General features: G+C 52.3%; 29 protein-coding genes across 30 annotated transcripts; 8 read left to right on the top strand and 21 right to left on the bottom strand.

Annotated features, from left to right (window-relative positions):
• Window positions 1-12,100: 12,100 nt before the first annotated feature.
• On the bottom strand, window positions 12,101-13,638 carry IUM83_15481 (putative ATP-dependent RNA helicase DDX59; the record flags this gene model as incomplete). The annotated part of the gene is made up of 5 exons (XM_067940298.1): window positions 12,101-12,236; window positions 12,320-12,333; window positions 12,395-13,018; window positions 13,116-13,478; window positions 13,567-13,638. 5 exons carry the CDS (start codon window positions 13,636-13,638, stop codon window positions 12,101-12,103), a joined length of 1,209 nt encoding a protein of 402 aa, XP_067780216.1.
• Window positions 13,639-13,887: 249 nt separating this feature from the next.
• Window positions 13,888-14,604, bottom strand: IUM83_15480 (ribosomal RNA processing protein 1; the record flags this gene model as incomplete). The annotated part of the gene is made up of 4 exons (XM_067940297.1): window positions 13,888-13,939; window positions 14,075-14,303; window positions 14,390-14,480; window positions 14,602-14,604. 4 exons carry the CDS (start codon window positions 14,602-14,604, stop codon window positions 13,888-13,890), a joined length of 375 nt encoding a protein of 124 aa, XP_067780215.1.
• Window positions 14,605-14,946: 342 nt separating this feature from the next.
• Window positions 14,947-16,860, bottom strand: IUM83_15479 (uncharacterized protein; the record flags this gene model as incomplete). Its single annotated transcript, XM_067940296.1, has 11 exons — window positions 14,947-15,054; window positions 15,127-15,213; window positions 15,272-15,381; window positions 15,439-15,600; window positions 15,675-15,773; window positions 15,839-15,887; window positions 15,950-16,056; window positions 16,269-16,392; window positions 16,463-16,608; window positions 16,681-16,755; window positions 16,836-16,860. The coding sequence occupies 11 exons, from the start codon at window positions 16,858-16,860 to the stop codon at window positions 14,947-14,949; spliced, it is 1,092 nt and encodes a 363-aa protein (XP_067780175.1).
• A 152-nt stretch (window positions 16,861-17,012) lies between these two features.
• IUM83_15478 (uncharacterized protein) lies at window positions 17,013-19,389 on the bottom strand (the record flags this gene model as incomplete). Its single annotated transcript, XM_067940295.1, has 5 exons — window positions 17,013-17,063; window positions 18,115-18,145; window positions 18,227-18,324; window positions 18,419-18,937; window positions 19,018-19,389. The coding sequence occupies 5 exons, from the start codon at window positions 19,387-19,389 to the stop codon at window positions 17,013-17,015; spliced, it is 1,071 nt and encodes a 356-aa protein (XP_067780199.1).
• Window positions 19,390-19,525: 136 nt separating this feature from the next.
• On the bottom strand, window positions 19,526-23,363 carry IUM83_15477 (uncharacterized protein; the record flags this gene model as incomplete). Its single annotated transcript, XM_067940294.1, has 6 exons — window positions 19,526-20,026; window positions 20,095-20,239; window positions 20,313-21,014; window positions 21,090-21,196; window positions 22,682-23,155; window positions 23,223-23,363. 6 exons carry the CDS (start codon window positions 23,361-23,363, stop codon window positions 19,526-19,528), a joined length of 2,070 nt encoding a protein of 689 aa, XP_067780198.1.
• A 4,274-nt stretch (window positions 23,364-27,637) lies between these two features.
• Window positions 27,638-29,297, top strand: IUM83_15476 (putative calcineurin-like phosphoesterase; the record flags this gene model as incomplete). Its single annotated transcript, XM_067940293.1, has 3 exons — window positions 27,638-28,013; window positions 28,087-28,274; window positions 28,350-29,297. 3 exons carry the CDS (start codon window positions 27,638-27,640, stop codon window positions 29,295-29,297), a joined length of 1,512 nt encoding a protein of 503 aa, XP_067780224.1.
• Window positions 29,298-29,437: 140 nt separating this feature from the next.
• IUM83_15475 (peptidyl-tRNA hydrolase) lies at window positions 29,438-30,186 on the bottom strand (the record flags this gene model as incomplete). Its single annotated transcript, XM_067940292.1, has 3 exons — window positions 29,438-29,548; window positions 29,631-29,821; window positions 29,910-30,186. 3 exons carry the CDS (start codon window positions 30,184-30,186, stop codon window positions 29,438-29,440), a joined length of 579 nt encoding a protein of 192 aa, XP_067780197.1.
• A 155-nt stretch (window positions 30,187-30,341) lies between these two features.
• Window positions 30,342-31,640, bottom strand: IUM83_15474 (Calcineurin-like phosphoesterase; the record flags this gene model as incomplete). Its single annotated transcript, XM_067940291.1, has 3 exons — window positions 30,342-31,061; window positions 31,131-31,318; window positions 31,391-31,640. The coding sequence occupies 3 exons, from the start codon at window positions 31,638-31,640 to the stop codon at window positions 30,342-30,344; spliced, it is 1,158 nt and encodes a 385-aa protein (XP_067780174.1).
• A 1,351-nt stretch (window positions 31,641-32,991) lies between these two features.
• On the bottom strand, window positions 32,992-33,385 carry IUM83_15473 (putative antibiotic biosynthesis monooxygenase protein; the record flags this gene model as incomplete). The annotated part of the gene is made up of 2 exons (XM_067940290.1): window positions 32,992-33,111; window positions 33,197-33,385. The coding sequence occupies 2 exons, from the start codon at window positions 33,383-33,385 to the stop codon at window positions 32,992-32,994; spliced, it is 309 nt and encodes a 102-aa protein (XP_067780172.1).
• A 357-nt stretch (window positions 33,386-33,742) lies between these two features.
• Window positions 33,743-34,149, bottom strand: IUM83_15472 (DNA repair protein; the record flags this gene model as incomplete). Its single annotated transcript, XM_067940289.1, has 2 exons — window positions 33,743-33,874; window positions 33,961-34,149. The coding sequence occupies 2 exons, from the start codon at window positions 34,147-34,149 to the stop codon at window positions 33,743-33,745; spliced, it is 321 nt and encodes a 106-aa protein (XP_067780173.1).
• Window positions 34,150-34,595: 446 nt separating this feature from the next.
• IUM83_15471 (antibiotic biosynthesis monooxygenase) lies at window positions 34,596-35,007 on the bottom strand (the record flags this gene model as incomplete). The annotated part of the gene is made up of 2 exons (XM_067940288.1): window positions 34,596-34,709; window positions 34,819-35,007. 2 exons carry the CDS (start codon window positions 35,005-35,007, stop codon window positions 34,596-34,598), a joined length of 303 nt encoding a protein of 100 aa, XP_067780171.1.
• Window positions 35,008-36,124: 1,117 nt separating this feature from the next.
• On the top strand, window positions 36,125-36,530 carry IUM83_15470 (antibiotic biosynthesis monooxygenase; the record flags this gene model as incomplete). The annotated part of the gene is made up of 2 exons (XM_067940287.1): window positions 36,125-36,349; window positions 36,522-36,530. 2 exons carry the CDS (start codon window positions 36,125-36,127, stop codon window positions 36,528-36,530), a joined length of 234 nt encoding a protein of 77 aa, XP_067780200.1.
• Window positions 36,531-36,897: 367 nt separating this feature from the next.
• Window positions 36,898-37,301, bottom strand: IUM83_15469 (putative antibiotic biosynthesis monooxygenase protein; the record flags this gene model as incomplete). Its single annotated transcript, XM_067940286.1, has 2 exons — window positions 36,898-37,026; window positions 37,113-37,301. The coding sequence occupies 2 exons, from the start codon at window positions 37,299-37,301 to the stop codon at window positions 36,898-36,900; spliced, it is 318 nt and encodes a 105-aa protein (XP_067780124.1).
• A 968-nt stretch (window positions 37,302-38,269) lies between these two features.
• On the bottom strand, window positions 38,270-38,590 carry IUM83_15468 (Antibiotic biosynthesis monooxygenase; the record flags this gene model as incomplete). Its single annotated transcript, XM_067940285.1, has 1 exon — window positions 38,270-38,590. The coding sequence occupies one exon, from the start codon at window positions 38,588-38,590 to the stop codon at window positions 38,270-38,272; it is 321 nt and encodes a 106-aa protein (XP_067780123.1).
• A 2,637-nt stretch (window positions 38,591-41,227) lies between these two features.
• On the top strand, window positions 41,228-41,548 carry IUM83_15467 (Antibiotic biosynthesis monooxygenase; the record flags this gene model as incomplete). Its single annotated transcript, XM_067940284.1, has 1 exon — window positions 41,228-41,548. The coding sequence occupies one exon, from the start codon at window positions 41,228-41,230 to the stop codon at window positions 41,546-41,548; it is 321 nt and encodes a 106-aa protein (XP_067780119.1).
• A 968-nt stretch (window positions 41,549-42,516) lies between these two features.
• IUM83_15466 (putative antibiotic biosynthesis monooxygenase protein) lies at window positions 42,517-42,920 on the top strand (the record flags this gene model as incomplete). The annotated part of the gene is made up of 2 exons (XM_067940283.1): window positions 42,517-42,705; window positions 42,792-42,920. 2 exons carry the CDS (start codon window positions 42,517-42,519, stop codon window positions 42,918-42,920), a joined length of 318 nt encoding a protein of 105 aa, XP_067780118.1.
• A 353-nt stretch (window positions 42,921-43,273) lies between these two features.
• Window positions 43,274-43,685, bottom strand: IUM83_15465 (antibiotic biosynthesis monooxygenase; the record flags this gene model as incomplete). The annotated part of the gene is made up of 2 exons (XM_067940282.1): window positions 43,274-43,387; window positions 43,497-43,685. The coding sequence occupies 2 exons, from the start codon at window positions 43,683-43,685 to the stop codon at window positions 43,274-43,276; spliced, it is 303 nt and encodes a 100-aa protein (XP_067780232.1).
• A 1,102-nt stretch (window positions 43,686-44,787) lies between these two features.
• Window positions 44,788-45,199, top strand: IUM83_15464 (antibiotic biosynthesis monooxygenase; the record flags this gene model as incomplete). Of its 2 annotated transcripts, none has more annotated exons than XM_067940281.1 (2): window positions 44,788-44,976; window positions 45,086-45,199. In XM_067940281.1, the coding sequence occupies 2 exons, from the start codon at window positions 44,788-44,790 to the stop codon at window positions 45,197-45,199; spliced, it is 303 nt and encodes a 100-aa protein (XP_067780120.1). The 2 variants fall into 2 exon arrangements, with proteins under 2 accessions (XP_067780120.1, XP_067780121.1); XM_067940280.1 differs by having other exon boundaries at window positions 44,788-44,995; window positions 45,093-45,199.
• A 353-nt stretch (window positions 45,200-45,552) lies between these two features.
• On the bottom strand, window positions 45,553-45,956 carry IUM83_15463 (putative antibiotic biosynthesis monooxygenase protein; the record flags this gene model as incomplete). Its single annotated transcript, XM_067940279.1, has 2 exons — window positions 45,553-45,681; window positions 45,768-45,956. The coding sequence occupies 2 exons, from the start codon at window positions 45,954-45,956 to the stop codon at window positions 45,553-45,555; spliced, it is 318 nt and encodes a 105-aa protein (XP_067780231.1).
• A 5,441-nt stretch (window positions 45,957-51,397) lies between these two features.
• On the bottom strand, window positions 51,398-53,108 carry IUM83_15462 (Uracil phosphoribosyltransferase; the record flags this gene model as incomplete). The annotated part of the gene is made up of 2 exons (XM_067940278.1): window positions 51,398-51,516; window positions 51,581-53,108. The coding sequence occupies 2 exons, from the start codon at window positions 53,106-53,108 to the stop codon at window positions 51,398-51,400; spliced, it is 1,647 nt and encodes a 548-aa protein (XP_067780233.1).
• A 1,869-nt stretch (window positions 53,109-54,977) lies between these two features.
• Window positions 54,978-56,770, bottom strand: IUM83_15461 (putative sphingomyelinase phosphodiesterase; the record flags this gene model as incomplete). Its single annotated transcript, XM_067940277.1, has 3 exons — window positions 54,978-55,925; window positions 56,008-56,195; window positions 56,275-56,770. The coding sequence occupies 3 exons, from the start codon at window positions 56,768-56,770 to the stop codon at window positions 54,978-54,980; spliced, it is 1,632 nt and encodes a 543-aa protein (XP_067780161.1).
• A 361-nt stretch (window positions 56,771-57,131) lies between these two features.
• Window positions 57,132-57,799, top strand: IUM83_15460 (60S ribosomal protein L23a; the record flags this gene model as incomplete). Its single annotated transcript, XM_067940276.1, has 2 exons — window positions 57,132-57,493; window positions 57,715-57,799. The coding sequence occupies 2 exons, from the start codon at window positions 57,132-57,134 to the stop codon at window positions 57,797-57,799; spliced, it is 447 nt and encodes a 148-aa protein (XP_067780122.1).
• Window positions 57,800-58,158: 359 nt separating this feature from the next.
• On the bottom strand, window positions 58,159-60,601 carry IUM83_15459 (striatin-3 family protein; the record flags this gene model as incomplete). Its single annotated transcript, XM_067940275.1, has 9 exons — window positions 58,159-58,266; window positions 58,341-58,402; window positions 58,479-58,565; window positions 58,641-58,719; window positions 58,809-58,993; window positions 59,085-59,141; window positions 59,215-59,674; window positions 59,766-59,869; window positions 59,953-60,601. The coding sequence occupies 9 exons, from the start codon at window positions 60,599-60,601 to the stop codon at window positions 58,159-58,161; spliced, it is 1,791 nt and encodes a 596-aa protein (XP_067780162.1).
• Window positions 60,602-60,859: 258 nt separating this feature from the next.
• IUM83_15458 (Vacuolar protein sorting-associated protein) lies at window positions 60,860-62,635 on the top strand (the record flags this gene model as incomplete). The annotated part of the gene is made up of 3 exons (XM_067940274.1): window positions 60,860-61,321; window positions 61,423-62,523; window positions 62,591-62,635. The coding sequence occupies 3 exons, from the start codon at window positions 60,860-60,862 to the stop codon at window positions 62,633-62,635; spliced, it is 1,608 nt and encodes a 535-aa protein (XP_067780157.1).
• Window positions 62,636-67,002: 4,367 nt separating this feature from the next.
• IUM83_15457 (Vacuolar protein sorting-associated protein) lies at window positions 67,003-74,466 on the top strand (the record flags this gene model as incomplete). Its single annotated transcript, XM_067940273.1, has 5 exons — window positions 67,003-67,104; window positions 67,165-67,363; window positions 70,367-70,565; window positions 70,641-70,840; window positions 72,881-74,466. The coding sequence occupies 5 exons, from the start codon at window positions 67,003-67,005 to the stop codon at window positions 74,464-74,466; spliced, it is 2,286 nt and encodes a 761-aa protein (XP_067780208.1).
• Window positions 74,467-74,649: 183 nt separating this feature from the next.
• On the bottom strand, window positions 74,650-77,212 carry IUM83_15456 (ATP-binding Cassette (ABC) Superfamily; the record flags this gene model as incomplete). Its single annotated transcript, XM_067940272.1, has 2 exons — window positions 74,650-74,814; window positions 74,879-77,212. 2 exons carry the CDS (start codon window positions 77,210-77,212, stop codon window positions 74,650-74,652), a joined length of 2,499 nt encoding a protein of 832 aa, XP_067780163.1.
• Window positions 77,213-77,854: 642 nt separating this feature from the next.
• Window positions 77,855-82,713, bottom strand: IUM83_15455 (Armadillo-type fold; the record flags this gene model as incomplete). Its single annotated transcript, XM_067940271.1, has 4 exons — window positions 77,855-78,517; window positions 78,596-79,170; window positions 81,544-82,489; window positions 82,585-82,713. The coding sequence occupies 4 exons, from the start codon at window positions 82,711-82,713 to the stop codon at window positions 77,855-77,857; spliced, it is 2,313 nt and encodes a 770-aa protein (XP_067780164.1).
• Window positions 82,714-83,012: 299 nt separating this feature from the next.
• On the bottom strand, window positions 83,013-84,404 carry IUM83_15454 (Serine protease; the record flags this gene model as incomplete). Its single annotated transcript, XM_067940270.1, has 1 exon — window positions 83,013-84,404. The coding sequence occupies one exon, from the start codon at window positions 84,402-84,404 to the stop codon at window positions 83,013-83,015; it is 1,392 nt and encodes a 463-aa protein (XP_067780158.1).
• A 7,108-nt stretch (window positions 84,405-91,512) lies between these two features.
• Window positions 91,513-97,076, bottom strand: IUM83_15453 (PDC2 protein; the record flags this gene model as incomplete). The annotated part of the gene is made up of 2 exons (XM_067940269.1): window positions 91,513-91,813; window positions 96,796-97,076. The coding sequence occupies 2 exons, from the start codon at window positions 97,074-97,076 to the stop codon at window positions 91,513-91,515; spliced, it is 582 nt and encodes a 193-aa protein (XP_067780209.1).
• Window positions 97,077-121,896: the final 24,820 nt, after the last annotated feature.

The following is a 121,896-nucleotide window of genomic DNA, read 5'->3' as shown; positions in this document are numbered from 1 at the left end:
AGAGTTCTTCTTTTGCACGAAGTCTTCGGCGCGGTTTTCCTGTTGGTTTTGTCGCGACAGCTTCTAAACTGGAGTCCATCGCCTCTGGTTTTGTCCCGCGCGAAAAGGTTCCTTTATTGGAGGTGTCTGTCGATGTGAACCCCCTGGTATTACTGCGATGGCTGCTAGTGGAGCTTCCGTAGCTGATAGCTGATCTCTCGAGGTGACCTGAAGACAAAGCGGACTTAGGGCGTCTGAAGAAAAACGAGCGAAGGTCAAACTCCGTGGGGTTGTTGAGGAAAATGATGCTATCGTTGGGGTCATCTTCCACGCAAGAAGGAACCGCGGGTGATTTCCCACCATCACTTTGTTCTTGTTGCCCCTCTGAAGCAAAGGCACGTATTGCCGTCGGGGTCACGGTACGCTTGCGTCTCCAAAAATTGTGAAGTCGCTTAGGCGATCTGGTCTGGTGTGATTCATGCGTATCGGACGATGCTGATCGTACCAACCTGTGCCCAGGCATTTGAGGCTTCTTCGAATTGCGTCGAGTTTGGGAGGGCATGTTCATCGACCTTTCGTTAAACCCACGTAGTCAGGCCAACCGAGGCGGGTGTTGTGGGTGGACCTTCGACGGCTACAACAATGGTCCGATCAACAAACAACTGGGGCTTCGACACTATCAATAGTCCCCGTATTTGTATGGTCAACAAAGACAAGAATATTCGTGAGGAGACTATCTTTATTTTTGTCGTCATCACTGTGGAGGAGAAAGCCGTAATCCTACGGAACAACCTACCTTAGTTGGATGCTGAAACTTATGGATAAATTCTAGTGCACACCATGGGGCTTACTGTGAACGCTTGGTTTGGTAATAATGCACCCTAGACTATCACCAACCAACCCTTCATCGTGGCTTCCTTGGGGAAGTTTGAACAAGTTATGGGGATGGCCAGACCAAAGATAGCTGGATGGTGTGCTACTTGCTTGATATTTTCAGCCATCGCTCGAGCTGAAGTTAGCAAATCAGGTGTTATTACGAAGACACGTCGAGTCCAAGCATCATCCCATTTTCGTCAATGTCCTCGGAAACTAAGACCAGCATCAAAGCGAACAGTTTAATCTATTCGTTAATATCAGCTCAAACTCTTCCAGTAGCTGCTCTGTCCAAATCGTTTCGAGGGCGACTTCTTCCGGGGATTGTACACACGTATATTCGCCAAAGATTCTACAGATACCACCACCAGATACTCCTATGCGCCGCAGTTTCGTACTGCTTTGGTCTCTAAGTGGCGATGATCTCAGCGTCAGTAGGACGATTCTGGCTGTTGTCCTATGGGTGTCGTCAAGATTCGGCGACATTACCACATTGCGATACGACATCGTGCTGTTGGTGTGTCAAGCATTTGATGTTTGGTTCTTCTCTACGATCACAAGTGTGATCGTCGTCACGATTTCCATGTACTTTTTTTAATTCACGCTTGATCCGAATGATCTCAGAATGGCTTGGCTTTCACCATGTCATTTTCTTCGACGCTCATGTACTTGACCTCAAGAATCTCAATTATATTCTAATCGTCGGTATGTTCTCACTTGTTATGATCTCGATAATGTTGGGACGAGTGGATGGTGGATCTACCTGAAGTGCGAGAGCAAACATGAGGCTTCGAGCGCTCAGGGTTCGATTTGATTGGGAATGGTCTAGTATCATTTGGTCTTTTCCTCATCAAAACCATCTTTCGAAGGCAAAAAGCGCTTCGGATGCGACGAAAGAGGTCATCGTCGCTCGTACAAGGATCTGAAGTTTCGGCGTCATGGGTCTCAATGTGCGACTCAAGAATTAACTCGAAGGAAACCTCATTATGAGGGGTCGACGCAGTTCAGCACGTATTGATTGTCAAATTTCCTCAGAAATTCGATGCAGTCAATACATTGCTGACTTGGAAAATGGGGGAAGTGGGATTTCATACCGCCTTGGGTTGTCATGGCGCTCTACAGTGTGGGAGCGCTTGGACTTATCTTTTCTCATGGCTCTCTGTTTTATGAATTCAGCGAGTCAGTGGAGGATACCTTACACAAGTGACTTACTGGAGCCGATGATATCGCAGACTTCGTTGCTGCGTACACTCACCTTCACTGCTACCATTGCCATGTTCTACCAACACCAACTGATGAATTACCTCTCTCTGCCTTCGACTTCATTTTCTACTCATTCCAAGTTGCATCTTTACACATCTGCGTCTGTAGTTTATACAGCTGGGACTGGCCACAGTGTTTGATGGTGGTATCATGGTCACTGGATTTTCACTCTCGACGCATTGACTCCGATCATCAGAGGGTTGCTCAAACTTCGTGTGCACTATGCAGTCCCAGTTTTGTGTCTGCTGCTAATCGACCACATCGCATTGATCTACCCGATTTTCTTGACTGGCGGCTTTCAACAGCAAGACTTTGTAATATATGAAGGGGCCGTCTGGGGGCAACATTTATCAACTGTACCGTTCTACGTCAGCCGATCTTTGACCCTGGTTTTATGGTGTTCATGCTTAGTTGTGCGATTGGGTTTGGTATCTGATGACGCTGTCGCTATTCTTCGTGGCTCAGTCTGTTATGACAACTTGTTTTTGCAAATGGAAGACGCGCAGCTCAATCAGATCGTAGAGGTGAAGGCGCTAGAACCTCTGTCTCGAGATGCTTGAGTGTCACCAACCGCGTTATTTCACTGAGGTCAATCAGTCTAGCCTTATGCTTTAATTTTTTAATAGTCAGCGGCTAGTAGTGTATCTGCCTGAACATGCCTTGGATCTTATTGTACGGAATACACTGTCATCACCAGAGAGTGGAATACAGTATTGGTGGGTGATTCCCAAATATAGTCGAATACATATTACTCCGCTATTTTCACAGCGCACGACGTAGGAGAAGACGTTAGTGCTCAGACCACATCTTGTCAAAACGAAACAAAATTACAATCGTAAATGACCACCCGACCAACGGATGATACCTCAGCCTGTGGCATCGTCTACTCGCTCGTACCAGCCCGGCCTCTTCCGGCAGTCGACTTGTCCAAGTCGTTCCGTGGCCGTCTCCTTCCCGCAGTAATGCACACATATATCCGCCGACGATACTACAAGCACTACCGAACCATCCTGTTCTGTGCAGCTGTCTCCTACTGTTTAAACCTTATCGTACCCGTCGCCAAAGCTTCCGTCGGTGAAGTCCTCGCAATACTTGCCGTTATCTTGTGGATGCCGATGGGACTCGGTAGCATTACGACGCTGAGATACGATATCGTGCGGCTCGTGTGCCGCACCTTCGACTTCTGGTTCTTTTCCACCATTACGAGCGTCATCGTTGTCTCCATGTCCATGTATTTCTCGGACTTGCGGTGGGTTCGGGTACTGATCGACTGGTTCGGATACCACCATGTCATTTTCATTGATGCACACGTGCTGGGTTTGCGGAGTCTCACGTACATTCTTATTACGTCTATCATCTCCGCTGGCGTGGTGTTGGTTTGGATGATGCTTGGAAAGATAGACGGCGGCGCCTCATTTTCCATCTTGAAATATGAAAGTGACCGAAGCAGGTTTGATCTTACAAGTGTGGACGTTATTGGTAATGGTCTGGTTTCGCTTGGTTTTCTTCTGGCCAAAATTGTTTTCAGAAGAGGCAAAGTTCTGCGTTCGAGGCGTACGAAGTCAGCATCATCGGTGGAGTGCATTATTTATCGGTGCAGACTTCAGCTAGAACCCGTGGGTGGGCCATCTGCCTCGCGTGACTCGTTCGGTGGGGGTTCCCTTTCTAACTCAAAAATGTCTTCATTGCGGGAAGCTGATACAGTTCAGCACTTAGTGTTTATTAAGTTCCCGCAGTATTTCAGTGCGTCTGACACGCTGCTTCCTTGGAGATGGGCAAAGCGATTTTGCTTCCCGACGTGGCTACTATTGATTTTTTATACTTTTGGAGCAGCAGGATTTCTACTCTCTCACGTTCCACTTGTAAATGAATTTAGAGGATCAGAACTGTTTTCGGCTGTCGATGATAGATATACGCTCGTGCTATCATCAGTTGCACTGATATGCACAGTTTTGTTCACTGGTTTATTTGCCATGTTCTATCAACGCCAGTTGCTCAAGCTGCTTTTCACTTCGTTCGACTTTGTGTTCTACTCATTCCAGATTACGTCTACCAGTATCGCTGTGTGCACTTTGTTTAGTTGGGATGCATCGCACTGCCTAGTGGTACTGTCATGGTGTCTATGGGCGCACTGGGTTTTTACGTTGGATGCGTTGACTCCGGATATGAGAGCAATGTTCAAGTTTCATATTTGCTTTGCTGCACCCGTTTTGTGTCTGCTGCTAGCAGACCACGTAGCGATCATTTTCCGGATTTTCTTTGTAGGTGACGAGGAGTTACGCGACTCGGTTATCTTTGAGGGAATCATCTGGGGTCAGCATTTAGTTGTCCGCGTCATACCTTTTTACGTTAGCCGATCATTGACCCTTGTGCTGTGGTGTTCTCGACTCGTCACTTGGATGGGGTCAGCATCCAACAGCGATGTCACAATTCTTCGTGGTTCAGTCTGTTACGACAACTTTTTCGCGAAGGGAAGACGAAAAAACTCGCATATTACTCAGATCGTCCACGTAAAGGCACTAGCAGCGTCGTTATCTCGACATGCTAAGGTTCCGCCCGTCGTGGCACTTCAACGAGACCAGTCGTTTTGAGTGTAGGCACCTCATTCAAAGTATTTGCGTCGTGTCATAGGTATTCACCCAATTTGGAGGGCATACTTGCTCAATCGGGCGAAGAAATCACCTGAATTCGAGACATACCACTGCTAAACCTGGTTAGAGACACCGACAAATTAACAGATTCTGAAGCATCCAGGAGGATGCAGTGTGCCACGCATTTTAAATTCACTGACCAGCACGATTACGAGCATCATGCTCTCTTCGATCATGACAAGCGCAATGCAAGCACCGCAATACTAAAGTACACCAAAAGAGGGATTGAATGGGCAAAATACTGTCGTCGCGGTGCCCACAGGGACTCGCGTCCATATATTGCAAAGATAATGAACTAAACCCATTTACTGCGCAAACGCATTTAACTCGAGAAATCACTAGAGAAATCGAGGACAATATGTCTACTACCGCTTCATACGTCACCAACAATGCCACGACATGAAGACACCTCCTCCTCTAGCGTCGCCTATTCGATCGTATCAGCCCGACCTCTTCCGGCAGTCGACTTGTCCAAGTCGTTCCGTGGCCGTCTCCTTCCCGCAGTAATGCACACATATATCCGCCGACGATACTACAAGCACTACCGAACCATCCTGTTCTGTGCAGCTGTCTCCTACTGTTTAAACCTTATCGTACCCGTCGCCAAAGCTTCCGTCGGTGAAGTCCTCGCAATACTTGCCGTTATCTTGTGGATGCCGATGGGACTCGGTAGCATTACGACGCTGAGATACGATATCGTGCGGCTCGTGTGCCGCACCTTCGACTTCTGGTTCTTTTCCACCATTACGAGCGTCATCGTTGTCTCCATGTCCATGTATTTCTCGGACTTGCGGTGGGTTCGGGTACTGATCGACTGGTTCGGATACCACCATGTCATTTTCATTGATGCACACGTGCTGGGTTTGCGGAGTCTCACGTACATTCTTATTACGTCTATCATCTCCGCTGGCGTGGTGTTGGTTTGGATGATGCTTGGAAAGATAGACGGCGGCGCCTCATTTTCCATCTTGAAATATGAAAGGAGGCACCACATATTTGTCTTGATGTGAGCTGCAATGGTGTAGTACGTGATAGTATGTGGTCGGCAATGGTTTGGTAACAGTTGGATTTCTCCTTGTCAAAAATTGTATTCAAAAGGAAGGATGTGTTCGACCTGCAGCCAAAGCGAGTCATCAACAATAATTGATTGTATCATTTACCGCTGTAAACTGAGGCTACATCCTGGATGATAGCGCAGATTTAGGTAAGTTCCCACAAGAATTTGATGTCTACGATACACTGCTTCGCTGGAAATTTGCAAAACAATTTCACGCAACAGTATGGATACTTCTGGTGGTGCACGGTATGGGGCTGTCGGATTTGCTCTCTCTCATCTCTCACTGCCGCACGAATTTACTCAATCGTGTGACTCTGCGTCACATGAGGACATCGTATTCGTTATGTCATTGATCGCACTGTCGTGTACGACTACGTTTACTGGGCTATTTGCCATGTTTTATCAACGCCAATTGCTCACATTATTGTGCACCTCATTTGATTTTTCATTCTATTCCTTTCAATTCACATGTGCGCGTGCGCCTTGTACAAATGGGACAGGTCTCTTAGTGGCTTTGGACACATTGGATCTTTACCTTCGACGGGCTGACACCGATCGTGAGACATATGTTCTGGTTTCGAATTCGATATGATGCTCCAATTTTGTGTCTACTGCTTGTTGTCCACATCGCGATCATTTTTCACATCTTCTCAAACGGAGACAGGGAGCTCCAAGGCTCAGTTATCTTTGAGGGATTCGTCTGGGGAAGGTGCTTGAGCATTCGAGTAATTCCCATCTACAACAGTCGATCAGTAACACTATCACTTTGGTGCTCACGTTTAGTAGCTCGACTGGGAACAGCTTCAAACGATGAAGTGTCTATTATTCGGAGTCGGATTGCTACGACAACATTTTTACAAAGATACGGCGGCGAAAGCTACAGATTGCTCAGATCGCCAAAGTCAAAATGCTAGCAGGAGTTGTGACCAGACGAAATCGAGTCTCCCTCGCCACATCGCTCCACCGAGACAACCTAATGTAAATATAACGGTGCTCCCACTCCATTAGCAGTTCCTATCAAATATAGCTTCCTCGAGATCACGTTGGTCTGAGATTAAGTTTTGACGTCGTACTTGCTGATCAAGTTATCTGCTGGTAGGAAGGGCGTCGAGTTTTGTAACGCAGCAATGCTTGAAGAATCGGCCGATCCCGTATACGCTCTGGTTCCAGCTAAACCCCTTCCTGTGATCGACCTCTCCAAGTCCGTTCGGGGGAAGCTTCTGTCGACAAGTGCTCATACATCTATTCATCGTTTCCTCGACAAGTACCACCGCCCCCTCCTGTTGGCGAACATGACCGCCATGATTTTGAACGTTGTGGTTACGGGTGTTGATGCCCAAACAGGCCAGATTTTAGCGGTGATCAGCCTGGCATTATGGCTCCCGATGGGTCTTGGTGCTCCAAGCACTTTGAGATATGACATTGTGCGTTTGGTAATGCGAACATTCGATTTCTGGTTCTTCTCTTGTGCCACAACAATAACAGCAATTATGCTATCGATCTACTTCTGGGACCTGCGCTTCTGCCGAATGATGATCGATTGGATTGGGTTTCACAACATAGTATTCATTGACGGTCAAGTGCGGGGTATTCGACCTTTTGTTTGCGTCACGGCGCTAGGCATCCCTCCGCTTCTGTATATGCTACTATGGGTGATGTTAGATCGACTAGATGGTTGCACAGGTTTTTCACTACTGAGCCACCGAAACGAGCATACGCACTTTAAACTCTCAGTAGTGGATATTATCGGCAACGGTATGGTTACACTTTCTCTACTGATCACAAAGCTCGTTGTCAGAAAACGGCAATCACTGAATTCTGAGCGCATGTCCTCCATAATCGAGTGCGTAATCTATCGTTGCGGATTGAAACTCGAGCAAGTTGACAGACTAGCAATCGTTCGAGCCCAGCAACCTCGATCTATCAATGCAGCCATACGAAAAAATGCTGTTGGTCCCACTGAATCGAGTACATTTTGCGAACCAAATTTAATCCAACAGATGCAATTCATCAAGTTTCCCCAGACGTTCAACTCGAATCATGTATTTCTCCCTCGGTCTGTTGCTGCCTCAGCTGTAGCGGTACTATACGCCATCGGTGCCTCAGGATTCTTACTTTCTTTCTCCATTTTCGTCAGCAATACCAGCGGCACTGATCTCGTCACCTTATCTACCCAAGCCTGGGGTGCGTTGTTGTGCACGCTAATTTTTATGATTCCGTTCGCGGCACTTTACCAACGCGACCTTTTTAAACTCCTTGTCACTTCATTCGACTTCCTATTCTACACCTTTCAAACCACTACAGCAACCTTATCTGGTTGTATACTGTACAACTGGGAGCGCTCAAGATGCCTGATGCTGTTCACATGGTGGGTATGGATCCATTGGGCGCTCACTTTGGATGCTCTCACTCCTGTCATGAGAGAGAAGCTCCGTTTTCGACTACGAATGGCGGCTCCCGTTGTAGCACTTGTGCTTGTCGGGCATATCGCAGTGATCAGCCGAATATTTTTCGTGGGTGACGAGAAGCTTTGTGATGCTGTGCTTTACCATGGCGTCATCTGGGGCCATGAACTCGTAGTTCGAGCCATACCTTTTTACTTTAGTCGGGTAGCGACAATAGCACTATGGTTCCCGCGACTGATATGGAGATTAAGTACTGCGTCAAACTCCGAGGTTACGATCATTCGTGGTGGTGTATGCTACGAAAACTACTTCGCAAAGCACGGGCGGCAGCGATCGCGAGGAATTAATACAACTAAAAGGATGCAAATCAAAAGGCAAAAGTGGTTATTTCGTCGCGCTGGCGTTAGGCCGACAGAAGAAGCCGAGTGGAAGGCTCAGACTACCCCAAAGCCAGCAGTTCTTGTCGCAATTCAGCCCCAGCCTGAGTAGCAAATGATTTTGGTGTGCCGTGCGTTTACCAAGGTAGCAAGGTCTCATGTCCACAGATATTTGGCAGTCATTCAACATGAGCCATAAACAGCAGGCCAAAAGTAGGCTTAACATTCTCAGTAACAGCAATAGCGAGGGCTCTCCTTGTTCTTTCACCCCGCAGTGTTTAGTCCTCAATGTCTTGGGTTGCTGCTATCGACCCTTGCGAGTACGGGGGGGGGGGGGGGGGGTAATCCAATACCCAATCGGTACTGTCAATCCCGCTCATCACCACAATTTGAAGAATCATGGTGTGACTCTATGGTGCGGGATTGTTAGTGTGGTTCAACCCGCGTTCACCATTGTCACCCCTGTCGACACAGGCACGGAGAAGGGATATGAACTCAATGATCACATGTCAGCTGCCCGAGTTGCAACTCTTCGAGGATAACGAGAGCTCTATACAAGCTGACGGAGGCGGCGGTTCTACAGGGCATAGAGGAAGTGTAACACGCGGAATGACGAGCCTAGCTGTTAGGCCAGCACCCATTAACCCGACTTGCTTATGGAGGATCAACGATCGGAGTCGTCTGAGCGATTATGACCGTGCGCAGGGAAGACTCCCCGTGGACGTGCTGATGGTGCTTCATTGCGGCTACTCCAACGCAGTTGATAGGGGTATCAGACGGAAAAAGGTGAAAGGCGGAGCCTCAGTAGATGATTTGGTTGCATTGGCCACAATGGGACAGACGCTTGATCGCGAGACGGGTTTGACGGTGATGAAACTCGTGAAATCCCAAAGCAAGTCTTTGGTAGAGCATTTCCGAGCGGTTTGTACGTCCAGAAGGAAAATTGGGACCTCCTCGAGATAATTTTGAAGGCGAACGTAGAAGAGTAGGCCACGAGAATTCTTGTGATTGGTAGTTGTGAAATTCGTCTTCGGAGTAGTATTGCTGCTTGTGTTTATGATTTAGAGGAAGGATATTACGGTACGTTCCTCTCATTTGGTGAGGCATTGCCTTATTTTTCAGCTGGGACAACACAAAGGGCCACTATCAAATACGCCGCTTTCTGGAAAAAAGGATGAAAGTCTCTTCGATGGCAAGGGATCTAGGTTCGCGCTGTCATATCGTCACTCGTCATGCATTTCTGTTCGCTAGCCCTCGGGCCGAGAACTTCAACCAGTTTGTGGAGATGTGTGCTTCAAGATATTTATGAACCCTTGGACCAAAGACGAGTGTCGAAGTTTTGCTCACGCAATTCACGTTGAGAACCGAGACGAATGTCAGAGATCTGGCGTAGTCCACTTTAGCGAGAACGAGTGGTTTCATCGCTTTAATCACGTTGGGGGAGAGGGGGGAAGGGGGGGGGCACGATTCTTGATTTCATCATTTGTGAACTACGATGCGCTAAGAACAAGTTTGCAGAATGCGATCCCGCACAATCTGGATGACTTTGAGACCCAGGTGGAGGAATTCAAGCAGCAACACTTCGACAAAATATGAGGCATATTTCGTTCCTTGTTTATCACGACGTGAACGACCCCAGCTCATTTTATTGGACACTTTCATCTTTGATAGCGGAGAGGATGGTCAGCGATCAATACAACGCCAAGGCAGCCGCTATCGATGTATTATCTACGTCAAGTCAATACTAGCAGAAAAGCATTCCATTTAATATCAAGCCTGGAAAGATTTCAGCCAGGAATTGAGGAAGCGCGACGAGTTTCGAAAACACACGCACAGCTTTCTGTTTCTCGTCACGGACGACCTTTACGACGGTTTTACTATTCAACCCTACAAGGACGAGACGGAAAAGAAGTGCACAATGGAAGCTGAAGTCAACGTGACGCAGTATTTTGGAAAGATCATTGGAGAAAGGCCAAGTGGTGAACGAATAAAGCCACTTGATAATGAGAGTGCATAGTGGCCAAGTGGGTTGATATGATTACTATGTGTCGAGGTTTCTAATAAAAATTGACGGCGATTCCAATCAAGGACACCAGTTGAAATTGTGGTCCCTGCATATTGATTTGAATAAGTTACACGGAATACCGTTGGCACCTGCAGAGAGGGAAAAAGAGACGGTGAATGCAACATCGATTATTACGTTAGTGGTTGTTGGGTTTCTTTTTTATACAGACATCGTCTGAAGGCTGCTACTCGTTGTTCGAAGGACCGATGTGTGCTGATCAATATGTAAAGGACACGATTACTTATCAACGAACGTGTATTCACTGACTAATTGAACTGCCGAATCCTGGGTCAACGCAACGGCACGCTAAATATCAGCATGGGACCGCTGGCAATGCGTGTGAACAGTGTCACGAGGCGAGGGTTTTCTTCACCCTCCAGAATATCGGGATCTCATCCGTATCCAATGCACGGTGACTCTCTTACATCCTGTATCGTGAAAGCAGCTTTCATAGGATGAACGATTGAACCCGCAGAGACACGCCAGTACTTAGGAAGGTAAGACCGGCATTGTCTGCAATAAATTCCCATTGACCAAGTTAACGACCTCATCACGCTTTCCAATTAGTGTGGGGCGTTTTGCTGTTAGTAAAATTTACTACACAGCAATTACTCCATTGCCTGCGATTGGCAGCTCGCCGTGAGTTACTCAGCACGCGGTTCAGGGGTGCGTAGAGTTTAGACGACCTGCATGCGACCGCACTGTAAGCGGTATGTTTGGTAACTGTGAGTGGAAGAGTTAATTGCAGAAAAATAATCATCAATTAAAACCTGACTACAATGTAAGTTTTACTAAAGCAATCTAAACACTCTAGTCAGTTTTCGAGATATATGTATTCACCCTCACATATCCGGGATTTTTGTCAGAGAGTTGGTGTTGTTCGTTCGGCAATCCATGGTAGCAAAACTTCTCTATACTGTTATAATCACGTATGGTGAAATATACTGCTAGCGTATAGAGAGTACACTCATTCCAATCGACAAGTTCAGATACCCATAATTACGTTCCAATTCTTCGTCGCTTACGTGTCTGGTTATTCCACGTTTTCCAATCAAATATTTGGGCATCAACTTCGTCGATGAGTTGTTTACGAACTCGGTACGCCCGCTTGGATTCGTCAACCACAAGCTCTCTAGAGTGGGAACGCTGTTTCGCATTGTCAGAATGTATGGTTTGATACACTTCCTGGGGTATTAGTGCCCGTACACTACGCAGCAAAGGGACAAGTTCTCGGAAATTAGCTCGATCTTCCAGATTTAACATAGTTAGTGCATTTCCACTAGCATCGTCACCACGTCCAGTGCGCCCGATGAGATGAATGTAATCCGATGCTTTCTTGGGAAAATCGTAGACCACCACGTTCTGAACGTGCAATAAGTCCATTCCACGGCTGAGTACATTTGTGGAAACGAGAACAGGGATCTCTAGGTTTACAAAATCTTCCAGAATAGTGAGCCTTTCCTGCTGCGATTTATCAGCGTGAATTGCTGCAGCACCAATTCCGCATCGTTTTTCAATTGCTTCAGCCAGCATTGAGGCGCCAATTTTCGACCCAACAAACACGAGCTACAGCCACAACAACATCAACATATCAATAAAATCAGACAATTTCAGTAATTCGCCCGCATGACCAGAAATATACAACGCACCGTTGCTTCTTCACCTTTTCCGTTAAGAAATGTAAAGAGCTCATTCTTTTTCCCCTTGTCTTCCATCCAACGAACCTGATGCTGAACTAGTGGGTTCAAAGAAAATGATATTGCCCCCGTTGCATTGCGGTCGTTGCAACCAATACTAACACGGATATATGCTTGGTTAGCAAAGTTCTTCAAAAGTCGCCGCACCAACTCTTCGACTTCAACCGGCACGGTAGCACTGAAGAACAACAATTGAACACCTTTGATGTACTTCTTCGCTGATGCCACCAACAAATCCACGATTTGGGAAATTTGCAGCCAAAATCCAACGTCTAACATAACATCCACTTCATCAACGATGCAAGTACGAATAGCCGCCAGGATTGCTTCGCCGCCGCCATAGTTCGTAAAGATGTCGAGGAAGCGTCCCGGAGTAGCTACAATCAGCTGGACACCATTCTGAAGCCGATAGCGCTGATTCGGCACAGGAAACCCTCCCACCAACAGCGCGGTCTTCATGTCCGCAATGCCTTGCATCAATACTTTCGCCTCCGACTCAATTTGAATCGCTAATTCTCGAATGGGAGCCAGCACTAACGCCACAATATCTTCTTTCTCCTGTTCTGCTTTGCGTACAAATAAAATCTGCGCAACCGCTGGAATCAGATACGACGCCGTCTTTCCCGTACCGGTCGGTGCACTCACAAGAACCTAATGTGTGTGTTTTGAAAAATAGTAAAGTTAGTCAAAAATCATGTTCACCGAAGGAATTCCTCCTTACCGCATCAAAAACAAAAATTTCACGTACATGGTGTCCCTGTAGAGCACACGGAATGGTCTGCATCTGCACTGGCGTCGGTCTCTCAAAGCCATTGGCCCCAAGATTAGCCAGTAATTCCGCCGGCAAGGGAACGCCATGGTGCTCTTGGGCAAAGTCCACGAGTGGAATCGGCCGCGCTGGAGGCTGGGCGCCATTCTCAGCTGCTGAAACTTTGATCCCCAACCTGCTCCGGAGTTGCTCCGCCCGCTCCAGCGTTTCCTTGTCTTGCAGTTGGGAGCTCAGAGGCAGGTGGCGTTTCCCTTGCCTCGCTGTGCAGACGTCGCGGCATTCGAGGCTGCAAACGTCCTCGTCCGTGGCGTCGCACACGTACTCGCCGTACCGACCGCAGATCTGGAAGAATACAATTACGAAATAACAAATAATGCGTCAGTTGCTTTTACATAATAGATGCAATGTAGTTGTTGTTGTGGGGGCTTACCACGCACACAGGCTCGCCCGCTTGGGGCTGGCGCTGGGCAGCGCTGCGCTCGACTATAGTCACATCGGTCATTTTTGTTTGATGGACACTTCAGCAGCAAGTGCTTTAGTGTGGTCCACTGTACTTGTTACTTCGTGGAGTTACTTCGCCTATGTTGGTGGTGCTGTCATGAACTGGACAAAGGACGACACCTACAGTACCGTCGACAGTGAGAACCTTGGACACATGTGTAGCAGCCTCTAACAACAAGTGCATGCATACAGTAGTTAATAAGGACGACGAAGACTCGGTCTCGTGTTTTTTATTTCTTTTTTTGTTCAATTATGGTCGTGTGAGTGTGTGCATGCGGTGCGATGGCTCGAGTCCTTGAGAGCTCAAAGAGAGCGAGACAACACGAAGACAGTCAGGCAATAGGTCAATCAGGAGGGCAGCAAAGGAGGACAGCCCACCCCCGCTGCTCCACCTGCTCTACTAGCCTGCTCTGCGTTGCTGCGTAGACGACGCTTACTCCAGAGCCTTCTTGGCAGCGCGGGCCTTGGCACGGCACTCGGAGTCAAGCAGGTCGCAGTCCGACTCGGGCCACGGGAAGGGCTTGGTGCGCATCTTGAGGTACGGGTAGGCGGGGGTGTCCTTCTCGTGGTGCTCGTGGCTCAGGTGGTCGCTGATGGCGTACACCGTGTACACCGTCGTCAGGCCGATCATGCCCTTGGAGATGGTGGTCCATCGGTGCATTTGCTCTGTCAAGGGGCGATAGCAGCACGGAGGCGGTAAGCAACGCTGTACAACTATAGAGAAGGAGGGAGTGGAGAGAAGGCGGACGCACCCTTCGCCTCCTGCTCGGTGGCGCTCGACATGTTGCGGACGCCAGCGCGGAGCGACTGGGTCATGAGGCGCGATCCCTTGTTAAGAAGCGACTGCAGGCGGCAAAGGGCGAGGGGTTAGCTGATTGGTTCGTCCATGGGCCTGCGCTGCTGTGTGTGTGTGTCTGTGTGTGTCTGTCTGTCTGTTGCGCGCTTCCGGCGGTGCGGAACTCACCATTGTGGAGCGACGTGCTGGCGGCAGGGCGATACAAGAACTGAGCGGCCGAGGGGGGCTTTGAAACGAGCGGCCACGAGGAAGGTCACTTTTCTATGGCACAATTCCTATGGTATAGAATGGAGTGCCTCTCGTACGGCATAACTGCTTTTCTATGCGGTGAGCGCTTTCATTGGTCGAAAAAAATTGTTACTTCACGCTTCAACGTCGGCAACTATTTGATTGACTTGCTCATCTTGTGCTGGCCCCACGTTTCCCCTCGCGAGGCAAACATCCTAAAGGTGAGCAGTAGGTTTTTCTTTGTTCTGACGCTGTCGGTGCACCAATTGCAGCAGCAGCAACAAGTTAGATGCCCATTCTCTTCAAGGACGGACGCCGCTGGTTCGATTCCGGTTCGGCTGGCATGTCGCCGAGAGGGTCAATGGGTCCCGTGAGCAAGCGGCCGTCGCGAGACTGCAAGGAAGACGCACGTCAGTGTATAGGAATTATATGCTGAGGCGGGGGTGAGGAGGCAGCAAGGTCTACCTTGACGGCGGGGCTCTGTCGGCGACCCAGCGGGGGGTACATTTGCGCTCGAGTGTAAGCGGACCCGGGGCGCGAGAAGGACAAGATCTGCAGTACTCAAGAATTAGCGTACTGTGTCTATAAGAGCCGCGCAGAGGTCACGTACGCTGTCGGCGTATTTGTCGTTCGGCTGAGTTTGCTCGGGCTGGTCGGCGATTTTGCGGATGATACCTTTGGCGATTAAATCTGCTTTCAAGCTCTTGTTGCAGCCTCGGGCTAGAGCAGCGAACGAGTTAGATGAATCCAGAGGCAGCTCATGTTTTACGAATCTACCTGAGAAGAACGGCCAGATGGCCTCGGAGATGCTGGCGTAGTCCACTGGTCTCCGTCCTTCTGCATCGACCATTTTGGGATCGGCTTGATTGGCCAGCAAGATATGCACGACCTTGCCGTGCTCTTGGAACGAAGCTGCATGCAGCGCTGTCCAGCCTGTACCTGCCAAAAACAATAATGCGAGTAGTTTTAGCAACACTTGTATGAAAATTGTCTAACACTCTAACACCGCGTACCTTCGTTCCTAGCTCCAACGTCAGCGCCTTTGTCGAGTAAATACGTGACCATCGTATCGTTTCCCCACAGAGCTGCGGCGCACAGTGGCGTCGTTCCATCTAAAGGCACAGAGAACAATATCAGCCTCGGCCACGATCAATCTTTACCTTCAATGGCAGCAAACCTTTTCCTGGTGTGTCGATGTGAACTCCGCTATCTAGCAAGAATTCCACCTAACGTAACTGAATATTAGCCATTGTGCCTGAGGCGACACCCTGCCAAAGCGAAATCGTACCATAGCTCGGGACCCATTAGCTGCGGCCTCTGCCAGATCGATGTGCGAGCGAATCACTCCTTCCTGAGCTTGCTGGTCATCCATGGTAGTCTTGTACCGCAGCTTCGCTTACAGCGCTCTCGTAAACAGCGAAATCGATAGCGATAGTTTTCCGAAACGGATAGCGACGCTTCGGGCGGAACGCACTCGAGTAAAAAAGGCAACATAGTGGCGTCAATATATAGTCATTAAATGCACCACCTGCGAATCCTGAAGGCTGGCTACGACGTCGTCAGATTCTCTAGACACTTGGCAATCGACACGCGGTAGACATTTGTACCATGCATTGTCGTCTTGCGCCTCGACGAATTGTGGAGGTGACGCTCTACGAAGCTTGGATCGACGATCAGGTTGCCCGCGACATCAAGCGAGATTTCAGTCCCCACGTGCTGATAGAGCCCCCACTGTTGCCAAAACGAATTATTCAAACAGTTAGATAAGTGCCCCATTCATGCAACAGCAACGCACACGTACAAATTTTGGCCATCCCGGCACGATGTCACCATCCATGACAACGCGATAGCTCGTAGGTACACAACTGTCGTAGTGCTGACGAAAGCTTGGGTTTCCAACGCGAGGCCCGCCAAAGTTGTACATGTTAACTTTGATGCTGAAATTCACTGCCAGATCATAGGCAGCTAAGATTGCCAATGCACCACCCATACTGTGGCCTGTAATATACACCGACACACCGGGGTTTTCGTCTAGGATCAGCCGTGTCACTTCCTTCAACTGATCTCGGATCGACTCGTAAGCAATCCAAAACCCTGACATTATTCAACCACAAGAACATTAGATGAGCAGCATCATCATCCAAGTATCGGCACGCAAGCACAAAAGAACCTACCTCGGTGCACCCGCGGCAGAGCCATGTTCAGCACGGGAATTTTTGCTGCAACGTCCCTCACTTTTTCGAGACATGACCTTCTCCAGCGAAGCCCTCGGGATTTTATCCACAGTACATGTTGGTCAGCACGGAGATTGCTCCTCCAATTTTCCTTACTGGTAGTCCCCCGGAAAGAAATCACCAGTCGCCGGTGATCTTCTTGACTCCACGCAACCACAGCATGGGTATCTGTGAGGTTACTTCGAAGGTGAGTGATAAGCTCGAATCCATATCGCTCGAGGGTAAGTTCCCCATACCCAGAGGGCGATGGACAACCTGGAGGATCAAAGTAAGCCTGGTATGCCAACTCCAGCAACCATCCAGACGTCTCAACGCAGAACAAATTCGATTCGGGTGTGAGGAAACCGTAAGAGTCTACCCGTGGCTTCTCGTCAACGTTGAAAGCTGTTGACGCCAGCAAACCGGTACTGCCGCCCGCTAGTGGCGGTAGGTGAACGAACATCACTAGATACACGTACACCGATAAGAAGAGAAACTTGCCCAGAGATGGATGTCCAGTGTGCATTTTCGCAAACGTATGTACGGCATCCTGGATAAAGGCATCGTAGCCGACGAAATACCATGTCTTGGTTAGGTAGAAAATCTGAACGGCCGACAGTACGAACACGTAGACGAAAATAAGAAGCGTCTCGAGCACTAGGAAGCGATAAGATAGCTGTTTGAAGCGAGTAGCCATATACGGAAGTGCCTTTAAATGCCGCCCTGATCGAGCGCCAACAGCCATGATCCACACGAGCCACGCCAAAATGAACCCAGTTCGAATAAATCCTAGCAGGACGTAAAGCTCTTCGTGGTGAAAGTCATGCGCGGATGATGCTACTTCAGAACCAAAAAACAGTTTGGGCATCCGCAGCATAGTCATTCCCGTGTCTACGGCAAAAAGCATCAAGCCGAACATCAACTTCGGCGCAAATGCGCATCTTCGAGACGAGAAATCGCCGCTGTGCTGGTCCATGAGACTCAACCAGAATACGTAGAAAAAAGCTTCCGCAAATGACTGGCACGTTATTGAAACAAACCGTGTGCGCATACTCACGGAAGTATACATCTCCGATACAGCATACACTGGGTTCTGCCAGAGTACAAGGACGACACCAACTCCCAGCAGCCACTTTTGCACGCCAAGGACTTGACTCCATATCCCTCCATGAAAATTCAGAACCGAGATGAACCAGCAAGGAAGCGCTAGAATGGACGCTAGGACCATCACTCCACGCACAATCACCTCACCCATGTGTATAGCTGGCTTTCTGTCGTCGCAAATGAAAAAAGTCAGCACTCAACGATATGGGCAACCATTCAATTCGCTCAAAATAATACAAACTCCGTACGTGTAAGCGAATTGATAGACAACGTCTTTGCCGAAGATATTTGGATACATGCCTCTGAACGTCAAAATTGCGAAATAGGCATCATACCCGCTTCCGCCCTGAAACAGAACGAGTTGAACACAAATTAGTTCGGGTCGTTTTTGTTGTAGCCAGCATACTTGCGCCAAATTAAAGCATTGTGAGCATTCTTACCAGTCGATCAACATTTTGGGTTATCTCAAGCAACCTCACGATCTCGCAAGGCCCACCCGTACGGCACTCCACCCAGACACTTTGGTTGCGCTCATCTATGACGAGATTCTTCGTAACCGGAGTGACATCGTGGTCAATGCCATACAGCCTGGCATCGTAGGTCAAGACATACCCCGCCTCCTGGTCCACTTCCCCGTCCTCAATCTCGGATACCTCCGAACCTTCTTCCTCTAAGTTGCTCTTCACTCTGGTTGCATCGCGGTCCATTTTCCACGCAGTACCCACGCGTTCCAGTTCCTGAAAGGTATTGCCCTCCACAAGAGACGACAGCAACGCACCGGACGTAGAAGTGTTCACTTGCTCTCGCACATCCAATTTGATCTCGACGGAACCAGTGTATCTCGACACGTTGGCCACATACGCCACCCACTGAGCAATGTTCTTGGTCGTGTCCACTTCCATACATGGTTCTCTTCTCGCTTGGTTCGGCTTGCACAGTCCTCCCGGCAACTCCACCGCCTGCACGTTGAAGTTACACAACATGTACACAAATTTTAGTCCCCGAATCAGCAATTTTCCTCAGATCTGAATCTACACACCGTTTCCAGGTAGCCTTTGCTCTGCAGATACGGCAGTGCCATCGCCAGAAGGAAGGCCAGGTACGTGACCCAGAGCACCGCCGTGGCAGCCCGAGACGACAAGGTCTCGAGTCGTATCTGTGGCTCGAACACATGCCTCGGTTTCTGATTCTGGGTCGAGTCGGTGGCAGCAGTCTCTACCCCTAATAGAGGCGCGGTCGACGACGATGACGCTGGCAGACGCGAGTGCATCTCGTACGAGTCGCGGAAGAGCTCCGAGGACGCGTAGCCCGTGGACTGGAACAGCAGCGGACGGTAAACGCGGTCCTCCTCAGCGTCTCCGTCGCCCAGCGCCGCCCCCGCGGCGCCGCGCTGCCGGTCGGAAGGCCGCATCTTCGATCTGATGCCAAAGTGTGATTTAACAGGATTTTGTCCAATGACAAGTGGGTTGCGATCTTTCGACCATCGAATTTAGTGTAAAGACACATCAAGTTGAAGTTGCCTTCAACTTCAGATGTATGTACATGCACTACAGGAAGCTGCCCCACTGCTGGTCGGGGGCAACAGTGGCCTCGGGCGCGCGGACCTGCTCAAGCTGTTGCGCGCGCGCGAACGAGGACAGGCGGTCGGTGGGGATGCTCACGTCCTTGTGGAAACTCGTCGTCGACCTCACGTCCGGCGCGAAGCTCGCAGGCGTGGGCTCTGTCACGGCAAATGTAGCTCCAACAACGGGGACTTGAGCTTGGAATGCATCGTTGAACGCAGGTGACGCATTCGGGAGAACTGCAGTGTTGGTCGTATTGGCTGGGTCTGGCGTTGTCGTCGCGGTCGAAGGCGTGCTGCAGAGCTGCACGTGGTCCCCGCCGAAGAGACGAACTGTGTCCTTCGACCACTTCTCGAACTCGCGGACATTGTCACGCGTTGAGCGAACCTCTAGAATGCCCGACCAGCCCACTGAAGTAGAATCCAGACTCATAGTCAATGACGCAACCACGTACGATCCCCAGCGTGTCTGAGTGAGCATAGCGATCTGTTGAACACAGGGGATGATACCGGTGAGTACTCAACGATGTGCGATTGTTGAACTGGATAACGTACGTGGAAGTGCATCGGCAGCTCAAGGAGCAACTCGGTGACAGCGGCGATCTTGGCGTTCATATAGTGAAGTGCGTGTTGACATACACTCAGCTTGCCACCGTGCCCCTCCTGCAATTTGACTCGCCACAATAGGCTTGAGTTGACACTGACCAGCAGCACGGGTGAACAAACGTCAAGATTGCAACATCATCCTAGATCCCTGCGGGTTAGAGGCGTACCTTTGCCAACAGTGCTGGAAGAACGCTGCAGTAGCGAATTGAGACTGTGGTAGTCGAAGAAGTGTATCAAAGTGAAGCACGTAGCGATTACTGAATGCCAGGCGGATCGGAGTGGCGGAGGCTTCCTCTGCAGGATTGGCACCACCGATATCGTCGCCATCTTGACTGGGTTCCTGGACGAGTACTGTTTGTACCAGAAAGGTGGCTTGAGTGAACTTGCACACACGGAACCGCTTTTCCGCCTTGATAACCCCAAACGGAGGTAAGCTGGTACTGCCTCCGCTAGTACCGACGCTAACGGTCTCTCCAGCACGCAGTAGACGGAGTTTTAGATCATTTGAAGCGTCGACGCACTGAACAACACCCACTCCTCCAAGAGGACGAAGCTGGATTTCCAGGTCGTTGAGGGGCCACGTCGTGAGATTGCAGCAGCTAACTTCGAGTGAAATCGTCTCTTCTTTTTCAATGAAGGGGTGGTGGTGGGAGATCCGAATGGAAACCGGGTCGGCACTTCCAGTGACGATTATGGCCTCTCGATATTCCTCGTCTTGCGAAGCTTTTGGGTGATTGTTTTCATCTAGATGCTTTCTTGGCAGAAAAATATCTTGCGGATCGAATATCTCTTTAGAGTGCGGAGTGTCTGGACCCAACAGCGAGTCCGCTGTTGATGCCGTTGATAGAACAACCATAACATCCTCGATTCTGGTGAAAATTAAACAAACAAAATCATTAGTCATGCGAATTAAGGGGGGAGAGAGAGAGATTGCGCCAACGCACACACGATACTGCTGCGACGTGGTTGCTGGAGGACTTCCTGATGCTGACAATGCTGCAATCATCTTCTCGCACATTTGAAGGAATTGGGGCTGCATTTGGGGCTGATACTGCGAGAGGATCGTAATACAGTCACCGAGAACCATCAACGCATCCACGTTGTTAGCATCTCCTGCGCGTTTACGACTCGCAGTTGTCTCCTCTCCAGCACCACCACACCCAAGCAATCCGGTGTCGAATGTCGCACCCTCCATTTCATCGTCGTCATTCCAGATTGCGGTGAAGAGCCTACCAGTCTCATGTTGTAGCTCTCGCACCAATGTTTCAAACGATACGTGTGACGCATAGTTGCGGTGAAGACGCACACCAACCCAAAGTATCTGCAGGCGAGCACTTTGGGACGCAATCTGGTCCATAGTTGGGAACAACTCTTGCTGGAAAAAATCGAGAGACTCAAGAAGCGCGAGTTCCGGGAACGCAAGCATCCCCTGAAAGTGTGATGTTAACAAGCCAGTATAGTATACGATGTTCTCGCTGATCTCACACGACCGACGATACGCCTTTGGTGAAGTGGTAGCAGAACCTCCCAACTTTAGTAGCAGCAGCCCACGAAACACTCTCAAAGCAATAAGCTGCGATATTTGGTGCTCAATAGCTCCACGTCGAGGGGGTGACGTCAATTCGGACGTGGTAGCAAGGGCATGAAATAGCGCTCGAAACACTTCGGAGCCATTGGTGCGTGGTGATAACCTGGAGAATCCTTTTGGCTGTCGGAAAAATGTCATCGTGCACAATCCCTGAAGCAATTGAAAGTCTCGGTTGGCAACAACATGCGCAGCAATCGTATCCATGAGAGCTTGAACGAGATCTCGGCGGTCTTTTTCCTGGTCCACGAGATAGAGAGCTTCAGTCGTACGCACGAAAAGCGACTGGCAATTTACGCCAGACTGCCACCCAAACGTTTTTACGAGCATGACGCAGAGCTCGAGCTTGAGCTCAGCGCCGTTACCGTTACTTGAGCTCTTGTTCGCCAAGTAACACTGCGCGATGAGGTGGTTGGCAAGCTGAGCAGCCCAACGCATCCGAGTGAGAGCTTGTAATGGGTGAGAAAGCAAAATGAAAATGGCGCGGCACATGCTGGTGGCCTGAGCTAGTGAAACCTTTCTCGAGATCATAGGAAAGGCCCAGGACTCAAGCAAATCACTCACAAGCTCATCAACTCGGACAGGCTCAGTAGATGCATGAGTTTCTTCGTCATCGTCGTCGGCGCCGTCAGCACTGTTCTCTTCCGTATCGATCTCAACCCATGGCACGCTGATACTTGGACATCGGGCTCCGCTCCGTTCCATCATCGTATACAGCAACATGGCAATCCAAAGCATGGCATCCGGCTGTTGCTTAATGGGTAGCGCACGAGCAGTGCCAACCAACACTCGAATACGCGGAAACGCGTGCTTGTACAACATGGAGGACACATCATCCATGGGAGCTTGCGCTCCAATGGATTCCTGATTACTTGGGAAAAATGATGACATCGTGCTTGACCGAGCAAACAGGTTAGCTAAAGCCGTAAACGCAGCTCCTGCAGCCCATACCGCACTCTGTGATTGCCCGTCGACCGACAATGTGTGGAATATCAACTTCCAGCAGTCGTTCACCATGGTTTCGACATCTTGCTGGCAGCAAATACGGGCCTCGTGCGACTCAAACGGGAAGACAAATAGCCCGTCTCCAGCGACGTTGATGGCCACATCCAGCGTCAACTTCGACAAGGTCTCAATAGCGTTACAGCGCACCTCGGCATCTTCGTGAGTCAGTACTGAACGCAGCTTGTTCATCGGTTCCCTTTCGGGCGACAGTAAGAACCCCAGCACGAGAGGTAAAGGGACGAGTCCCAAAACTGAGATTGCAGCAGCCAGAGACGACGTGTTCTCCGAGTTTCCGAGCTCAGTCACCACAGCCTCTAGGATGAACCTCCACACCTCGTGCGTGGAGCACCTAGGAGCAATACCAGCAAGTTGAAACCCAACCGTCTTCATGACGGCACTACCTTCCGGCTTCAGAGATTCCTGCAAAAGTTCAAATGTACCAGATCAGTGTAATGCAATGGAAGAAGGCGTTCGGTTCCGCGCGTACCTCTAAGGCCTCGCGGAATTCACGCAGCGTTAACGCATTGGGCCTCGCAGAGGCCAGCTGCACCAACTTTTGCACGTGCGTTAAAGCTTTCTTGGCACTTGCGGCAGACTCCGCGCCACCTCCTAAACTCTCCTGCAACATCGTGCTCGGACCCAAAAGACCTTGTGGTGATCCTCTGGCAAGCGTCCTTTTAGCCACAACCGTTGGATCCTTGGATCTAAATGTGCTGCCAGCTCTTGAGAAACAAGCATAATTAGCACGTTAAATTTCATCCGAGTGCATTTGTAAATCTGCCCAAAGTTCCACTATCCTGGAATACGAAAATGAAAAGGGCCACCTCAAACTCGAGAGTGTAGATATTATCTGCAAGGCATTGTCACGATTTTTCTGCTGTATGTAAAAGAAAACTACAGGAAGACAGTTTTGCTGCTACTCATATTCAATGTGCTATTATCCGAGTTCACCTGCGGTTGCAACATGTAGAAGCTCAGACTCGAAGACAAACGAACACACAAACTGTTATCAACTCTGATATATCGTCACCAAGCATCGAATTGGGTTGCGCAGTGTGTACCCAAGTACTGGCCACAACACTTACTGGTACTATTCAGCAGCTGCAAGTTGTCAAGGTTGATCATACTTTTATCGCTAATCGTGTGGTATTATTCCCCGTTAGCTGCATCAAAAACGGTCAATTTCCCTCATCTTCGTTGGATTATTTCTTGCGTGTTTGATACCCATCTGGGGTCAAGAATCAGAAACAGTAAATGATCAGGCACAACGTGGTTTGGCTTGGGCAGCATTTATCAGAACCATTTTGTTCGTGACTTCTTTTGGAAGTCTTTATCAACGCGAGTTATCGTCTTCTCTTTTGACTTTGCCTTCTTCTCGTTACAGATAACGTCTGTAGCCATTTCCGTCGCCATGTTATCTCACTGCGAGATCTCGCACACTTTTGTTTTGGTTACATGGTGGTTATGGGTTCATTGGGAACTAACGCTGGACGCGTTAAAACTACTGTCGTCCCAATCCCAAGCTCAGTTAAACACTGAAGATTCAGCAAGATTATTCTCTCGGGTAAGTTCAATTCGTAGAACGATCACACCGGTTACTTCTCCCATTGCAATCCAACAACTTCGCTTCGTCAAGATCGATCGTGTATTTGCTGCCAGCCATGTCGTGTTCCCGATCCAATCTTCACTAAACATTCAGCTCTCGATGCCTATCTTGCTCATCCTCTATGTTCTAGGGGGTATCGGTCTTTTGCTCGCGTATACCCTACTCCGTGGAGTTGGGGCTTGGAAACAACCGAGGGCAACACGACTATGAGCATCACATATGCTTGGACTTCACAGTTGTGCACTCTTATTCTTGTGGTCCCATTTGTACCACCGAGAACTACTGGAAGTGCTAGTCTTTCCTTTCGATTTTGCCTTCTACTCTTTCCAAGTGACATCAGCTAGCATTTGCGTTGAGGCGCTACACCGCTGGAAGACCTCCCCGTTATTGCCATGGTTGTGTGGTGGATTTGGACTCATTGGGTGCTCGCTCACCTTTGACGTATTAACGCCATTTGTGCAAGCGAAGCTACATCTGCGGATCCGGTATGCTGCGCTAATTATTTCACTGTGTCTTGCCTTCCACATTGCGGTCATGTGCGGCTTCCTATTCGTCCAGAATATTAAATTGCCCGACGTCGTTATTTCGAAGGGAGCCCCGTGGGGGCATCCGATGACAGTGTCTGTGTTTCCATATTGCTTTAGTCGTGTCGCGACGCTGTTACTGTGGTGCTCACGCTTGATATGGCGTTTGGCAATGGCATCAGACGACGGTATGATATTGATTCGCAGTGTCGTAAGCTACAAAACCTGCTCCAGCAAAGCGAACCGACACAGCTACATCTCGTATTTTGCCAGAATAATCACTCACTTAGGCTGATGTATGACAAATTATTTCCTTTCTTCTGCTAATTCAAACAATGCAGTGGTTTCTTGCTAACGATTGTTAATTTGCATATTTGGGCCACTGATGCCGTAGGCGTCATTGTGCGTTAGACGCTAACCACTTAGGCGAAAAAAATCAAATTTCGTGGGATCGTCTTGCTACGATATCACCATAACTAGGAGACCAAGGTACAGCTAGAAAGTGCTCGTCAGTGGATGCCGCTCTTAGCACATCAGTTTCAACAACATATATATTTAATGTTCACAAAAGCGGTCCTCTACGCTGGACTCGGAGCTTCCCAGATAACGGATCTTGCAACCCCCTCCATATAGGAGGCCAGTGAAGGTTGACAATGATATCAGGGCCCTCTGGGACCACTCCAGCATGATCATGTCCCTAAGGACGTAGTTAGAAATTACGAAGTTTAATGAGTCCTTAGTGTAGCACCGTTGTGTCGACGTATGTTCTACAAATAGCATTAGCTAGGTGATAGTTTGGTGCTATGTCAGCCCACTGACGCAACGTCGCGAATTTCCATCGTGTGATCATGAGGGTACGTGATGCCGCGGGTGTCGACGCCTCTCAGGAGCCGATCTACGAGCTGGCTCCTATTAATCCTCTACCCACGATAGATCTGTCCAAGTCTGTTGGTGCAGAGCTTCTACCTGTGCACATTGATGCGCTAATTTTTTATGGCATGGAGCGGTTCAAGAAATCGCTGATGTTAGCGTCTTTGACATCACTGTGTATGAATGTCGCAGTGATCGTGGTGAAAGAGTCTATTGGTCAATGGTTATCGCTCACCAGTCTTGTTCTGGGAACACCATTGGTGGCCGGGAGTATTTGCACTTTGCGTTATGACATCATCCGCCTAGTACTGCGTACATTTGAGTTTTGGTCCTTCTTCATCATTTTATCTTTGACAACTTTAATGTACACAGCATTTGTCGGTGATTTACGCATCCCGCGAGTTCTTCTCGACTGGTTTGCGTGCCTTGAAGTGGTATTTCTCGATTGTCAGGTGCATGATCTTCGAGAACACGTAATTGGTGTGATAGTTGCTATTGCACCCATTTCTATGATGCTCATCTGGTCAATGTTGGGGCGAATTTATGGCGGCACAAGCTTCACCATCCTGGCGTATGAGAATCACAATAGCCACTTCAACCTAAGCGCCTTGGATGTCATGGGTAATGGGCTCGTGACGCTCGTACTATTGTTTATAAAAATCGGCTACCGAAAGCGTGAAGCTCTACGCTCAGATTTCAATACTGTTCGTGTTGACTGTGCTATCATACGAGTAGGACTCAAAATGGAAATGATTTCGGTGAAAAAGCCTCGGTCTCGACGCCAATCGCATGACGAGGGGATTGGGAGATCGGCATTACGCACAGCACCTACCCAGACAATAAGTGCAACGCCCCCTCCAGCTTGTCCCAGAATTATCCAGAAGTTTGGGTTTGTCAAGGTCAACCAGACTTTTGCTTCTAACCAAATAGTTTTCCCGATAAGAGCTTCTGCGGGTGTGCGAATTCCAGCGCTTCGACTTTTCATCCTTTACGCCGTTGGAGTCACTGGATTGCTACTCTCGTGCGCGGTCATTGTGTTGGAATGGGGCCCTGCGGTGTCAAGCATGAGCAGCGACCAACATGTGCAAGCTTGTGCGTGGGTATCTCTAGTTTGCACAATACTTTTTGCCGCGCCTTTTGTCACTCTGTTCCACCGTAAACTTCTCCAAACACTGGTCTTCTCCTTTGACTTTGCATTCTACAGCTTCCAGATCACCTCAGCTAATCTTTGCGTGGCTAGCTTATATCGATGGAATTCATCTCACAATATTCTAATGTTAGTGTGGTGGATCTGGGCTCACTGGGCCCTAACGACGGATGCATTGACACCAATCATGCGAGAGAAGCTTCGTCTCAGAATCTGCTATGCTGCGCCAGTCATCGCCATACTTCTCATTATTCACGTTGCTGTCGTTGCCAGCATCTTCTTCATCCAAAACGTTAATTTACCCGACGTCATCGTATGGGAGGGAACGGTCTGGAAACGCTACGTGAAAGTGTCCGTACTTCCGTACTACTTCAGCCGTGTTGCCACGTTGCTGATTTGGTGCTTGCGCTTAGTGTGGCGTCTATCCAGAGCGTCTGACGTGGACATGACGCTTATCCGAGCTGCTGCCAGTTATGAAAACTGTTTCCTCGACGTTGAACGAGACCGTTCTAGACAACCGCTCTCTGCGTCTTCATCAAGGCTCATTGCTATACCTCCCCGCATCTCCCCAGCAGAAATATCTCAGTGAACAGCGAGTTTCTTCCATTTTCGGGAAACTGTTCTTCCTTTTTCATGAAAAGCACTTGACTTCTACTACGATAACGCATATGTGTGCCAAAATCCGGGAAAACATTTGTCGAAAACTATCCAAACACATATATGTATCAAATCAGCACGAAAAAGTCTCAGAATCAATGCTGGGGCTGGCGATCACGGCGCTGCTGGCCGCGCCGGCGTCCGCGGCGTCCGTGGGGCGCATCCTGCACTTCTCGGACGTGCACCTCAACATCTCCGAGTCCTTCTCCGCCGCCGCCAGCGCGCGCATCCCCATCCGCTACTTCGCCGACGCGCCGCTACCGCTGCTCGAGTCGGCGCTGCTGTTCGCCAAGGAGCACGTGGTGGAGGACCCGCAGCTCTTCCTCTACACGGGGGACCACGCGGCGCACGGGCAGTTCACGGACGAGTACATCGCCAAGGCTGTGGAGACCAATGTGCACGCCATGGAGAACTACTATCCGCCGAAGGGGCAGATGCTGGAAACCACCGCCGTCATCGGCAACGCCGACGGGAGTAAGGAACATATTCATGTGGTTATAGAGAGAGAAACAAGTAGTAGTATAGTGCTAATTCTTTGTTGGGGCAGACCCCGACTATCATATGGAGGTGACCGACCCGGAGAAGGAGACGAACCCGTCCATTGAGACCATCTCGGCGGTGTGGAAGGACTCACTGTCTTCTGCCAATATGGACCTGCTGAATCGCCGAGGGTATCTGAGTTACGCCCTAGACGACAAGTTGAGCGTGATCACGCTGAATACGGTGCCATACTCGGTAGGTGTGTATGGAGCTGCATGGGCGAAAGTTGAGCGGGGTAGTTGGTACTGACGAGGTTTGTGGCTACTGTAGCCGAGTCATTTGCCCGATACGTCGCACGAACCGGACCCGTTCGGCCAGTTTGCCTGGCTAGACCAGATCCTTGCTGAGATGCAGAGCGCTGGGAAGTTTGCGTACATTTCGGGGCATATTGCGCCGATTGTGGACTCGTACGGAGGCAACCCGCAGTGGCATACCAAGTACATCGCCCAGTACAAGCAGATTGTTGGTAAGTATGCCGACGTGATCAAGGCGCAGTTCTTCGGTCACATACACAGTGTCGAGTTCCGTGTACCTGTGGCAGCGCTTGATAGAGAAGACAATGCCTTCCAGCTGCTGCCGATGTACATCACGGGCTCAATCTCGCCCCTGTTCGGCAACAATCCTTCGTTCATGGTCTGGGAGTACGACACCGAGACGTACGAGATCCTCGACTACGCTGTGTATGCATCCGATATCGCCGAAACCGAGCCGCAGCTCGACTGGAAGCTTCTGTTCAAGGCGAGCGACGCGTATGGTCTCAAGGCGCTATCACTGACTGAGCTTACGGCTTTTGTGCAGCGTGCAGAGCAGAACATGAGCTTGGTGGAGGACTACTACTGGAATATGAAGGCCCGTTCGCCCAACGCTCGACCCTGCAAGGACGCTGCCTGCCACGCCAAGACGCTGTGCACGCTCAAGTGGTGGACGACGAAGGGTGAGTACCTAGCCTGTGTCGACACTGTCCAGACGATGGCTAGTGCGCGAGTGTATGAAAGCAACCACACCCCTGCTTCACCCGTTCAAGCAGTCGCCGCAGCTTCGTCCGGTTCCAGCTCCGCGCAGAACGATCTGGCGACGAAAGACGTGTACATGATGATCGGAGCGACGGCTCTTGCCACCATCGTCGCAGTGGCATGCGTTGCGGTCACTGTCTACGCTCTAAGGCGCACTGGTATCCTCAAAAACCGTGCGCAGTACGATACTGTAGCAACCCTCTAGTTGGCCGTTTGTCCTGCGCCTGCCATCACCACAGAGCGTGAACGACATCATAAATTTTTGCCCGCCCAATGACGCTCAGCTGTTAAGACCCGTTGTCCTCAATTGTGCCATGTACTTGATCCGAGCATCTACGCCGACGCTCACATCAGCTTGAGGTGGCCCGTGATCTCGTCAATAGCCTTCAGCGGCGCCGGCCCAATGCTCAGCACCGTCTTGCTCTCCGGCGCAATCTGCGTTCGGCCCGCGTCAACCTGCCAACGTTAGCAACCAGCACCCCCAATCCGTCAGCGACACTTAACGTCCAACGTCACCTCCGTCCCCAGCTCAACGCACCACGACGTAGTTGACGAGTCCGTGCTCCGCCGCCCTCTCGGCGAGCGCGAGCATCTCCTCCTCCGAGTCCACCTTGAGGCAGACCTTGGCTTGGCCCAGCATCTCCCACGCGCGGACCGCGTCGGGCGTCCGCTTCAGCGCGCGCTTGTACGCGCCCAGCGTCGCGTGGCAGCACTGCGCCGCAACCTTGCCTGCTCCGCATCAACGATAGATAACCTCTCAATGTTAAAAGATGTATATTACCCAAATTCCAGTATTTCGGCAACTCAGATTGCCAACCTTTGCCCATTTTCAGGTCCGTGCGCACGCACATGACCATCTTGTGGGGCACCCAGCTGGCCGAGTCGGCGCCCTCCCAGTCCTCCGACGAGCCCGAGGAGGACCTGGACGAGGCCTCCGAGCGAGACTCAGCGGCGGCGTCGCCGCTCTTGTTGTCATTGTCGTTGCTGCTGCTATTGGCGCTCTTGGCGTCGCCCAGCAGGTGCGTGGACACGAAATAGTGCGCCGCCGCGCCCAGCACGAAGGCGGCCGTGCACTTCCAAGCCACGTCCTCCATGTCGCTTTTTGTATGGAGCTGGTGATTCCCAGGATAATCGAAATGGAATGGTGTGTGCCACGTAGAATAGGGGTTGACAGCGAAGCGCACTTCAACTTACTGTGCGTTGTTACAGTATCGAGTTTTGCTAGTCGACGGATACCTTTTTTTTTTTCTTATTTGCGCTTGGCTTCCTGCTCGGACACGCAGGCCTCAAAGTCCTCTGACGTCGTGTACCACTGCGTGGTGCAGAGCCACTTGGACTGGCACTCGACGTCCTTGCACGATGACTGCAGATACGACTGCGCCTTGGAGTTGTAGTAGTACTGTTCCAGTAACACCGAGTCGGACGCTGCGCGGTCCACAAACGCGTTAAGCTCCGACGTGCGCAACGAGCTCACACCATACTCGGTGCTGGCCTTGAAAAGCGGCTGCCAGTCGAGCTCCTGACTATCAGACGAGATGTTGGTGCCGTACACGGTGAAGTCCAGCAGCTCGTATGTGGTGGCGTCGAAGTCCCAAACCATGAAGGCCGGGTTGTTGTCGTAGATGGGCGAGATGGCGGCGGACATGAACAGCGGTACGAGCTCCGACCCCTCGGCTTCCTCTTGCGCGTGTTGTTCGGAAGAGAGGGGGACGCGGAACTCGATGCTGTGCACGTGCGCGAAGAGCTGCGCCTTGATGATGTCGGCAAACTCGCTTACAATCGCCTTGTACATTGCGATGTACGTGGCCTCCCACATCTGAGCGCCGCTGTACGAGTCGATGATGGGGGGAATGTGTCCGACAACGTACGCGAACTTGCCTGTGTTCCGAAGCTCGACAAGTGTATCGTTGAGCCAGGCAAACTGGCCGAAGGGGTCCGACATGTTTGTTGTGTTCGGGGTGTGGTTCGGCTGTGCGGCATGGTAGAAGAAGTAAGTCAGCGCAGAGCGTACAGAATAGTGGTCATGGCGGTAACTTACCGAGTAGGGCACTGTATTGAGCGTCAAGACTACCAGCTTGTCGTCAAGGTCGTACGTCAGGTAGCCGCGGTGGTTGAACCAGTCCAGGTTGGACTTGGACAGCGTGTCCTGCCACGCCGCCGATATCAACGAGATCGACGGATTCACCTCCGTTTTCGGGTCCGTCACGTTCATGGTGTAATCGGGAGCTGATGGTGTATGCAACAAAACTCGTCAATGCATATACTTGTACTTTGGATACGCGAAATATGTGTACGTACATGTGTCAGCGTTGCCGATCAGAGTAGTGACGTCCAGGTTTGTGTCGCTGTCCGCGGTAGCGTAGTAGTGTGCCATGGTCTCGACGTTAGTCTCGACGGTCTCAGCAAGGAACTTATCGGTCAGATCGCCGTGCACAACGTGGTCTCCGGTGTAGAGAAAGAAATCAGGATCGGGCATCAACTTCTTGGCGAATTCGAGCGCAGACGTCAGCAAAGCAATCGGGGCATCATCTCCATACTCGAACTGCATTTCCGCGGACTCGGTAACGTTCAGTGACTCAGAGATGTTCAGATGGACATCCGAGAAGTGCAATATGTGCTTGACGTTGAGAGTGCTTGTCAAAGTTCGCGGGGAGATGCCGTGGGATCGAAGTCGGGCCGATGATACGAATTCAGCTCCAGAGAAGGCAATTGCCGCCAACAAAGTACCCGTAAACATTGTTGTCTCGATAGTATGGTCACTTGGAGTTTGCTTGTGGTAGAAGAAATTGAAGTGACGTTGCCAATGATACTATTCAGTAATGTGGTTCATTTGCCGTCGACCAGCCGAGTAAGGGAGTGGTGAGGCGGGTCACGATAGGAGGCGAATTTGAGAATGAGCTATCTGGAGGCGACTCGCGAGTGGTAGCGGCGATGCCATACCTAGGTACAGTTGTGGTTTCGAAACTCCTATCATCTATCCGGAAACCCGCATCCTCCCAATGTTCCCCACAGAGTTTACGTTGCAGCTGTGGCGGGTTAATGGCAGTGACCACTCACCACCACCAGTGCTTACGCAGTCTGCAATCGACTTCAGCTTAGTAGATGGGCGTGTTGAAGGCGATCCAGCGGCCTTGCATGTGTGAAATTGCCACGCTCCATGTCAAATGATGTGTTCGGGCTAACTTGTGATCCTCTCGCCGTCAGTCATTCGGCAGCCAGTCAAGGCTTGACTCAAGCAGGGAGATTTAACATGATGTGCTGAGCCGATCGCGAGAACTCTGGGCTGGATTTCAGACTTGGAGTATCATCCAGAACTTGGGATCCTAGCATTGAGAAGGTTTTGAAAACTAGGACCCCAGAGTCGCATGATATCGGGAAACCTGGTGCGCTCTATCCTACGTTCTCATGCTCCATGCAGACTCGTCTCCCGTAGTGATCGTGGATCGAATCTCACAAGAATATGATTGTGATCGACTTCTATACACAAGGGAAGCAAATGCACTTGCCCCGTGCAACCTCTCGACAGGGAGTGCTTCAAGCACGGCTGACCAAGCAAGCGTCAACGCGGATTGCCCGACGTTGACTCGTCAGATTGAAACGGTCTTGTCCATGCCAACGTATTGTGCATCAATTCCTTTCCTGAGGCGGGCCAAAGCACTGCAGGCACAGTCAACGAAGCACTTCGCAAAGAGGCTAGCCTTGTGCACTCAGAAAAGCTGCCAGTCGGATTACAACAGCAACAAAAACAACACTATAACAATCTGCGTCTTACGACGCGGATAGCACTCGTGTATTTCAGTCTGTGTATGCTACGCTCGAGGACGGTCATTCCATGAAGCTGGTTGGGTAACGCAGGCATGTACACCACCACTTGAAAAAGGCATCTTCCACAGCAGCGCTCAGAGACGACTCGTATCCAGCTCGTTGAACTGGCGAATCTCCAGCTTCTTGGCCAAAAGAGGTGCCATGTAGGCCCCAAAGGTAGCGTAGAACGGGTTGGCCACGTGGACCTTCAGGCTCTGCTCCAATTCGTGGGCCAACAACGCGAATCATGTCAGTACCGGAATCGTAAATCTGTGCTGAGCAAAGGGCACTGCAACGTACACTCCTTTTCTCGTAGCGCTCGACGATAGTCCACTTTCGTGGGTCCTGGTGGTCTTGCATTACGTGCCAGTTGAGAACCCCCGCGTCCTTCATGTACACGTTCGAAGCCTCAACGAGCTTGCTACGGATTTTCTCCTCGACATCCTTCCCCTCTTTGGCGTACAGGTGGCAGACGATCGTGTAGACCATGCCGTAGACTTGTCTCCTTGTTTAGTAACTGGGCAGCTTGAAGAATGACGTGGGAAGTCGAGCAGAGCTTGGCAAGAGCAGTTGAAGATGGTGCACAAAATGTTTACGACGACACTTTTGCTTCAACATCACGGATTGGGGCACGACACTAGTTCTAGCCCTTGTAGTGCTAGCGTAATTCTAGCACTACATGAGCCTTGTTGCAATACGCACGGCGTTGCTTTCTTATCAAAAGGTCGGTGACATTGAATTTAGTGTCGTGCGGTGTTCAGAATCATTGCGGTCCTTAACACGGCAATTGGAGCTCAGTGGTGGGGATACGTGAGACGGTATCAGTGTTCCCTGTCCTAATAGTGTTTATTCCACATGCACGGGCTTGCTCGTGTCCAGCTCGTTGAACTGGAAGATCTCCAATGGCTGGTCCAGAAGTTCCGTCATGTAAGCACCGAACTCAGCGTAGTACGGGTTCGCCTGGTGGATCTTCAGGCTCTGCTCCAACAGCAACAGCGATCAATGATTCAGTTAGCGTGCGGTGTGAACGACAGCAATATATCAGGATCCAACACGCAGCGTACACTCTCGCGCTCGTAGCGCTCGACAATAGTCCACTTGCGGGGGTCGACGTGGTCCTGCATGACATGCCAGCCGACGACCTCGGCGTCCTTCATGTACGTCTGCGAAGCCTGGATGAGCTTGTTGTGGATCTTCTCTTCGACGTCCTTGCCTTCCTTGGCGTGGAGGTGGACAACGAGCGTGTAGACCATCTTGGTTAAGCTTCGGGTGGTGGTTGTTCGTGCTTGGCAAACTGGCAGCGAATTGCAGAATGGCGAGGGAGGACTGTCGTTGAGTGAAGATGGCGCATGCAATTTGTGTTTACACATCAGTGGTGATGTAGACGACCTGGCTTATGTATCATTGCGACGAACACCGGCAACGGAGAGCTAGGCTTTGAAATAAGCTATTCTTTTTGTTTGGGCGCAGACTCCTGTAACTCTGGGGAAGTCGGATACGAAGCATCGAAAATGATCATGGAAATAGTTCCGTCTTTGTGTTACTCAAGGTTTCTACATGATAGAGACATCCAGCTTTAGCCCACGACGACAAGCCTCAGCGACACAATGCCATGATCTGTCATCGCTTCGGCCATCGGCGCACCGTACAACTTGTCATGCCATCGCTCGCGTGGAATACACTAACAGACAGCAAGCATCTACAGCTCCTGGAACTGGTGCACGTCCAGACTCTCCTGGCCGTTCTCCAGCAGCGCCAACAATGCACCCGCGAACGTCTTGTAGTCGGGGTGCTCGCGGTGCTTCGCCACGCTCTGTTCACCAGTGTCACCGCATTTCACGAGGCGCATAAAAGCAACAAGGTTAGTCCCAAGACACACACCCCAAACAAAGCAAGATAAAACGGGTAGACCGTGTACGCACGCTCTCCTGGTCGTAGCGCTCGACGATGGTCCACTTGCGCGGGTCGCTGGTGTTCTGCATGGGGTGCCAGCCGATGACGCTGGCATCCTTGGAGTATGTCTGCGAGGCGTCGGCCAACTTGGCGCGCAGCTGCTCCTCGACGTCCTTGCCGTCCTTGGCGTACAGGTTGACAACAATCGTGAAGACCATGTTTTCTGGAGTGGTGGAGGTGGTGGGTGGGTGGGTATTGCTTGGGGTTCGAGAGTAAATTCGAAAGTGAGCGAGACGGCGAGATGGATAAAGTCGAGCTGAGGCTGCTATCTGGGCAGATTAGCAGTCTGAGGCTGAGTTGCGATGGGATCCTCGGCCTAGAAGCAGTGTGGCGATGTGGGCGTCCCATGCCGCCTTGGACACGTACGTCACTTCAATCTGGCGCGTTGATACCGTTTACGCTCGGCACGTTGTGGGGGATTGTCGGTAATCCCTCGAGATCTGCACTACAGTCAGATGGTGCCATTGATAGTAGCACGAGTTGTTACATGTATTTTGAAGCTTCAAAATCTGTGGGTCGTGTGGTTGCCTCGTAGCTGTTTGGTCGTTATTGATACTGGTCAAGGGATATCTTTTTTATTCGCGATTGGGCGCCTTCCTGGCAACATTTAGAGCCTTCCTCCCGCGCCAGGTACATCGATTTGGAAGCAATATGAAACTAACTAACGTCACCATCTCACGCAGATCTAGCTGGGAACACGAAACCCATTCGAGATGCCACCTTCGTTTCGCGAGAATGGGTACGTGAGATGCGCGAGTACATTTACTGTCGTGTTTGCTGAAAAATCAGTGTCTTGCAAAGCACGGTAATCCTGCAGCAGATGCCGCAGTCGTGGATATCGTGTTTTGAAGAACAAAGAGCCATTGTTTTCATTAACCGACAGCTAAAACGTCTGCTGGGTACTTTTTAGTAGTAGAAGATCAACCTACTTTTTATCAGACTCGACAATGTGCGTGTTCGCACGCACGCATCTCGTCGATCGCAGACGGAAAAAGGATTACCGATAATCCCCCACAACGTGCCTAGCGTAAACGGTATCAACGTGCCAGATTGAAGTGACGTACGTGTCCAAGGCGGCATGGGACGCCCACATCGCCACACTGCTTCTAGGCCGAGGATCCCATCGCACCTCAGCCTCAGACTGCTAAGCTACTGAGCTAGCAGCCTCAGTTCGACTTCATCCAACCCGCCGTCTCGCTCACTTTCGAATTTACTCTCGAACCCCCAAACAACACCCACCCACCACCCTCCTCCACCTCCCCCACTCCAGAAAACATGGTCTTCACGATTGTTGTCAACCTGTACGCCAAGGACGGCAAGGACGTCGAGGAGCAGCTGCGCGCCAAGTTGGCCGACGCCTCGCAGACATACTCCAAGGATGCCAGCGTCATCGGTTGGCACCCCATGCAGAACATCAGCGACCCGCGCAAGTGGACCATCGTCGAGCGCTACGACCAGGAGAGCGTGCGTACACTGCCTACCCGTTTTTTTGTTTGGGGTGTGTGTCTTGGGACTAACCTTGTTGTTTTTTATGCGCCTCGTGAAATGCGGTGACACTGGTGAACAGAGCGTGGCGAAGCACCGCGAGCACCCCGACTACAAGACGTTCGCGGGCGCGTTGGTGGCGCTGCTGGAGAACGGTCAGGAGAGTCTGGACGTGCACCAGTTCCAGGAGCTGTAGATGCTTGCTGTCTGCTCGCGGAGTCCACACGCGCGATGGCATGAGACGTGTGCGGCGCTTTCATAGCGGCGCTTTCATAGCGGCGCAGCCGGCCGCCACTTTTTCTTACCTACTACGTGGTAAACGTGAAAGTCTCCACTGTGTGAACTGTAACAGCGCACGAACACGAAAACGATTTTTTGTAGTTCTGGTGTTTCATCACAGTCTGAGTTCACCGAACGGAAAGTTTGTACTTTTGATGTTATCGAGGCTGTTGATGCTGGTGTTTGTGGACACAATGTTGTGTACTTAAGTTCGGTGTTGCTCGGTCAGTGACGAGCGAGGATATTCAGCCGATTTCAAGTACGATCTGAGATCATTGATCTGTTTACTGGGTGTGCTCGGGCTCGCTCGTGTCCAGCTCGTTAAACTGGAAGACATCCGCCTGCTCCGTAAGTGGCTCCATGTAGACGCTGAACTCGGCGTAGTACGGGTTCGCCTGGTGGATCTTGAGGCTCTGCTCGACCAGCGACGAAAGCCAACAACTCAGTCAACATGTATTTCTGACAGTTCCAACAGAATCAACAGCAACGAGCAACGTACGCTCTCGCGCTCGTAACGCTCGATGATGGCCCATTTGCGGGGGTCGACGTGGTCCTGCATGACATGCCACCCGACGACCTCGGCGTCCTTCATGTACGTCTGCGAGGCCTCGATGAGCTTGTTGCGGATCTTCTCTTCGACATCCTTGCCTTCCTTGGCGCGGAACTGGACAACGAGCGTGTAGACCATCTTGGTTAAACTTCGAGTGGTATCCGATACTGTTTGTGCTTGACAAGTCGGAAGCAAATTGCAGAATGACGTATAATAGCTGTTGAGCACGAGCTGCCGTGGCTGGAAGTTGCGCTGTGCGAAGTGTGCTAGTCGAAGGTCTGCGATGAGGCTGATTACGTCGTGTGCGACACACCAACTGGAGCCATGATGAGGTAGACGCCGAATACATCGACGTCGACGAACACTCGGCAACCACTCGTCAGCGAAGTGCTGCTGATCTTGCAGTGTGTAGTGGAGCGAGTGTAGGTAGGTTCGTTGTTACAGTACATGTATTTACTGAGCTTGGCTCGAAACTTGGGGCGGTCAGTCGCTTTGAGACTTTGAGGTCGAGTCGCCTGTCGATGGCGAACTCAACGCGTTTCCTGAAGTCTTCAAGTTTAAAGACTACCTGTATTCAGACTCACTGCAATACCGGTACATGTATTACTAGTATATCACGAAGTATCGAGGCCGTTGCGGAGGGTTCCAACAGTGCTGTGCCTGGGATGTCTCTGAATACAGCTCAAGGGCTTGCAGCAATTGGGATTAAGCTGCTGTTTGGCCGCTACAGTCCTTCAAACCAGCCTTAACACCCAAGAAGACTGAGCACCCTCCAATTGAACCAACAGCGCGGCCGCCAAACAACTACATGCAGTACACGGTGCAACACCAACCTTGCTCCTCGAACGTACGTGATATTCATCTTTATTGCGAGCAGCATTGCTACTCTCATACGCTCGCGGACACACACGAAAGACACTAGGACTCCACTAAGATCCCCCAGGCGTCAGCGACTGCACTGAAAAACTCGATCAATCGCGGAGACTCCTCTTGTCGCAAGCACCGAATGGACTCGCGCTTGACAGACAATCAGCTCCGTGCCGAGCTTACACAGGACAGCACGCCTCTCCGCCTCGGAGACCGACTGCTACGCACCCGAGGGGCGCTTACTCGACGTGCACGGGCTTGCTCGTGTCCAGCTCGTTGAAGCGGCGCAGGTCCATCGGCTGGTCGAGCAGCGGAATAACGTACGGGTCGAACGTCTTCCAGTACGGGTTGCCCAGGTGGTACTTCTGGCTGCTCTCGTGCTCGTAGCGCTCGACGATGCACCACTTGCGCGGGTCCTGGTGGTCCTGCATCACGTGCCAGCCGATGGTCTCGATGTCCTTGGAGTACACCTGCGAGGCCTCGATCAGCTTGTTGCGCAGCTTCTCCTCGACTTCCTTGCCCTCCTTGGCGTACAGGTGAACGACGATCGTGTAGACCATTGTGGTTGGGTGGTTGCTTGTGAACTTGACTGGAAAATGAAAAGTGAGCTCTCGGGGGCGGCGGAAAGTCGCGCTCGTACGTGGCAGGCTGCCATGCGGGGCGTGCGAGAGGGGGAGGAGCGTTCCGCTTGGGTCTCGGCAGTGCCTGCTACGTCATTGAAGTAGGCCAGGAGCATCACGGATACGCAAATGTATCCGGTTCACATCGGAGCGGTCTATCCTGGGCTGGCGATTGAGTTAACTTCAGACTTGAACTTCAGACGGACCTCCCTATGCTGCAGCCTGCGGTATCCAATAATACGTCGTATTTGTGCGATATTACTTAAACCTAATTAAATATTTAATGACTTTGTTAACCGATGATTTCCACATTCAAATAGGAGCTCATGCTTTTTCGCAGGCATTTCTAAATTCTGGATTTGCTCAAAGTTCCCTTGACCTCCACGCGCCAAGCAGCTGGACCCGCAGTCTGTGGGTCAGTCCAGGCCCAACGGCCGTGCCGGAATGGCCGGCTGGGTGGCTGCCTTCGAAACTTTGGAAAGTTGCGGCCACAGCGGTGCCTGGGCAGTCTGCCTCGCCCTCACGGTGGCTGTCGAGTTGACGAGGGAGCGCAGAAGCTCGTCGTGTCGAGCACTGCAACGCCGTGCCGGGGGCCGCTCTCTGCTGGCAACTCGTCTGAGTCACGTCGGCACGGGTTGAAGTTGCCGTGGCCCTCCTTTCTCTGTCGATCATCAAGCCACTCGCCCAATGTTAACACACGCAGAGATGAAGCCGAAATGGAAGCGATCTCGAGTCGGCGCGAGTGTCGAAGCAACTCGCACTTCCTTCAAGGCGTTTGTTGGCCTGGTTGGAGCAGGAAGGTGCGAAACGAACTCCATGCAGCACGGTTTGCAGAGGTTTGAATAATCAGGCGGGGCAGTTTGTTTGAAAACCCAGACAAATCCAAGCGGCATCGATGTTTCGTGTCTTTGAAAATGTCTTACCGCGGGAACGTGGTACATGTACAAGTTGCACGATGCAACTTGCACCAATTTGCATCCGCTTGAAATTCAAGGCCCTAGACTCAAAGGTTTGTCGTTTGTTGGTGTGAATCACGTCATTTGGTTAGCTACCTAGTAGGGAGTCCCAGAACGGAACCAGCATGCAAGGTCACGTTGCCAAGGTCTTACTGCAGGAAATAGCAATCCCATGTGTAGCTTGCGTTTATAATACATGTACATGTAGTCTATAGTCAAAGAGTTATTAAAGCGAGTGAGGACATGCTAGATCCTAGAGCGATGAGTGTAGAGGTAGGAGTCGTTTCTATCTGGAATACCTACGCTTTGCAAGCCCACGTATACTGTCTCCTGGCAGAGTTAAAGCATTTGAAAAGAGGAAAGCCGTATCAGCAGGCTCCTTGGTTATATATTTTCTTGACCTTAAGAAAATAGTGTGATAGTTGTATACTGTAGCATGCGTGAAATGCCCTTAATTTATCACGAGTATATTTACAGTACATGCACGCCGGAACATGAACGTCGTGGCGATGCGACTGTCAAAATCCCCGTTCTCGTCACTCAACAAGATGTGGGTTGTGGATGCCCCGACGCGGATTCAACAGCAGCCAGCCAAAGCTTGCCGCATACAGACTTATAGATGTTCTATGCCCAATTTGACATTATTACAAGACACCAATTTCTCTAGCTAAATCCGTTTCGAGATATTGATTGAAAAGACGCATTTTTAAACTACATGAAACTCTGCAAACCGTGCTGCATGGAGTTCGTTTCGCACCTTCCTGCTCCAACCAGGCCAACAAACGCCTTGAAAGAAGTGCGAGTTGCTTCGACACTCGCGCCGACTCGAGACCGCTTCCATTTCGGCCTCATCTCTGCGTTTGTTAACATTGGGCGAGTGGCTTGATGATCGACAGAGAAAGGAGGGCCACGGCAACTTCAACCCGTGCCGACGTGACTCAGACGAGTTGCCAGCAGAGAGCGGCCCCCGGCACGGCGTTGCAGTGCTCGACACGACGAGCTTCTGCGCTCCCTCGTCAACTCGACAGCCACCGTGAGGGCGAGGCAGACTGCCCAGGCACCGCTGTGGCCGCAACTTTCCAAAGTTTCGAAGGCAGTCACCCAGCCGGCCATTCCGGCACGGCCGCTGGGCCTGGACTGACCCACAGACTGCGGGTCCAGCTGCTTGGCGCGTGGAGGTCAAGGGAACTTTGAGCAAATCCAGAATTTAGAAATGCCTTCGAAAAAGCATGAGCTCCTATTTGAATGTGGAAATCATCGGTTAACAAAGTCATTAAATACTTAATTAGGTCAAGATAATATCGCACAAATACGATGTATTATTGGATACAGCAGGCTGCAGCATAGGGAGGTCCGTCTGAAGTTCAAGACTGAAGTTAACTCAATCGCCAGCCCAGGATAGACCGCTCCGATGTGAACCGGATACATTTGCGTATCCGTGATGCTCCTGGCCTACTTCAATGACGTAGCAGGCACTGCCGAGACCCAAGCGGAACGCTCCCCTCCCCCTCTCTCGCACGCCCCGCATGGCAGCCTGCCACGTACGAGCGCGACTTTCCGCCGCCCCCGAGAGCTCACTTTTCATTTTCCAGTCAAGTTCACAAGCAACCACCCAACCACAATGGTCTACACGATCGTCGTTCACCTGTACGCCAAGGAGGGCAAGGAAGTCGAGGAGAAGCTGCGCAACAAGCTGATCGAGGCCTCGCAGGTGTACTCCAAGGACATCGAGACCATCGGCTGGCACGTGATGCAGGACCACCAGGACCCGCGCAAGTGGTGCATCGTCGAGCGCTACGAGCACGAGAGCAGCCAGAAGTACCACCTGGGCAACCCGTACTGGAAGACGTTCGACCCGTACGTTATTCCGCTGCTCGACCAGCCGATGGACCTGCGCCGCTTCAACGAGCTGGACACGAGCAAGCCCGTGCACGTCGAGTAAGCGCCCCTCGGGTGCGTAGCAGTCGGTCTCCGAGGCGGAGAGGCGTGCTGTCCTGTGTAAGCTCGGCACGGAGCTGATTGTCTGTCAAGCGCGAGTCCATTCGGTGCTTGCGGCAAGAGGAGTCTCCGCGATTGATCGAGTTTTCCAGTGCAGTCGCTGGCGCCTGGGGGATCTTAGTGGAGTCCTAGTGTCTTTCGTGTGTGTCCGCGAGCGTATGAGAGTAGCAATGCTGCTCGCAATAAAGATGAATATCACGTACGTTCGAGGAGCAAGGTTGGTGTTGCACCGTGTAGTGCATGTAGTTGTTTGGCGACCGCGCTGTTGGTTCAATTGGAGGGCGCTCAGTCTTCTTGGGTGTTAAGGCTGGTTTGAAGGACTGTAGCGGCCAAACAGCAGCTTAATCCCAATTGCTGCAAGCCCTTGAGCTGTATTCAGAGACATCCCAGGCACAGCACTGTTGGAACCCTCCGCAACGGCCTCGATACTTCGTGATATACTAGTAATACATGTACCGGTATTGCAGTGAGTCTGAATACAGGTAGTCTTTAAACTTGAAGACTTCAGGAAACGCGTCGAGTTCGCCATCGACAGGCGATTCGACCTCAAAGTCTCAAAGCGACTGACAGCCCGAAGTTTCGAGCCAAGCTCAGTAAATACATGTACTGTAACAACGAACCTACCTACACTCGCTCCACTACACACTGCAAGATCAGCAGCACTTCGCTGACGAGTGGTTGCCGAGTGTTCGTCGACGTCGATCTATTCGGCGTCTACCTCATCATGGCTCCAGTTGGTGTGTCGCACACGACGTAATCAGCCTCATCGCAGACCTTCGACTAGCACACTTCGCACAGCGCAACTTCCAGCCACGGCAGCTCGTGCTCAACAGCTATTATACATCATTCTGCAATTTGCTTCCGACTTGTCAAGCACAAACAGTATCGGATACCACTCGAAGATTAACCAAGATGGTCTACACGCTCGTTGTCCAGTTCCGCGCCAAGGAAGGCAAGGATGTCGAAGAGAAGATCCGCAACAAGCTCATCGAGGCCTCGCAGACGTACATGAAGGACGCCGAGGTCGTCGGGTGGCATGTCATGCAGGACCACGTCGACCCCCGCAAATGGGCCATCATCGAGCGTTACGAGCGCGAGAGCGTACGTTGCTCGTTGCTGTTGATTCTGTTGGAACTGTCAGAAATACATGTTGACTGAGTTGTTGGCTTTCGTCGCTGGTCGAGCAGAGCCTCAAGATCCACCAGGCGAACCCGTACTACGCCGAGTTCAGCGTCTACATGGAGCCACTTACGGAGCAGGCGGATGTCTTCCAGTTTAACGAGCTGGACACGAGCGAGCCCGAGCACACCCAGTAAACAGATCAATGATCTCAGATCGTACTTGAAATCGGCTGAATATCCTCGCTCGTCACTGACCGAGCAACACCGAACTTAAGTACACAACATTGCGTCCACAAACACCAGCATCAACAGCCTCGATAACATCAAAAGTACAAACTTTCCGTTCGGTGAACTCAGACTGTGATGAAACACCAGAACTACAAAAAATCGTTTTCGTGTTCGTGCGCTGTTACAGTTCACACAGTGGAGACTTTCACGTTTACCACGTAGTAGGTAAGAAAGAGTGGCGGTTGGCTGCGCCGCTATGAAAGCGCCGCACACGTGTCATGCCATCGCGCGTGTGGACTCCGCGAGCAGACAGCAAGCATCTACAGCTCCTGGAACTGGTGCACGTCCAGACTCTCCTGACCGTTCTCCAGCAGCGCCACCAACGCGCCCGCGAACGTCTTGTAGTCGGGGTGCTCGCGGTGCTTCGCCACGCTCTGTTCACCAGTGTCACCGCATTTCACGAGGCGCATAAAAGCAACAAGGTTAGTCCCAAGACACACACCCCAAACAAAGCAAGATAAAACGGGTAGACCGTGTACGCACGCTCTCCTGGTCGTAGCGCTCGACGATGGTCCACTTGCGCGGGTCGCTGATGTTCTGCATGGGGTGCCAACCGATGACGCTGGCATCCTTGGAGTATGTCTGCGAGGCGTCGGCCAACTTGGCGCGCAGCTGCTCCTCGACGTCCTTGCCGTCCTTGGCGTACAGGTTGACAACAATCGTGAAGACCATGTTTTCTGGAGTGGGGGAGGTGGAGGAGGGTGGTGGGTGGGTGTTGTTTGGGGGTTCGAGAGTAAATTCGAAAGTGAGCGAGACGGCGGGTTGGATGAAGTCGAACTGAGGCTGCTAGCTCAGTAGCTTAGCAGTCTGAGGCTGAGGTGCGATGGGATCCTCGGCCTAGAAGCAGTGTGGCGATGTGGGCCTCCCATGCCGCTTTGGACACGTACGTCACTTCAATCTGGCGCGTTGATACCGTTTACGCTCGGCACGTTGTGGGGGATTATCGGTAATCCCTCGAGATCTGCACTACCGTCAGATGGTGCCATTGATAGTAGCACGAGTTGTTATTTTGAAGCTTCAAAATCTGTGGGTCGTGTGGTTGCCTCGTAGCTGTTTGGGCGTTATTGATACTGGTCAAGGGATATCTTGTTTTTTTCGCGATTGACAACATTTAGAGCTTTCCTCCCGCGCCAGGTACATCGATTTGGAAGCAATATGAAACTAACTAACGTCACCATCTCACTCAGAGCTAGCTGGGAACACGAAACCCCTTCGAGATGCCACCTTCGTTTCGCGAGAATGGGTACTTAGGTTCCGCGAGTGCATTTACTGTCATGTTTGCTGAAAAATCAGTGTCTTGCAAAGCACGGTAATCCTGCAGCAGATGCCGCAGTCGTGGATATCATGTTTTGAAGAACAAGGAGCCATCGTTTTCATTAACCGACAGCTAAAACATCTGCTGGATACTTTTAGTAGAAGAAGATCAATCTACTTTTTAATCAGATTCGACAATGTGCGTGTTCGCACGCACGCATCTCGATCGCAGACGGAGAAGGATTACCGATAATCCCCCACAACGTGCCTAGCGTAAACGGTATCAGCGCGCCAGATTGAAGTGACGTACGTGTCCAAGGCGGCATGGGACGCCCACATCGCCACACTGCTTCTAGGCCGAGGATCCCATCGCACCTCAGCCTCAGACAGCTAATCTGCCCAGATAGCAGCCTCAGCTCGACTTTATCCATCTCGCCGTCTCGCTCACTTTCGAATTTACTCTCGAACCCCAAACAACACCCACCCACCACCCTCCCCCACCTCCCCCACTCCAGAAAACATGGTCTTCACGATTGTTGTCAACCTGTACGCCAAGGACGGCAAGGACGTCGAGGAGCAGCTGCGCGCCAAGTTGGCCGACGCCTCGCAGACATACTCCAAGGATGCCAGCGTCATCGGTTGGCACCCCATGCAGAACACCAGCGACCCGCGCAAGTGGACCATCGTCGAGCGCTACGACCAGGAGAGCGTGCGTACACGGTCTACCCGTTTTATCTTGCTTTGTTTGGGGTGTGTGTCTTGGGACTAACCTTGTTGCTTTTGTGCGCCTCGTGAAATGCGGTGACACTGGTGAACAGAGCGTAGCGAAGCACCGCGAGCACCCCGACTACAAGACGTTCGCGGGCGCGTTGGTGGCGCTGCTGGAGAACGGTCAGGAGAGTCTGGACGTGCACCAGTTCCAGGAGCTGTAGATGCTTGCTGTCTGCTCGCGGAGTCCACACGCGCGATGGCATGAGACGTGTGCGGCGCTTTCATAGCGGCGCAGCCGGCCGCCACTTTTTCTTACCTACTACGTGGTAAACGTGAAAGTCTCCACTGTGTGAACTGTAACAGCGCACGAACACGAAAACGATTTTTTGTAGTTCTGGTGTTTCATCACAGTCTGAGTTCACCGAACGGAAAGTTTGTACTTTTGATGTTATCGAGGCTGTTGATGCTGGTGTTTGTGGACACAATGTTGTGTACTTAAGTTCGGTGTTGCTCGGTCAGTGACGAGCGAGGATATTCAGCCGATTTCAAGTACGATCTGAGATCATTGATCTGTTTACTGGGTGTGCTCGGGCTCGCTCGTGTCCAGCTCGTTAAACTGGAAGACATCCGCCTGCTCCGTAAGTGGCTCCATGTAGACGCTGAACTCGGCGTAGTACGGGTTCGCCTGGTGGATCTTGAGGCTCTGCTCGACCAGCGACGAAAGCCAACAACTCAGTCAACATGTATTTCTGACAGTTCCAACAGAATCAACAGCAACGAGCAACGTACGCTCTCGCGCTCGTAACGCTCGATGATGGCCCATTTGCGGGGGTCGACGTGGTCCTGCATGACATGCCACCCGACGACCTCGGCGTCCTTCATGTACGTCTGCGAGGCCTCGATGAGCTTGTTGCGGATCTTCTCTTCGACATCCTTGCCTTCCTTGGCGCGGAACTGGACAACGAGCGTGTAGACCATCTTGGTTAAACTTCGAGTGGTATCCGATACTGTTTGTGCTTGACAAGTCGGAAGCAAATTGCAGAATGATGTATAATAGCTGTTGAGCACGAGCTGCCGTGGCTGGAAGTTGCGCTGTGCGAAGTGTGTTAGTCGAAGGTGCTGATTACGTCGTGTGCGACACACCAACTGGAGCCATGATGAGGTAGACGCCGAATACATCGACGTCGACGAACACTCGGCAACCACTCGTCAGCGAAGTGCTGCTGGTCTTGCAGTGTGTAATACAGTGGGTGTAGGTAGTTCGTTGTTATTTACTGAGCTGAGCTCGAAACTTCAGCTGCTTTGAGACTTTGAGATTTCCAGATCAACGCCTCTTCCTTCCTCATTCCGGTCATATGGGGGGGGCAAAGAGAACAGTCCATTCACAATGGTTAGTCTAGGACTCGGAGAGTCAGGTCGAGGGGCGTAGGCGAATCGTGGCGTCGGCCTGAGAGATGGATCGCAGAGGCAAGCCCTGCGAGTAGTGTGACCGGTTGTCCAGCGCGACCGAGGCGGAGGATAGCCAAGCGGGCCGCTGAATGAACTTGATTGTTGTGCCGCCAAAGAGCAAGTGGTCTCTGAATGGTTGTTCCCCACTATCCTGCCTAGCGTTGGGAAAACGTACCCACCCGCGCAGTGCAATGCTACAGCCCCGTGCGTTGGGTAGCAAACCAAGGCACCTAAAACACATAGCCGCTCGGCGAGGACGAGATCTGATCCCGGTCGCAGCACGGATGCTCCATCATCCTGGGACGCCTCCACTCAGCGGAAAAATTCCATATGAATCCTATGCATCACCGTGTGACGCCATTGATATTCATATATATGATAGCAGTGATGTATCGGATCGATAACGTTTTGGTGTTTACAGGATTTGTGAATTGTAGAAATACAGACCCGTTCGTTGATCGGAGTGGCAAGGCTAGCAATGAGTCTTCCTCTGTTCGTGTACTTGGTACATGGCGGTCCCACGCGGTCGCAGAGACCATCATTTGAAGCATTCCCCGAATTAATCGTTTGTGAAATCTACGCGCTCGCAAGGCCCACACAATAATATCCAAATCTTGGCGTGCAAACTTGGATGCATTACATCGCATTCGTAGACGATAAATGCTCTGGGGTGTGGGGGGGGGCTCCGAGCTCTCAGTTTGATGATGGCACATCGCTTCGACTGTGGCCTTTAAAACGTACGGAAAGTCACCATCTTCCATGTGTAAAATGATCCCTCTCTGCGGTACAAACGTTTTTGGCCAGTGTACAATGGGTGACTTCCAAATATGAAACATGAGGTGTAGACAAGATCGAATTTGTGCGTGGGTTGGTCCACAGTTTGTGACGAGTTTGTGGCATGCTTGTGCGTGTTCTGCCCTCCAAAAACATAGCAAACCTGCGGAAGAGAACACAATGATTAGATCAGGCAAAACACTTCATTACAGAATTTCCAGTCAACCACGAGCAACCACGAGTATATTTTCACATGGTCCGCTACGCCCACGCCCTCGCCATATTCCAAGCAGCACAAAGACACCAAGAGCGCCACCGAAACCAGAATCGGGCAAAGAAGTTACTAGCGCTCATGCGTATTCGTATCACATTGAGAGAGCGGAATTACCTGATTGCAAATGTGCTGATTTCTCCGTCGGAGAGTCTTTGGTCTGTGATGTACGAAGCGCAAGATGACAGCGCATTCCTAGTGGCAGTTTCATTACCTGTGAAGGAGTTCAACTTGTTGTTGGCAGCATTTTCGCGGCATTACATTGTCAAGAGCGGACCAGGTAAACGGGGACGACCTGCTCAACTTATCAGCAAAAACAATGTGCTTGCGTGTGTCTTACATTTTTACATGGCAGCAGCGGAGGCTAAAACATTGTGCAAATTGTTTAGAGTACCGCCAGCGACTTTATCACGGGTACTCAAGCATGCTGAAGCAGCCTTAGCCAAGGCGCTTCGGGATCTCCCTGCAGCTCGAATTTGCTGGCCGTCCTTCGCGGAACAGCAGCAATGGGCTGCAAGTGTTGCGTTGAAGGAGCCTCTCATTCGAGGTTGCTTTTGCGTTGCCGACGGTAAAAACTACGCGGTTCATGCTCCAACATCCAGCGACTTGCAGAACGCGTATAAGAATTTCTTGATGTTGTTGTTGCTAGTGCTGTTGTTGTTTCTAGCACTTACGATTTTTTCAGGATGGCTGCTTGTAGTGAAGGTAACAGGCGTATTATGTTACGGGTTTGATGGAACTTTGATCTGGGGTTGCCAAAATTTCCCGGGGTCTTGGAATGACGGCGAAATGAGTCGTCGCCTGCAATCCCGTCTTGCAGATCGTGCTAAAAACGCTTGAATACGGTTGTTGTTCAACCGATTCTGCCTTTCCTGTAAGCAACGCGCTTACCGGGAAAATCATCACGCCGCTGAAAGATGGCGATCTAGAAAACGCGAGTCAAGCTTGCAGACTCGGGCTTATTGCAATGAGTAATTCGATAACGGCAATTCGACAAGCTGCAGAGTGAGGGATGGGCTGTGCCTCGAAGGTGTACAGGCAATTGCTTTTGCCCCTTCCTTTCAACCCCGAACGACGTGGATTACGACTGGAGAACATCTATCTCTTGTACAATATCCGAGTGCGAACGACAGGTATTAGTCAGATTAAAAGCGTCTATATGCAACAGAAGAGATCGATCAGCCAGATAGTTCCTCCCGTTTGACAACGCTCGATTTTCATATTAGTGCAACATGCTTGAAATGTAAGAGAACAGAACTCGATTAGCGGTGTGAAAATGCAAAAAAAAGAAGCGCCTTGGAGACGCTGCTACTGCGATCTGCGATCTACTCATTTGATGCACTTGGTGGAGGTACACCAAAGATCTTGGCCATCAGCAACATCACCAGCTGTTGGCTTTGAGCTTCGCGGGCACCTTGACTTCGGGCCAGTTCCAGTTGAAACTGGCGTTCGCGAGCCTCGCGCACCGCTTCCCGCTCTTCGCGTTCACGGCGAACCTCAGCATCTCGAGCAGCTTGACGCTCCTCCATCATCATAATTACCCCGAGCAAATTTGATCCACCCCGGCGTTTCCGGGCAAAGTATCTGAAGCCACCTTATCCATCATTTTGTCAAGGCGAATACGCCGTTGGGCTGTTTGGCTCAGCAAGGTGGTTGAAGTGATACCCGAGTCACTCACTCTTGATATCCTGGTAGAAAGTTGCGCCAACTGTGTCGGCGTTAGGCCGGCCCTAGCAATTGCGGAAAGAGCCGCGGTCGTGGACGTTGTGACCCGGCTAGAGGTGGGCTGCGGTGGTGACGGTGTACTGGGTCCCTCCGCCACAGTAACCCGCAGGGGAGTTGGTGCATCTTCATCATGCACACTATCGGTCGCTGGAGCGCCACCAGCGCCGTCCGACTCGCTCGAAAAGGCTTCAAGTCCGTGGTCAGCGTCGCCAAAACCGTCACTATATGGCCCCCCTTCTGGTTCTAGATCTGCTTCTTCTTAATCGTCGTCGTTCAGTGAGCTAACTGCACAGCGGGCCTCGATTCTCTTGAAGGCTATCTTTGCACGCTTAATCTCCGAAGGGCAGTCTAGGTCCTCTGTAGGCTTTCGCTTGTTCTTCAAGGGCATGAACTTGCGCCTAAGGCTGTCTCCATCCCGCTCAGGCCATCCAGAAGGTAGATGAGCGTTGTACGAGGAGGCAATGTTCGCCCATTGCTCAGATCCGAAAGGGAAACTTGATTCGACTAGGGGTAGCATACCTATTGAGGAACGTTAGATTTCTACATACAAAGCCAGTATGATCAAAATGAACGTACGATCTAATTCGGCGGCACGGAAGTTCTTCCCTTTTGTCTTTTTCCCGGTGTTGGCCATGACTAATGAGAGTGTTGAGCGTATTGTTGAAGTTGTTGGTGGGATGCCGGCTGAAAAGTGGGATCTGCACAGAATACTACATGACAGGGGCCATCGTCCTCAAGTGTTGAGCGGCAGAGGGGGCAAAATGTAAAATACGCACCCACAGTCCTAAGAACTGGCGATAGGTGTTAATTTAGCATTTGTGTTAGCATAAGTTTGCTCAGACGTGAAAGTCGTCTCACCATCGTTTGTGTCACCTTTGTGCGACGTATGTGTCATCACTTGCGCCTCGTATGTTCCAAGACACATGTGAGGCTTGAGTGATTTTTGGAAGTCACCCAATACCTGAAGCCTGCATCCAAGCGTGGTTCTTTTCCTGGAGGAGTATATCACGCACATTGAGTCTCTACCGTACTAATCGATCTTGATGTGGCTCCTGCTCTAGGCGCTCTACCACTTTCAAGTGCATTTTTCGCCTGTCCTCGTTCGTTATCACAACCACGGCGACGCACATGAGCGTGCGAGAAAACTTCCTTTTATTAGTAGTTTTTACTGACGCTGAATAATATAGGGATCCGTAAAAGTGGCATCCCCAACACATTGTATTGTAATCAACCAATCAACCAGGGGTTGGTAGTAGTGGGAATTTTGGCTAGTAGTGTAGTGGGTCTAACTTGACTCACTACTTTTGCTTTCACGTTGCGCTACGTGTATGAGGAAGCGTAAGTACTTAGTAATTACTTGAGTTAATTATATTTGAATACACAAATATAATTTAAATCAGATGAGACTCCAAGTGACTTAGATTAGGTAAAATGAGAACTGTATTGTTTGTAAATTGATCTTCCTTCTAAAACTGCTAAATTGTTTATCATCTATGAAAGGGGTTGATAGCGGCTGGTAAGTATGGGTACAATAGTAGTGATAATATCACTACTATTTACAATTTTTGGCTAATAATCAATCGGCACTATTACTGACCTTAATTCCAGTTTTGTAGCAGCAATAGCAATAGTAGTAATAATATACCTACTAACTTTATAATACTATAAGACTACTACCAATCCCTGTAATCAACACTTCTATTTTTGAACTTAAAAGTGATCATAATCGGGGTTTGGTAGCACTGATTAGATTAATAATTGTAGTAGTAATATTGTCACTACTATCCGCACGAGTACAGCTATAGTTATGGTCTTAGAGCTATTATGCATTTAATACTACTATACTTTTAATGGGTCGTATTAGTATATCTGCAGTAGTACTATAGTAGTATTTATAGTTTCGAGGTTACTTAAATGCTAATAGTATTAGTTGAACATATCTCCAAAAGTATGATAGTATTAGGCGTGTTCCTGCTACCCGAAATTACGACTACTACCAAACCCTGAATATAATACTCCAGGAGCCAGTCTTTGTTTACTGTTTCAAAATTGTAGCATTTTTCTATTTTGTACTTGAAATAGCAGCTTAGATTCAAATACAGTAGCCTAGCCATAAGATACGTTTCACTTTGATACCGTGTAATGTCACTACGATTGATAGCGGTCTTTTCTTTCATAAATCACGTGTAGAATTTGACTGCTAGGGTGTGCTGTCCGCTTGGACATTCCAAAAACGTTGCATGAAGTTACCAATGCCCGGTCGGATGCGTTTATTCACGTCTACGACGGTGTCTACTTGCGCAGTGATGAGAGATACACCTGTGCGAGTGCACAGGAGATGTTAGTTCGCGAAGCACACTGGAAGCTGAGTCCACTGACTCACCTGGAAAGTGCCGGAACACTTTCTGAAGACCCTCGAAGGAGCTAATGATTGTGACGAGATAGATACGTTTAGCATCTATCTGCCTCTCGCGGACGAGATGACGTAGCACCGCGCATACTTCTTCACCTGTAGCGCACTCAATGTCAAGGAGCAACACGGCTTGGCGAGGGGTTATAGGCGGCAGCTGTGTGTGTACGATGGACGGCGAGGCATCTGTAGTCCTTGTATCAACAGTCATCACACCCGTGGGTGATGTCGGACTGATCGTGGAGAAGGCTCGAAGCAGTACCATACCCTTGTCCTCCATAGAGATACCGCAGATACCATGTTCCTCCAATGACTTGGCTCCATGACAAACGTCTCCGAATTGGTTTGTTATTTCGACGTCCTCATGAGGCAAACAGGTAAGCGCCTCTTCGATCAGAAGTCGCGCCAAACGCGTTGCTCGCTGCTGGAATACGACCGTGCTGATACTTTCGTCTCGCAGTGCAGCAACCAGGTTCCTGCAAGGGTACGAATATGCCGAAGCCTCGTGGACAAGAAATGGTCTGGACACTACAACATCGCCTACGATGCCCTCCAAATGCGATCGCTGATCACGTGGCAGTTCGTCTGCTTCACCCTGGAAGTGGTTCTTGTGTTGCAGCTGATGGTGCATGAACTGATCGGGAGCCACAACGGATAAGTGGTTACCACCTTCGTTTTCATCGTTTTCGGACTGAAGCTGGAAACCTGTCGAGTCCTCCTGATCGTCACGCGGGCTCTCCTCCGAACGAATCGATATTGTCGACACATCGGGGCACACTGGTGCCGGCTCTGGCGCAGCAATGCTCAGTTCTGTGGCTGAAGTCGAGGTCTGCTGTGGACTCACCTTCCTGCCACGCGTCTTTTTCGGGTGTTTGGACTCGGGGTTACGACTCCCCCGAGTTAGGACTTCCCACCGATTCTTGTAGAGGTTGCAGATGGCGGCGCGGCTAACGCAGAATTCTCTCGCTAGCGTCACCTGCTTCTCGCCGGCATCGATACGCGTGATGATCTCTCGGCGGTCTCCCTCGCTCAAGTACCTTGACGTGCGTTCGCGACGGGGTGCCGCCACGGCCGGTTGTGACGCGAAATAACGGGTTGTCTTCACGTCCGAGATATCGCTGCCTTGAGGGGACGATGCAGATGAATACGAGAGGCCATCCGACGTGATGAGCGGGCTGGTTTGACCTTCCGTGGCATAAAGGCTGCTCAGCCTCGAGAACGCCGCCGCATTCGGTCTCTCGGTGTCGTCGTGCACGGAAATCGCGGGCGACGACTGCTTCCGCTTGAGCAGCTCGCTCTCGGAGTGGTGGGAGGAGTGTAGTCTAGGACTAACCGCCGAGAACGTGCCTTCGATGCTGTTACGTCGCTTCTTGAGCTTGAGGCCGCTGGTAATGCCGGTGATGGCCACGCTCGAGGTACGCGTGTCGGAAGACGGAGCCGGCAGGTACGAAGAGAGCTGCGGGAGTACCGGCGGAGACGACCCGGTAGGATCGCGCCTCATGGTGCACACCGTCGACGTACTACAAAATCGTTGGTGCGCGAGAAGTCGGGAGTGACTGAGGTGAGCGAGACCCTCACTGTTTTCGTGTGAGCAGTCCGGTTCCGTTTTGGCTTCTCTGTTCATACGCGTCGCGTGCCGAGTTGACTGAGGGCGTCATGAGAAGGTACTACGGAAGGCAAGCGCTGTTGCGTGTGCGAGCGTCTCATCTCGGTCGCCCGCACAGGCATCATATCCGTTTGAGTTTACTACTGTACGGTACACGTGCAAGTTTGCTCTCCATGTCCTGGACCCGTGCACCAGTCTCCAATGGCTGTAAACATTGATGTGTGCGCAGTCTCCGCAGCGTGATCCGGTTCGCTTCTGCAGATGGTTGCAGTTGCTAGACGTTGAGCGTCGGCATCGACGATCTTTCGCGACTGCCTTGTCGCCGACGTCAATCCCCGGGACTTAACGGCTCGCCTCCTAGCGAAATGGTGCAGCAATGCAGGATGGGGTGCATTTTTGCTGGGTTCTTCCGGAGACAACACCCCAATCACCGGTCGTGCGATGGCTCATGGGCTTTGGCAAAGCTCGGTCTCCGGGATAGAGTGGCGGTCACCTTGAAGTATGTTAACTCGTTGATTGTGAGGGCGGTTCGTTCGCGGAGGCATCCCAACACAATCACGCCGTGGACCATCTCTCTCGCAACTGGATTTAAGGCCCCGAGCTCCCGCCGTCGGCGTTGCCGTGGCTGCTCATGAAGCTCATCAGCAAACTGCGTCCGTCAGCGCTAGCTTGATTGATTCGGGGGCAAAGGTGGTCGATGAAATGGTGCCATTTCAGTTTCGGTGATGGACTTGACAAGCTTGACAAGCGGTGTGTCCAAGCGGTGTGTCCAAGCGGCAGGTCTAGCGTCCCAACCCAGCCGCGTTTGAAGTGCAACATGCGCATGAGCTGGATGTCCTCGGTGAACCTTCTCCTTGCAGTGGCGCCTGGTGCTGTTGCAAGAAGGCCGCACACCGGGGCTGTATGGCCTCTTCCACAGCTTTCCAGCTAAGTCAGGAGACCTGCTGCAACCACACCCCAACGACCGTCAGGTCCAGCGAGCTGGTCTTGTTCATAAGCCATGCAGGCGCGAACCATGGATCTGCAGCCTGCAGCTTCTCATCGGCCAACCACGGCCCAGGATGGCGACGAGGTTATGAATGAGGCACGCTCGAGACGTATTCGCTTCATTCAGGTGCAACCTACCGATAAACTACAATGTCCGGAACAACGTATCTACAGATAAGGGATATGTCATTGGCAAAAAGTATAAGTCTTGCCACGAATTGGCACCGTGCCAGGTTTGGCATTTTACCTTATCAATAAATCGACAATAAGTGTTATACTTATTATATGTATTATACTAAGTATATTATATAATATATTCCTGTTCGATATGGGTTCTCACGCAAAAGAACGGTCAAGTTGGTGACAAAAAGTGAAAATGACGACTGCTTTACACTGCAACGCTATCTTTTCCTCGGTCTACACCTGCGTTTTTCTAGCTGCAATCATGCACGAGCTGGAATCGTTGAATGCTTACTGTAGCCTTTGAGGATTTTGGGCCACCTTGGTGTGTACAGTGGCTTACGCTGTGGAATCAAGTTAGCACACAAGTTCAATGCATCACAACATCCGAAACTTTCGGACCGAAAGCAGGCTTTTCGCGGATGATGATGCTCGGTTGCGGGTTCGCGTAGTCGTGTACTACGTGATAGTTGGTGATGTCAGCGCCGTTCATGATTACAACCCACTTACGGGGAATTGTTTGCCAAACATCTTCAACACAAGTATTTTTTGTAGTACCGTACCGGTAGTATATTGTAGAAAGAGAGCGCGGTTTGATCACACGATAGCTGCAAAGCGAACATGTTGTCGCTGTAATAACTTGGCTGCCTCTTGGTCACCACCTCGGCGACATACCTTGGATGTTGCCAGTACGACAACGGCAGTAGCGGCCATTCCCCCAAAGATAACGGCGGCCGAGGCAGACAACAGCGACCCCGCGGACGACGAGATAGTCAATGCAATACCGGGGGAGCGTTTAGACTTCGTCGAAGCTGTCGATGCCACACAGGCATCGTAATCTGCTGTCGTAGACCACCAGTACAACGAGCACAGCCATTCCGCCTGGCAAGTAGTATCCATGCACGCCGGCTGAAGGCGGGACTGGGCCTTGGAGTTGTAATAGTACTGCTCAAGTATTTCCGCATCACCCGCCGCACGCTTTACAAATTTCGTAATCTCGGACGTGTTTAAGGAACTGACCCCGTACTCGGTGCTGGCCTTGAATAGCTCTTTCCAGTCCACGTCCTGAATAGCGGAAGAAATATTGCCACCGTAGACCGTGAAGTCGCGAAGATCGTACGTGGTGGTGTCATAGTCCCAAATCATAAACGCCGGATTGTTAAAGAAGAGTGGCGATATCGCTGCCACCATGAACATCGGCACCAGCTGTGAGCTGTCGCCGAAGTCTGCATCGACTGTCACTCCATTTTGCTCGAAAAGTGCAACTTGGTCGCTGGAGAGGGGCAAGCGAAACTCGATGCTGTGCACATGGCCGAAGAGCTGGGCCTTGATGATGTCCGTGTACCGGCTGACAATCTGTTTGTACGTTTTGATGTACGTCTCATTCCACATCGGCAATCCTGAATATGAGTCGATGATCGGTGGGATGTGACCGACGATGTAGGCCAGCTTCCCACTGCTCCTTAATTCTGACAGCGATGCGTTCAGCCACTCGAATTGCTCGAACGGGTCTGGGAGTGATGAAGTGTCAGGGTGGTGATCAGGCTGCGAACACAATACATGTAGAATATTCAACACCACGTTATTCTTTGACAGGAGTACGATAGGGCGAATTCTCTCAACTCACCGAGTACGGCAGCGTGTTCAGTGTGATCACGATCACGTTGTCGTCCAGGGCGTAGGCCAGATACCCGCGGTGGTTGAACCATTCGAGGTTGGACGTTGACATTGTGCTTTGCCACGCTGCTGATATGAGTGCGATATTCGGGTTCTCCTCCGTTTCCGGGTCCGTCACATTCATAGTGTAGTCAGGACCTGCAGCACATTCAACGCAACACAGCAGACACCGTCAGTCACCACAAATGTCAACACTGCCACCTCACGCAACACTTACTAGTGTCTGCATTGCCGATGATGGCCGTGATATCCAACGCCGTTCCATTGTCCGTCGCCGCGAAGTACTTGGCCATAATCTCCACGTTCTCCTCCACCGCTTCAGCCAGGTACTCGTCCGAAAGTTCTCCGTGCACGGCATGGTCGCCAGTGTAGAGGAAGAAATCCGGTTCAGGTAGTAACTCCTTGGCGTACTCAAGCGCCGACACCAGCAAACTCATTGGCGCGTCGTCCCCATAGGCGATCGGAATCGAGGCTGAGTCGTTCGCATCCAGCGACGCGGAGATGTTAAGGTGCACGTCCGAAAAGAGCAAAATGTGTCTGACGGTCGCCACCTCATTAGCGTCACCCGCAACGCCATTGGTGTCGCTGGTGCTGGCGCTCCCCATTGAGTCGTCCACGGTGGTCGCCAAGTCCACGGACGCAGTGGAGTCGCCCGAAGAGATGGCGACTCCGAGCGTCACCAATGCCAGCACGCAGCCGCAGCGCAAGACCATGGAGCTTTGCTGCAGTCGGTCGAGAAATTGCCGGAATGCAGTCATCTCTGCCACGAGCGCGCAGCCCCAAAGTGCTGGCGTCGCCCTAAGATCAAGTGAAATATACCGCGATGCGCCTCATCCAGGTCAAGTTACCTTTGATGGCACCAACAAAAACGTCATTGTACCCAATGGATGGTACACTACTTCCCTCTCAACTCCGAAACGCCGCGCTACTGGCTGAAAATCTGCGAAAGAGTTTCATCCAATGCGCGGAGACCACCGCCAAAGCCTGGAAACCGTTGGCTGGCGCTCCTTGTGCGCCCAGCAGCTCCGCCCATAGTGCGGGCGGGTCATTTCTCAAAGAGGCAAACAAGCAGAGATGGCGAAGGTTACCGCGAAGACCGCGGCCGGCAAGTCGGCCGCCAAGGTGTCCAAGAAGGTCATCAAGGGCTCGCACGGCAAGGTGCTGAAGATCCGCACCAAGGTGCACTTCTACAAGCCCAAGACCCTGCAGCTGGCCCGCGCCCCGCGCTACGCCCGCAAGGCCGTGCCGTCGCGCAACAAGCTCGACAAGTACCGCATCATCAAGGCCCCGCTCACCACCGAGTCGGCCATGAAGAAGATCGAGGACAACAACACGCTCGTCTTCCTGGTGGACCTGCTGGCCAACAAGCGCCAGATCAAGGACGCCGTCAAGCAGCTGTACGACATTAAGGTCGCCAAGGTCAACACGCTCATCAGGTACACCACATCGCGTCGAGCTTTGCTGCTGCCGGACGGAGGGACCATTTTCGAACCCCCTCGAGCTGCCTCACAGCCTGGCCGTAGTCCTGATAGGGAAGTGCGGTGGCGTGGCCTCGAGGGGCGGCCTCCACGGCCGCTCTCCGTCCTCTTGTGTTGCGTGGGGAGATTGTGGAGCAACGAGTGCTGACTTTGTGTGGTTTTTTCGTTTGTGACTGCAGACCCGATGGCCAGAAGAAGGCGTACGTGCGCCTGACCGCTGACTACGACGCTCTGGACGTGGCCAACCGCATTGGCGTGATCTAAGCTGTCTAGTTGTCTAGGTAGTCAACGCTCGGCGTTGCCGTGCTGCGAGGGATCGCTCTTTGCCATCTTAAAGAAATAACAATACACGGCCGTCGCACTCTCGCCGAAAGGTTGAGGGCGCGGGCCTTCGTATGGGAAACATTCTGCGCTGTAGGCGATTTTGTTCGTGTGGTTGGGAAATGTTGGAGCGACTCGTGAAGTAGTATCGACATCTACTACGCAGTTAAGTCGGAGAAGGCAAGCTAGTCGTAGTTCTATTCCACTAGTCAGCTGTGGGAACACAGCGATTGCTACATCACTTGTGGCTCGCTTGCTTGCACAGCGAGCGGAGCGATGCTAGCGTCTTTCAGGGGCTGAGCTCACTGGAAGATCTTTATTGTACTGTCCGCGCCGCCTGTGGCGATGAAGTTGCGAGTCGGGTGATAAGTCACTGAGTGCACTGCTTCGCCCATCTTCGGCCGGTGTGCCTAAACAACCATAGCAAGGTGTTGTCAGCGCTGGAAGCACAGCAACGGAGAGTAACCTAGGGTTTTTGACATACCGTTTGTTCAAAAACGCAGTGGCGATCCGCGACCGACCAGACACGCAATGAGCCGTCGTGGCCTGAACGCACGAAAAGACAGCGTTAACAACAACAACAAAAGCGGAGTCGGCCTATACAAAAGGCAGGATGCCGTACCTCCAGAGGCAAGGTATAGCCCCGCTGCATCGATCGAAAGGGATGTAACGGAGTCCTGGTGGGCAGTGAGTGAGCCGACGCACTCGCCTGCAAAACGAGGAGACGTAACGGTAAGATATCGAGATTGACAGCAAAAATCTGCATATCCAAGGGTTGCCTTACCTGCCCGCATGTCGTACAAGCGGATTTTGCGGTCTTGGTGCGCTGCAATTGCAATTGGCATAGTGGGGTGCACAACCAACTGGAGATGAAACGATGACATGCGTTACATAAAGACGTTAGCCTTGCATAAAGTTTTGACGAAACGACTAAACTACAATGTGAACGCACCTTATTCACTTGGCCTCCCCGTCCTTTTGTATCAACATCAATGGCTCGCGTCAGTTGAATGACGCGTTCAGCAGCGTAGTCAAACTGAGCAATTGATCCATTCGTGTAGCCGACAATGCACGTCTTCGGATCCGTAAGCATGGATTGCACCGACGTAGGCACCAAGAAGCCGCGAAGGCTCGGACCTGCTCACGTTCGTAGTCGAACGTTCACAAAATAGGACGTTAGCGCATGAGTTATCAGTTACAGTTCGCTTTGCGGTAGATACGTGCTTACCAGTTCCGTTTGTATTGGTTTTGGTGGCACACCGCAGCTCTCCTTGGTGTGTGAGCTCTGCCACGGCCAATAAACAAGTTAGCAACGACATGAGCAGTGGGCAGTGTGGTGATAACGCGCTGTGACATACCCGACGTAACTCCCCATGTCCGCACCACGGCGTCAGCTCCAGCCGAGAACAGCACGTTTGATAGCGGGTGTGCATGCAGGTCCCAAATTGCGTCGTCGTGCGCGTCCTTGACAGAATGCAGCTTAATGCCCTCATACTCCTCATACGTGTGCGGTTCCGGTTTGTCATTTTCTGTGTTGGGCAGCTGGAACAAGTGCAATGCTCCATCGCGTCCTGCCGACGCGAATGCACCGGACCTACCAGGCGGGCAATCGGAGTAATTCTCGGGGCTAAACACGGCCAGTGACAGCACGCTTTGCGTGTGTGTCCGCATGGTCACCACCGAGTCCACCTCAGTCGCCCGCTGCGATGGCGGACCACTAGCCACACTCGACAAGTTCCACACCTTCACCGTGCAGTCTTCGCTACCCGACACCAACATGGGCTCGGTCGGGTGGAACGCAAGCGCCCGCACTCCATCCTGCAATAACAAATCCGAGCAATAAAACCAATTGTAAGAGCACACACAATCAAGACGATAGCTCACGCGAGTCCACCCCACGGCGCCGTACCATGTGCCCCGACAACTTCAGCTTCAACTTGTGCGCCCGATATGATCCCTTCGGCGCGATCGGGATCACCGCAGGCTTCGGCGGCTTCGTCGTCTCAATCGTACCTAAACACACACACATAGCCAACACAATATTAATAAAAACATTACACCAATCCTTGCAATAACCATATTCTTCGAGCACGTACGTTCTACCCGTTCCACCTCTCGCCCGGAGGCCGTTCTGTTCATCTCGCGCTCCACCTCGCGACCGGAGCCCGAGGCGGACCTGGTCAGCTCCCGCTCCACCTCCCGCCCGGAGGCTGTCCGGTTCAACTCGCGCTCCACCTCTCGCCCCGACGCCGTGCGCGACATCATGCGCGGCCGCGAGATCTCCGTGCCCTTGCCCTGCGAGTTCTTGGGCGTGCTGGACGCGCTCTTGTTCCTGCTGTCTGACCTATAGATGTTGTACGCCTTGGGGCTGCCCGCGGGGGACGGCGCGGGCGACGGCTGCTCGGCCGCACGCGCCGACTTGGACCGCTCCATGGAGCGCGACACCGTCACGCCGCGCGAGACCTCGGCGCTCTCGGAGCGGGGCTTGGAGCCGGGGCCCCCCGTACTGGGCACGGCGGCGGGCGACGCCAGGTAGCGGCCGCGCTCCTGCCGCAGCGCGAACTCGAGCATCTTGACGCGCAGCATGGCGTCCTTGTAGGCCTGCTCCTGCTCGCCGCGCTGGTCCTCGAGCTCGCGCACCTGCGCCTGCAGCCGCTGGCGCTCCTCGTTCCACTGCGCCTCGTCGCTGGCGACGCTCGCGAACTGCCGCTGCAGGTAGCGCAGCGCCGCGTCCACGCTCTCCATGTCCCTGAGCACTGCTACACTGTGGGTTTCTTCCGCGCAAGTCCCCCTCGGCTACAGGCTCGGCGACGCCTGCTTGTGCTGCCGCCACCGGACGTAGGACCATTTAAACCCCAAAACCTCGCTACAGAACTTGAAGTGCGTCACGTTCTAGGACACCGAACGGATAGTGGTGTAGCGCACACCACAGGCAAGACCGCCACAAACACTCTGACATCGCAAGCGAGGGGTTCCGCACTCGTTGCGCACGCGCCGCCGACCATGTTCGAGACGCTGGTGACGGGCCTGCTGACCAGCGCGTTGGGCAGCTACATCGAGCCCAAGTGCTTCAGCAGCGACAAGATCAATGTGGCGGTCTGGTCGGGCTACGTGGTGCTCACGGAGCTGGAGGTGAAGCCCGAGGTGGTGGCGGAGCTGCCGGCCGTGCGCCTCGTGCGAGGCCTCGTGGGCTCCATCGAGCTCAAGATCCCGTGGAACCGGCTGCAGTCCGACTCGGTGGTGGCCACGGTGGACGACGTGTACCTGCTGCTGCGCACGGAGGAGGACATCGACGCCGTCATGCGCCGGATGGACGAGTTCACGCTCAAGAAGAAGCTGCTGGAGGAGCTCTACACACAGGCCAAGCGCCAGGAGGAGACGGCCGACGCCGACGGCGCCGCCAACGCCGCCAGCGAGGACGGATTCGCCGCCAGACTGGTCAACAAGATCATCGACAACCTGGAGGTGATGCGCCCCTGGTGTCTCCAGCTGTTTCGTTGTGGGTGATACTGACCCAGTCTGGCTGCTGTTTTACCGGTTTTGTTGTTGTTGCTGTTTTTATTAAGCTGCACATTCGGCGGATTCATATCCGCATAGAGGACCACAGCTCGGGGGACCACCCGTTCGCGATGGGGCTGACGATCGAGTCGGTGCATGTGCAGTCGACGAACTCGAACTGGCAGCCGTCGTACGTGGACGCGGCCAAGAACAATGAGCCGCGGATCTTCAAGATCGTCGAGCTGAACCACCTGAGCGTGTACTGCAACCCGGACTGCGAGCTGCAGCGCGACCGGCAGATCGACTTCGAACGCTGCTCTGCGGAGGAGTTTTCTAGCGCGTTTAGTCGGGCGATCCCCAAGCGGTTTGATGACAGGCATTATCACCATATGCAGCTGTACCCGTCGCAGCAGCAACACCACTTCCTGCTCAAGCCGATTGACGCCAGTGCAAGGCTTATTGTGAACCGCGACGTGTTTGACGCTAACGTGCCGAAGTTTGAGATCGACGTGAACATTTCCGAGGTGGCGTTTCGACTGGAGGAATCGCAGTATTGCGATATGCTGTACTTAGCATCTGCACTGCAGATCCCGGATCATTATACGAAGTACCAGCGATATCGCAAGTTTAGGCCACAGGCAACTGTGTTTGATGACCCGGTGAAATGGTGGAGATATGCGATCACAGCAGTATTGAAGGATCAACAAGCAAAGAAACAACAATGGACGTGGGGTTTTATGAAAGATCGGCGAGAAGATCGCAAGCGTTACGTTAGTTTGTGGCAACAGAAGTCGCGCCAGCTGCTGGAGCTTGCAGATGTGGACTACGTTTACTCAGACAGTGAAGACAATGACGACGTTGAAAACAATGGAAGTACGGCTGAAGATGACGAACAGGGAACGAAGGCTGCTCCTCTCGACCATCCAAATCTTCAAAAGCTCTCATCTTTTGAAATTGATGGTGGTCTAGAAGAAATTGAGCGGCGCCGAAGCGTGGAGGATGTGCTATTTTTTCGCTACTTAGCTGATCTTGATGTTAGGAAATTCCAGGCCACCCGAGCTGCTCGTGTGCGACGCCGGCTACCGACTCCACCAACTCACAAATCCCAGGCCTTCTCGGATACTGACTCGGTGGATACAGATTTCACCGAGTCTAGTGTGCCGGCCGAGGTGCGATATCGCTCATGGGGCGCGTGGATGTTTGGGTGGACTTCAAAGCTGGCAACCCCTTCTCCAGATGGAGAATCTGGACAAACTCCGCATCGAATTATTCCTGAGGTAGAACTTCGGGAGCTCTTCAAGATCTTAGAGGAGCCTTCTCGGCGGACCAAGAAACGAGTGCATAAGCACCGTGACGCTAGTGGCCAAGATGATGTTTCCGATAGTGAGTCTCAAATGGAACTCAGCGAGCTATATCGTGTTACTGTGACTTTGCAGAGAGGATCACTGACGTTGGCAAGCGATCCAGAAACAAACAAGACTCTACTCCGTGACGACCCTAGCTATGGGCGAAAGTATGCCCCCACCGAATTCCTGCTCGGTACGTTCTCTCAGCTTCAAGTGGCTGCAGTCGCGCGGGATGAAACAGTGGTGGTAGACGTTTCGCTGCAGTCTATTGAGGCGTTTGATGAAAGCGCAGAAAGCTCAGCCTTTTCTCGTCTACTAAGTAGGAAGCAAACTATTCGTCCTGCTGGCGACGGAGATGACGTTAACGTTAGCAAGCTTTCCGGTGTTGTGTTCTTGATGAGCTACGAGATGAATCCGGCGAATTCGAGTGCAGATGCCTCGTTGTTTGTTCACATGGAGCCTCTGGAAATTGTTTTATCACCAACGGCGCGATGCTGGGGGCGATTGGCAAAGTTTATGGATACTCCTGCGAGTTTGGGTCTATGGGAAGAGCTGGAAGTGGCATCATTTAATGATATCGTCAACTTGAAGGCAAGGACGGAAGCAAAGCTAGATTATGTGATGGAGAACCGAATTGCGCTAGCGGTGGATCTTCGAATTCAAGCTCCTGTAATTATAGTCCCCGAGAGCGACACTGACTACAATTGCGCACGTCTCGTGGTAGATCTTGGACGGATCAATTTTCGGACCGATCGCCTCAGCCAAATGGATAGTGACCATATGAGCATGAATTCGACAGGCGGGCCATCGTCAAGTAGGTCAGGGCCGGGGCCTCTTGCACTACTAAGCCCATCACATTTCCGAGGTGTGAACTCGAATACGTCCTTCGTGCAGCAGCTTTACGATGAGGCGGAGAGGGGAGAAGGGGCCATTCGTTGGAAGGAAGAATTTTACGACAAATTCAGTCTTTCGATCACGAACATTCATGTGCTATTGATCCCCTACGGAAAGACGAGTCGGGTTCAAGACGATGGTACAGGAAGCAATGGCATCAACTACCCGTCTGTTTCGCTTCCACCTTATTTAACGGATATCTATGACGAAGAACAAGAGTACGAGCTGGTTGAACGCTTCAACATCAACGTGACTGTTCGAACGTCAATCCTACCTCTTGACGCAACATTGACTCGGTTTTACATCCATGCCGATCTCCCTGCTCTAACGTTTAATCTGTCACTTGAGAAGTACTTCCAGCTACTGGCTTTGGCTGAACGATTCAGTCTGGCAAACGCCGAAGTGCCGAAAAAAGCGCGAAAATATTCGGATGGTGCTTTTTATTCAGCAGAGGATGCCTATGGGAATGCTGATATCAACATGGCAAATACAGACGACAGATACGAGGCTATGAGGAGGGGGAGTTTCCTCAGTACATCTGCACTGAAAAAGTTTATGTTAAACGACAACGAAACTGTCGGACCTCCCTCGGCGAATGGTGCATTACTAGACGAAGCTGGGGACTCGGATGAAAACTCGAGTGTTGAAAGTGATGACACGTGGTTTAGCATTACCAGCGGTAACCTGGATCAGAGTGCGTCGTCGCTCAGTGAGGATATCACCGGCGAATTGGAGCGCAACCTCACTTTATCCGATCTTTCAGACTCCATGGCGAAGGAGGATGGACTAAATGTCAGCGCACCTCCAAGATCTGAGAGAAGGACCAGAAAGAGGCCTCGGCCGTATACCCCTGGTGGCACTACGCAGCTCCTTGATCGAAGGTTAATGGTTTGCTCCTTCACTGTTCCTTTAATATCAGTGCAGTTGAAAAAACCTCGCTCTTCTGCGGTATCTTCATACGCTTCCTACCGGTACGATACAAGTGACTTTGATGACGATCCTGCAGACAACGGCACAGTTTTGGTGAAACTGCAAGGCTTTCGCATTCGAGTGGGTCAAAAGACATTATCAACCCAAGTGAATGTGAGTTTGATGTCGCTCGAAGTCGAAGATTTCCTTGATGCTAGTGGACGGTCGACACAATTTTTATTATTCTCGTGCCCGACCATTGCTGCTCCATTCTCGATCAAAGCTCCATTACGCCGGGGTGGTAAAATTCCTGGGTACGCAGCTCAACGTAGGCGTCCTAGTAGGCAACGAGAACGAGTGATTTCTTTCCAGGCAGGTAGTGCAAAAAGCAGCGATGGATCTCGATCGCGAATCTCCACTTCACCAGAAACACTACTGGAGCTTGGATTTAGCGCTTTGAAGGACAAAAAAAGCGGCAATGAAGTTCTGCGGGACGTGGATCTGCAGCTCGGTTCGCTTCAATTTAACTTTGACCAGTCGTACGTCTGCTCTTTGCTCGAATTATTTGAAGAATCGTCGTCGCAGCTTGCGCTGGTACCTGCTTCTTCACGAAACGAGATGCGTAATGGTGATATTACGATGACCGATATTGATGACGGCCTGCCACCGCCGTTCGAGCTCACGCCCACCATCAAGCAGGAATATACGATGCCGGTAAATCTGACGGAGTCGGTTCGTGCGGATTTGGAGCGAGCAAGAAAGAATTTATTTGAGCACCCTTCTGATACACTACAGGTTCCACCGATTGATGGAGGCAATGATGCTCTTCCAGTTGCGCTGAAGTTTGGTATCCGACTTCACTCAGTTTCTGTGTGTTTTTCTGACCGTGGCGAATCGGTGGTATCTGTTGCAATTCTGGATTCACAAGTACAACTTGGCACTGTGAAAACGGGGCAAATGGATATTTCTGGGCTGATAGGTGATGTGAAAGTCTTCGACCTATCCTCAAAGAAACGCCAAGAAGATGGACTCGGCATTAGTGGTGCAGCACGCGGATTCGACTCCCCAGTAGATTACATTGAGATATTTGGATTGGATACTTCTGCTAGTATTTTGACGGACGACACTCGACAAGTTCTCAGTGTAGAGTGCTTGATCTCCACAGAGTCAAACTTCACAGCTTCAGAAGAAAGCGCTCAAGCACGGCAAAAAAAATCGAGGCTGAGCGTGTCAGTGCAACCCGTCCGCTTCTTAGCGCAGCCCGAGTTTGTGGAAAACCTTGCCAACTATGTGGTTGATGGGCCGCTAAGAACCCACTTCTTATCCAAGCGGGTTGCGTTGAGTGACACCGGTATGAACAGGGAACACAAACGCTCAGATTCGGCTGTCTCAGATTTTCAGTTAGCGCCAAAATTTTCTCCCATCACAGACCATGCTCCAGAAAGCCTGACACCATTTTTTGACGCTGTCGATACGTCGAACAGAGACGCCAGGCAATTTAATTTTGAAGTACCCAGCCCTGCGACTCATCCTTCCCGTGATGCTGAATCAACAAACGCACGAGGGAGTCGAAGTGAGCAAGGTGATGATCGTGCAAAGGAAGACGATATCGCGTTGATTGTCGCACATGTTCTTGATAACTTCGACCTAGACGTCAAGCTCTTTCACCCGTGCGTTGTTCTACCCTCAACGTCATTGAAAGATATACGCGTGTCCCTTCAATCGCAGCCACACCGAGGAATTGCATTGGACTTTGGGACTATATCGATCGCGCTACGGCGGGAAATATCCGATGCTTTGCGTGAGGCGTCAGTGTGCACACCATACCAAGCCACAGTGGTTGTCGAAAGCCTGCAGATCACGTCTCTGGCGGACCAAACTGCAATCCTTGATCCGTCAGGGTTCGAGATACGATGCAACATCCCGACGCAGCACATGAACTTTGTCGACAGTAAGAGCAAGGATGCCTTGCCGGAAATTGCTTTGAACGTGGAAATTTACCCGGTCTGCCTCAATGTCAGCGAAACAAACGTGTGCCTCGCGCTGGAAGTATACTATATGGCGATTATCCCAATGTTTGATACCGCTCAAGGAGTAATTCACCAACTTGCCGGCTACGAGGAGGTATCGGTAGCAGACTCTGTCAGTCTACCTGGTGGTATACCAGGAGAAGGTGGCGACTGGGAATCCTCTGCGCTTGCTGGAAATACCGGTATAGCGAAATTCGGGCAAGTATCTCTCCATTTTCTGCTTGTGGAGTTCAAAATTGCCCTTATTTCCTACTCCGAAGCGCCTCATCAATTCGAGACATGGATGAAAAGTGTCATAGATATTCCCGATGAAATCTCGTCACGAGAAAGCAGTGGTGGTGCTTCATCTGCTGCACAGGGGCGATCTTATCCGCCACATTTCATGGGACGGCGAGGTAGCTTTCCGAGTGAAATTCCTTGCTGCGTTATCGGTGAAATTGCTTTGGTTACGCTGGAGGCAAATCTGGCCATGAGCTTGAAGGAAACAATATTGATGAACAGCGATGTCCAGCTGCAATGCGACTTCTCGCTGCAAGAGGTTGTCATCCGTGATAAAATTGCTGACTCGACGGTACGATATGATCGCCAATTTTCAAAGTTTGCTTTACTCTGACGTTGTTTTGGCATGCAGGAGTTCCTGACTCACTTGTTTGGACCTGTTCCTGGAGTTCTATTGGAGCGGATGGATTCACGAACATCCATTTCGTCTGACAGCTCGTCGTTTTCTTTCCTATCTCGAGATGATATGCTGCCACCGCTATTTAGACCATCAGCATCACAGTCATCAAGGCTGGACGTGTCGTCGTCGCAGCTCAGTGGGTGGCTGACAAGTAAGCGTGATGTTGAAGCTGGAGATGACTTTGCCGTGACTGTATATTCGCTCGACATAGCTGTGTCTTCTGCACGCTTCATTCTACTTCCTCGGACGCTGCTTCGGTTGGAGCATTTTGTGCTTGACGTGTTCTTGGCTGCAAGCAAAAAGAGAAGTGAGCTGGAAATTCAACAAGACGAAGCACTGGTTAACAACCCCCCTGGAGTCGAAAATGTCGCGTATGCTGATGCAGGTGTTGATCTCGAAGATAACAGAGCAGAACGACAGGAGAGTCGCTTTACAGTTCCACCGCTTCGTCCAAGAAACGATAGTATCTCTGAGTCTTTGAAAGATGATCTCAATGCAGTGCGATCTGCATTTATGTCTCCGTTGCAGCGTATGCTGAGTTCTGCCAGTGCCAAGGAGACGCGACCTCCAGGAAGCTTCACATCTCGCGTGATTGCTGAAGAGACCGGGAGCGGGACATCGGCGGCCTCCAATACCAAACCTCCAGTATCTGTGGACCAAGCTGATGGAGACAGGAGTCGACTTCCGGTACCACAGTGGAAAATCGACGCAAGTTTTTCGAATCTGCAGATGTGGGTGGTATCAACTGATCGCAAAACTGAGGTAGCAGGGTGCGTGTTATCGAGTCAGTTAGCTGCCAAGTTTAACAGCGCGCTTGACGGAGCTGGAACATCTACTTCTTCAGACAGCAGTCAAATTGTGACGGCGTCAGTCAGGCTGAGTAGAGTTGAGGTTTCTGTAGGCTCACCAAAGATCGCGGATGCAAATACCTCCACGTCTGAACCGCAGCCAAAACCTTCATATCATACGGGGACGCTTGTTGATAATTTTGATGTGGACATTCAATTTGGACTACGTCAGTGCTTCAGGCCTATGCTTGCTGAGACAATTGACCCCGAAAGCAGTGATGAAAAGAGTGATGGAAATAGCGATTTGAATAGCGGCGACGCGGGCGGCGGGGATAATGGGGTCGACAACAGTGACGATAACGCGAAAACAGGACCGTGGATCAATACTTCCCCGAGTGACAGGGTTGATAATGTGGCGGTGGATTTGCCGGAATTATTCCTGCGAGACGTTCCGCCAGAATGGCAGGAATGGATTCTTAGTGAGCCGACTGTGCGTATTAATCAAATTACATCGCACATCGCTTACCGAGACTTGCCGTTGTTGCTGAAGATTTCTTCGAGCATGGCCAGTATGCTCAGCGCTGAGAACAAAATTCGAGATGCGTTTATTGCACGGATGAAAGCTGCAGCTGATGATATTGACTGGTCGGATCTACCAGATGCACTGGGGGACTACTCGGAGTATGCTCACTACTTTGGCGCAGAAGACGTGGATGACAACAAAATATCCGGACAAGATGAATCTCTAGTCACTCAGTACGACGTTCTTACTCGGGCGTCGATAATTGCTAGCGGTATCCAGTTTCGATTGATCAACAATATTGTGGACCAAGCTTCGCCGGTTGTGGAGTTCGACTCAAAAGCCATCGAAGTTTTTTTGCGTTCGGAATCGAACTCAATGGTAGAAATTGTGGCATCTTGCCAAGCTGAAGCTAAGTACCAAAATTTGCGTCTCGTGACTATGGAACCTTTGATTGAGCCTTGGAGTGTGAAGGTAACACTTTCTCAACAGCACTCACGTGTGCGTGGTTTGGATGACAGTTACCAGCTGGCGCTGTCACCGTGGAAGCTGGGTATTTCTTCAGATGTATTTCTTCAACTAAACTTGACAGACGCACTAATTGCGAACCTGGTTGCAGCCGATCGAGCTTGGCGTTGGGTAGTCAATGCAGGTGGAGACTCACGCGAAATGACGGAATATTCCACGTACTGGATCCGAAACAATACTGGCATGCCGCTACGCTACTGGGGGGCTTCTTACAACGAGCATTCACTTGCTCCTGGTCAAGAAGAGCCGCTTCGTTTCAATAAGCAGCAGCCCGAGAGCGATAAAAGAGACAGCAAAGAGAAGCGTCGAAAAGACGGCCGCCGCAACACGTATGTGCGCGACCGTCAGCTCTTTATTGCGGTTGAAGAGGAATATCCAAGCGACAGTTTATCCAACCTTCCAAGGAAATGGCAGAGCGAAGCGCCCATTCCAGTTGATCAAGTTGATTCGCGCATGTATGCACTGGTGGACTTTGAAGCTGACGTAACGTCTACGCGAATGAGGAAATGTGAGTGCGTGATTGACGTACTTGTGGAACGCGGATGCAAATACTTTGTAGTTCGTTCGACTCTGAATTTGGAAAACCAAACGTCGTCAGACCTAGAAGTTGAATTCGTGCCTCCTCAACGGCGTTCTATGTCGCGGTCATTGAGAACGGGAAGTGCCCCACAAGGGCATGTTATCCCTATCTGGAAGAAGTTAGTTAAAGCTTCATCCGTTGTTCCTGTTCCAGTGCATATTGTTTCTTCTGGAGAAGGCTACGTATTGGTGCGCCCCCCAGAGATCAATGGAACAGATACTGACGATAGCACTACTGTGCTACCGAAAGCTTACGCCAAAGAACGAGTACATCTTCCGCTTTTCGATCGTGGAAGCTCTTCTGCCAACGAGAATATCGTGCACATGGAGACAGATGAGTCTGGCCAAGCTCAGTGCACTATCAAGTTTCGACGTTTGTACAGCGACCGACCGGTTCGTCCATTCATGATGAACGTGTGTCTTTCCAGCGCTAGTAGTGCACTGTATCATCGCACTTTGTCTTTCCACCCACCATTGATTGTCCACAATCTAACCGCCGGGCCACTTGACTTTTGTCTAGCGACCCCAAGTGACTGGTCACCTGCGGTTGAAGCTGTGACTTTGACAAGTGCAGGGATGAATTCAGGATGGGAAACGCGCGAGCAGCGTTTACGTGAGCGAGGGACTATCAATGTTGCCGATTCTCTTATTTGGCATTTGTCAAGCGAGGTAACACCCCTCGAGCTTAGTGTTCGAATGAAGGGCTTCGATTGGAGTGAACCGCTTGAGCTTGAGGCAGATTTGGGTGACATTGTGCGCATTAAGATGAAAGATCTCGTGAGTGATGCGCACCTCTACATTACTGCGGAGGTTCGAATGAGCAAGGGTCACTGCCGCGAACTGTTCCTTTATGTTCCGTACTGGATTGTGAACTTAACGAGTCTAAAGCTTGAGTATGAATACGAGGAAGAACGCATGGGCCGTGAGCACACGACAACGTACGCACTCAAACATACACGCGGCGCACTTAGATGCCTTACTAACTCAATACTTTTATTTGTTGTGTTTGCTAGGTTGTTGGCAGGACAAAAACGCCTGGATCGCGACGAGCTTCTACTGAAAGAAAGCCAGAGAGCCAAGACTTCTCGACGAGATCGCAATCCTCATCTACTGCATCCTATTCCAGTGGAAGATCAGGAATTCCTGGATGGTGTGAAGGACATAGCGCTACGAAGCGACACTACGGGCAGTACATCTCCCGATCACCGAGAAAGTGAGCGCAAGAGACGCCACCCTCGACTTCTTCCGAGTGTACCACCTGTTAAAGGCTTGCTTGATCTGCTCCCTAAGACAATTGAGTATGATCCACGTAGCCTTGGCCAGCTGGAAGTTCTGCAGGCTTGCCACTCCGACTATCGGCTCGATCGCGGGTGCGTTCGTCTTCGAGTAAGCAGCGAACCGAGTATGGCCGCAATGGACGTAAGGAAGGAGACTGGGCAGCGAAAATGGTCCGACCCCTTTGTGCTGGATCAAGCGGGTACAATTGGAGAGATCGAAGCGGATGACTACGGAGCGAACCGAAAATTTAGCATCGGCTATTCTATCATCCCCGCAAAGGGGCAATATTCACGAACGAAGGTGATCATGCTGACACCTCGATTCATGCTCATTAATACGATGAGTAGTGCTATTGAGGTGTGCCATTCTTCGTCCAAGATGATGACGCCATCTGTGATCGATATGGCTAACACAACTGGTTCAATGCCGAACTCAAGAGTGATGTCTCCTGTGAATCCCGTGGTTCAACTGGATGCCGGAGCCTTCGCCGATTTCCACTGGACGCTTCGATTTGCCAAGACACGCACGATTCGATGCCGTTTTGCCGAATATGGTTGGTCATGGAGCGGGGCTGTACCTTTAGTAGAATCCGGTGAATACGCCGTTCGCATGCGTCATGAATCAACGCGGGAAAGTAAGCTTGTACGGGTGACTCTGAAACTAGACTCGTCGTGCGTATGCGTATATTTCCGCGAAGAACGCACGACTGCGCCGCCATATCGTGTTGAAAATTACTCGCTGGAGACACTTCGAACACATCAACATCGTGTAAGACGCAGTGAGATCTTACTGCCGCATCACAGTTTGGACTATGCGTGGGATGAGCCTACTGAAGAACGGTTGCTTGTCGTTGACATGCTTCCTTCAGCTGCTGGCGATAATAGCCGACCTCTGCGGATCGGAAGTTTCGATCTGGATAAAATTCAGCAGTACCCCGATGCACTTGGTGGAACACTGGGCATCGAAATCTCCACGGATGGACCGACTCGTGTACTGCGCTTCACTGATACGCGATTGCGCGGGGAGAAGGTCGTGCCAGTCAATTCCCAGGTTGCGAATGACCTAATCACGAAAACTGAGGCCACTGAAAACAGTGCGTTGCAACTTCTGCAACGATTTGTGGCTGCGCCTACGGTGCATGCGGCACTGCATCTCCAAGGTGTGGGTATATCAATTGTTGATAGTGCGCCTAAGGAGCTGCTTTACATGTCGATCTCTGGTATCGCGTTGGAGGTCCTTATCAGCGAAGATGACCGAAACAAAAGCGCTGGATCGATCGCTGGAAGTGCAGCTTCACTATCGCGGCTCGAACGTGAGACTCGTCCGCGAATTATTGCTTGCTGTCTCGAGGTGAACGACGTACAAGTTGACAACCAATTGCAGGTGACACCATATCCTGTGCTATTGCGCTTTTCCAATCCAAACGGTAGGTCGAGAATTGTCAATGGACAAACGGTGAACATACCAGTGTTGCAGGTGGGCCTTGTGAAACACGACGAGTACGCTGGTATCGAGTTCATCAGACATTTCAGCGTGAGTGTTTTACCTGTGCACATCCGGGTTGACGGAGCACTTCTGTATCAGATACTTCCGTTGCTGGTACATGCCAAAATCTACGGCAGTGGTGGGAACAGTGCGATGTCGATTAAGAAACGAGCCGTAGTACTGGTGAACGGTGACATTAGCAATGATGAAGTCTCGCGAGCTGCCCACAGTCACTTATTGCTGAAGGATTTCAACGCCAGCCTGGAGGTTCCGGTAAAGGTTCTTGAGGCCGCTCAGAAAGACGGCACTACTTCAGCGGGGCCTACTTCTGGCCCGACAACGCCTACAATGAAAATGGTCTCTCGAAGAAGCAGTGGTCAGCAGCAATTGATAAGCCCACGACACAATCATCAGCATACTGCACTTGCTGCGGAGATCCAGCGTTATACGGCAGCCAAGTATGGGAATCTTGGTGCAATCGCTGCAAAAGACGAACAAAAGAAACTCTACTTCGAAGAGTTTCACATCGACCCCATCCGCGCCACTGTCAGTTTTTCGTTCGGTGATAGTGCAGGGGCCATCCTGGATGGTCACTTGTCTTCACTGTCACACGCGGCGGCACTAACGGACTCGTCATCATCGCGAGATTCATCTGTCATTACAGTCGGCCCTCTACGATTGATTTTAAATGCAATCGGCACCAGTCTGACCAAGATCGCGAATGCTCCATTCCAGCTTAAGGCGCTACACATCCACAATTCGTTTGTGCAGCCCGACGCGTTGGCCACACGCTTGGCGTCGCATTATCAGAGTGAGGCACTCCGACAGGCGTATGTCATCCTTGGCAGTGTTGATGTGTTGGGTAACCCAATGATCGCTTGGAAGAACCTGCGCAGCGGATTCCAAGACTTCATCTCGGAGCCAGCCCACGGACTTTCACAGCGGAGTCCGCAGGCGTTTGCTTTTGGTGTGGGCCGTGGCTCGCTGTCTCTTGTCCGGGCCTCCGTGTATACTTTCCTGGACTTCAATACGCGCATCCTCACGGCTTTTTCGCTTGGACTGTCAGAGGCTTGCCTGAAACTGGATGACTACACAGGTTACCCAGCCACACGGCATATTTTCCAGGGTCTCGTGCAAGGTGTCTCGGGTGTTGTGGTGGCGCCGATCCACTCATTTGAAGTGAACGGTGCGCGTGGGGTGCTGCCCGGCTTAGTAGCTGGTGCTTTCGGAGTCGTACTCAAGCCGCTACTGGGTTTCTCTCTAGTCACAGCTACGACCGCCGCTACACTTCGCGACGCAGTTGACCCTAACACCAAGGCGTTGCTAGTGCGTGTACGACCACCACGCCACATTGATTTGCGGACAAAGAGACTTAAGGTCTATTCGTATGTGGAATCCTTGGGCGAGGAGATTGTTGGCAAAATCCGTGGCGGTCGTTACCGTACCGATGGATACCTGGGCCACGTGGATCTTAAGACGACTCACCAGTGCTTTCTGGTCACACGCAAGCGCATTCTTTTCTTGAATGTAAAGGGGTTGGCATCGGCGCAAACGACTAAATATGAAGTAGAATGGGAGCTGCTTGCGGAGGAAGTTGTTATGGTGGACTGTTCCAGGACACCCAGTGAACAGATTGTCACCATTTACTACATGGAAGACGAATTTCGCGCTGCGAGTGGTGCAGGGCACAGTACTCGCGTTGCCAACGGGTCCAACGCTGTGATCACGAGCCGGCGACGAACTCCTGGTGTACCGCGGGGCATGTTCTTGCAGAAGCACGAAGTGGCACTGCCCGACACGAAGGTGTTGTTCGTCCGCGCTATGCTTCAGCAGCAAGAACGCTCGCTGCTTACCAAGATGAATAGCTACACAAAGGATGGCACGCCGCACCATGTGAGTCCGGTGTCGTCTCTGGCTAGGACGAACTCGCTGGATCTTAGTTCTGCGTGGCAGCCCCAGCATCCATACATGCCTGTGGAGTACCCAGTCTTCCGTCTGCCTCCGACGTTGCATCAAACTCGCAGTTTTGCCAACCTCGCGCAGACGACGCCTTCGCATTCCCACCACTTCACTTAGCAGCCAAGTCATAGCTCGAACGAACGCTAGATAGGATATCAACAGTGTATACATGTACTTTCACATTTTGATGTAAACAACTTGTGTGTAGGCAATCAAAGCGTTGAACAATGTGTATAATTTGCTGTGTTCTAGGAAATGCACCTACCTTCAATGTCTCCAATTCTACGCGATCTCAGCGACTTACCCTTCTTGATCGCTAGATGTCGATCCTTCACCTTCGTGCTTGCGCTGAGCATCCCACATTCCTGAGTAGATACTGTTGGGTTGCGCCAGTAGCTCGTCGTGCGTGCCACGCTCGGCAATCACGCCGTGTTGCATTACGATGATCTGGTGTGCGTTGCGAATCTGCCGTGACAACACAAAGCACGTGAGTAAATACCCTGTCCCAGTCGCTTTGCGGGCAACGTACCGTGGATAAACGATGAGCGATGACGAGCATAGTACGATTAGCCTTGAGACGGTTGAGTGCAGCCTGAATCTCTTGCTCTGTCACAGTGTCAAGTGCCGAAGTAGCCTCGTCCAAAATGACGAAAGGTGGGTCTTTCAGCAATGTGCGCGCAATAGCGACTCTCTGCTTCTCACCACCGGACAGCTTGAGTCCACGCTCACCCACCTTCGTGTTCCACTGATCAGGAAGCTTCATGATAAAATCATAAATGCGGGCAGCCTTAGCCGCTTCGACAACCTGGTCGAACGTAGCGTTCAAGTTGCCGTACTTGATGTTTCGAAGAATGGTGTCATTAAAGAGCACCGTATCTTGAGGCACAATACCGATGGCCTGACGGAGCGACTGCTGAGTCACCGTGGCGATGTTGTGGTGATTCACCAAAATTTTACCAGCGTTGCATTCGTAGAAGCGGAAGAGCAGTCGCGAAATGGTGGTCTTGCCAGCCCCAGTCTCGCCCACAAGCGCAGTAGTTGTGCCGCGAGGAATAGTAAAGTTCAGATTTTTCACGCCTGTGGTAGCTGGCTGTGTTGGATAGTGGAAAGATACGTGGCGGAAGACGACGTCAATACCGTTCTCCGAGTCGTACTTGCACACACCGAGCTGCACCGCATCAGGCGAATCAATAATGTCAGGTTCCACCGAGAGCAGCTCGCTCAGCTTCTTCATGTCGACGACCGAATTAATAACCATGTTGTAGATACCACCAAGGAAGAAGAGCGGTGCAAAAAGGTTTGTGAGATATACGGAGATGGCGATGAAGGCACCGATGTCGATCCTGCGTCCGCTGTTCTCATCGACCACATGAGGCGCTGCCAACGCAAGTGCCGCCAGTACGGTAGCCTGGATGATAATCGACTGCGAGCCATTCAACACACTGAGTGAAGCCTGTACAGACACCGAGTATCGCTGGTACTTCTCAATCACCTTGGAGTACTCATCGATCTCATGGCGCTCGTTACCAAAGTACTTGATGGTCTCGTAGTTCAGCAGCGCATCCGTAGCCTTGTCATGGTACTCGTTATCATGGCGCATCGACGCCTCGCGGTACTTCTTACGCCAGAGCGTGATCTTAATGGTTAGGTACGCGTACACCACCAGACTGGAGAAGGCCACAAAACTCAGCCCTGCTAGTTCAAAGTGCATCGCGAAGATCACGATCACCACCACCGATTCAGCCAAGGTCGGAATCAGGTACAGGAACACGTAAGACACAACGCTGTTCGCTGACTCTACGCCGCGATCCATTGAGCGCAGCACGTCGCCGAGTTTCTTCTGCACGTGCCAGTCGTACGACAGCGACTGCACGTGCTCGTAGGTCAGCGTAGCCAACTCAATGTACGCCGTCTGTTTCACCTTGAGGTAAATCAGTGATTGCATCTCCTTGAACAGCTTCGACACTAGCGTGAGACCACTGAAGATGGCGATGTCACGAATAGCGCCACCGATGTCCTTCGCCACCAGCGAGTTGGTAGCAGACGCCATGAACAACGGCGCCGCCAGATTCGCCAGCTTGCTCAGGATCAGCACCAAGTACGTACTCGCCGCTCGCATCTTGTTCGTGAACCCGTGCGGCCAGAAGTACGGCTTCAAGATGTAGACCAGCTTCACAAAGGAGATGCCGCGCGGCTTGGGCGCCTCCGTCGGCCTGTCCGCAGCAACCTGAGGCAGCTCCTCACTCTCCGCCGGCGGCGGGCTCCTAATAGAGTCGAGTAAGAAGCTCAAGTTGACTACCTCGAGCACCGTGAAGATGAGCGGCAGTGAGTTGGCCACGTTGGCGTCTACAAGCGCCTGCTTCTCCTCGTCGAGGCGGGAGATGGCGTCCAGCTTGAAGGCGTCCACCGCCAGCACGCTGAGGAACGCGAGGCAGAAGAGGTTCACGACCCACGTGACGACTCGTGCATCCGGCCAGCGCGTGGCCAGCAGGAACAGCGTGCTTTTGGTCACGGTGGCCCACACGGGTAGCCCCCAGAAGCGCCACTGGGGCTGCTGCACGTCCAGCAGCCAGCCGAACCGCGCGAAGGCCGCGCTCCCGAGGCTGAAGCTGCACACGCAGAGCAGGCTGGCCAGATCCCAGGCCAGCAGCAGCAACAGGCTGAACTGCAGACACAGCATCTGGCGCTGCGCGGACTTGCGGCGGCGCTTGGGGGACAGCGGGTCCGCCCCGCTGCTGCCCTCGTCGTCGTCTGCGTCGTCGTCCCGCCAGCGCGAATACGTGTTCTTCTTCTCCTTGGCGTCCAGGTGCTCGCTCACGTTGCCCAGCAGGGGCGTGGCCTCCTTCGGGGACGCCTGCGTCATGCCGGACGTGCACTACGAAACTTGAGCTCTGCGCGGCGGATTGGAAACTGAAGCAGCCCGGCCGTTGCAGTGGCTCACGCATGGAGCGATCTGATTGGACGAGGATGATGACGTACTCACCCCGAAGGAATGATGGTCACTCATCACTTTAAGTTGCACTTTGAAGCTGCACTTCAGGTGCAACTTAGCCCCGAGTGCTATTAATACAGCATATTATAGTAGGTTACAATTTTGCACGTAGTAATACATATATTATATGTATTCATATTACTACATGCAATTGTAGATGTTCTTGGGCGCCTTTGCAACAAAATCGCTGCTTTGGAGTGATAGTGCCACGCTAGTTGTAGGCTAAGCCTTCATTTGAAGCGATTCGAGGAGCTGCAGCTCAAAAGGTGTGCTTACACAGCAGTATAAACAACTTTCTGCAGTCAATGTAATAATTCCGTTGGGTCTCCATGAACTCGGCTCTTGAGGCTCTGCTCGAACAACAACGAAAACCAACAACTCCAACAAATCAAAACCGTTGCGCGTTGGTTAGCAAGACTGTGCAACATAGATACGGGATGAATCATGGCATTCTCAACGCTCCAGCTCTTCCGCAGAGCATTTTGTCATTTAACGATCTACCTAATATGAGCCTTATACGGTCAGGTCCTCGATTCCCGAGGAGCTACAGCGCTCGATGCGGGTGATGTCCCAATCTCGGTCATCCGTCGGTGAAAATGAGTTCACCGCTGCAAGCGTCTCGGGAGAGAACATGTTGGGGGCGGTAGGTGACACGGCCGGTGAGCCATCTGAAAGCAGAACACCACGACTAGCATCCACCTCGAGATTGTGCTGCGGATGCTTACTCACAAGCTTGTCCATGGCCTGCCGCATCAGGCGGATGGCGGCCTCCTTTGTTGGGTCATTTGAACCGCGCTCTTGCAAAATACGAAGCACGTTTTCATGGCTCTGGATGGAGATTAGCAGCGCTTCAGAGAACGACGCCATGTCGATATCTCCCAGGTCCAAGTCTTCAGCAGGAGTCGCGACAAAGTTGGCCAGATATACATCGTGCAACACGAGCACGTCTGTTAGCTCCGGGTACTGGTACCGGTATGAATCGGCGGCCACAAAGTGCTCCGGGTCCCAGCGCGGCCACTTCTTCGCTGCAGCTGCTGTTTTCACCTTCGTGAGCTCTGCACTGATGCATTTATGAAGCCGCTGTCTCATACTGACTGTCCATATTAGTGTTGCAGTGCTAATATCTTCAGTGGTTTGGAGTTCCAAAATGAATTGATCCGGAGAAGTCCGCAGAACCTACAGCACGTAAAAAACACGTAAGAGATACCTGTCAGCATAACGACTTGACACAGCCCTTGCGATGTATAAGCGTACCCGAACAAAACTTGGTGTCAGAAGTTGGTAAAGCACTTGCGTTGGCAATGACGGCGTCGAAGCGTTTTTGGGCCCCAAACACGCTCGCAATACCAGTGCAGCACTCCGAATTGCACCGAAGAAGCGCGAGGGAACGCGCTGAACTTCTTCGGCTGATCCGGCGCCGCTGTTATCGTTCTCGGTCAACCTACTACTTGTTTTCTCAACGTTTGAAGCTTCTCCTTCCTCAATTTGCCCAGCTTCAGCGTCGCCATCATCCGACGGATCGGATTCGCTATGGTCATCTGTTACTGATGATTCCGCCGTTGAAACTTTTTCAAACTCTTCAGCAGGGCAGAATGCAACAGTATCGATAAGGGACAGCAGCCCACCGGCAGCAACCACCAACGTCCGGAGTTCATCGTAGTGGCACAGGCCACCTAGACAGCTCAGGCATACACTGGCAGCGTCAATATCCGCGTACTGCATGATGACCGGGCGCGATGCCAACTCGAGCATTGCAGTGATAACTTCTGGGTTCTTTGTAATAGCTTGAATCCCGGGTTCGTGCTGCTTTGCGAGAAGGGACAACACGTCTGTCGAACGATACAAAAGCACGCGCGCCATGTTCTGGTTACTGGGGTTACTTCGTCGACGGGGCCCAAATACTTCCACTGTTTGTAGTAATTGTTGAAACGCCGGACTGCGCATACGCTCTAGTGAATCAGCCAGTACTTTCAAACCCTTTTCCCCTAGGAACAGCCGGCAGGCAGCCGTGTTGACACTGCGCGCATCAGGCACAGATAGCAACGCGACGAAAAGCTCCAAAGAGAGAATCCCGCGTATTTGGTCCACCTCACTCAGCATTGAGCGACGAAGGGGTGCCAGCAAAGAGTCATAAAAATCAGGCTTGATCTTGACCTCATCACAATGCGAAGGAACAAGTCGCGCCAGCGACTTCAGTATCAGAACTTGCACCTCCCATGGCTCAGCAGCACACGAACCACCACTACTGGTTGAAGCCTGACTCAAGGACGGTTGTTGCGGCGGTGAGGGTAACGGTCCAACACTTCCTGTACCAATATATCCAGACTTTCGTCGACCAAGCACGACGAGTTCCTCGAATAGTGCATTGATCAACTCGGTGTACATTTCAGGCGTCCACTCATTCAAAAACTCTCCGTCACCTTCAATGTAAGAGCGTAGAAAAATGTTGCCAATGAAGAGGTCATCGTCTTCATAGCGGTGGTCCAAGTCGTCATCGACGAAAGTGTTCCATGATGTGGTTGATTCCGATGATTCACCTGAGCCCAAGTATTTGTGTTTCAGATATCGATACAATCGTACACGCTGCTTGCGGCCCCAGTTTACATCTGCGGCTCGCCTTTGAGGAGAATTGAATGTCTCCACAAACACTTCTGCGCTGACAGAACTTAGCAGCCGCCCCATTCCACAGCCACCAAAACCAAGTGCTTCATTTAGCAAATCGTTTAGTTCATTTGACGAGGGCTTTGGTTGCGTGCCCTTGGAACCACCAGCACCGCGTTGATTTGGAGGCAGTACGCTAGATTCCTTAAGAAACTCGGCAGCTGCAACACACATACCCATACCTTTCGGATCACAGCTAGCCAACAGAACATATACCAACGTGAGGGATCTCCAGTTGCTGTCTGCTGTCGAACTCGTGTGTGATGCCACTGAAGAATGAAGTGACGGCGATGAAGCTGACGACAGGCGGCTAGATATTCCCCCGGATCCAATGGACGTGCTATAATCGCAAGTGTTATCCAGGAGCGCCAGCTGCTTCAACACAAAAAGTAGTCGCGTGATTGTTACATGATCAAGTGTTTCCACCGCAAGTAAACGGCACAAGAACATTCGTTTGGGTCGAACGACCCGCAGGACGAACTTGGCACGACGAATAATCGCCAGCAGAAGTGAAATGCCGGCTCGAATCAATGCATCACGCTCGTTGACCACAGAAACAGTATCTTCCTCCGGCTCAGCTAGTCGGCTCGAGTCGTCGGGGTCCGTTTCATCCTCTGATTCAAGGGGTGTCGAAAGTGTTGCCAGTAATACTGGGTCTGTAAGGACGCCCACAATGGTACGTGTCACAGCCGTGCAAAGCTGGTTGAAGCTTTCCGATGGTGCATTGCGCGTTGTAATGATAGCCGTATTCAGAAGAAGAAAACACTCGCGCACGAAGGCAGGGGAGTGATTCATGTGGTCACGCAACAGCAGCAGCACGTATTGTGTGGGAAGCTGGCCATGAAATAGCATAGCATATCGTCTGATAACCAACCGTAGACATCGTACGCACAAAATCGCCCACTTTTCATCGTGCTCGATGGCAAGCTGATCAGAGAGATGCCAAGCTAATACTATGGGCTCAGGAATTTCATATGTCGTCGTCAAATCAGCCACACGAGGAATTAGATACTCCACAAAGTAATCATTTACCACGAGCTCATCATGCATCGACGGGTATTCCACATAAAACATCTCGTGATCCCACCGCGGTACCTGCTCCCCAAACTGGGCGACCTCTTCGTCCACATTATTGCTTCGTCGACGCTCTAGTGATTCGATTTCTGCCCCCAAAGCTTGGCGTAGCTCGGCACGCATAGAGGCGCGCCAAATGAGTTCCGGATTCTCATGAGTCCGCCGGACTGCCTCAATAATTTCTCGCCAATGTTCCCCTTGTGCACGAGCATCTCCAAGCCAACGTTCAAAAGCACCACCACCAAAATTCATAGCGTTATAGGCTAGCGCAACTACTCGATTACGCTTGTTCTCGCTACTCGCGCTACTCGTAGAAGCATTCGACGTTGCAATAGATGTTCGTCTCGGCTGCTCGAAATCAAACGAAAAGTGTGGCAAAGTCCTTGCACTGCGGGTTGCTGCAGCAGCTTTTGTTTGCGCCATTACAGAAGGCGACGTTGTAGTGTGGCGCGATATCAGGTCAGCACGGTTCTTCGCTGGGGTAAAGAGCTCCACGGGGAAAATGCGGTACATTGCCTTCTTGGAGCGCGTATTACCGGCACAGAACACTTCGACCAGGTCAACGCACAACTCGCGCCTCTTACGCTCTATCGCATTCCCGCCCTCGCCCTCGCCCTCCACTTCCTTCCCATTCTCTATAGTTTTCAACTGGTCATCCTCCCGCACCGCCGTTGCCAGTGCATAGAGCAATGCGCCATACTCCCTCGCCGACTCCTGCAGTTCATGCACTTGATCCAAATCCACAACACGAAACAGCTCCCTCACCAACCCAATAGCGAGTTCCATGACGCCATGCTTCCTGTCTCGACAATGACACAAGTCCAGCAGCGCTACGCGCGCATTCATCAACGCCTCCACAGCTTGCGAGCAGGTCGTCATATCCGTCGCCGCTCTCCTCGACACGAGCGTCAACTGGAAGATCTTAAGCACTCCCTCCAACACCGCCGCCGCCGCCGCTGCTTCCTGCAGCTCGTCCTTCCCCACCACAGCTCCGTACTGCACCAGCAGCGAGCGCAGCACCTCGAAGCCCCCGGAGTCTCCGAAGTTGCGTCGATTGGCGGCCTCGCTGCGATCCGCCGCCTTGTCGCCAGCCTCGAAGCCGGGGCAGGGCTTGAGCATGAGCTCCAGCGTCTCCAGCACCGACAGCACGAGCGAGGGCGACGGCTGGTAGAGGCACGTGAGGAAGGGCTTGAGCGAGCACTTGGCGCAGAGCTTGTAGAGCTCCCGCCAGCGGATCACGCGGCGGAAGCTCGTGAGCACGAGCTCCGTCATGTCGCGCCCATTGCGGCGCTGCGACTGCTCCGTCTGGTCCTGCAGCAGGCCGTGCACCACGTCGAAGAGCCGCCGTTCCTTGACGTCGACGCCCACGACGCTGCTCAGCAGGTTCGGGTCGGCGTCCACGGGCACCTGGAGCTGGTATTGAACAGATGCAGCACAGTAAACATTGGTACACTACAGCGTAAACTATGATACACTGTGCATGTACTTGTACATGTAGCTGGGCTCACCTCGAGCGGGAACAAGGCGCAGAAGGTGCGCAGGACTTCCTCCAGCTCGGTGCTGGACACGTTGGCGCGACGCAGCGACAGCACATCGCGCAGCGCGCTCTTCTGCTGCGCGGAGCCGGCCTGCCCCATGAAGGCGAGCCGTCGAGAGTCGAGCGCCTCCGGATCTGAATCTGGAATTGAAAGTGCAGGCGCCTTGGGCTCACATGAAGCAAGCGCTGCGAAAGGCCTTTACAACGGAATCGAGCGGGTTTGAAAGGGGAATGTAGGGATAGAGGATGAAGTGAGGGATTTGAATGAGGAGGGTCTTTATTCGGAGCATGTATGCGAGATGCACAGGTTTCGAGTTGAACTTTTAGTCGAGACCTGATTTGCGGTCGAACATGGGTTCAGAAGTACTAGTATTCACATGAGTCCTCCTGGGGAGTGTCTTACTTCTGCTTGTTAATGACCTGCTTGCTCTGGTGAACTGGGCTGCTCTGGTGAGCCACATCTCCAGACTCCGACGCCGACTTCGATCCGGAAGTCGAAGCCGACTCGTCCTCCACGGAAGTCTGCTGGTACGGCGAGTCCTCCGACTGCTCCTCCACCGGAGCCTTGGTGGCCTTGATGTTCTTGCCCTTCACCAATGCAGTGTCTTCGCTGCCAGACTCCTCCGAGGCGCTGTTCGACTCGCTGTCAATGTCCGAGGCACTGCCACTGTTCGAAGTGCTGTCGAACAGCCACGACAGGTTGCCGCTGCCCTCGAAGAACTCAAGCATCCAGGACGGAATGCCGCCGCTGCCACTGGCAGACTCCGAGCCGCTAGCAGACACCTGCGACAGGTCGTCGCTGCCGCTCTGAGAGTCCTCTTCAACAACGGGTATTTTTGTCGTCTCGGCCCTCGAGGCCTCCGTGTCTTCCGACTCCGACGATTCCTTGACTGGGGTCTTGGTGGCATCCGACGACGAGTCCTCCGACGAGCCATACGATGACGAGGTTACGTTGAACTTGCTGCCATCGCCGCCGGCAAGGATGTCCTCGATGTAGTCCATGACGTACGTCAGGCGCGTGAAGATGCCGGGCTGCTCACCGCACTTGCTGCCCCAGCTCACGCAGCCGATAATGATGTCGTCGTCAACGAGAAGCGGCCCGCCAGAGTCGCCTTTGCACGTGTCCTGGCCATTGCCCGTTCCGGCGCACAGCATACCCTCCGTGACACGACCAACGTACTTCTTAAACTTGCCGCACTCGGCGTTCGAGATGACGGGGAGGGTGACCTCCTTCAGGACAGGGCTACCGAGTATTCCGCTGGTCTCCGTCTTTCCCCAGCCAACGGCGGTGCCCATGGTGCCGACCTTGTTGTCGGAGCCATCGGCAGCACACAGCTTCGCCGTTTTGCGCTTCACCGGCTTCTCTAGCTTGTACAGACCCACGTCGTAGCGGTGGCCCTTCTTCTTGTACAACGGGTGACGGAAGCCTTCAGCTATCGGAACCGTCACCCCGCCAGAGCTCATGCTTTCGTTCGAGCCAAAACTGGCGATCATGGGCAAACCGTCGTTCATGATGCAGTGCCCAGCCGTAAGGATGTACTGGGGCGCGATCAGCGTGCCGCCGCACAGATTTAGCCCGAAGAATGAATACTGGAGGCTAGCAAGGTACGGGTACTTGTCGATGTTCGCCTCCGACCCGCCGTAGATGTAGCTCTCTTCGTTGGTGGTCAGACCGGTCTTCTCCACTTTAGTAGTGTCCTCCTTCGCGACGTCGGAAAAAGAATAACCGTACGCGTACGTCGACAGCCACGCCAGTGTCGTGGCAAACACGCCAACCTGTATGACCTTCATCCTTCAGATGATTACAACAGTCTCCTGTCAGTTCACAGCCCCTCCCAAAAGCCAGAATGACCAGCGCATTGACGGGGAAATCCCGGTCTGACCGGGATTTCCAGACGTTGGCGACCACATCTCAATCGACTATCCGTCAACTTGACGGCGTCAAGCCGGATGGTGCTCAAAGCACGGTGCAGACGCGATACATGTACAACTCGCAACAAGAGAACGCGCTGGAATCTCATGAAACATGGCTACAGTACTACAATATAATAGATCACCTGGCGAGTTCCTAGCTAGGTTCTCCGTCCACGGGGATACAGTAAACGACGTTGCCATTCCCCGAAGCTGTCCCCAGATTGCTGGAGCTGGGGATTGTGTTGCTGCTACATGTATAATACATGTACCCCCACACACCTTGTCAAAATCATTTTCTATAACATTCAGAACTCATGCACAACACGAGGGAGGACGCCTCTCAGTTGGAAATTTGCGTCGTACCGGGGTGCGAACAAGCATCATGGAGATGCTGTTGTCGCCCGCGCCGGATGCGGTGCAGGCCTCCCCACCCCCTGCGCAGCCCGTCACTGTGAGTGCCGCTGGGGACGGAGGAGCTTCCGCGATGAAGCTGAGACGAAGCGCGCAAATGACCACCAAAGACGCGTCGTCGCCTTTGTCGTCACGATCGTCTGCCTCTCCGAATTGATGCGTATCTCGGAATAAAATGTTCAAACAATTCCCACCCTTGGGATTCTCTTGAATTCGTTGGCGTCTGACTTCCATTTTGTATGAAAACTTTTGCGTTTCTTGTGTGTTTGTGCGCGCACGAATTCGTTTAACCCCTGGCGACTTTCGTGTTATTCTGAGCGACAATCCAGAGTTCTCACGACTTTGTTGGCGTCAGATAGCTACCGTAATACACGAAACTCAATACCACCCAGTATTACAGACGCAACACAAACGTCGTGGTGGTGGTGGTGGTGGTGTGTGTGTGTGGGAGGGAATGAGACCACGCGTGGCGGAGACACTTACCCCCTCTCTCCCTCCCTCCCTCCCCCAAGTTCGGGACCACGGACAGCGTCTCGTTGTACGTGGCTACCTCCACCACAGCTGCAGAAGGAAGGTGGGTGGTTAGCGGCCACTGTGTATGTTATTTAAAGCGGGGACTATAACCCAGCTGCATCAGTGCCCAATCGTTGTCGCTAAAAAGCATGACATCGCAATATTCCGAAATAGGACTGCATGTACGGCTTAATACGGTTTTTAATTGTGCACTTGAGTCTACATTTGCTTGCGTATGTACTGGTGTTACTACTAACCATGCCTTGGCGTGATCTGCAACGCTGTTCTCGGATTTCATTAAAGTCATTCAACCAGTGGGGCTGATTCCTGCGTCATTGACATGGTTTTGGCGTGGCGTCGCTGATAGGAAGCCTTGTCCCCATATTCTGACTGATCTCGCCGCGGCCCTCTACCAGGCTGCGCGCTCTCTACCGAGCTAAAGTCAAATTGTTTCGTTTTTCGCTCGTGGACCTTTGACCTGCGACCTTTAACCTGCTACCTGCGTCCTGGACCTCTTACACTTCCTGTTGACCTCTAGGACATCACCTTCTTCTTCTACCTGCTGTCGTGATTTCATGATGTCGTCCTCCGCGTTGTCCTCCGCGTTGCCCTCTGCTGGTAAGCTCGAAGGAGCTGGCTTGATAGAAGCCGAGCAGATGACTTCCCCCCTCAGTCGGAGGCCAATGGTGCTGTGCGTGAACGGCCCGCCCGGCACCGAGGTACTCGGCGTACTGCAGGTTGGCTGGACCGAGCGCGCGCCGATTGAAGCTCGTCCAGCATACGAGCTCTAGATGACCCGGCGTCTCCCGCCGCCACAAATGAATTAAAGAGGACAGGAACGTCCGTTCGAATAACCTCCGCGGGTTCCCAAGAGGCCTCGATGTCATCGAGCCCGAACCACTTGACGAGTATTTCCCACTGATGGGTGTCTGGGATCACACGGCAGTCACGAAGCGCCTCCACAAGATGCCCCCCCCCTCACCGTAAATTGCTTGCTTTCGCAGCTTTTCGACTTGGCCACGACTGGCATCACGATAGAGCTGAAGTCATGAAGCGTGGCGGATCGATACCTCAAACGGTTCGACAATGTCTTGCACCTCAAATGTGTAATCGTTAACGGCGCGCACAATTTTCTTTGGTCCGCGCCAAACTAGTGCGAGTTTGTTCCCACTACGGCCTGTGGGCGTAGCCGCCGGCACAAAATTCCCCTCGTTAAACGTTTGCAGTCGCACACCTTGGCGGCGAGCATGCCGTTCCCGGGCAGTACGCCGGCGTTTCTCGCTGGCGTCAACCATTTCCGCATGTATTCCATCGAGTGCCACGCGTACTGCTGCTAAATGGCCTGCAATCTCGTCCGCCACCCACGTCACGGTTGCATTTCCGGCAGGGTCTCGTGGGTGCAGAACACGGAGGAGTTGTGTGTTACCAGGTAGTGCTGTGAACGCCGTCAACGGTGTAGCGCCACCGAGACGATTGGCTGGCATTGCATTCAATGCGGACTGTACCACAGGCAGGGTGGCAGGCCAGTCTTGGATACGCAATCTGCGCTCGCTCAGTAACGCTTTCACACCTTTGAGCACCTCCTATTGACCACCTCCACCGTGCCGTTGGCGCGAGGGGTGTAGGCTGTGGTGAAGTGGTGGTGAGCGCCAAGTGCACGCTGAAAACGTTCGACAACCTCATTGCGGAAATATGCACCTTGGTCTGAGACCCACAGGTGCACGACCCCGAAACGTTTAAACCAGTCGATAAGTCCTTGGATGGCCACTTCCGACGTGGCGTGAGTGCACGCAAGAGCTCTACATACCCACGCATACCGTCCTTTAGCACTAGGATATACTTGACACCACCAACTCCTTCCACCATGATAAGATAGTCGAAATGGAGAAGATCGTTTGGCCTGGTGGCCGTCAGAGTCTCCCCGAATGGGCGTGGAATGCGACCACCTGCTGTAGCCATGCAATGTAGGCAGCCGATGGCAAATTCGGCGACATCGGTCGCCAGCGTTTCCCAGAAGAATACGGCCTCCAGCTACTGGGCTGTAGTACGCGCGCCGTGGCGGCCGCTAGCGCCTGCATGTGCCACCACGAAAAGGCGCTGCTGCATATCGGTGGCGTCCCGCGGGATCCACACGCGCCCAGTACGGGTGACTAGCAACTGGCGATCATCACTCCACTGAGTTCCTTCTGGATCGGCCCCGGCGTTTCGTGCTTCCTCTTGCAGCTCGCGAATCTCCGCCGCCGTAGGCCAGACGAAATCACACTCCTCTAGTGGCTGGACAACTGCCAGGCGAGCAGCTCGAATGGCTACACGCTCATCAACTGGCGCGGCACCAGCACCCCAGCGGCTCAACAGGTCCCCCCAAACATTCACAGCGCCTGGTACATGTTCAATAACATAGCGAAAAGAGAGGAGCGACATCGCCTACCGCTGCAGTTTGTCGGCCTGGTAACGCGCCATCGCGCTGTCCGTAGCGTACGGGTTGAATATATAAATCAAGTCTCGGTGATCAGTGTAGAGGTGAAACCCTTTAGGTCTGAGCAGGAGATACTCCAGGCGACGTGTTGCCTCGACGATAGCGCACGCCTCCTTTTCGATCGTCGGCCAGTGGGCTGCAGCACCCACAAATCTTCCACCCAGGAAAGCCAGAGGTCGATGCTGCTGCTCTTCCAGCGGCAGCTGCAACTCGTCCGTCTCTAGCTGAGTGACGACCGCCCCCCAAAATGCATGGCTTGCATCGGAGTACAAGCAAATTTCCGACGTTGGGCTCGGATGTGCCAACAGTACCATATGCAACAACGCATTACGGACGTTGTCGAAACTAGCCTCCTCTTTCACGCCCCAGCCAACGCTGCTCAAGCGGATCTTCGCCAGCGCTCGTTTCTTGCGCGAGCCGGCAATCTGGGCTGCGCGATCAAGCACCTCGTACAACGTGGCAGTCAGACACGTGTATTCGGAAATGCTCTGACGCATCCAATTAATGGCACAGAGATACTGCTGCAGCTCAGCTCCTGTCTTTGGTGGCTGCATGCCCACGAGACCTTGCACACGCTCCGGTCAATACTTCACACCCTGCGCCGATATGACGCGACCACACCACGTAACTTCTTTCGTGAAGAACTGGCATTTTTTAGCATGCCGTTTCAGTCCATACTCCTCACAGCGTGCTAACACCTTTGCGAGCAATTTTAACAACTTCTCCTCATCCTCTACATAACCAAGGATATCATCGAGCCACGCCAGAATCCCATCACCTATGCGTTGCCACTTGCAGTCTGCACACGCGTTGCAGCGCGCTCGGGTCTCCAGTAGCGTCTACAGGTCCCGCCTCACCGACTTCCCACTCCGCACTAGTGACTCTTGCCTTGACTAGCAGCCGATCCGTTAAATAACCCAAAATTTTTATTATCGGTCGACCCACAGTCAGTCCCAACGAGCTGTCACCATCTTCGACATAGCACATCAGCTTACGTAACATCAGCGGACCTAATGAAGTGGTGAGCACGACCTCGCGGAAGTCGCCTGCCTGGCAACGTCGATAGCATGCCCCCCGACAGGGTCTAGCTGGACCGAACTGACGGCCTGGAGATCCACAGTCGCACCCGCGTCTACGAGCGCGTCGATAACTCCTCGGGCCACAAGCGACGTGTCTGCTCCCGAGTCCAACAAGAGCGCCTTGACGGCGAGGCCCTCAACCGTCGCATCAACAGTGCCATTATCGGCAAGCATGTCGCCGCCGAGATGATGCTTCTCCTCACCTCCCACCGTATCAAACCTCCGTGCGGTTAAGCTTTGGACCGGCTCATGATGCTCACACCTTGCCTTCGGCAGCTGCGCAGCCTCACCTGGCTGGCAGTTCGGACACTCGCGAACCTGGTGTTGCGTGGAGCCACATTTCAAGCATGTTCCACGTACACGCCGCGAAGCCGTATTGGCCACGGGCGGCACTTGCGGTCCTGCCGAGCCGGGAGCCACCATTTGGCCCCGTTGTTCATTTTCCTGTCGACCGCGAAATGACTGTCCTCCTCGACCGCCGTTCTGTCCACGTCCGCCTCGTCCACCAGCAACTCCGCGATTCGACCCGCGGTGCCGCAGTTGGGGCTCTGCAGGGCGCGCGGCAATTGCCGCCGCCTTGGCCGCGTGCTCCCAAGTCATAAATTCACGCAGGAGCTTCGTCACCCACGTGCAGATTGGCACCACCTCGTTTTTATATTTCTTGTTTTCGTGCAACGTCAGCTTCGTAGCGATGACGGTCTTGAAGCTCGGAGGTGCAAGCGCATCGGCCAGGTACCTGACGATTTTCCGCTGTTCGTGCTCAAATGCAACCTCCGTCAAGTTGAACCGGTCCAGAATGGTTTCGATGTCGGCCTGCAGATACATCATCCAGCTCTCGGGCTCTGACCATTTCGTCTGCATTTGAAGCTTCTTCATAGCTTCATCAACCGAAGCATAGTCGACGTGCGAGGGCGCATTCGCTTGCTTGAAGTAGTCTATCCATTGCTCCTCACTGATCAGGTGAGGAGCGATGCCAAACTCATAGCGTGCTACCATCCGCTTAGTCCTTGACTCCACGCAGGCACCGACGGGCACGGCAAAAGCACCACCCCATTGAGTCTGGAGCGCATTGATCACCGCCAGATAGGTCTCGTACTGACGCATGAAATATCTCCTGTCCTGCATCGTTCGCCCGGCGAATCTTATGGGTTGCGGGAACGCGGGCGCGGCAGCCACGCGTCCTCCACCAAGCACAGGACTCGCTGATGCCAAGGGCTCGTCAGCCTCGCTGCCATCGTTCGCCTCGTAGGGATTGGGATGTGAAGTCTCGGCCGGGGGAACTGGGTGTTGGAGGCGCAGCACTCTCCAGCTGCATCGCCGCCGTACGTGCCGCCAGCTCGTCCACCTCCGCGCCTTCTTGCGTGGTCTCCGTCGGCCTTGGAGCAGCGCCCTCAACGCCTGCTTCTTGATGTTCCATTCGGTCACGCGCTTGGTCATGCGCGGAGCTTGAGATTTGCGATGGAACTAAAGTATACGTTGATCTCGCCGCGGCCCTCTACCAGGCTGCGCGCTCTCTACCGAGCTAAAGTCAAATTGTTTCGTTATTCGCTCGTGGACCTTTGACCTGCGACCTTTAACCTGCTACCTGCGTCCTGGACCTCCTACACTTCCTGTTGATCTCTAGGACTTCACATTCTTCTTCTACCTGCTGTCGTGATTTCATGATGTCGTCCTCCGCGTTGTCCTCCGCGTTGTCCTCTGCTGGTAAGTTCGAAGGAGCTGGCTTGATAGAAACCGAGCCGATCACTGACGCATCTTGCACGCCTGCTGGACACAGCGGTTACTTCTATGAGTTTTGTCTTGGATCTCATCATCTTACAACGGTGTTTCGATAGTATCTTTCACTTCCTACTGGTGGAAAGGTCATGTGATTGCAACTTGCTATTCGCAAGAAGCAATGTGGACTAATTCACGCCACGGCACCGGTGCTACATGCTGGACCACCGTAAGCTAGAGGTTATGATAAAAAACGTGCGTTTGTAATATATATAGTTTAAGTAGCAAGGGGAAGTTCGTCATGGTGTCCGCTAGTGGGACGACCATGACATCTGTCATGCTCGTTGCGTTCTAGTTGCTGGGGTAAATGATTTCGGCAGCTTCAACTACTTCCATTATGTAAACACCGACGATATACCTATACATCTCCAAATTCCTCTGGCCTATGACGCCGTATTTGGCTGTCTGCACCTGGCTAAGGCCTTCAGCGTGCGAATCAGCGCGCAGGCACGGCGTGCCCTTGGACCCCAAGTGCTTCAGCTCCAAAAGTCGCAAACCACTCGATTAAGTGCGATCACAAGATTGTCACACAACTTCTTGCTACATATAAATTAATGGTTTGTCGGGGATAAACAGCCAGCCAATCAGAACTGTTTGATTTATTACAGTATGAGACACAGACATGGCTTAACTGTACGTATTCAGATATCGCTCTCACTTCCGGTAGCGGGTACCACCATAGACTTTAAAAGGAATATTTTGTATTAAGTTTGAAAGGAGCGGAGATGGGCTAAAAGTGGATTTGCGACGCACAAAACACTACCTCGTCAACAGCTACATCACCACCATAACTGGAGCCTTCGAAGTCAACAGCTTCCCCATTCATGCCGTTGAAGGAAATGTCGGTGTGCTTGAAGCAGTTCTCGACCGTGCGTTGTGTCTGCATCTCGTTCCAGATTTCTCGGCTCCATTCCATAGTCTTCAACTGGTTCACCGCGTACGTGTAGACCCCCTTCCCCAGTGACTTCTTGTCCAACGGCTTCTTCTCCACGTCCTTCACCAACTCGTACACCGAGTGTATCTGCTTGCGTCTGTACGCCCTCTTGAACGCCATTATGATGCCAGCGTTGTAGTGGGCCTACTTTGGCTCACTACTTTAGCTTACACGTCGCGTCACGTGTATGAGGAGGCGTAGGAGTTTATTTATAATTTGAATTAATTATACTTGAGTCCACAAGTATAATATAAACCAAATAAAACACCAAGTAGCTAGTTTAAGGTCAAATGAGAACTGTATTGTTTGTAAATTGATCTTCCTCCTAAATCTGCTAAAACTGTTTATCATCTATGAAAGGGGTTGACAGCGACTGGCTGTCAGAGCCCCGCCAATATGCACGTCTCTAATATGTAGAAATATGCTGCTTTCTACCAATAGGATCTTTGGGTAGGTGTGGACCACGCATTGTGGTGGCCCACTTCAATGTATCCATTGGTGTGATTTACATCAAGGTGAGGAAGTATCTAAAACCTTTAACAGATATTTATCTGGGAAACTATAAGTGACAATTGTCATGCACAAGTGACAGTTGTCATGCACAAGTGACTGTTGTCACTTGTGTGTGTAACCCCGTTACACCATCCCCCCGTTAAGCTTAGACGTGTCGGTCTCGACACGTCAATTAATATTGACTGCTTGTCAATTGTTTGTGCTGGGGATTTCCGTGCTCATCCGCAATGAGCACGATCAAGCTGAAGACCACCATTGCAACAGAGTGTAAACTCTCTGTTGTTGAGTACCATGCGCGGTAGCGCGAGGTGCGCCGCTACCACGGGGACAGACAACGCAGTGTCTGTGTACAATTCTTCGATGTCGACCGCGTCTGTGCGTCGACATCTCTAAGCGAATTTATGTTGCTTACCGTGATCGGGTAAGCAAGTGTCAAAGCACTTCGAGTCCTTCTCGAAGCGAGGCAAGTATTAGCAACTCCACGCTGTTGCGGTGGAGGCTGGTGTCCGTGCGCCGTGCGCACTGTCCGTCCAGGTGGCGGTGCGAATTAGCAACCGCGACCACAACAGGTATACTATATGTATACCTGAAAGCTTCAATGGTCTCCGTGCTAATTATCTAGCACGCGAGTCGTCAGGCATTGTAGATTGCTACAGCGCTCGCACTACCTTCTTGCTGGTAGAGCGTGTTGGGCTTCGTATTCCATCACCATGTTCGGAACGTCTTCCATCGGGACGTTCCGTGGTTCCCATGTGTCGTGTTGGGGAGGGAACCTCTCCAGCGAATGCGAAAACAATCCGGACCTCGGATTGTCTTCCTATGATCAACAATTCGCTGGACGATCCAGCGAATTTCTCCGCGTGCGTCTAACAACGGTGGCGGAGGTGGTGGAAACACGCCCCGATGGTCAACGCCATGCTGACCTTCATCTCGTGTCGCTCCACGACCAGGTGACGGTCGTGGAGTACCTTCAGAGCGCGGAGGTTGCCGCTTTGTACCGTCGTGTCCCGGCTGTGGCGGTCTCCCAGACCGCCTTCAACGTGCCGGTAGGGCTGTAGGCCCGACTATATTAAGTGCTCCAGCGCGTAGTCGCGCTGGAGAGGAGGGTTTCCCCTGTCGAGTCTGTCTCTTCGGGTCAGACGAGCCACTTGGCTCGTGCTGGAGGTATGGCTTTAACCGCCCGACATAAAATGTCGGGTGGAGCCGCATGCTAGACGGTATGTCTAGCGTGTACTAAGTATATGTTACCATGGCGTACCATCACCGTGAATGGCCCGATGAAGCGCGGAGGAAGCTTACTTGCTCCGAAATCGGAAACTGCAAGTTTAGGCAGGTTTTGAGTAGATAACAAAACCAACGAACTCACTTTGAATTCATTTGTGTTGCCCCTGCCAACATTATCGGCATTCAGCTTCTGTCTATCCACAGAAGCTGCAATCGTGTCCTGGACAAACCGAATTACGGCTTGTCTTTTATTGATGAAGTCAATCGCATCCGAGCTGAACTCGTTCAGCTCGCTCTCCGCAAGAGGCCCGGTCTCTGCGTGGTTCTTCGCGGTGGTTCTTGTTCCTTGTGGAGTCTGTACTCTGCACAGACTCGTTTTCCTTATTCTTCCTGCCAAGGTCTGCGCGGGGCGCAGACCTGGTTGTCTTGTTCCTTGTTGTCGCGGTTGACACTGTGCAGGTGTCAGCGGCTTTCTGCGTCTGCTGTGTTGCAGTCGTAGATCCTCCCCCACTTAAAGTGGGAGCCACCACTCCGACTAAACTCGGCAGACGGGGATGCCGCATGGCATTCACATAACACGGTGTATGCCCGGTCGAGGCATCCACCGAGTTGTTGATGGCGAATTCCGCCATCGACAAACACTCGCTCCAGTATTGGAACGAGTGAGCGTAGCCCTTCAAAATGTCGACGAGCACGCGATTCACGCGCTCGGTTTGGCCGTCCGTCTGCGGATGGTCCGCAGTCGACATGGAAAGCTGGCTCCCAACAAGTGTAAACACTTCTTGCCACAGGTGCGCTGTGAAGCGCGGGTCTCTGTCCGACACAATGTCGGTCGGCATGCCATGGTGTTTGAACACCATGTCAACGAACAGACGGGCCGTCTGCTTCGCAGTCACTTCTGCCGGCACCGCTGCAAGATGTACCATCTTGCTGAAGCGGTCGACGAAGACCACAACACCGGTATTCTCTCCGCTGTCCGGGGGAAGACCAAAGATGAAGTCCAAAGACATGGACTTCCGACACTCCTACGGAGTCGGTAGTGATTGTAACGGAGCCTGCGCGAATGGCGCAGGTTTTACGCGTTGGCATACCTCGCAAGCACGGACGTACTTGCGCACCCACTTATACTGGTGGTGCCAGTAGAAGTCGCGCGTGAGAAGGACGCATGTCTTCTCACGTCCGAGATGTCCCGCAGACGGGGCATCGTGATACTCGTACATGATCCTGAGTCGCAGGTCATGGTCATTTGGCACGACAACGCGGTCCGCGTTGTCGTCGACTGCATTATAAAGAAGTAGTCCGTCGTGCACCCGATATCGGTACGAAGGTGCTTCGGCAACTTCTGACGAGCCTTGTCAGAAGGTGTTGTGCCATAGGCCAGCGAGGGTTTCGCGTCCGCGTCGTGCGCGTACGCGGCCTTCACATCGTCCAACAGAGACGATGTGGGTTTACGCGATCGCATGGCGTCAATGGCATTGACGTCAGCAGCTTCTGCGTAGTCCGGCCGACGTGATAACGCGTCGGCCACCACATTCAATCTTCCGGGTTTGTATTCGACCCGGAAGTTATACTCTGCAAAGAATGAGAGCCATCTCGCCATTATTTGTGATATGTGTGGCGACTTCACTGCAGTGCGCAGTGATGCATGGTCGGTGTAGACCACGAATGGTCTACTTACAAGCAAATACACTCGGAACTTTGCGAGTGCATATTTCATGACAAGGAGTTCCTTGTCATGCACCGGATAGTTGCGCTCACCTGCCTTCAGCTGACTCGACTGGTAATAGACGACACGATCACGGCCCTCGTGATCGTGCTGCATCAACGCACATCCGATCGCGAAGTCGGATGTGTCACATACGTGGAATGGACGATCTTGGTCAGCCACTGCCAAGATCGGAGCCTCAGTCAAGCCCCGCTTGACTGCATCGAATGCCTTTTGGCAATCGGTTGTCCAGTTCCACACAGCTTCCTTCTTAAGAAGTTGTGACAGTGGGCGGATCTTGCGCGTAATCCTCCACGTACTTGCACAAGTACGTGGCCAAGCCAAGGAACTGTCTCAGTTCCTTGACACTTGAAAGCGTTGGCCATTCATTGATCACTCTGACCTTTTCCGGGTCAGGACGAACACCATTCTTCCCTACGAGACACCCGAGGACGGGTATCTCGCTCGCCCCGAAGATACACTTCTTCAGGTTCGCGTAGAGCTTATGCTTTCGCATAAGCTCAAGTAGCTTCCGGAGATGCACCCGGTGCATCTCAATGTCGGTCTTCCCGTCCACAGCCCGGCTGTGGATGAACACATCATCGAAGTAGCTCGGCGCGAAGTCACGCACCTGTTGAAAGTCGCAGGGGCGTTCTTAAGCCCCTGCGGCATTACTAGCCACTCCCAGAGCATGCCACTTGGCGTGCTCACTGCCGTGAGAGGGATGTCGCTCGCACGCGTTAGTATCTGATAGAATCCATCTCGTAAGTCGATAGCACTGTAAACGGTGCTCCCGGCCATCGAATCGATGATGACATCTTTTCGTGGTATCGGTGTCTGCGCCGGTACCGACGCATCGTTCAGCTTGTTGTAGGCATGAACGATGCGCCATCCGCCCTGTGGCTTTTTGACACAGAATGTCGGAGCACTGTACGGGGACTTCGATTCCCGCACTTGTCCAGCTTTGCGACGACTTTTAAAGAACTCGTCGAATCGCTTTTACTTGTTCTCGCGGTAGTGGCCGCTGCCGCGTAACACAATACTTCGTGCCCGGCACGAGATCAATCTCGTGCTGAATGCCTTTATCCTGCGGAAGCTCCGCAGGAATCTCTTCCGGGAGTACGTCTTTGTACTCCCTCAACAATTCGTAATAGGGACTCGACTTCAGCGAGTCCCAGCCTTGTTCCTCGAAGCGCTCTCGCTTCGTCTTCGCACTGAGAGTGTCTTCACTCTCAGTGGTACTTCCTATGAAGAACTGCCTCTGCTCTTCGCTCTCCCTCTCCGTTCTTTCGCTGTCCGAAAGAACGCAGACTTGCTCGATGCGTCCATCGTGCAAGTCACGCGTGAGGCGCTTCCAGCTCATGCCTGGAAGCGAAGTCAACTCCGACGACGTTTCGTCCAGGTTATAGATATCTTCAGGAGGGTACAGATCCGTGATGTCTTGTAACCGCTGCCGCCCGATTTGAACTACCTCTGGATCCACCGATGCAGTCTCCTCAAATCGGTGCCGCAGACGTAGCCCATGCCGGCGCTCAAAAGCAGTAAGCCAGCCGTCCGGGAGAGAGAGGTCCCATGCGTCACACAGCTCTACCTGCAGGTCGCGAGCTTTCATCCTGATGAATTCGCGCGACACGCACAGATCGAGTTGCTCCACCTCCTGAATCCACGCCCACAGACGCTTCTCCAACCGCAGCGATATTACGCGCAAAGGCTTGCGCCGCGTTCCATCCCCGTAGGCCTCACTCATGATGGCGGGCGCGTTCTTGAAGATGTCAGAGATCGTCGTCTGTGCCGGAGTGTGTCGGAGATTGAGCGTCACAGTGGCCCAGACAGCTAGCTCGAACTGTGTCATCTTTGGACTCTCGGCAGCCTTCTGGATGATGGCTCGCTTGGCATCGAGCTTCATCCAGGCTCCCATGGTTTGCTCGTAGCGCCGAATATCCTCAAATGAAAGCCTGTTTCGCGCCCAAATTCAATCTGGACCTCCTGGACCACCTGGGACCCTCCCCCTTAAAATAATAATATAAATCTGGTCGAGGTTATTAGATAATAGCAATACTGGAAGTGAGAGCGATATCTGTAGAACGTTTCGGTTCCGACATTGATGTTTGTTCCTCGTCATTCTGTCTGCTTAGCGCGTATTCGCTCAGCTCTAGAGAGAATTTGCTGAGAGCGGTAGCGGTTTGTTTCTTCGCATATATCGACCCGCAACAATTTCGGGGCAAAGTAGAAGAATGGCTCGATAGTTGAATGACTTAGGTCCCGGAGTTCAACATCAGGCCGGGCTTTGTCAGCGATGAGCCCATGGTATGGGTCCAAAAATTCGAAGTCTGATGAAAGCATATTTCGAAGCGTTTCTTGTCGACTTTTTAGGAATTCTTTGCTAAATTGTTTGTCAACCTCAATACACAGTGACGCTAGGAACGCTTCATCCATTTGAGCTGCATCAGTGTTTGATATGACATCGCCGTCGCCATCCAAATTCCGGCGCTCCACAAGTTCCTCTTCGTTGTCTTCTAGCGCGCCGCCGTCGCTCTCCCCCGAGTTCAGCTGCTCGTAGCCACTCGGATTGTCATTGTCCTCTACAAAGTTTACATCTGGCTTGAATTCACGTCGCGGATGAAGGCGTTTGGCAACGGGAACATCAGAATCTGACCTTTCGACGTCCGAAGGCTCTGACAACCGTTACAACTGAGCGGCACCTTCGATTACATCTTGCTGTGACGCGGCGTCTTGCAGGCCGCTTTGCGGTAGGTCAAATGCTCGAGGTATTGATCCTTGGGATAGCTCCACTTCACTAGGCGTCGGAGAGGCAAAAATCACTTCCAATGTGGTCTGCGACAACCACACACTGGTGTCGATCTGCGACGGCGCACATTACTCTCCGCATCACCGCCGTCTTCACCGCATTGCACGTGAAGGCGACCCTCGCTTTGGTCCTCAGTTGTGTGTTCCTCTTGGTCTTCGATCGCATCAGCCTGTGTAGAATCATCAGCTCTAGTTACTGCGTCATGACCCGCAACGCAAACGACATCACTTGCCTCGTTGTCGGCTTTCAGCAAGCCTGAATCGATGCAATAAGCCACCACTGCTGCCTCTCCGACAAATACGGCGACACCGACAGCGGCGTTAGCTGAAACGTCTGGCTCCAAATACGTCCAGTCGTTCTCGAGACCCTTTGGGCGCCTGGATTTCCAGTCTGCGACTCGTAGCTGGCGCACAGGTGCCTGAAGTCAACTTCCTGTGATGTAAGAGAGCAAGGCTTCTCACGTTCAATCAATCGAATGCACGTCATTGTGAAGGTTCGCGAATGAGGGATCTTCAGAGGTGCGCAACGGACGTCATGCCTTTACGTAACCTAACCTCGTCCCGTATCTGTAATTCCCTCGTGACCTCCACCAGCTTATACTTTGCGGAAGGGAAATATCACTTGATTAAATTATTGCGTTCTGGTTTCCGAGTCATTTCCTATTGTTCGAAGCTTTTTCGTCGTAGCTTACGACTTACGATTTCTTAAAGTCGTAAGTTACGATGTTGGGAACCAAGGCGTTAAGGGGCTGTTTCAGTTGAGAATAAGTCTGGAATAACGCTGAATAGAATAGCTATTCAAACAAAGCAGGTTTGGAATAACTCCCTGTCGACGGGAAAAATGATATCTGTTTGTAAAGGTAACCGAACCCCTGGTTGTTCATTTATCAATGCATACAGCCGACGAAGACGGCCGTGGTGGCAGTACGACGCCAGCTACGGACAGCGCCTAAGGGCTCCCAGCCCCGCCCCCACCCAACGCCTGCCATTTACAGCCTGATCCCGTCGTCCGGCGCGCTTGATCCCGCTTGGTAATACGAATAATGCTAGCCTGTATACGCGTGCATCATGCGACTAAACTCTTGAGATACGAACTTATTTGCGCTGAAGTATAGAGTGCCACAATTCCCGGGCCACATGGCTTATACAGGTCTCTACTACAAGACGTTACTGGTCGAGAGCCAACCTTCCACTCGCACAGAGCATCCAGCTTCTGCGCAGCGATCTGCGGCCGTCCACCAGGATCTGTAAGTTAACGATTGCGATGTTGCTGCTTTACGACCTAAGACTGAACTTTGCTCTTTATGGCTATTGTATTTCCACGTAGGTGCAGCAATGGCAGAAATGAAAGGTCCACGCCCCGTGCGACAAAGGAAGCCGCAACCCTCTAATTGGACAACCGATGATGTGGTGTTGCAGAACTCAATAATACCGTCATATGTGGATTCCTTAGCACAAACCACAACAATCACCGAGTTAGGTCGGTGTTTGTTGGCCTGCGCAGGGGTGGTCATCTCGCGGTTCGGCCCAACCGGGGCAGCGGGTGTCTCGCCCTTCGCCGACACCTGCCAACCGGCGCCCACGCTTCCGGAGATCCGCCGAGCTAGCGAACTCCGTTCACAACCCCCTGTTCCCTCCACCAAAGGATGGACGGCGGAGCGAGCGCCTTTACAGGCCGCTGGGGCAGAAGCAACCCGACTTGACGAGTAACGGCACCCGGGCTGTCTGGTGTACCGGCTCGCTGAGTTAGCGAGACTTTTCTTTCGCGCTTGGCAAGACCCACGCCCAACCCGGGCCGACCTAATCTCTTGGCGCTGCCAGTCGAGTACCCTACAAGCAATGACTCTCAGGTACCGACGGTAGGCATAATCCTACCCCGGACAGCGACTTACCGGTAAGTGTGCACGTGTTGTGGGCGTAGAAAATTCTGCTCTGTTTGTTCTTAAGTCTTTCTGGGTACTCTGAAAAGGCGTCTCCACTATTCCCAAGGTCCTGTACAAATACTAAGTGAAGTGGAGTGGTTTCGGATCTCAGCCGACCCATCACCCTCGCTACGACGCTTCGAACTCGGCTGATTCGATTAGCCGCACCGTCACCATTGTGTAGGAGTACCTCATACAGCATGCAGTTGGCTTCCTTTTCCGTCACAAGTGCAACAAGCGCGACCAACTCCTGCAGCAAGTTTCACTCAGAAATAAAAACAAAAGTGTGCAACACGAAACAACATGCAATCACTCTTCCGTGTTCTACGCCGCAAGTCATGTCGAGTTCTCGTCTTAGTATTTGAAATCGCCCTTTCAGCGCCCCAAATACCATCTCGACGGGCATGCGTGTTCTTGGGTGTGCCATATTAAACTTGTTGATTACTGGATTAGCTCGTTGCATGTGGCCAAAGGGTACCAGCATATAGGACCGCAAGGAATATCCAACATCGGCAACAGAGTGCATACCAGACGGTACTCGTTACTTGACGCACTTATCCATTACGCTTATTTTCGGTCATTGCAACTTCATGGGCGCACCGAGAACGCCATACAGCGCCGGTGGGCGTCGGTGATCGCCATGACATTGTAGGCGGGAAACCCTTTTCTACCGTACCACCACCAAAATGTTACCGGGTGAGATCGCTTGGTAAGCGTTCGACCAATGGCTCCTGCCACGTTTGACATATCATGTACACCTTCAAAACTTGAAGCTACCTCGGAGCACTCAGATGCATTCCTGGGATAAAATATAAAACGCTCGCGCTCACAGTACAAAAAAGGTATGATTCGCGCTAACACTCGAGAGCCTGTACATTTGGTAACACCAAAAGTTTGAAACACTTCTTTTAGACTCCCGCGCGATCCAAGGTAGGAGAGAACAAGGACTACCGGTTCCCTTAGAAAACCTATCGGTTTCTTTCTTTAGAGTTCGCGTTTCCCTTGCGATATCTAGACCATTTAGATTCGATGAATATCACGGTGTCCTCGAAGCAATCACGAAGGCGCTTCGAAAGCTGGCATCATCTTGCCGCAGACCATCGTTTTTCGTAAAGAAATCTGTTCGTACCGGATGTTGTCAGCGTCCATGCTTCTACCATCTGCTTCAAGATGTAGCGCGAACGCGCAAACTATAACGCAGACGACTGCAACCGCGAGTTCGCTCTCTATCGCTCGGTGCAAACTGACAAGCTGTCGTGTGGCCAATCGACCTATTTCCAGGATTAATTTTATACTGACTTTAAAGCCAGAATAGATTATTCCTTGAATAACTTCGTAGCCAATAGGACAATCGTATTTAGTTGTACTTAATCGGGAGGAATATATCCTGCTATTCTTATTCCAGTTTTCTCAACTGAAACACCCCCAACAGCGCGATAAAATGTCATATGTAATTGCAGTGTTCGTTCCGCTGAAAAAGATACTATGCAAATGTAAATAGAGCATTTATTTGATTGTTAATATTAGTGTATGCAATTGATAAAATACCGACGAAGCTCAATAATAATTACTGCAATACTGGCACGTTGATTTGCCAATAACCAATCAATGTCGAGCAAGAGTACCTAGATAATAGTTCGAAATACATTACTTTCTCGCTTTTCCGTTTCAATCTGTAATTATCATCGTTCAAGAGAAAGAGGGCATGGAGCTGGAGAGCAGGGCGCACTCGGGAACGGGTACTCCATCTCCCACGTAGCGCGCGAGGTGCCGGCGATAACGTACAGCAACCAAAATGGCTTTCGTGTAGCCTACACTGCTGTTGGTGTTTCCCGAAGCGCACAGACACACTTATCGGTGTGGTTGGGGCAACGCAACTACAAAGCATGTTATAGCTATCTCAGCAATAGCCAAGTCTACCGTTGTGTTCCCGTCTCGAGTGTGGCAAGCTAGTTCAAGTTGCATTTACCGAAGTCGGACTTGGTGAAATTGTCACGCTGGAAGAAACCGGTGAACACGGAGAGGGTATCTCGGGGAAACCAATATTGGAATACCGTTTTGGAGTCGAACAAGTTGCTGACCGGGGACGCTGATTGGTAATAATGCCGCGAGATTATGTCAAACCATGTGACCGCACAACCAACTATATCCAACCCTTCCCAAAACAACAGGAAAACCTACTTGAAGAATAAGAGCGCAGATGAAGTTGTGGCGTGGCTGTGAGCCGCATGATGCCAATTAACAATTTCCATATTTGATGTTTGGGTGGATGGACAACCCCAAGCCGCTGGTATGGGCGGTAAAAAGCTGTGTGCCACGACTGACGCCGTCCTTGGTGCTGGCCTCACATTTGATCTTGGTAACGACGCAGGAAGCATTGCCTCTTGTCTATGCGCATTTCGACATGAAAGCATCATGTTGAATACGGTGGAGTCGCGATGGATGAAGAAGCCGTACGCTCTCACGGCATCATTGCATACTCGCGAGCGTGTATGCGGGATGTTTTCTTTGCTGTTCGCGGTAAGGGTGACGACGGAGCTCTATGCGTCTCGAAACTGGACGTATACATTGCATGTTGATAAGTTCAGCATTGATGGATTGCACATTTGACGCTTAATATTTTCTTTCTTGTGGATGCTTGGTGGCAGGTCGCTGATAGACTTCTGTACACACGCCATCCATTTTGTGGAACAGCTACTCGAAGACCATCGCCTAGTGGATGTACATGATCTCTGGAACTGAGGACGAGAAGATTTTCTCGGTACGGCCAAAACATTGCCTTGGCTTTCTTCGCGATCGATCCGGAACTAACATTTGGCGGTCCCGACCATATGTAGTACATTGCAACCGCATACCAAGACGTCTGGCTGGATGTACTCTTTAGAATTGCTACCCTCACGTTGCCACAAACGCCCGCACAAAAACGAAGCTGCTTCAGGTAAGTTACCTATTTGAAATGAACACTATCACCGGAAACTTACGTTTGGCGTGTATTATAATGACAGGTTTGATTAACCCTTTGAAGGCGAAGGGGTTTTAGCGCCCCATCGGCCACGTTAACTTGCAACCTAGGGGGAAGGATTTCCACAGTGAAACCGAGCTGTTTTGATCACATGTATGTTGAATAGCCGTGCCCCTAAGACACTGTCTTTCGATTAAACATGCATCTCCAGGATAGCCCCCCCCCAAACGCGCAGTGGTAACGTGTAGCTTGTATTTGTGCACGCAACATCAGTACGAATTGGTGTTAGGAACAGCAACGATACAGTTCAAATTGTGTGCAGGATCGTGCAGCAAACGCCACTTGCTAAAATCTGCGATGGCGTGAAAACAAAACAGTATATTCAAATCAAATGAGCTCGATGGAGGCAACATTTGGCTACTCTGTTGGTTCGGCCGTAGGCGCATCTTGTTGGTAGGCGCCACTGATCTCCTTCCGTCTAGGCGTTGTCGAGCGTGCCGTCATCGACCTCGGCGTCCTCGTCTCCTGCTGTCTGCACCCGCATTCACGCCCTAATGTTTCTCTTTAGCGCTACTTTCGGCACCAGTGTTCCATGTTGCCAAGCTTTGTAAAGCAGGACATCAAGGTACCATTGGGGAGATGCTGAACCTTGTCGCACAAAAATACCCTCCATGTCATTGGCTTTTTTGGACGAAGCCTTCAGCTTACTTCACTACAGTAGATAGAAGAATCTCCGCCTCGTGCGTCATCAATGCCTTCAAGAGCGAACATACTTTTCACGCGCGACTACGGCGCTTCCGACCGGTGTTGTTATCCCCCACGCGTCACCCATCATTCTGTACAGGCATATATCCAGGGCGCTGCGGCCTCGTGTGATCTGTTGACGGCGTTGCCTCCTCCATATCATCACCTTCTAGAAGGCCTTCCCAATCCTCCTCGCGTAGTTGGCATAGCTCCAAATGTAGTTGTTTAAGAAATTTCACGTGACCCATCGTCTTCATTTCATCCGCCGCCCCGACACCATAGAATACAATGTAGGCGTTGATCACAGCAAGATCAGTGAAGCAGAGAAAAAGCGATTTATAACCCTTCTTGTATAATAGCAAGTTGTGGCGAGTATCCGAGGAATCAAGTACATACACGATTAGCATTTCCAATAATTTCCAATACCATGCACATACACGATAGTAGCTGTTACCTCTGTAACCGAAGATGGCCATGTACATCTACTCCGCCCATAAGCGTCTGGTGATCCTTCAGAACTCCTGAACAAGCGACTTCAGTTGACGTGTGAGTCTATCACGACGTACAACGCAGTCGAGGTCTGTACTCCCACCGGACGTCGGTATGTCGACGGATCGGTTGTCCCCCGGCGCAGTGACCGAAACCCAGGAAAGTGCAAATGCTCGGTGGCCTCGAAAGCGCCGCGCTCAACATTTTTCGGGCGGTTTTCTGTGGTTTCTTCTATGTCCCCCCCACGAGTGACACTGGCAGGCCAAGCCGGTCTGTCTGCACGGTTCCGATTGGATAAAATCCCATCGTCAGCAGCTGTATTACCAACGCGACCGACGTATCGAATGTGTCCAAAACGCTGACCCCCCTTTCCCCTACCTCCGGTCCGGTTCCTCCAAATTCTTCACGAAGATTGCGAACTGCCCCAGCAGGGCCCGGGTTGTAGTCGGCTAGCGATCAATTAGCATCAGGCAGTTCCGGCTTGCCACAGTAGACCTCAAACCTATGCATACATGTTTACGAGAAAGTTAGAATGTCCGGTACATGGTAACACAACTTAGTTGCAAAAAAAGAGACGTGCTAAGACGCTGAGTAGCATGAAAATCTTGGCGCCCCATCCGTGGGGTTTGTCTTTCATAAAGACACGCATCCGGTTGAAGTTTAATTGAGACGGCAACATGGATTTGTCAAAAGCCATTGTTGGAGGTGGAATATGACCCCGCTGAAAACGGTCAGTCAATGTATCTGTTACTGCCGCAGTTTCCACACTCGTCAACTTTGGCGCGCTCATTCCAATTGCTACTGAAGTGTAGATTTGTTGATAGATGCATGAACTTATCACGAACCATGGATTGCCTGAAGCAGCCTCGAGGGATGGCGCTTACGTCAGTGCCTTTCCAGTTACTTTCAATCTTCTGCGTGTGTGGTGTAATAGTTCAATCAACCATTATCCAACAAATACGCCCATTTCACGGGCTGTGATGTCTTCAATTCTGCTCGGTTCTGCCCTAGTCAGATCCTGCGATTTGGCTTGAAACGAGGATTCTTTTTCAGATGCTCAATCTGCTTTTTGTAGTGTCCTTCAACGCGTTCATCCATTTTCTCCAAAACGTAGTAATTACTGGCAGCCACAATGTTTTCCCAGAGAGTGGACTGAGCAAAAGAGAAGAAGGCTGGGGAAGGCGTGGTGGATGGCTTTAATACACGTGGGGTAGGGCCATATTCACCAGCATACAGGATCGGTTAGTCGTTTTGCACTGCTGTAGTTGCTCGTTGTATATTACGCTCCATAAAATAATCATAAGGCGGCTGTTTTACTAGCGGCTTCCATCCCGTCTTTGGTATTTGCATCAGTAGCCTCATGGACCTGGCCTGATGCTATCCGGTCAACAGCACCAACTAAACCAAGTGAATCATCGAACAACAGGATCGTTTTTTTTTTGCGGGGGGAGGGGGGATGTCATCAAGTCCCTAGAAGTCATCACGTTCATCATACACTTCGTCATCATTCCAATTCGTTCTTTCATCGCTCTCTCCATCTGAAAATCTCAAGTAGCACACTTCTCATGGCTGGTACAAGTATCCCCGCTGCTTGAGTTTGCTACAGTATATAAAGTGACAGTACATACTAGTTAAGTTAGTCCTGTCCGTTTATAATGTAATGTATATACACATTTGGTAAACCCTGGACTTCGATTGACAAATCTTCCTTCATTTCGTCGATGTCCTGAACCAGTGGTTGTTGTTCTCCAGCAACGGCTCCAGGTACTATAGTTCCGTCGCGTTTGAGGAGAGATAACTATAAGATAGCCAGACATAAGAAATCAGGTTAGTATGTGATAAGCCAATATCAAACGTTGAATGTCAAGCGCTCGTGATTAACACCACCCAAGATCGGGTCCGCGGAGATACCCCATTCTATCTGGTACATGGGTGGGATCCACGATCGACCCTTGAAGAGACTACACCGCTAGCTAGCACGAGGACCCAAGATCGGGACCCGCGACAGCGGTGGTATCATATCCATAAGCATTACAACAAGGCTAGGAATCAAGTGAACACCCGACTGAGTGAACGGATAGCGACCGACTGGTGCAATGGTGAAGTCTGATCGCATCCGATAGAGACTGGATTCCAGTCGACTCGTCCTTCATGTTCACCAGCATTTCTCCGGTTCTTTTGAATAACGCCGTACGGGATGTCAGGGCAGCAAGCCCAGTCAGTTTTTTTTTTCATTTTGTAGTGAATTTGTTGCCGTTGGTCACTGAGCCGTGCACACAGCGGAACCACAGGTGCACACGTGTGGATTTATCAGAATCGCGTGAAGAAAGGTTACGCTCGGAAGCTAGGTCCCCTGTGGCTTTATGTAGTGGGTCTAACTTGACTCACTACTTTAGCTTACACGTCGCGCTACGTGTATGAGGAAGCGTAAGTACTTAGTAATTACTTAGGTTAATTATATTTGAATACACAAATATAATTTTAATCAGATAAGACTCCAAGTCGCTAGTTTATGGTAAAATGAGAACAGTATTGTTTGTAAATTGATCTTCCTCCTAAAACTGCTAAAACTGTTTATCATCTATGAAAGGGGTTGGCAGCGGCTGGCTGTCAGAGCCCCGCTAATATACATGTCTCTGATTGGTAGAAATACGCTGCTTTCTACCAATAGGATCTTTGGGTAGGTGTGGACCACTCATTGTAGTGGCCCACTTCAATGTATCCATTGGTGTGGCATACACCAAGGTGAGGAAGTATCTAAAATTTTAACAGATATCCTATCTGTTAAATTCACAAGTGGCTTGTAGCCACTTGTACGTGTAACCCCGTTGCACCATCCCCCCCTTAAGGTTAGACGCGCGGGGTCTCCGCACGTCAATCTTCTGAATTGACCATTCGTCAATTCTCTGCGTTTGGAGAAGAAATCCGCGCTCATTCAACGATGAGCGCGCCTCAAGAGAAGAAGACTTCAAAGTCGGTGGGGAGTCATCTCTCCATCGACGACGACTTCGAACGCCAAAAGGCGAAGTATGGCGACGTCGTCGACTTCGACGACGACGATGAAGAAATGGAGGGCGAGGAGGACTCGCCCTCAAAGCGCAAAGACTCAGTTTCGAGCGAATCGCTCGACCCTCATGCCAAGAACATTCGCCCGCGTGAAGGGGACGAATCGGACGCTTCGAGTTCGAAGCGTTCGCGAACTGAGAGCGATACCCCACTCGATTCCGCTGGGGCTCTCAGTACTCCGCGCGCTGCTGCAGCGCGTATTTTCAAAGCTCAAGGCTCTCCGCGCGCTGCACCTGCAACGCGCGATCCGTGGATGCCGTCCGCGTCCGAGATCACGGACCGGTATGGGAATTCGGTACCTCCGAATGAGGTGCCGCTGTACGTATGCAGCGCCATCAAAGATGACGCTGTGGCTACCGAGCTGCACTTTAATGCGGAAACGCATCAAAGGCGCGATTATTACATTACTTTCATGAGCTCCGATGGTTTCAAAGCAAGAAGACATCTTCTCGTAGCAAAGTGCACGAGTGGCAGGCACTTTGTCAAAGTTGGAACGCTTTTGTTGAAAACTTCAACAAGAAGCCGAGTGCTTACCGTGATCGGATTAAGCAAGCGCGTGATCGCTTCGAGACGTACTCGAAGCGTTTATAGTTGGAGAAACTCCACGTTGCTGCGGAGGAGGCAAATGTGCCATGCGCTGTGCCCGAGGGCTTTCAGTGCACGAAGTGCTTCCCAGGCGCGGTCCGCTCGAGCGACCGCGACCTGAACGGGTACACGTCGTTCCGTGTGCCCGAAAGTCTCAAAGAGCTCCGTGCTAAGTTCTTAGCACGTGAGGGTTCGGGCGCTGGCGATGATCGCAGCGCTCGTATTACTTCTGCTGCGCCAGCGCGTACTGCTCTTCGTACGCCCTCACCATTTCCGGAACGTCCTCCAGCAAGACGTTCCGCGGCTCCCATGTATCTTGATGGGGAGGAAATCCTCTCCAACGAATACGAAAACGAGCCCCTTGAGGGTTCGTTTTCGGGATACTATGGTCAACAATCCGCTCAATAATTCAGCGGGTTGAGCCGCGGGCGTCACGGATCGGCGGTGGCGGGGGTGGGAACACGCCCCGGGTATGAACAGCCCCGGGCTGATCTGTATGCGCCTCTCCACGACCGGGTGACCGCCGTGGAGCGTCTGCAGGGCGCTGAGTTCGCCGCCCTGAAACAGGAGCTGGCGAACCAGAAGGCCCAAGTCGCGGCGGTCTCGCAGCCCGCCTCGAATATCCAGGTCGAGCTGGGGACCCAGATGAAAGGGTTGCTCCAGCGCGTCCGCGCGCTGTAGGAGAGGCTGCTCGTCGCCGAGGCCAAGTCCTCCGCGTCTGCCTCGGCTCCTGCCGAGGCTTCGGGTCAGCCGAGCTAGATGGCTCGTGCTGCAGGTATGGCTTCAGCCGTCCGACGTAAAAGGTCGGATGGAGGCGCATGCTAGACGGTATGTCTAGCGTGTATGCGTTGCCGTGCCGTGCCAACACAGTGAACGGCCCGATGAAGCGCGGAGCAAGCTTGCTTGCCCCGAAGTCCGAAACTGCATGTTTAGGCAGGTTTTGCGTAGCTAACAAAACCAATGAACTATCTTTGAATTCATTTGCGTTGCTTCTGCCCGCATTGTCTGCGTTCAGCTTCTGTCTATCCACAGAAGCTGCTATTGCATCCTGGACAAACCGGATTACGGCTTGTCGTTTGGTAAGGAAGTTTATTGCATCCGAGCTGAAGTCATTCAGGTCGCACTCCACTAGAAGCCCGGCCTCTACGTGGTTCTTTGCGGTGTCTGCGCCCTGCGCAAAGCCGTGGTCGTTGTCCTTGAAAAGGACAAAGATTTTCTGCGGCTGCTGTATTGCAGTCGTAGATCCTCCCCCACTTAAAGTGGGAGCCATCACTCCGAGTAAACTCGGCAGACGGGGATGCCGCATGGCATTCACATAACACGGTGTATGCCCGGTCGAGGCATCCACCGAGTTGTTGATGGCGAATTCCGCCATCGACAAACACTCGCTCCAGTATTGGAACGAGCGAGCGTAGCTCTTCACAATGTCGACGAGCACGCGATTCACGCGCTCGGTTTGGCCGTCCGTCTGCGGATGGTCCGCAGTCGACATGGAAAGCTGGCTCCCAACAAGTGTAAACACTTCTTGCCACAGGTGCGCTGTGAAGCGCGGGTCTCTGTCCGACACAATGTCGGTCGGCATGCCATGGTGTTTGAACACCATGTCAACGAACAGACGGGCCGTCTGCTTCGCAGTCACTTCTGCCGGCACCGCTGCAAGATGTACCATCTTGCTGAAGCGGTCGACGAAGACCACAACACCGGTATTCTCTCCGCTGTCCGAGGGAAGACCAAAGATGAAGTCCAAAGACATGGACTTCCGACACTCCTACGGAGTCGGTAGTGATTGTAACGGAGCCTGCGCGAATGGCGCAGGTTTTACGCGTTGGCATACCTCGCAAGCACGGACGTACTTGCGCACCCACTTATACTGGTGGTGCCAGTAGAAGTCGCGCGTGAGAAGGACGCATGTCTTCTCACGTCCGAGATGTCCCGCAGACGGGGCATCGTGATACTCGTACATGATCCTGAGTCGCAGGTCATGGTCATTTGGCACGACAACGCGGTCCGCGTTGTCGTCGACTGCATTATAAAGAAGTAGTCCGTCGTGCACCCGATATCGGTACGAAGGTGCTTCGGCAACTTCTGACGAGCCTTGTCAGAAGGTGTTGTGCCATAGGCCAGCAAGGGTTTCGCGTCCGCGTCGTGCGCGTACGCGGCCTTCACATCGTCCAACAGAGACGATGTGGGTTTACGCGATCGCATGGCGTCAATGGCATTGACGTCAGCAGCTTCTGCGTAGTCCGGCCGACGTGATAACGCGTCGGCCACCACATTCAATCTTCCGGGTTTGTATTCGACCCGGAAGTTATACTCTGCAAAGAATGAGAGCCATCTCGCCATTATTTGTGATATGTGTGGCGACTTCACTACGGTGCGCAGTGATGCATGGTCGGTGTAGACCACGAATGGTCTACTTACAAGCAAATACACTCGGAACTTTGCGAGTGCATATTTCATGACAAGGAGTTCCTTGTCATGCACCGGATAGTTGCGCTCACCTGCCTTCAGCTGACTCGACTGGTAATAGACGACACGATCACGGCCCTCGTGATCGTGCTGCATTAACGCACATCCGATCGCGAAGTCGGATGTGTCACATACGTGGAATGGACGATCTTGGTCAGCCACTGCCAAGATCGGAGCCTCAGTCAAGCCCCGCTTGACTGCATCGAATGCCTTTTGGCAATCGGTTGTCCAGTTCCACACAGCTTCCTTCTTAAGAAGTTGTGACAGTGGGCGGATCTTGCCCGCGTAATCCTCCACGTACTTGCACAAGTACGTGGCTGGCCAAGGAACTGTCTCAGTTCCTTGACACTTGAAAAGCGTTGGCCATTCATTGATCACTCTGACCTTTTCCGGGTCAGGACGAACACCATTCTTCCCTACGAGACACCCGAGGACGGGTATCTCGCTCGCCCCGAAGATACACTTCTTCAGGTTCGCGTAGAGCTTATGCTTTCGCATAAGCTCAAGTAGCTTCCGGAGATGCACCCGGTGCATCTCAATGTCGGTCTTCCCGTCCACAGCCCGGCTGTGGATGAACACATCATCGAAGTAGCTCGGCGCGAAGTCACGCACCTGTTGAAAGTCGCAGGGGCGTTCTTAAGCCCCTGCGGCATTACTAGCCACTCCCAGAGCATGCCACTTGGCGTGCTCACTGCCGTGAGAGGGATGTCGCTCGCACGCGTTAGTATCTGATAGAATCCATCTCGTAAGTCGATAGCACTGTAAACGGTGCTCCCGGCCATCGAATCGATGATGACATCTTTTCGTGGTATCGGTGTCTGCGCCGGTACCGACGCATCGTTCAGCTTGTTGTAGGCATGAACGATGCGCCATCCGCCCTGTGGCTTTTTGACACAGAATGTCGGAGCACTGTACGGGGACTTCGATTCCCGCACTTGTCCAGCTTTGCGACGACTTTTAAAGAACTCGTCGAATCGCTTTTACTTGTTCTCGCGATAGTGGCACTGCCGCGTAACACATACTTCGTGCCCGGCACGAGATCAATCTCGTGCTGAATGCCTTTATCCTGCGGAAGCTCCGCAGGAATCTCTTCCGGGAGTACGTCTTTGTACTCCCTCAACAATTCGTAATAGGGACTCGACTTCAGCGAGTCCCAGCCTTGTTTCTCGAAGCGCTCTCGCTCTATCTTCGCACTGAGAGTGTCTTCATTCTCAGTGGTACTTCCCATGAAGAACTGCCTCAGCTCTTCGCTCTCGCTCTCCGTTCTTTCACTGTTCGAAAGAACGCAGACCTGCTCGATGCGTCCATCGTGCAAGTCGCGCGTGAGGCGCTTCCAGCTCATGGCTGGAAGCGAAGTCAACTCCGACGCCGTCGTCGGAGGATTAGCGAGTTCCATCTCACGATACTGGAATCCAGTATCGGTGCGCGTCAAGACGCTTAGCGTCTCGACGTCTGGCGTCACCGCCTTAGTCTGCCCAGCATACTGTTCTTGTTGCGTCTCGGTCCCGGACCGAGACTTGCGCAGCGTTCTCCGCTTGCGCCGTCTTCTTGTTGTGCGGAGCCCGGCTCCGCACAGTTGTTCTTCTGGTCCAGGCCCGGCCGTGGACAGTTGTTCGCCGGCGGACCCTGTCCGCGGGCGCGCGGTATCAAGCCCGGCTTGACCGCATTTCCCTTCGTCGTGCAGCCCGGCTGCACGGTAATGTGTTCCTTCGCCGGCAGACCCTGTCTGCGGACGCGCGATATCAAGCCCGGGTTGATCGCATGGCGCTTCGTCGTGCAGCCCGGCTGCACGACAGCATGCAAATCGCGTCAGTGCGGTACGTTTGCAACCGTCCGTACTGTTTGCAGCGTCAACTCCCGGAGTTGACACGCCTTCGTCACCTCGACGCCATTCATTGGCGGAGTCCCTCATGACCAAGGGTGCGTCGGCTCCCGGAGCCGACGCGTCGTTGTCGACCTGACCTTTTCGGGTCAGGGACTGTCCCTTACACGCTTGAACGTGGGTATTGATTCCCGGAACCAGTACGTCTTTTTCTTCTGACGTCGGCAGCCTTGTCGACGTTGGTCTCACTTGTGCGCGCCCTCGCGCACTTCCTGGGCACTCCGGGACAGCAGCATAAAGCGCTGTCTCGACTGGTGAGCCGCCCGCACCTGCTGGTGCGTGCGCTGCGGTAACAGGGCCATCGCTCTCTGTTCCGCTGTCGCGACCGAAGCGCACAAGCGTGCGCTTCTTCCAGTCTATCACCGGAGCATGCCGTGCAAGCCACGGTATGCCCATTACCACGTCGAACTTATCGTCCAGGTCCAGGACGATAAAGTGTTCGACAAACACTCGTCGTTTGTACGAGAAGCGCACGTTTACGACGCGCTTCTCGGTATTCACGATGGCACCTGTTGCCAGTCGTACCTCCAGAAGACTTCGAGGTACATTTACCTCCTCGAAGTCAAGTCTCGGCAGGCTCCGTAGTCGAACAAAGTTGTTCGACGCGCCTGAATCTACCAAAGCTCGAAGAGAGTCACTCGCTCTCTTCGAGTAAACCTTCAAGATGACTAGGTTCGGCCTGTCATCTTGCTTCTTGCAGAGAGATCTGATCTCACTGGGGGCTGCAGTCCTCAGCGTCGCGTGCCCGACGTCGGCACGTGTGACTGCATTACCAGTAGGGCGTCCCGCGCCTACTGGATGTTCGCGTTTTTTGTTGGTCCGCGGCGATGCCTAGCATCGCCACGACGGCCACCTCCGGGGGGCATGGGAGCTGTGCACTCCCGTGCAAAGTGACCGATCCTTCCGCAACGGAAGCATCGCGCGTTACCTCCCTGCTGCTGGTAACGAGCAGTTGTTGCGTTCGAGAGGTCCATTGGATCTGGACCTCCCGTCCTCACTACCGGGCGCGGTTGCGACCTCGGCACGTTCTCATGCAGTTTAGCCTGCCGCAGGCTAAACTCTTCTTGCATTGCGAGAGTAATCGCGGCTTCGAGAGTACTCGGGTACTCTCGGAAGAAATAGGTCTTCACAGGCCCATCTCTCAGTCCCTTCATGAACGTGACGACTTTAGTCGCCTCGTCTATCAGGTTGGTCACGATGTTCGAGACCAAGTATCGTGCGCGCTGCGCGTAAGCATGGACGTCATGCTTACCCTGCTGAAGGTCGAGGAACTCCACCCTCGACCGGAACTCGTTTTGCGGGGGCTCAAACGCTTGTTTGCGCTCCTCTTTGAACACTTCGTACGTGCTGAAGCACGTGGGATCGGAGAGTCGGCGTCCATACGCCCAACTCCTTGCGCGTCCGCCAAGAGATGACATGGCGAACGCGACCTTCGACAGCGGGTCGACGATGCGTCGAGCCGCTATGGCTGTGTCGATCTCGACAAGCCATCGGAGGAGAGGCTCGCCCTCTCTTCCCACGTAATTGCTTACGCTCAACTTTAATGGTTGAGCACGCGGTGTCGTCCCTGACGACGCCGTCACTGAAGAAGCAGCATCACGCTGCTCCTCCATGATGAAGCCCAGAGCAACACCATGTTGCTCCGTCGGCGATAGCGTACGCAGCATCGTGGCTATCGCCGCTTCTCCAATGACTGTTGATAGTCGTTGGAGGGCCTCCCACTCTGGGTCAGACAGGTGGGGGCAGTCAGCGCGTGCAACATGCGTTGCAGGCGTGTTGGAGCTCTCCATGGGCACCTCCGTGCTCATGTGGTTCTCGGCTCCGCGTTCGTACACCGCGTACGAACGTCAAGCAGTCGGTCGTTGGACGGACTACAAAGTGCTACCAGGTGTAGGGGGTCTAACTTGACTCACTACTTTAGCTTACACGTTGCGCAACGTGTATGAGGAAGCGTAAGTACTTAGTAATTACTTAGGTTAATTATATTTGAATACACACATATAAGTTAAGTAAGATAGGATTCCAAGTGACTTAGATTAGGTAAAATGAGAACTGTATTGTTTGTAAATTGATCTTCCTCTAAAATCTGCTAAAAACTGTTTATCATCTATGAAAGGGGTTGGCAGCGGCTGGCTGTCAGAGCCCCGCTAATATGCATGTCTCTGATTGGTAGAAAGATGCTACTTTCTACCAATAGGATCTTTGGGTAGGTGTGGACCACTCATTGTAGTGGCCCACTTCAATGTATCCATTGGTGTGGCATACACCAAGGTGAGGAAGTATCTAAAATTTTAACAGATATCCTATCTGTTAAATTCACAAGTGGCTTGTAGCCACTTGTACGTGTAACCCCGTTACACTTGACCCCCTTCGTGTCACGGAGTGTATTAACGGATACACGTTAGAAATGCAGGCCAATGGGTCGGATTACCGTTTGTTTCCGATCGTACATATGACGATACTGAAACCAGTCGGAAGCTTCGCCGATCGGATACAGATCGAGATCACTGTGGTCGAAGCCGATCGATTGGATATTTACGAAGTCCTGTCGCCAGTTACTAGTTGGGCTCCAGGTCGGGGTGAGAATGATTATGGGGTGGAGAATGTCACGAATATGAGAACTAGCGGAAGAACGCGGAACGGGCGGGCCTATTGGGTATTTCTGGTGTTCTGAAAAGGTTACGACGATCCAGACTGGGTTGATGAAGACGATCTCAATTGCGGAGCTATGTTACATGAGTTTCTTCGCAATCGGGCAACCCGAAAACGTTTCGGTGCGATGCAGTCTCATGAGGAGGAGTGAGATTAGGTCATAAAGGCGGGTTGGCCGTTCTGGTGGGCGTGATTGTCGTGTAGGAACACGCGCTAAATTATATATGGCACACTTTCCCCACCAACAACACCCACCGAGTCACCGAAGACTCAATGGGCTTGTTAGGGTTAGAACCTGAAGGCCCAGGAACTTTCCCTTGCACCGGGTTGATGTTTCCTCTGTGCACCGAGCTTTCGCTAGTCGACCGACGGAAGACTCAGCGTCACTAGCCACGAGCAAAGGCTAGCACGCTCTCACACACAAAATATACCTCGCAGGACCTCAGAAGGAAGGGTCCCGGCCTTTTACGGCGTGACACGAGGGTGCCGGAGCTATACTCCGGCGGGAAGAAATAAACGGAGTGCGCTCTCGCTCCTCCAGTTCCTGGCGACGACTCGTCGCTACCAATACACCGGCCACTAACTCTTGGCCCTGCCAGGGATGAACAAACGCTACACTAGTAGATGTGCCCACCGACAGTCATAATCCTACCTACCAGGTTTACCTTGAGCTGCAGGTCGTTCACTGCAGGCACCGGTGTCGCCCTTGCGTGGTTGGGAGGAAAAGCTGTTCTGTTATTGTTGCCCGAAGGCTTATCTTGTCTTCTCTTAAGTTTCCTATCGATCAATACAAATATCAAGTATAAACGCGTCCGTTTTTGGACCGCCAGTTGTAACTCACGACTCTTCGGCGCTTTCTCTGCGACGTGGCGGCGTTACCGACGACTCAAACGGCCGCTGAAACGTCACCGACGACTCGGGACAGGCGCCGATGACTCATAGGTTCGGATCTTGCCAGTAGGTTCGCACCGTACTTAGCGAGCTGCAACCGCCGCTCTTGACTTGGGACCGTCGACGAGTCATCGTCACCGGCCTATTTAGTCCAATCTGCGATCGGGGAGTTTAGTCCAATGACTGACGATGGGTTGTGACTTGCCAGTTAGCGCCGGCGCCTCGAGTCTTCTTCGCCCCTCGTCCCGCCCTTTGGGTTTTGGCTTCGGCTTCATTTCCCGATACCACAACTGCCCCCACCGCGACTCGAGCCGCGTGCTGGTGAGCGTCGGGGTGCTCCTGTGCCATGGTTGGTTATTCGCGCGCTGCCCAGTCCGCCGTGAACTCGGCCCTCAGGGCTCTCGGTGTGTCTCGGCCTTCGCTCCAGGTAAGCCGTCTTCTCTCGTTCTCTCGCCGTCTTTACTGCTAACCGGGATCTTGGTATCTTGGTCAGTCTTCGCCAGGTCTAGGAAGCTCGCTTGGTGCTGGTAGTTCGCCTGCTGCTTCTGCTACCTCACAGTCGGCGGTGTCCGAGGATGAGAGCGTTGCTGAGTCGACAGCCAGTTCGGCCACGGTGAGTTTCCTGCCGTCTTCTCACCTGTCAGCTTCACGCGAGGTGCTGATGCTTGGCGGCTTTGTGCGTCTGCTTCCCAGGTTGTCCTGTCATCTCCGGGATTGAGTTCACTCGCTGGCGGCGATACGCCGAGCCAAACTTCACTGGAAGCTTCCGCTGAGTCGTCCGCGTCACTGGTCACCACTCCTGCTGCTCCTTCTTCGGTACGTCTCGTTGACTTGCACCTTGATCTTGAGCTGCTCTCGCTTACCTTCGAGGTTATTATTTTCGTCTCTTGTCTTGCAGGACACTTCTCTGGTTGATGTGCCCGTTGGTGATGCTGCCGGCGACTCGGTTGCGATCCAGTCTTCGCAGCTAGTTTCTCGGCGTTCTACTTCGAGCGCTGAAGCTGGCCGTTCCACCACCGACGACTCGCTGATCACGGTGTCGCGTGAAGCTCTTGAACAACTCGTCATGGAAGCCAGTGCTGAGGCGTCAGAGCGCGTGATCGCGGTGTTGGGTCCTCGGCTGGACCTCATCGCCCGTCTTAATGCCACTCTGCACCAGGGTCCCAACATTCGTGGGGACTGCCACGTGGGCTCTCGCTTGGCTGCTGCTCGCTCGCTGGAAGACGTGATGGCGGCGGCTCAGCCCAACATGGGGGTCCACGATGAAATCAATTTGGACTTGACTGTGATGCGAGGCCAGTTGCACTCCGCTGAAGCTGCGCGTGCTGCCGCCGAAAACTCGGCGATGAAGGAGTCGTTCAAGCACGAGAACACCATGGTGTTCCTCAAGCAAGCAAGCGCAGAGCTCGAGCACTCCAAGAAAGAGGTCAAGCGTCTGCGGGTCTTGGAGGCATACTACCTCCAGGAGATGGAGGGTCTTCGTGGAACCGTGGATGCGCACACCGAGTCTGCCGCCCGCTTGGAGAACCGCGTTAGAGCTGCTGACGACGAGTGCAAGCGTCTGGCTCTCCAGCTCACTCGCGAGCAGACGGCGTTCAAGGCCGCCGTGGCGTCGTCGACCGCACAGAGCAAGCGTCTTCACGATCTTCTGGCTCGCTTGGATGCCGGCGATGACTCGTCGTCGACTCGCCTCGAGCGCCGAAATGAAGACCTTCGAGAGCAAGTGAAGCGGCTAACGCGCGCCAACCGGACTCTTCGGGCGCACGTCAAGTTTGAAGATATGGACCCAGACGTCCTTGTGCTGATCTCCGAAGGTTCGTACTGGTTGTTGAGTTGCTGCATGTGCTGGGTTGTGTTCTGATTCTGGGCGATAACTCATGCCTTACAGGTTTGTCGACTGGCGAGTTGAACTGGAACCTGCTGAACATTAGCCACGAGACTCGGCGGGTCCTCAAGGACATGGTGGCTAATGCGGATCCGTCTCGCACCGAGGATGCCATTGCCGTTGACTTGGCCCATGCTGCCTTCCTGGAATCCGACGCTCACGTTGAGTTGTCGCCGGTGGAGCGGTCGGCTGAGGCGAACAAGACAACGCCTGGAACTCGTGCTGCCGATGTCGAAGCGGACCGGGCTTTACGCGCCGCGCAGGTTGATCGCTCACGCAAACGCTCCTCGCAAGGGGAAGCCGGTTCTCGTCATGTTCGTGGTCGATCAAGCTCTGTTTCTCGTTCGGCATCGCAAGAGCGGTTTCGTTCTTCGTCACTCCGTCGCAGTCCGTCCGCCAGTCGCCCGGGCAAAAGACCTCGCCGCCCCGCCGAAGACTCAGCTTCTGCTGTTCGTGGATCTCGTATGTCTTCTTCTCGTCGAGGTGGTAGCCGTCAGTCTTCGGTGACAGCTCCTGGTGATTCTCGGACTTCTTCTCACGATGGTGAGCACTTGAAAATGGAGGTGGAGGTTGTCGAGTCTTCCGGAGGTGTTCCTGCTGCCGCAGAGTCTCCGTCCGCGTTGGCAGTGCAAGCCCCGAGTGCTTCTGGGGCTTCGTCGTCCAAGGGCAAGTCGAGGCGGAAACCCAAGGGGCGATGGGCTCGTTCTCAGCCATCTACCGGTCAGCCGGCTCGCGCTGTCTTCTCCGGGGCCGCTGCCACGTCTTCGTCGGACAGCTCACCCGTTGTTCCTTCCCGCAAGCCTTCTCGTGTGGTGGAGTCATCGGATGAAGATGCTGTCTCGTCGAGCACTCTTTCTCCTCCTTCCGAGCAAGTTCACGTCGACTCTGGCGCTTCTCTCGAATGGTTTCCAGACACTGGCTCGGAGGCGGAGAATTTGGTCGTCGGATCAGTGATTGAGTTATCGGAGGGCGTCCCCCAATCTTCTTCTCTCTTGGAGCTTCCAGGTTCCGAGTCGTCGGGAGCTGTCCCGGGTGTTGGCGTGGAGCCTAAGAAGACACCTCCTGCTCCACCGAAGACTCGCACGAGTCACCGTCGACAACGCCGTCGTCCCTCCATTCCACGCCAGCCTGCGTCTTCCGGAAGCAACCGGGTCGTCGCCACTTTGTCGTCCACCCCTGGGTCAGATTCCAGCTCTCAGCGTCTTCCTGTGATGCCGTCGCCGGCGCGGGGCCAGTTACCCTTCGTCCGATTTTCCAAGCAAGTGGCCAACTGGGCTGTGCCTTACATCGAGCCGCATTTTACGCATCCTGGGGCTCTCAAGTGCTGGACCCAGATGCTGAATGCTCGGTTGCCTGCCCCGGTGCCCCGGGATCTCCGAATTATTTCCAGTCCTGAAGGCATCACAGCATTCGCGGATTACAAAAAATTGATCTTCCGTGGAAGAAGCTTCGGCGGCGACTCCCGTCTCAAACGTGTCTTTTTGACACTTCAGAGTTCGATCCCGACTCCAAGGTGTCCCAGCGGGCTTCGCCGATGACTCGGGTGATGGGATATTGGAGCAATTTTCGTTGTAGCGGCGACTTGGACAACGTCGACCTTGGTTTCTCGCTTTGGGAGCGTGATCACTGGATCCTTCCGAAGGCCGTGGAGACTACGTTCTCCGCAGTTGCTGCTGACTTGGACATGATGGACTGGACTGCCGCGCGGAAGACTCGGACGAGGAAAGACTTGGATGCTTTGAAAGCTGCCTGGTCCAGGTACGTGGTCGAGCGCAACAAACGCAGCGACCGCCTCCGCGCCAAGGTGGCCCCGTACATCTGAAAGTGGGGCAGCAGCCAAGATCCGGGTTTCTCGGGGCTGAAACCCGAGTTCATGCTTGAGCCGACCATGCCCGGGTATTCTCTGGAGTACTTGCCTTGGGAGCCCAAGACTGTCGACTGGTTGAGCGAGGTCGCGGCCCTGGATGCTGCGGAGCCTTGGCGGAACGGCTGGATCGATGTGCCGGAGCAGCACCCCTACAAAACTACGTTCGTCCCGTGCAACCCGTCGGCTCCGCTCTTCGTCCCGGCTGGTTCTTCGCGCGCCGATGTTGGTCGTCGAGTCGTTCCCAGTTCGTCGCTGCAGCCGGGTGAATTGAGCCCACAATGGGTGGCCGAGTTTGGTGATGCTCGTGTTCCTGCCGCGTCTGAGTCTTCGCCGAATGCTGCGTCAGTTCTGGGAGGACAAGCTCCGGATGCTGCTGGTGGCTCCGACGACTCGAGTCTGCTTGGTGTGTTGGCTCGGGCAGTTGTTGCCTCCGATCCTGATTGAGTTGAAGTCGGGTTCAAGCGAGTCGTCGGCAGCGTCTTCTATCCATTTGATTTTCATTTCCAATCCCGATTCTGAGTTGTCGTTGAGTTAGCTGTCCGTCTTGATAGCGTTTTAATTTTTTCAAATGCAAAAGATAATGCCGCAGTAGCTGTTTTCGTCTGTGGTCTTGGGCTGCGTTGCCCCAAGTACAGGTCATCATTGCGGTGACTCATAGCCACTTAGTCTTCGTCGGCAACTTGAACCATCTGCAGGCGCTGTTCACTTCGTTTCCGCCGCAGGTAATCATAGAGGAGCCCCCCGCAAGAAAGGTTAGCGGCTGGCTCCCACGTTGGTTCATCGTAGCCGACCCATTTGACTCTAAACTCGCGCACTGCTTTTTCAGTTCCCGTGGACAACGGTACACGGTCGTCGAGGATGGCTTCAACTTCATATTCTCCTGCCACATGATCTGGCTCCCAACTATCTTCAGGGAGCAGTTCTTCGTCAAAGTCTAGTCGCGTGTCGTCGACAAGTCCGGGCGCGAGACGAGTCTTCGGTCGATCTCCAAACTCATCAACCAGCTTCAGTCGGGAGATATGGACGGCTGGATAGAATCGGTATCCACTGCGGTCCGGTAACTCGAGTTCGAAGGCATAGTCTTCGATCCTCTTTTTGATCCAGAAGGGTACATGCCACCGGTGTGCCAGTTTCTTGGTAAGGCCGGGCTTGACTCTCTCCATGTACAACCAGACCCTGCTGCCGACATCAAACGGGACCGGCAGCATTGATTTCTGGCCTGCAATCGGCTCAATTCCGTCAGTCTTCGGTGGGTCCACCCTGTCCCGAGAGACATGTCCCCCTGTCCCACAAACGGTTGGTTTGGGGCACTCGCCGACGACTCGCGAGTCGTCGGTGGCTCATGCGTACTTGGTTTGAGCGGCAGGTCACTTGGGACGGGGATGTCCTGTCCCGTAGACGGTTGATCTTGTGCCACCGCCGACGACTCGTGATCCCGCGTCTTCGCCAGTATCGTCTTCTCGTTCCTGCTGAGTTTGGCGTTGTGTTCCCCGGTTCTGCGAGCCTTCTCGGTGGCTTGGTATTCCCTGGCCATCTCCATAGCAATTTGCTGTTGTCTGTTGACTTCGCGGCGCCACGCCAGTGCGTCTGACTGCTTCGGCGTGTCGTGTCGGAGCGAGGATGACATGGCTTTCAGCGTTGACTGGGCATCCCACCCGTGCACCAAGTAGAATGGTGTTTCCTTCCGAGTCGTGTCTTGTGAGTTGTTGATGGCGAAGACTAAGCGCTCCACGATCTCGTCTCAGTCTCGTTGGAGCGGGTCTTCGGCGTATACCTTAACGGATTGCATTACAGTTTTGACTGACCGTTCTTGCTGTCCGTTGGCTTGCGGCCGGTAACTCAGCGTTGCTCGGGAACTTGACTGCATCATTTCTGCAAACGCTTGGAACACTTCGCTCATGAACCGTGGGTCGCGGTCATGGCGGATGAGTGATGGCCCACCGAATCGTCGGTATATGCGTCCTTCGAATGCTTGTGCCACCTTGAGTGCACTCTTATCCGCCATGGCTTTCGCAATGATGAAACCCGTAAAAGAACATTGGAAGCGCAGCAGGGCTGTGTTGCCCCTCCGAGTCTTCGGCAGTGGTATCACAAAATCCATAGACACTAACTGGAAAGGCCGTTCCGCCAGCACGTTGCCAGGAGAGTATCCTTTCAGTTGGGGGCGGCTCTTGCTGGTGCTGCAATCGGGGCACGATCTCACGTGCTTCTCCACGTCGGTGTAGAGTCCCAACCAGTAGTAATCTCGCTTGACTCGCTGGTAGGTTCTCACCACACCCTGATGACCACCTTCCAGCGAGTCATGACAATTCTGGAGCACTTCTTGAATCATCGTGGTGGGTACCACCAGACGCAGCGAAATCCCCTCTTGCGACTCAGCGTCACGCCGACGACTCGTTCCCGTGTAGTGTAGCAAATTGTCCTCCGACAACACGAACTTATCTGCGATTTTCCATGCATCTCTGGCGGCTCGGTATCCAAGTTTCTCAACATCTCCACGTAACATGGTCTTCAGG

Source organism: Phytophthora cinnamomi (assembly GCF_018691715.1).
Source record: "Phytophthora cinnamomi strain GKB4 chromosome Unknown Contig128, whole genome shotgun sequence".
In the NCBI taxonomy this organism is placed as follows: Eukaryota; Oomycota; class Peronosporomycetes; order Peronosporales; family Peronosporaceae; genus Phytophthora; species Phytophthora cinnamomi.
The sequence above is the reverse complement of the archived record's forward strand: the minus strand, read 5'-3'. Positions and strand labels throughout refer to the sequence as shown.